Source organism: Dermacentor variabilis, chromosome 2 (assembly GCF_050947875.1).
Source record: "Dermacentor variabilis isolate Ectoservices chromosome 2, ASM5094787v1, whole genome shotgun sequence".
Taxonomy (NCBI): Eukaryota; Metazoa; Arthropoda; class Arachnida; order Ixodida; family Ixodidae; genus Dermacentor; species Dermacentor variabilis.
Window position 1 is genome coordinate 111,916,652 of NC_134569.1, and position 114,774 is coordinate 112,031,425.

The 114,774-nt window shown below is 48.9% G+C and overlaps 3 protein-coding genes across 3 annotated transcripts; 1 reads left to right on the forward strand and 2 right to left on the reverse strand.

The window, feature by feature from the left end:
* Window positions 1-6,049: 6,049 nt before the first annotated feature.
* Window positions 6,050-61,695, forward strand: LOC142572557 (uncharacterized). The gene is made up of 3 exons (XM_075681746.1): window positions 6,050-6,924; window positions 55,033-55,095; window positions 55,619-61,695. The coding sequence occupies exons 1-3, from the start codon at window positions 6,322-6,324 to the stop codon at window positions 57,002-57,004; spliced, it is 2,052 nt and encodes a 683-aa protein (XP_075537861.1). The 5' UTR covers window positions 6,050-6,321; the 3' UTR covers window positions 57,005-61,695.
* A 6,302-nt stretch (window positions 61,696-67,997) lies between these two features.
* On the reverse strand, window positions 67,998-99,846 carry LOC142572558 (sodium channel protein type 11 subunit alpha-like). Its single transcript, XM_075681747.1, has 6 exons — window positions 98,414-99,846; window positions 97,214-97,440; window positions 79,048-79,303; window positions 77,079-77,283; window positions 74,603-74,812; window positions 67,998-68,967 (listed from the first exon to the last, which is right to left on the reverse strand). The coding sequence occupies exons 1-6, from the start codon at window positions 98,749-98,751 to the stop codon at window positions 68,608-68,610; spliced, it is 1,596 nt and encodes a 531-aa protein (XP_075537862.1). The 5' UTR covers window positions 98,752-99,846; the 3' UTR covers window positions 67,998-68,607.
* Window positions 99,847-100,879: 1,033 nt separating this feature from the next.
* LOC142570942 (sodium channel protein 1 brain-like) lies at window positions 100,880-106,083 on the reverse strand. The gene is made up of 3 exons (XM_075679244.1): window positions 105,928-106,083; window positions 104,051-104,170; window positions 100,880-101,357 (listed from the first exon to the last, which is right to left on the reverse strand). Exons 1-3 carry the CDS (start codon window positions 106,066-106,068, stop codon window positions 101,061-101,063), a joined length of 558 nt encoding a protein of 185 aa, XP_075535359.1. The 5' UTR covers window positions 106,069-106,083; the 3' UTR covers window positions 100,880-101,060.
* Between the last annotated feature and the right edge of the window lie 8,691 nt (window positions 106,084-114,774).

Below are 114,774 nucleotides of genomic sequence, written 5' to 3' on the forward strand. Positions count from 1 at the left end.
CATAGGGCTGCAGTTCTGCGGAGTTGCAAATAGCACACCCGGCCCGTTACAGGCCCAACTGAAGCTTAAGCCAGACCCGAGCCAGGCCCGGGCCCAAGTTAATAATGGCTTACCGAGTCGTCTGTTCTCGTGAAACACCGGGTGATCAAAACCACGTCTGAAAATGCGCCTCGCAGCAAGATATGAGACAAAAAATGCTCTGAGGCAGGTTTCGCTTTCGCCTTAAGTTAATATGTGGAACATTGGGACGAGGCGTCGAAGAATTTTTTTTTTTCAATTTGCGCCATTCTGCCAAAACCTACTGTTTTCACCTTCAAAAGGCAGGATATATCAGTTTATGATCTCTCACCAGACAGTGAAATACTGCGAGTCGCAGTATATTAAAGCAGCATTTATGAGTAACAGTAACATTTATCAGAACCGCGGTCTATCCACACATTGCAGAAGCTGTTTTACACAAAGCGACGCCCGAATTCATTAGTGGCAGGCGCAAATCATTGAAGGGGTCATTTCTTATCCCTTTTGTTCACCGCTCAACTCGCGGCTCGTAACGCTTAAACTCTACATCTTCGCGATGGCCTCTGGGGTCTCGCGTTGGCGCAGCTCAATCTGAGCCTCTTTCTTGGCGTGACGAAGGGCTTCGCTTTCTTCTGCTGTTGTCTTTTCAAAAAGACGCATCTTCGATGCGCGAGCAACTTTCAGTGGAGAAGCGCGTTACTTGGGCTTATTTATCAGCAGGCCTTCGTTTCAGCAGAGACGTGAGGGGCTGGAAAAAAAAAGAACAGAGAATTTTGGGGAGAAACTGCTTTTTCTTGTTTTTTTTTCAGCGAATGAAAAGAAACCGTAAAGAACAAAGGCTCCAAATCTACCAAGTAAAGTGGAGTGCATTGATGTAAATTATGCGGAAGTTAGATTGCCGTCACTTTGTGAGGGCAAAACTTCAGGCGTCATATTGTTTCATTCAGTTTGTGTAACATATTCGGTGGTGGCAGTGTGCTAGCTGCATCTCCATTGTTTGTTGCTTCGAGTGGCAACTCCCACATGCATTGTTTATCGCGAGACACAGGATTAAGCCTATTTTCGGGTTGTAAATGACAGAGCGAACACTTCTGGTAATGGGCTCATTCATAGTAATCCAGAAAGAAGTGACATTGGAAACTTTTGAGATGCCTTACCTAGTCTGTCCACGGATGTCTCCGCCTATGCGCAGGAAAGAATTGGTCGTTTTAAAAAGTTTCGTATTATTTCTTTATGGGATAACTGTCAATCCAATACTTACGCAGGCTACGCGAAGCCTCCGTTTCTCGAGAACGCAGCCAGTAATTAATTAGGCTGCGCTTTAATGCGGCCAGTTCAAAGCGCGCGCCAATTGTTGGAGCAGGGGTTCGGACATGTAAAAACGCACTATTCAAGTCACCGAGATCTGATATGGCGGCCTCGTGGTCGTGGACACCCCTGAAGCGCACACACACACATTTTGACCGCACTGCAGAAAGCATAGATCACGAGCACTCAACGGGACAAGAGTGGGAAAACGGCTTCTCCTGCGTTTCCAACAGAAGCGCAGAGTTGTAATGGGAAATATGGCAGCTTTCGGCGACACGATCATCTTGTAGATTTGAACCATTGTATAACAAACTTGCACGCCATTTAGTTGCTTGTGATACTTCGTCATCACCACTCGCACTTTCGGAGACAAAAAACTGTCTCATTTCCTGCGTCCAAAGACACGCTGTACTTGTTGTAAGTTAAAAATAAATAAATTATGAGGTATTACGCGCCAAAACCACTTTCTGATTATGAGGCATGCCGTAGTGGAGGACTCCGGAAAATTCGACTACTTGGGTTTTTTAACGTGCACCTAAATATAAGTACACGGGTGTTTCCGTATTTCGCCCCCATCGAAATGAGGCCACCGTGGCCGGGATCGAATCCCGGCCACGGTGACAGTCTTGAGACATGACAGTCTTTTTGCTAGGGTGAAGCATTCGACCAACCAATTGTCGGCGCAACCCAACGAGCGAAGAAGGTGATTACGCGCTCTCACATGACGTTCACGTAAATACTTGCACCTGCGCCTCCTCACTACTTTGTCTACTTTCTCACACCGCTCTAGCTATTTGCTTCTTATTCGTCTCCGTGAGCCTTACCCTCTCTCCTAGTTGTTTTTGGTGATAACCCACAACGTCAAGCGTACTTTCAGCTGCAGCTAAAACCAAAATCTACAGCTACAGAAACCAGAATCTTAGCCATCAGGACGATAAGGTGGAACTAGAGTTACCACTTTCATGGTGTGCTATCGAACACATACATACATCGTACTGAAGGTGCCAAGAAGACCACAAGGACAAAGCGAAGAAAGCGCCTGACAGCTTGGCTAGAGAAACACATGCACTCCAGTGGAAAAAAGGATTGTGTGAAAGAGGTCAAAGTAAAAAAAGAAAAAGCACACACGAGAGCAAAAGAAGCCCTGAAACCTTAGAAGAGAGTAAGATCGCATGGAAACAACCACAACTGCAGCATCGGGTCAAGAGTATTTGCAGTGCCTGCAGAAAACTACGCTGACAGTCATCGTATTCTGACCACGAGGATTATCATTCGAATGCGCCACAAGCAATAGAAGCATCGCTGTAAGAGGAAACATTTTTAGCGTCAATCGAATGTCATCTTAGGCAACGTCAAGAAAATCACAAGTATTTTCCCAGAATGCAGGGGAGAGGGCGAGTTCAAGCGGGAAACATTGTAGTGTCTACGCGGCAGCTTAACCACGGCATGCGACCTTCGACGCTATAGAGGCATGCGAATATCGGCTTGACCGCCATCTGGAGCGGATGGAAGATTTTTCGGGAATTGCATGGACTAAGTAGTAGCTCTGCGCCGTAGACTCTGTTCTGATCAGCAGCTTGACGCTGCCGGCATCGCGGTAGACAAACGGGACCGGCTTCATTAAACTGCCAGGTCGTTCCAAAGTGCCGGCTGCTGCACCTGGACTGGAGCGGCCGCCCGTCACTACACGTTGTCCCCGCTCTTGGGAGATCCAGTTACTTCGCCTGGCTTCCACGTGGGAGTCATTGCCCCCTACTCTTTCTTCCACTATCAGAACTGAAAGCTTTAGGTCAGTGCTCTGAAAGAACATCCGCGTTGAAGGCCTTACTCGCGTTATTAGGGTTCCGGCGGTCTATGGGGCTTAACGATAGACTTTAAGAACGTCGCCCCCTACCGCTCTATAGTGCACGCGCTTTGTTAGTGCTCGTGTCACTTTCTCTCTATCTCCCCTTTCCACTCTCTTTCTCTTTTTACCCCCTTTAACCCTTCCCCCCGTGCAGGGTAGCCAACCGGAACTACCTCTGGTTAACATCCCTGCCTTTCTCTCTATTCTCTCTCTCTCTTTCCCTCTCTTGGAAGCGAGGTGGCTGCACGACTGCGCCACCACAGCCACTCGGCAAATCTGCTTTTAGTGTGGAATAAACCCAGTCGACTCTCCGTTCTCAACATGTCAAAACATGTGTTACTTGCCTCCGCTAAACTGAGCTCCCAACAGAAGGGCACCAACATTGATCCGCAGGGCAAAGCGCTGACGCCCATCTATAGCTAATCAAAAAGTGCGACAATGTGAATAATTAAGAAGACTGCACACCCTGTACAGCTGTTGGTGAATTAAGTTTACACGCCGTTTCTTGTGGCGCGCTGGAAGATGTTACAAGCAGAAGGTTGCATCTCTCACCTGTCATCATCATTCAACATCCCTGCCAGCCTGTGAACGTTAAAAAATAATGTCGCGCGGTCGCGACACAGAGGCGGTTATGTAAAGCTTGATCTTGTGAAGGATAGGTAAGCACTTTATTAACGATCATTTACCTTTTGACGCACAGGCATTTACCTTTAGAACACAAGCAGCAGCAAACTTGGACTAGCAGAGGCTGACAAGAAAAAAAAACGTTTTTAGATTACTTACGTTATCAGTGATTCTAACCCGCCGTGGTTGCTCAGTGGCTATGGTGTTGGGCTGCTGAGCACGAGGTCGCGGGATCGAATCCCGGCCACGGCGGCCGCATTTCGATGGGGGCGAAATGCGAAAACACCCGTGTGCTTAGATTTAGGTGCACGTTAAAGAACCCCAGGTGGTCAAAATTTCCGGAGTCCTCCACTACGGCGTGCCTCATAATCAGAAAGTGGTTTTGGCACGTAAAACCCCAAATATTACTATTATTATTATTCAGTGATTCTAATCTTGCTCATTTCGTTTGCTTTAGTAATTGCCTGTATAAAGTTGCTCGAAGGAACTACCCCCGGGTGTCCTTTCCTCATCAGAAGACTTGCAACAGAAAATTTGAATGACGGTGAGTTAAATTGTTTTCGTGAACAGAATTTCTTTTTCGTACAACTTGACGCAACGTTTGTAAACTCGTAGAAGGAGCCTTAATTCACAAACATTATGGAAAATCTGAGAAGGTTGGCAAGTATGCATTCAGATTTAAGGTACAGTAAAGGAAGAAGATCAAGGTAGCCATGGAGTCGGTCTCAGTATGGTATGGTATGGTATGGTATGATGAACTTTATTCAGGTCCTGAAGATCAACCCTTGGGTTGGCGCAGGCGGCTCCCACGTCGGGAAAGTAAGGTTTAACCTTACCGCCGTATTGTGGGCCTTCTGGACGGCTTGTACTTGATCTAAAGGAACTCCACTTCGAAGGACTAATCGCCACCGGTCTCTTTTCTTGTCACAGTCTGTGAAAGACACAGGACACTGCCAAAGAAGATGATCCAGAATCTCAGTCAATTAACGATCTCATTTAATTATCTAATTAAAATCTCGGGTGGTCTCACACGCCAAAGCCACAATATAATTATAAGACACTGTACCGCATCTACCGTGCATTGGGTGCTTTAACATGCGCCCAATGCACGCTACGTTGATGATTTTGCATGTCGCCCCCATCGAAATGCGGCTGCCGCGGCCGGGATTTGACCGCGCGCTTTCGAGCTTAGCAGCGCAACACCAAAGCCACAACGCCACCACGGCTAAGCCGGTCTCGGTTCTTTAAACGACGAACCTGCTTTCCCAGGAGAAATTGAACCGGAACGAAGTTGGAGTGCTTTGAACAAGAGCTGCACAGGCATTACTTCTTTTTTTTTTTCAGTTCGGCATCCTTTAAATGACACAACGAGGTTCGCGGGAGAGAAAGAAAGCAAACGTCGCCGGTAACAAATAATAACACGGCAAACGTGACTTATATGGTGATGTGGGGGTAGGTACGCCTGCGTGCGTGTGTGTGAAAGAGATAGAGAGTGTTTGTTTGTTTGTTTGTTTCTTTGAGGAGAGCACTGTCGGCGCTCGCGCAGGCTCTGAATGCTTTCGTTACTTTTTCTTTTCCTGCCTGTTTGAACGAAGAGCCCATCGGCGCAAAGGCATTGAAAGTGTGAACGCGAGAACAGTGCTTGCTGGGAAAATGCGCTCGGAAAATCTGTCACACTGTAGGCGCAGGGAGCTCTTTCTTTGGTCACCACCAAAGCGACCGTTTCACTTCGAACACGTCGAAGAGATGTGGCTTGGATTGCAGATAATGTTCTGGGGAGATACTTTAGCCAAGTAGAAATAGGCAAGTCGGGAACAGGAGACAGGGTGTAGCGGGTGTCTGAATAAGGGTATCAGAAAACGTTCTCGGCGCCACAGTAACTGCCAAGAATGTCACCGCAAATGATCTCAATTGGCGCACTTTGAGTGAAAGAGAACTGCCTAAAAGGAAGAGATAACGGGGCACAGATCATGGACGAAGGAATGTAACCGCAAGCGTAGCCAAGAAAGTTTCAGCGGGTACCGATATAGCAACTGACATCTTTCAGCGTAGGTAATGGCAAGGTGCAAAGGTCGAGCACGATGCAGGGATTCGCGACTCTGTCGGAGGGAGTCATCCTTGGATAGCACCTTCGGAAAAGATGTGGGGGTGGGGGAGGGGGGGGCGCTACCGGAGCCTGACATATTGGCCTGGTCGATGGGTGGCGGCTTCCGGTGCGCGAAATGCCAGGGTTCACGAGCCCCCGCGAGACGTGAGGAGGTCCGCGAAGAAGCGGAGGGGGCGCTGGCCGCGCCCATCGATCCGGGGCCGCCCAGGCGTCGCCGCAACATCGGCCTCCTCCTCCGGCCGCTGCTCAGGCACCGGTGCGCCTAGGCTCGGGCTCAAGAAGAACAAAGGCTTCGAGACGGATCCCCCGAGCTGCAGCCGGTCGCCGGCCCTAGCATGCGGCCCACTGTGAGGGGGCCCCCGCATCCCGCCGCACGACGACGACGACGACGACACTGCACCGGCGGCTGCCGCCAGGGATGCTGCGAGGGGACGCGTCGTCGCCCGAGGCGGCAGGTGCGTCGTCTGCTGCCCTCGCGACGACGAGCCGCGGCCGGAGGGACGCATCCGCCGCGGTCGTGGGGACGCGCGGGGGCCGAGCCGCGTCGTCGCGCTGCAGCGACTCCGAAGAGGACGAGGACGCGTGGTCGCGTGAGGACGACGGGTACGCGACGCCCCCGCGACTGCCGGGCCCGTCGTCGTGTGACGTGTCGCGTGACGACGACTACGACGACGACGAGGCGGGCCCCCATCCTGCTCCGGCGCTTCCCCGCGATCGACCGGCGGGAGCCGACGTGACGGGCGAGCGACGTCAGCGGCGCATGCGTTGCTGCGAGCCGGTGGCGTCGAGCGCGGCCGCCGATCGCCGCGGCGGCTCGTCGGGTCACGAGGCCGGGCCCGCTGCCGCCGCCGCCGCGGCCGGTCGCAGGGCCATGCCGAGCGGCCTGATGAAGCCGCTCGTGGTGCTCGCCTTCCCGGGCATGTACCTCGTCTACAAGATCACCGAGTTCAAGCGCCAGCAGCAGGAGCACAACCGGCGCAAGGTCACCGAGCGGGAGCTGGCGCACCTCAACCACAAGATCGTGAGTGGGCACGGCTTGTTTTTTTCTTGCGCGCTGCCTGTCACGCACGTACAGTGATCGGCGGCGCCGTGTGTGTTCACGGGTTGTCCTTCGCGCCGGCGCTGCTCTCGTCGAGTGGCCTCGAAGGCACGTTAGCTGCGACTGCCACTTGGGACGGTGCGCGAAAAACAAAGGATGTTCGCTGAATTTATCCGCATATTTGCTCGCGCGCTCTAGTGCGCTTGGCGAGGCGACTCGCTGTCGTTGCTTGTGCGTTCGAGTGGCGAAAAACAACAGCGTCAATGCCATCGCGTCGATGTTTGGCACCACGCTTCACGTGACTAGCATCGACAGTCTCGTTTTCTTGACTATCACCACAGCGAGGGAAACTACGAGAAAGCTTTGCTTATTCTCAATGAAATAACGCCGCCAATCAGTCGGCGTGTAGTGTATACGCAGGTGTAGAAAAGGCCGAACACGGTACAGAGTGTCCTTGCGGATTGTATTTACTGGGTGTGCGCTGCCGTTTCGAGTATTCAGTAATCTCCGGCATTTGCAGATAAAGTCGAGAGATCGCTTAAAATGTGAAATGATGGCACGACAGGCACGCAACACATCAGCCTCGGATAAATGCCATGATTATACTTTCTCGACATAGTAAGATAGATGACGCTGGTCGATGAAGGCCACCCCGTTTCGAGGGTGTTATCCTTATACGATGCCAAGTAAAACGAAACTCTCTAACACGTGAACCCGGCCTTTGGCTTGAAAGACGAATCAATTTTGCCCATTCTTGCGGCGCGTCTGACCGCAAAAGACTTTGTTTCCCCTTGTCAAAAAAAAAAAAAAAAAATTGCCGCCAACTCTTCTCCGCCCACTCCCGTTCAAAGCGAGGCCTCCATAGCGCGGTTTTGAACTCGACCGAAATGTCAGGGGTTGCCGAACATCACTTCTCTCCAAGGGAGGTCACTGAAATGACGCTGGTCCCGGTACGACGCGATCGCCGTGTCGCGGCGAATTTGACGAGCCTGCGTGACTGCCGATTGAGTCGCCGCGTCCTTGGCCCATTCATTCCGCGAGAGACGGGCCTCCCTCCGCGCGCGCCCGTTTTTCATCCCAGCCTCCTTTGTGCTCGTCGCGACTGCGAGGCGCGTGAGATGAAAAGGGTGCGGGCAGCAGCTTCTTCTCGCGGTGGCCGCTGCCGTGATAGCGTCCCATAGCAGGACGCGGCGTGCTCGGCACTAAAAGGGGGCTTCGCCTTAAGAATGCGTCAGTCGTGATTGCGCATTCTGGCCTACGCCCTGACCGCGCTCTTTTGTGCCTCGAAAGGGAGCAACCTAGAAGCCCCGCCTTCGGTTGCAGGATGCAGGCGTCTACCTTTGAAGCATTCCACCCGGTTTCAAGAGTGTAAGCTGACCTGCTCTTTGGTGGTCTTCTTGTCAGATGACAAAGAAGCGCTAGGCCTTTAGGCGCGGAGCGCAGTATTCGTCGGCAGTGATGTGATTATTGCGAGAAAAAGGAAATCGAGGAAATGGTAGAAAAAAAATAATATAGAAACGATTGACATTTGTCGTAACAAGAGACTTTTTTTTTGTTGTCTTATATTATCGAACGATGTGCTCTCTGGAGCGTCCACTGTTCGGTAGCCCTAGACCAGCTACAGTGGGTGACAGGTGTTCCTCACATCAAGCCGCGCCGTTTGTAAAATAAAAAAAAAACGCGCCTACAACGCCTTCTGCAGGCACGGCCTTTACAATTTATAAAATAATGTCGTCGAGCCGGCATGCGTACAAGCGTCGCCGTTATTTATACTTTGCTCGAAAAAATACAGGCGATGGAAGGCGCAGTTCGACCCAATGTTGGTGCCCTTCAAGACACTCACACCGCTACGCCTTCCACCCTCGCACGTCTCGAAAAGAGCGCGGATGACGTGTGACGATAAAAAAACTTGAACCCACAAGCGAGAGAGAGGGAGAGAGAAAGAACGCTCGCTAGACTTCCCACGCGTCTCGCCGACACCGCGTCGTCGTCGGGCAAGCGTGGGCGTCACATACACGGCGCGCTCTCTCGGAAAGTCCGTTCGCGTAGCATTGACGCGGTCTAAATATGGAAACCAGTGGGAGACCAGGGAGACAAACATACGGCCGCGCGATCGAGAGGATACGCGGCAGCCGCCGCCGCCACCGCCGCCGCCGCCACTGTTTCTGTTTGTCCATCGCCGATTGCCCGTGGCCCGATGACCAGGGGAGGAGGTAAAAGGGAGCGCTCTGTACGGCCCCGACTCTCTCTCTCCCCCCACCTGCCTCACTTTCTTCCCTACTGCCTTTCATCGCCGCCGCAGAAGCGGTGTTTGACAGCAGGGCTCCTGGTCGGTTGATTAGGACCGCTCTCGCCGGTGGCTTGCCGAGGGCACGTGTATGACGGGCAGGTCGAACTGATTGCGAAAGACCGGGGGTTTACGCTGAGCACATAACGTAGAACTAATTTTATATCTTGGGCTATTCGTTCCGTTTCGAAATATTTTGCTCCTTTCTCTTGCGAAGAGAGAAAGAAGGAAAAGGAGCGCGCATATATATATATATATATATATATATATATATATATATATATATATATATATATTGTTTGTTATCCTGTCTGTAGCGCGTAGAAATAAAGAAAAACTAAGAATGAAAAAGGGAGAACAGCTACGCCGTGGTTGCGGTCACTGCGTCGGCCTGCGCCGTAATCGTTTAAAATTGCAACAAACTGTCATGGTTGTTAGGGGCAGACCTTGGAGGCGAAAACTAATAATTTACTCATAATAGAGTCCGCTGCCAGGTCGATCCCCTTCGACGAAGGCGCTCGTAGGCCTTATTTCGCTGATGATCGAGCGTCGAAGGCGGGCGGAGAAGAGTTACAGCGTTCGATCGTCTAAGAAAAGGAACGCGGTGTGACGAAACGAAGTTGTAAAGGTCGACACGAGTTTCGTGTCGCTGACTAGCAATCTCGTGCGAGTTGTAAGAGCGCGAAACGACACGGAGCAAAATGAAAAAAAAAAAGATCACAAGAGGCGAGAGGCTGCGTCAAGTGCGGTCAAGTTACTCTACTACCACTGCGTTCGCGAACTCGCAATAAACTACGCGAATTCACACACACACACACACAAGAAAGGAAAGATAGGCTGAAACGGCTAAGTACTCGTACACTGCTAATATTTCGTAAACTTAACAGACTTGAGTGTATGGCTGCAGCTTTGCTGAGTGAAAGTTTGCCAGCGTGATCTTGGCACACTCGATTTTTAAGTGAGTTGTTACGTTTGCAGTTGGAAGGTGTGGATGCGGCTTCCACGATGTCATCGCGTGGGTCCGTGGAAACCTGCTAGCACTTCACGCACTTGAAATGCGCGGTCGCGGAACATCGTATTCATCTCAGCGGTGGCCACGGCCGTCACCATTAAAGGGAACGTACGATTGGGAGGAACCGAACTTGGCGCTTAATTAAGACAGGAGTATTTTAATAAATTGTTCGTTGTGATCACGGCGATGAAGATTCTTCAGTCTACGCCAGTAGCTTGGGATATTGTCGATGATGATTAGCCGTTACTTCTCTCACGGCTACCACCAAGTTGAGAGAAAGAGAGCAAAACAGTGAGCGGGCTGGTAAAATATTGATTGGTTGATTGAGTGATTGATTTTAACATTCCAAAGCAACATCGGGGCTATGAGAAACATGGTACTAAATGGCTCACGATTAATTTTGACCATGTGGTGTTCTTTAAAAAGCATCTACGTATATTTAAGTGCACGGCCGTACAAAACACTGCTAGCGTCCAGTTTCTTGTGCTAGCTGGCACAAGAAACTGGGCGAGAGTTTTGCGAATTACAGTCGCAATGGGAGATGGCACATTGCTGCAAGCCCTAAGTGAAGAATAGATGCAAGAATCGTACGAAACGAACAAAAATAAATAAAACAATGAAAAATGAGAAGAAAGACAAATCAGTAAGGTGAAACAGAGAACGAGAAAATAAAATAGCACAGGCTGTTAAAAACGCTATTGTGGACAGCCAGTACTCACAAACCAACAGCAACTAAATAACCATTTCTTCCCCTTGAAAGGGTGCTCTGTTTCGTGCACAGTATTCTTGCCAAAAGTACAGCTTTACAGGGGCAAAAGCGCTCCGCGCGCACTCGCACGCATGCACAGAGAGAGAGAGAGAGAGAGAGAGAGAGAGAGAGAGAGAGAGAGAGAGAGAGAGAGAGAGAGAGAGAGAGAGGAGTTGTCTATTTTCTTATTTATTGTGTTTCCTCTCGTTTCTTTTCGGTGCAAATTTGCGCGTGTCTAGACCTCGCTGCTATAGAACAAGCAAGCAGAGCGCAAGGGATGCTTGCCTCCCACCGGCCTCGGGCTCAGCGCAGTTACTGAGATTGCAAGGAGGTTGCGATTTTGAGTTTATTTAATCTACAGTCGAGTGCAGGAAGCGGAGATACTCGGGAAACAGTTTATGGTTTTACTAAGGACGACAGGAGTTATTTCATGTTTAAACCCAGCCAGCCTGAGTACAAGAAGGAAGAGAAAAGAAAAAAAGAACATCAAAACACGAACGAAATGGTAGGAATCGAAGAGGGAGACACACACAAAGGAAATTAAGAGAGTTTAACACGCCGGGCGTCCCGACAGTCCAAGAGTAATAGCTTTCGAAAGTGGTAGGAGGCGAAGTGAGGGCAAGTCGCTGAGCCTGATAACAGCGCGCGAAAGGCGATGGAAAAAAATAAGGTAAATAGCACGTCAGCAAAGCTTCCCACGAACGTGAAATAACAACGCTCAACAAAGTTGTTCTCGCTGAGAGCGCGACGTAAAGCGGGTGCACAACATGCAGCTTGTATAATTATTTCTTTTTTACATTTTAGCTGCCCGCGTAAAGTGTACGCGCCTATAGCTGGCCGCGTAAGTGTACGCGCTTGATTGGCCTCGAGGGCCAATCAAGCGGCGCTCAATATATGAAGCGAGCTTTCATCCTTTAGTTAAGTATATATCATATCTATTTTTTCTCCTTTTGGACAACTATAAATAATGTCTAATTTTATTACAATGTAACAGTTTCGAGTCAACATTGTCACGTTGTAGTAAGGGTAAAGAGTAAAACACTGGCCAAAGGCGTGAGTTCAGAATTTGCCTCTTTATTGGGTAAAATTGAGGCAAAAAACAATAACAAGAACAAGTGGCACCTAAAGCATCACCTTTACCAAGAGCACAGTCGGTGTTAGTCAAAATGTAATAGGTGATGCCCGAAACAGCATCTGTCACGTGTTTCCGGCTACGAAATTGCTTCCCTCACCCGGGGCATGAATTTGTCCTCTATTCATTATTTATACATTTATCACCGTACATTCCATTAAAATTGCTCCCGATCGCTGACATTCTACATTGCACAACAGCGTTCGAGTAGAACGTGCAATCAGATTAGACAAGAGCCACAGAATCCGCGATGACCTTCAAAAATATTGCGACACAGTTAACGTGTGAAAGGGAGAAATTGTCATACACCTGACTGTAGCCACGAAGCTACAAAGGAAACCCATGCGGTTTTCTCTTCGTGAACTTACCTCCACCTTTCGGGCTTCCGCTGAAATGATTTTCCATATTCAATAAGCGTGTCTCGCGTAGAACGATAACTTGGTAAGAGCGATAAGCTGGTAAAAAACGTTCGCCGGGCATAAAGCAAATTGTGTACTCGTCATAATATTGCGATTACTAAAAGCATCACACTAACTAGTGGTACGCTGACGTCTCTGAATAAGTCGCAGATGTGCAATTCCAATGCGTCCGGAAATCCAACTTTGCCGTGCAGGCGTCATCGCCATTTGAAGCGCAAGACAGGCTGTAACGGTTTCAGTTGCAACGCTGCAAACTGCAAGGGAACACGATTCATTCAAAACTAGCTTGTCGCTAGCACTAGTCCACGGTCATAGTCGTGTAGCCTCCGGATCTATAGAAACGCGTTACACGCGCGCTTTCCGTGAGGTGCGTTCAGTTGACGAACGACAGAGGTGTAAGTGAACATCTCTGGTAGATGACTTTGTGCTGTTGCGGACCACACTCATAACCCAAAGGTGATGTCGTTGTTGGTGATGATAATTGATGATGATGATTTATGATGATGATGATGATGATATTTTCGATGGTTCTCGCGCCTTTCTAAGGCTGATGACGCTGTGAAGCATGAAGCGAAGGCTTCGAGACATGCAGTGCTTTTAACGGCGACCGGGATGTCTTTTTTTTTTTCTTTCTATGTTTTCTGTAAGATCCCAAAGAATTTGACACGATCATATCCAGAGAGAAACCCGACGTTTATAATCACTTGGAAGTAGAATACAGCACTGGCGGTGGTTTCAGAAGCACCGATTTGCTGGTCTATATATATATATATATATATAAAGCTACGTCTCTTTGCGGATATGAAGAGGGTCGTAGGCGGTACATTGCTGCGAAATCTCTATTTCTGAACTTGTTTTTCTTTTTACAAGTTTCCCCGACAAAGTTTTCCAAGTATGGTTTCTCTGAGTACCTTTTCTTTTTGTTCTCAAACCATAGTCAGTCAGCTCTTTGCTTTCCCTATTTCTTCGAGGTAGCTTCGCTTTCTCACCATCCGCTGCCTTTTCGATTATCTGGCAAGACAGCCGAATGCGAGATGCATCGGCTCGCTGACGCTTTCGACGGCACGTTGCTTCACGACCGAGCCACCACTTTGGCGAAATATTTAGGAAGGCATCTCCAGTGTCAATTCACTCAGTGCATTACGGTCTCCTTAATGCCTACACGAAACTCTTAGAAACGGGCTTCACGCTAGCAAAACACGACATAAAGGCGACGCCATCGATCGCAATGACAGGGTGACTCGTCGGCAGACAGCTTTTCACCGAGCCTCGACAGACGCCGATGCCATTACGATTGATGACCCGATATCGTTGCTGCGTGACAGGCCTTTCAGGCCAACGACGGCGACAAAAATCACTCTGGCGACCTTCGGTGTGCGGCGCGTGCTGTGAAATCATAGTACGTTATTATTTTTCTTTTTAACTTTGATCCTCGCGGGCTATGCATTCACGGTACGTTATTCTTTGCGCTTGATTACGCGGCGCTGTTTCTGGTACTGACACAGGTACTGAGAAAGTAACGGAAGTACGGACGACGGTGGCTAGAGAAAGTTCCTATATACAAGTTGAGCCATTAAAAGCGCATATCAGAGACAGACGCACTTACCGTATTTGCTCGAATATAAGACGTGACGTTTATTTTTTTCGTACAAACACGGAAAACAAAGCTCGGGAACTGGCCACGAGGTTGCACATTGAGGAGCTGGCCACAGTGATGAATTTCAGAAATTTGGGAGGCTGCCTACGAGCACTTGACGACACCTTTAAGAACATGTTTGAAGACCAGATATGAAAGGTGGAAACAGTGCATGGATAGGGGCTTTAACTGAAGAAGACCAGCATTTAAAACAAAACCAGTCGCCACAGCCTCACCACGAAAGTTGACTGTACTTGAGTGGGAGCTGGTGCTATATGTAAGTTTTTTTTTTGTCCTAAAACGTCAAATGGCCCATTGAGCGAAAATACCCGCATCTGTCATCTTTAGCAGCGATCATCTTTGACAGCACCTAAACTGGAATTGCCATTGGCTGTGGCGCCGCGTCACCAGCTGCGCCTCGATAGAGCAGAACGAGCACAAGGGAACACCTGCCGCGTGTTAGCGCGCCAGGTGTTGCGTGAGGGGAGAGGGCACCGTCGAAACGCCACATCACCCTCGTACTCGGCACGAGCGCTCCTCGACGGAGCAGAGCCACCGCCTCCTACATAGCAGGCCTGTGCACTCTGCTTTATGACGTCATGCTACATGGACCTAACTTTCCACCGTCAAACCCTGCCTGGCGAAAGCGCTGACGTCAGTATCACCGCGGCTTACTCAAGAGCATCTCCGTTAGATTATATGGCAGTCGGGAAAGGTAGCCTGACGTCGTGGATTGAAGTGCACAGGACTTTCGCTACCTAGAAGGCGTTGGCAAAGCGGGTGAAGGGGAACACCTGCTGTAGCAATAGCGCGCCAGGTATTGCGTGAGGGGAGAGGGCATCGCCGTGTTGGTGGCATGCGGCGTTGGCGGCTTGTTGGCTGAAGCAGCACGTACCGGTATGGTACTGTAGTCGCAGCGCAAAACTCGAAAGAGCGCTCAGCGCCGTTGGCATTCACAAGTCAAGGAGTGCTCAGGTGCCCTCGGAGTTTTTTTTCAGACGACGTCCTACCGAGTGCCTTATACATTAGAAGCATTTCGTAAAACCACCTATTGGGACCAGGGTTATTCTTGCCACCTTGGACAGTCCATCGAGAAATGGCGACCCAATCTGGTTTTTTTTATTCTTTTTTTTATTCAGGTACCCTAAATGCTCTTGCGGGCATTACATAGGGGGGAGGGGGAGTGATAAAAACAAGATATTTCAAAAACAACTGGAGGGGAAAGGCAATATAGAACACCGTAGTATAGGCTACCCAACACAACAAAAAAATAAAGAAAGAATAAGAAATAAATGCATACAATATGAAAAAGAAACTTAGTACAAAGCATGTAAATGCACTTTCAATTTGGCAAGACAGCCGCATGCGAGATGCATCGGCTGTCTACTTTGTTGAATAATGATAACTTTTGCAATCTTGCAACGCTTAGGAAAAGATACTGCGCGAAACAAACTAAGTCGAGTAGCGAGAGACACAGACTACAGTGCCTTCTCGTTCCCCCATCTCTTCTTCGTCTGTTTTGCGGAATGTCTTTTCATAAGCATTATCGATTAACTAGCCCAGCAACAAGATTTATCTTTCAGTGCAAAGGAGAATTAAACGTCTCACTGTACACTGTGTCCTAGCACATACCTTATATTCTAGCGTTTTCAGGTCAGACTTCTCGCGGTATTTGAACAGTGCGCATACGAAGTGTCTCGTGCCCCGGACACTCCCACATCACTTGTTTGGCGTGGCGTGTTGGTGGCATTTGGAGTGAATGCGACGACATTCCTGCAGCTAAACTCGTCTGCAGACCTTTCTTGAAATTCGAAAGTGCTGCACATCGAACGCGCTCGACGGAGCTGAAGAATGCACACTTTGTTAGCAAAGAAAGTGGGCGTCAGGCACAGAATGCCATCTGAGAGATCGCCATTCGGTGAACATCAGACACGCGAACGACCTTTTCGTGCACCATGCAATAATTTAAATGAGTCGTGAATACTGTTGCACATAAGTGAGAGTATCTTAACTTAAATCGTTATAACTTTTTTTTTGCAGTCCGTGTATACTTGTATAAAGAAAAAGCACTAATGCAACGTGAATAATTACTCTTAGCTGCAGAACTACGAACAACTCACTTGCTAATCGGCATCGTTTGGTATGCACGGACTAATAATTCCGATGGGCAGTTGTTGAATGAGCCATACGTCACGAAGGTTTCAAGTTGATACCTCTGATATCGGTGCAGTAGTCTCGACTGCTGCACGGGGCTATCTGCCTTTAGGTGCATGGAGAGGGCCATCTGCCACTCTCCATGCGGCCCACATCGGCGCGCGGCCCACATTCTAGAACGACGTCCCCGATCTGCCATTGCAACATATTTGCTTTGCAAAGAGCAGAAGTGTTTAAGTCGGAAGTGATCCGATTATGGCATTATATCAGCGATTTGTAGTCAACTGGCATGCAGTGCATGAAACGAGGAGACAACCACATTAACTCTGAAAACAAGGTCTCGTAAATGCCCGTAATAATGCCACGTGGAAACCGAAGCGAAAAAAAAAAAAAGATTCTCTCAGTGTCCAGTATAGTGGAGTGAAAGTACTACTCGCGTTGAGTACGTTGGGCGATCATAAAACGAACACCGCAGCTCTTTTTTTGTCTTGCGCGATGATAAATATACTTTCTAGTGAATTGCACTAAACAAACAGGAACACCATACAAGTTCTCCTGTTCCAAACGGAAGTCCATGTGAGTCCTACTGGTCGCTTAGCGAAATCAGTTATTTACGCTTATTTATCGGGTGAACTGAACAGCTAAAAAAAAAAAAAAGTGCTCATGTGATGGATCCCACCGGCTTCGACGGTGCCACCGAAGATGGCACGAGTCCTCTTGAGATCACATTTCCTCCGCAATAAAGCTTTCTGTTTGCTCACTTGAGAGCGCGACCAGAACGTCTTGTTAGCTTCTCCACTGACTAAAATGCACGCAGAAAAGAACATTTCTCCAGACTTCCGTCCGCACAAAGCGCCTTGTGCCCACCACGCGTGTACATTTTCGCATCCTTCTCTTCTTCTTCTGGTCCTGTTCATCGCTCTGCCTGTTTAGCACTGTAATAGTTGCGCTGGTGACCATCTGCCATAACTACCGTAACAGTCTGTACCCTTCGCAGCTGCAGAAGATGCTGCACGGAAATTTATAAGGTTGTTTTAGTGCATTGTGGCGCGCGATTAATACGTGAACGAGAGACAGCAGTGAAACACTGTCTCATTAGTTGCAAGTGTGAAATCGTTCTGCGATATGTGTGGTCGTGAGCGACCACTAATTTCCGCCATTGAGGTACTACGCAGTGGCCGTCCAAGGCAAACCCTGAGCTTCTGGGCTAGATCACGTTCGATTCTGCCACCGAAGACAAAAAAAAAAGAAAAGAAATAAAAAGCAAGCGCCAATGAGTCGTCGATAGTAAAGATCGACTCAGCTTTATTTTTTACTGTAGGTTGTGCTTATATGTTAGCTTTGAAGGTAGAAATCACTAAAATCAAGCTATGTCGTTGATACGGGAGAAACAGCGCCGCTACACGTATTCCTGTCAAAGTGCACAACGTCGGGGAACTAGCCTCAGGCACTTTCCCCTTGCCCCTTCCTGCCGTGTCGCCTCGCCCACAGAAGGCAGGCCCGGTGCCTCTTTCTTCAATATATGTCGGCTTATCGCGACTGTCTCCCTACAGATTTAGGCCTGCGGATAAGCTTCCTATTTCTCCTTGGTGCTTGGCTCACCTAGATGTTCGACTTTCTAGCGATGATCCAAATACGTGCAAGCACCAACCGGACCACCTGTGCATTTTAAATGCGTAAGCATTTCTATGCCTACCCACAGAAGAAACCCGTTCGTCCGTCCGTTCGTCACGTAAGACGAAAGCATCGAGAACACAATTAACATGAAGCTATGGTGTGCGCTCTGTCCCGATCGCAGATTGCTTTCAAGATAGGGCCCGGGCGGCTGCGCCATACGCAGCCGCCACCGGAGTACGGTTGATAATGGCTCGCCGCGGATGAATAAGACGCTAAGATAACGGCTTATAATGATTGGAGCGTCAGCAGCGCACCTGGCACCTCCACTTGCAGTAGTTTTCTTGCGTCATCAATTACCTTGCGCCGCCGTTCACAGCAGTTCGTGTCGCCACAACACTGTCGTTTATACTGATCGGATCAAGTTTCATAACACTGATAATGAGACCTATCGGCCTAGAGACGAGAAGGGGGCATGATGCTTTACGCATAGTCTGACAACTCCCATAGGAGTTTCTGCGTGATTTTTTTCCAAAAAGAACGCTGGGATCTCCGACGGCCACTGATCGCCCGGTGAACGCTGTCGCGCGAGCACGCACTTCGTTCCTTAACCCTTTTATTTTCCATTTTCTTTTTTCTTTACCTTTCCACTTTTCTTTACCCTACTTTTGTGAAACAAACCAGGCGCAACGTGGTTAACTTCTCTGCCTTTCATTTCCTTCTCTTTCTTTCTCTTTTGACTTTCAGTACCAAGGATTATATTTATGATGAAAGGAGAATTGTCATCGTCATCTATCAAGTAGCTCTCCATACTCTTGGCGTACCATACAGAAAAAGACCATCTTTATATTTACACCGATGTTTCGACCACTCCCGCGGGTCTGTCTGATCTATGATCTTTTCTGGAAAAGCTACTAGTGGCAAGCTTAAAACCCCTAACTGGGCTATGTCGACAGCTACCGAGCTTGCTACTTTTTATGTGCTCTTCGTGTGATTTGTCCAGAACCGACTCTAAAGTGAAGATGGAGGGAGGGAGAAAGAGATAAGATGGAAATACAGGAAGGTTAAGCATGATCGCGTCTGCTTGGCTACCCTACACGCCAGGAAGGAGAAGGGGGAAAGAAATATAAGAAGGTAATTAAAAGAAGAGAAGGTAAGTAAGTGTGCGCCCACACGCAGATGAATGTCCACTCAGGTTTATAGTTAAAAGCGCTCGTCTAGCCTGGTTGTCTTCATGGAGTCATTAGCGCTTTGGTGACCTTGTGCATTCTAGAGGTATGCGAACGAGGACCCAAGATCTTTGCTTCCTAGAACGGTATGTAGTTTAAATGGCTACGACTAGTAAACAGAGCACACCGTTGAGAATGGTAGGTCGGATAGCGGCCCAGAATGCGCTCTATAGTTTCATTACACCGGCAAGAGTGGCATGCCTTGCTGTTGGCTGTTCCGATGAGGAATGAACAAGCGTTCGTGAGTGCGACTCCCAACCATAGGTGCATCACCATAGTTGTATCACGAGGGCAGAGCCCGGCTGGACAGGCGAAGTCGCGAGTCATGGTCCAGTGAACACAATCGCGAGTTGGTGAAATCCGGCGAATTTGAGTGTCGAAGTGTGATGCAGCAGTGAAGCAAGTAAAGCTGTCGCGTTGCATCAGTTCTCGACAGCGGTACTGGTACACACATGATCTTGCTGGTGAGCCAAGCACGCGTCTTCATCTGCCCTGTCCTTGTCCAAAATGAAGCGCCTTCATTGTTTCTAATTCATCACTTCAGTGTTCGCCGTTCACCCTACGGTGTCTTCGAAAACGCCTTCATCGACTTGCCGAACAAGAACGCGACGTCACTTTTCAATGGCTGCCAGGCCAATGTGGAGCCATGATTAACGAACTTGCCGATGATGATGCTCTGTCCACTCATTAGGATGGCGTACATGAGCCCACTCAGCTGTCAAGAAAAATGCGGACAAAACACTGCATGGTTGTGCATAGTGCTGCACGGTCCACGTGGAAGGTGCCAAGCTTTCCGCGCTCCCGCCTACACCGCCTGAGCCTGTTGACGTGAAAACATCAAATGACCCATTGAGCGAAAAAGCCGCCGCCTGCTGCAGCGAAACGGATCCTAAATTCCCATTGGCTGTAATGCCACATCACGTGCGCGCCTCGACGGAGAAGGCTGGCGAATCGGAACGCCTCTTGCTGTGCTACAGGTGTTGCACGGAGGGGGGAGGGCGTCGCAACGACGCCACGTCACCAGCGCACTTCGACGGAGCAGATACGGCGTTGCAAGGTCGCGGGGCGAGACTGGTTGTCGTCGGCGAAGCAGTCCCGTGATGCGTCCGCTCGGGTGCCGCCGTACAGCTCTCGGAAGCCCCGGCGCATCGTCCGTATCTCTCTCTCACCCCCACTGGGCTTAGCTGCTGCGCTAGCCTGCCGGACTTGGTGAGCGCGGCTTCTTCCTCGGTCTCTCGTCGCGCATATCGTTGGGTGGCATGCGGCGTCCTTGATTTCTCAGCAATATCTGCCAACTGATTCCGCTCTGCAGCCAACATGCTAACAACGTAGGGACTGTGCAAAGAAAAAAGAATACCCTACACTAATCTAATCACAATACTCTATAACACACCCCGAATAATAGTCTAAAACATTACTCGCGGCGTAAAACTCGAAGGAACCCGCAGCAGCGTTCAAGTGGACAATAGTCCTTTCGCATTCACAACTCATAAGAAGTGCTTTGGTGTTTTCGTATTTCTTTTTTTGTCTTCGTATCCCATCTGCACTATCCCGAACAGAGACAACAGTATTTTGACTGCTGCGACTTCGCGCTACGTTGAGATCTTTAGCCTGCCGCGTCAGACTGTGGTGTCTCTGGCGATTGCAGCAGCGAAGAGACCATCGAGCACGATCCGTCAGTTTCAACAGTGAAGAGCTCGGGGTTCGATTCTGGCGCTTGGGCAGAATTTCTTTTACACACTTTTCTTGTAGAGCAGACAAGGTTCTCAATGCTTCCGTTGGTTTACGGAAACAGCGCGGAACGTGCAATGCAAAACTACTTTATAGCTTCCGCGGACGCCGGCACCCATAAAAAGCAGCCCGCGTCGGAACTTCCACTTACTGCCGCGCGATAAACGCGCTGTTATCATGACCAAATTGCGCTTGAAGTAGCTTCTTACTCGATCTGTATCCACTGCTGGAATTCTTTCGTTTTTGTCTGCGGGCAGCGTACTAAAAGAAAGCGCAGTTTTAGAGCAGCTCAAAATTAATGCCGCGACGCCCTGCGACGTCCAGCTGCAGCTTGCAATTGCCGCTTTAAGCGCCCGCTTGTGCGTACATTCTGTAGTCGGGACAAAAATTAACACCTTGGCCCGTCTAGGCAAACGTTTTCTTACGCACGAACATTATTCTTGTCGTTCTCGTCCACTATGTAATAAGTTGGTCCGATAAATGCGTTATAGGCTAGAAACTTTGCATCCGGTGGTGCTAAACGTGTTTGGAATTGGTAGTTGCGACCACTTAGTAACCGTGACTACCTTGTTTATTCAGTAATGTTACTAACTCTACCGTTACCAACTGCAATTGTACCGAGGTAATGAACACTGTGATGGTTAGGTAGAACAATGTTTTATATTTTTAAGCGTGAATGCATCGGTGATGCCCAGTCACAGATGACACTTGCGACAAGTGAGTTTCGCAAGTACGATGAAAGAGGCTCTTTCAGGACCTCAGTAAGGTTATCCATCCATCCATCCATCCATCCATCCATCCATCCATCCATCCATCCATCCATCCATCCATCCATCCATCCATCCATCCATCCATCCATCCATCCATCCATCCATCCATCCATCCATCCTATTCTACTCTATTCTATTCTCACTCATCTAGGTACGAACAGAGACAGTGGGGTTTCGGTGCCCGTATACCGACCCCAAAGAGTCCGTCTCTTTATTTTATGGTTAGCGAAAGGACTTCTAATTGCTGCAATGATGTTTGTCAGACGAGATATTTTTCTCGCGTCACACGGGACGTCTCTAGCGCTTCTCTCATCCTCTTTTCGGGGCCTTGCCCATGGCATCAGAGGCGCAAGCCAGTGGGCAGACCGGGGCAGAGCTGGGCAGCGGCCGACCGACCGCGTCGCCGAGGCGCCGGCCCAGGGATGGTGGCCCGGTCAGTGGAAGGGGGGCGTGGCAACGTGGCGTGACGGCCAGTGGCGTGCCGACGGCTCATCGGCCGTCGGTCTCCTCGCGTCCGGCGGCCGACGCTGTCAGCTCTGTCGCCGGGGGTCACGACACCGCGGCCCACACGAGACACGCGCACACGGGAAACAGACGCGGCCGGCCGGGAAGTGATTCTTTTTCCCGGGGCAACGTTCCTGCCGCCGCAGGGTTCGCCGGTCGAACCACGCGATGGCGGCGACGATGATCAGAGCAGGGATCCCGGAGTGTAGCCTTGTTGCGACAGGCTCCGAAGACACCTAGAAGACAGCCTTCCCTTGCTGTCGTCGCTCAACATCGCCGATTCCTTCTATCTATCTATATATATATATATCTCTCTCTCTTTGATCGGTCCCGCGCCTACATTTCGCCGCACTGCTTGACGGTGCGTGTCTGGGACAGAGCTCGATGCCGTTGCCCGTTCCCTATTTATAGCTGCACGGCGACGGGCTTGACGTTCGGCCCAATGTCGGTTAAGTTTCCTCCTTGAAGTAGGCCGATTTTGCAAGAAACTGTAGTGGTGCGTACTTTGGGCATTGCAAGAGCAGCATCGCAGCTGTCCCCGCAAATGGGCGACTGCTGGAAGCTGAAATGCGGGGATGAAGCGCTGAAAAGATTGAGCTCGGAAATCAGCATAGTATTTTATTTTCTCCTACATTTGTCTTCGTATTATGACCGTACTATGACCGCAGTCTTTTTGCGGACATTGTTCCGTGTTTTTATGTCGACTTTGGATTACACCGGTCTTCACCGGTGACAGTCTGTATAAGGAAAAGCCTTCACTGACCTGCGCCCATTAAGTACTGCTAAAATAGCGCACACGTTTCTGCACGATGATAAATGTAATCGCGTTACTTTTGCCAATGACATGCCGTTAGCGAATGCCTTGCTAATGCGCGTGCTAACGGCATAATACGCACGCAGTTTATTAGTAAACATTTGCGTCGAATCATGCCCGAAGAGGGCAGCACGCAAATACTAGCACCCATTGTAAACGCATCCGTTCAAATGGGCAATATTATTAATGCTTCTCAAAGGTTCTCACATGATTTGTGTACAGTGCACTGTACAGTCACAGCTAACTCCAATCTTCTTCGTCTTCGCGTACGGTGCGCACAACCGCGTTTTTGCAGAGATCGTTAGCGTATTATTATGAAAGATGTCCTTGTTACGATAGATGAATTTTTACTTGTACTGACAGCACACTACTGGAAGCGCCTTGATATGATTTACTTCCATGTCATGTTCTTCTAAGTGGGAGGGGGGGGGGGGAGAGGCTATCGAATTTAACTGGCATGGATGAAGCTTCCTTTTCCTACTGCTGTGCACGTAGGGAACAGTTCGCCAAAGGTCCGCAGTGACATAACAGAAGAAAAAAAAAACAAGAAGGCAGAGATTGAAAATGGCCGTTTAAACAATTAGATACAAACAATGCAGTCCCTTCGGCTTCTTGTAGGATTGTTTACAAACTTCTTGAGGTAAAATCGCGAAGTAACGCGAAGTAACAGCTCCCGGCGCTTTTCATTTCCAGGAAACATTACTCTTTCTTTTTTTTTCTTTTTTGAACAAGTCCTGAAGTCGTTGTGGCGGCAACATAAATGTGTAAAATATAATGAACGTACAGCTGCGTTGAAAGGCGAGACGACACCAGGAAGGAAGCTGTTAGACTGTCGCCGTAGTGCAAGCTCTCGACAGCCGCTCTTCCTGAAGCGCTCGGGCGCTCGTCTTACAAGGGAGAGAAATGTGGCAAATACAAAGGGGAGGAACCGCTCAGCAGCGCCATTTGTTCCCGTCGCATGTACAAAAGGGCAGCGCCTGGTTTTCTGAGCCCCGAGCTGGCTCCCTGAGGACAAAAGAAAAAAAAGGAAAGAAGAAAAAGTACAAATATTCACAGCAGAATGAGGTCCTGCCTGCCGCAGAAGAAAGAAAGAGAAGGGGGGGGGGGGAAGGACGGAGCGGATGTGACATGGCACATTGTAATGTAATGCCAAGATCAAGTCAGGACGGTAAAGAACGCCCACCTTCCAAAAGCTCTAGGGTTCACAGCTCATGTGAGCGTTGTCTGGTCAGCGGCCGAAATTAGCAAGAAGCTTTTAGAGTATTGCTGAAAAAAAAAGAAACAGCAGACGAGGAATTGGGGGACTGAGATTTTTACAAGTATAGGGGGGGGGGGGGGCAACTGCGCAGTATAGATAGAGATGTTTTACTAAAGATAACGAACATAAAGTAGAGAGATGGGCAAAATGCTATACGGGAATATGTGTAGTTAAAATTTTATTATCTCAAGCAGGTTAGGTGACTATTTGTCGCCGAATTGTTTCAAAGATAATGCCACTACAAATTGTCATCATCATAGAGCGTGTAACGCACAGCTCTCTCTGTTCAATTTTTTTTCTCAGTGTTTGCCCTTAACACGTACCAAATGCAGTATGTTCATAGCTAGAGAGGTGGGACGGGACAGTGAAATATGAGACAAAACAAAGTGCTCTGGTGGCTGGTGACCTCGGCTGTCTTTTTCTTTTGTCACTTTCTCTGTATCACTTTCTTTAAAAATTCGCACGGTCTTCCACATTGTTGAACTTTAACTTATGAATGAAATGCCTGGAAATTCGTTACCTTAATGCGCTTTAGACTGGCTTCGTTGAATGAATACCCTCTACATCTCCAAATGTTCTTTTCCCGGTCATTGCAATCGCGTTGTATGGCACAGGACCACAAAACCATAAACCATTTGCAGCTTTCTTCCGTGCCAAGAAAGCTGCCAATGGTGGCTTGTATATCTGGTGAAGCAGTGGACGATATACTGACGTAGTGGTACGAGAAGAAAAATTTCGAAGGATTAAAGCACACAAAAGACAATAACGACACGCAAAACGTGTTTTATTGAAAGCGGGTAAGGATGGAAATGGGGGGATGGAGGGAGGGGGGATGCGTTTCAGCGCTATTTGAGAAAAAAATATCGAAAAGGTTATGATGGCTGAAATTAGGATGCTGCGGAGGATGTAGAGAGTGATTAACGTAGTCTGGGGTAGGCTGGATCTCAAGAACCGGTCAAATCCGCGGACATTGAATTTAACGCTCTGGAGGGCTCACTATAAGAGGGCTTCGCTGAGTGGATAGAAGAAATGAGATCCGCATGAACGAGAAAGAAACGAAGAACGACTGTGGAGGCAAGAAAAACTAAGGTCCGCTAATGAACACGGGTCACGAGACCCCAGAGGAAGGTCCTACATGCCATACGTGGAGTTTATGACGAAGAAGCGAGTTTAAGCGAAGTGAGAATATAATTTATTGAACACATGAATGAGAATTCAGCCTTATCCGAGAGGAGAGTGGCTAAATGATAGTGTACATTGGTCAGTCGCTCTGCAAGATACCTCGCATGAGAATCTTTAGTGTGGGCGATATATTCGTTTAATTTCTGTGCGTGATTGATCCACCTCTCGTTCAGTGAACCACCAGTGGTCGGTGCTTCGTGTCTGGCGTATTTTGAGTCATTGACATTTCACATTTCAAGATAAAGTGTCTGTTGATGAGAACTCGATAACCAGAGAAATAGAGCTACAAGGGGTCATCAAGGAGTGCAGTGACTCATTGATGAAGCGGTGCATATAGCAAACAGAGATGAAGCACTGCAATAGGCACGGTATTGTGTATGAAAGGGAACATCGGCCTCCACGTGAAAATATTGCGACACGGTGAAGGAAAGCATTATGGATTGCTCATGGAGAAACATTTGCGGTTGAAGAAGGAGGGAGGTACCAGCATGAAGTTTTGTGGTTTTGGAGATTTGAACTAATGGTGACTCCCTCTGCTCCTTCTCCCTCCCCCCCCCCCCCCCCCCCCCCCCGTAAAGGAAGAACACTGGGGCGTCGAATACATTTGTTTATCTGAGTAAATACATTGCTTTCCTTTCATTACCTCACCAAAATTTCCTGAATCCGGAATAAAATCGAAAGGCCAGCGGGCCCTCCTGAAAGCAAAGACGATGTGCGGAAATTTGGAATTTATCTATTTATTTATTTAGAAAGACCTCACAGGCCTACGAAGAGGCAGAGCGGGAGGGGGATATATGGTACTTGGCGCCCAAGACCACGTCTACGCCAAGTTGAAGACAATATACTGCCATGGGGGGTTTTTGTAAGAAAAACAGGTCTTCGAGCAACTGGTCTTCTGCGCGACTGCGGTTCCGCTTTCAGCGTGCGCGCATGTGCGGTTACGCATCGACAGACCGCGAAGGCCTTTGTCAAGCCAGCTTTTTAATGTACGGTCTTACTTGCCGTCTAGCGTCGACACACAAACGTCCCGCCGCTCCGTGCCCGCCGCGGTCGTGTTCGCGACAGCCCCGCGGCGGTCCCAGTTACGGTTGACGCGCATGACAGCACTCGGTCCGCCCTCGACCCCCTGGGACGTGCGCCGCAACCGAGGCCTTGACAGTCGGAGGGCGCCGATATCTGCGCGGCGGCAAATTGGACCTCGCGCGGCGCGATGCACGGTGCGCTGCCAGCCGCCGCCTGACCTTTCAATCTTCATCGGCTGCTCGCGGGGGGAGGGGGGAGAGGGCGCGCTTCGCGAGACGCGCGTTACACGAGCGGGGGGACACGCGCAGTTACGCGTGCGTGCGTTTCCGCTCTTGACTGCGCCGGTCTCTTAAACCCCAGGCGTACCGCCATCCACTGTGTCCTCATTTCTTTTACGAAGGTGAGCCTTATGGCTGGGTCTTATGACACCTTGGCTGTCGCAGTCGGTAGGGGGACTCGTGTCATCGCTGACACTGACTCGAACTTGAGCAGAAGATTCGAAGAAAGAAAGAAAGAAAGAAAGAGAGGAAAAAGGAAGAAAGGCAGAAGGAAGGGTGCATCAAATGGGCGTTCTTCACAAGCGATTGGTTAAATAAAAGAAATATCTGTCGTTGTCGCGGCGCTCCTAGACAAACTTTTCCGAGCAGACGTGACCTTGTTTTTATTCTCACTTATGTGATGATGATGATGATGATGGCAACTTTATTGTACCGCCGGATAAGGAGGCCCCGACTCCCCGTCCCCGACACACAGGCCTTGGGGACGGGGGCCGGAACCTCCGCGATTAGAAGCAAGCAAAGAGGCCTTGACTCTTCGTGGCTTCTTCCGCCAGGCGGATGGCGTGTTACTGTGGAGTAGGGTCCTCGCTCCGCAGCAGGGCTTCCCAGGCTTCTCTACAATTTATGTTTGCTTTAGCGCCTGGTGAGCTAGCGCATTCCCAGATTATGTGATCGAGGGTCCCTCTCGCCCCACAGTGTTTGCACTCATCGTTTTCTCTATCATGCATAACGTGGTATGCCAAGACCGGGTTTACGAAGTTCCCAGCTTGCAGGCGCCGCCATGCGACTGCCTCTCTGTTGTTTAGATTTTTATCCGGTGGTGGCACCAGTCTCCTGCGTAGCCGATAATTTTCGACAATCTCCGTATAATTTTGCAGACGCTCGTCCATGTTCCGGCAGTCGGGCGGTTCCACAGCCACCCGGAAGTAGAGAGCTCGGGCTAACTCGTGGGCCGCCTCGTTGCCAGGAACGGACGTGTGTGCAGGGGTCCAAATTAGGCTCACTTATGTGCCGCCACCGCTTACGCGCGCAAGTGTGTGTGTGTGTGTGTGTGTGTGTGTGTGTGTGTGTGTGCGTGCGTGCGTGTGTGCGTGTGCGTGCGTGTGTGTGTGTTTGTGTGTGTGCGTGCGTGCGTGTGTGTGTGTGTGTGTGTGTGTGTGTGTGTGTGTGTGTGTGTGTGTGTGTGTGTGTGTGTGTGTGTGTGTGTGTGTGTGTGTGTGTGTGTGTGTGTGTGTGTGTGTGTGTGTGTGTGTGTGTGTGTGTGTGTGTGTGTGTGTGTGTTTGTGTGTGTGTGTGTGTGTGTAATGTAAAACATTACATAGCGTAATGTAAAACAGGCAACTCGTGCAAATTATACCTGGCAACTATGACAGCCGCGGCATGCCGTGCCACGCCGTATATGGTATACTGCCGTGAGGCCTGGACGTGCACCTCTGCTGCTGAGCTACATGCAGGACGTTAACTGCGACACCGTCAAAAATGCGAACGCCAGCAAAGGACGAAGGGGCGCAAGCATTTTGCACCTTGTGTCTAGAGGGCGCTATGTGCAACGTTTCCGTTCATCACCCGCTAGTATGGCCGACACCGGCCGCTAGAGATTCGATTAAAATGAGACTCAATTCCAAATGACAACAACCCGCGCTTCATCGCTCGTCTCACTGTTACGCACTGATAATTGCCGAGCTCACAAGTGTTCGCGCTTTTGATCTAGATCGCCAACATGTCCAGTCATATGCAGATCATGCGCACTTGGACATATTAAGATCTATGGGACGCTCCTGCTTCGTGATGAGAGGTCGGAGGAGTCATTGCGCATCTTTATTCTATGCCGCCCGTTTTGCAACATTCGCTAAGCCGTGTGTTAATTCAGGCGCTGCTATGGCGCTGCTGTCACATCTGGACAGCTTCAACGCAAGATGCCTCTAGGAACGGTTAAGGCGCCACAGGAACTTCTATGCTTTGCTTGCGTGCTGCCTGCACATACGCAACTACTGAAGCTGCGCTTCCGCTAGAAGCACTAACCTAAAACTGGGTGGAAAATATTTTTGACCTACTCTCGACGCGGGGTTGCTCGGCATCGGAGTGTTTTTTTCTACGGTGCTGTAAACTAAAAGATAAGCGTCCTGTAATCGCGACAGAAACAAGGTAGATGTACTGGTAGCGAAGGCTCCATAGACGCCCATTGGTCCAAAAAATGGCGGCTCGTGGGCACTCCAGCGCCCCCTGGATTTTGGGGGGCAAACTACGCAAACGTGACGTAAAATGACGTCACGCATACGTATGCTTTTGGCGCGAATTATAAAGCGGTCTTTCTGTAGAATCCGCGTTTTCGAGCCCGTACCTCTCGAAGGTTGCTGCCTTTCAGCGCGCCCCAACCTTTGCCAGTCAAATGTGCTCGAGTTCCTGCTAGTTATGGCCTTGTTAATGTGCAATTGGGAACGCAATGAAAGTGACTGGTAAAGGAGGGGCAGCATAGAAAGGCAGCAACACTTCCAGACACTGGCGAAGCATGCATGATTCGTAGTGCAAATACTGGTGCTAGTACTTTTGAGAGCTTTTGAGTACAGCAAGGTATGATGCACAAAGCACTGGCTCAAGTGCACAGTTCGCAATAGAGTGTACGGCAAGTATGGTTTTCATAGTTTCATATTCATTGTTTATTGCAGCAACCAAACAAATACAGTCACAAAGCACACCCTTGGCACACAAACAAAAAATACATGTCACAGGCAGCACAAGCAGTATTGTTTAAGTTGGCTAATCATCTCAATAGTCACAGTGCAAAGACGGAAAAAGACTTCGCACTGGCCGCACGCCGAAGGAAACGACAAAACCGACAAAACTGCCGCAGCGGTGCAGCGGGCTGCAAATCTTACCGAACGGTGACAAAGAAGCGACGTGCAAGGACGACGAAAACTTCGCAAAAGGAGCATTTTGAGACCGGCGAGCTAAATTTATACGCTTTACCAGGCGCGCCATCGCAGACAGCTGGCGATAAGAAATCGCTTCGTAAGCTCCCGCCACTGTGGCCGGGTTAGCCAGGAAACTCTATGGGTTAGCCGGGTATCGAAACAAGGCCTGCAAAGACGCGCTGTAATGCACCGCACACTAATGAATAGGGGGCAGGTCAAGAGTGTTGCAAAAATACAAAATTTGCCAGGTTTTAATAAAATGACTTACCACTTTCATAAAACAAGGTGCTAATATATTTTTTCTTTTCTATTGGCAGATTACATTCCAATTTTGTAGCTTTATTATTTCTTTATATGAGTGTTTTGCCCCCCATCCTCTGGTTGTGCTGCAGTCGCGCTAAACCACTTTTCGGCCCAGCCTTCGCCACTACTTTAAATCCGCCTTGACAGAAATGCGTACTATTTGGCTACCGCGGTTTAAGCGGGTGCACGACACGCGGCGTACATGTCGGTCATAATAGGAGCGCGGCTATCACCTTATCTAAATTGGACGTGCCCGCAGCAGGAGATGCCATGCCGGTGATAAGCCTTATAGGCAGGGTTTACAGCTCTACACAATAGTATATATAAATTAATTTAGATTCTGGAATTTTACGTGCCAAAAAATCGCGATATCATTATGAGGGACGGATGATTATGAACTCCGTAACAATTTTGACCAGCTGGGGTTCTTTAACGTGCGCCTAAATCTGAGCACACGAGCGTTTTCGCCCCCATTGAAATGCGGCTAATGTGGAGGGGATCGAGCCCGCGACCTCGAGATCAGCAGCGTAACGCCAAATGTAGCCACTAAGCTAGCGCGGCTCGCGCGTATACATACAGTTCAATATAGTTGCTTCAGCTGTGGAGGCACACACGCACATGCACACCCAACTTAAATGTCGCGTTTCTCTATGCGAGTATATCGTTTTTCATCGTATACACAGAGGACCGCTAGTCACGCCTACGACGCCAGGATACAAATATATGGAAGGCCGATTTGTTTTAAAGTTTCATGCGGTCATTTCCGTTACTTTAGACCGTGCATCATGCGAACCCCGCAGCGCGCGCAAAACCATGACTCGCGCTTATCAAACAAGCAGCAAGACGTTTCATTTCGCAGAGAGCTTCGATATACGACTGCGAGCCGCATAAAAAAACTGAAACACGGGTTTATTTGGTTCAATTATTTACGACTCTGGCGATAGAAACGTCATCCAGTGCAGAATCGAGATGGGAGCACAGGCACACCCAACCCGCCCGCTCGCAGTTTTTTTTTATCGGAAGAAACCGCACTCACGAATATGACGGTTGTAAAAAAAATAAATAAAAAAAATAAAGAAACACTCCGCGCGGTTGGGCTAAGATACACGCGAACTGGGCCGTCCGATACACAAGCAGCGCTCGAGAGATCGATACTGGCACCGACGTTAAAGGTCGGGCGCCGACGTGCGCTTGGCGCTAACGATGGGACCCGCACCGTATATACATACAGGGCCGCCCTTCTTTGGTGCCAGCGCGGGCGAGAGATAAGGCGGCGGAAATGAAGCGGCCCGTGGCGGCTCTAATCACGCATCAAGGCGGGCAGAGGTGATCGCAAGCGAGAGATACACGACAGCGCGAGGCAGCCGTCACCGCCTTCGATACGAAACCCGCGAGCGCGTGTAGCTCGTCCTCTATCTCGACGGGGAGCGCGGTCGCCTTGTGAAAGCACCCGACGTGCTCTGCAGTTGGAGCGAAGCGTAGTTTGCGGGATGGGCGGCGGCGCGACTGTGTATCGTTCCAGCCGTCCGCAAGCCGGCTTCAACTGCCCAGCTGTCCTTGCGGTGGTGTTTCGTGTCCTCGATGCCTTGCGGTCCCTGACACGAAATGCCCGGGACAAGGACTCCGCGTGTCGTTGCCCTACTGGGTTCCGCGCGGCGAGGGCGTTTCTCGCTTGCAAGAAAGGGTTGGCCTCCTAATGGAAGCTTAAGGGCATATGCGGAGAGGAAGAGAAGCTGGCTTTTACAAGATGACTTGTGCACGCTGACCGCGAGGTCGAGCTGGCGGCAGTCGTGGCCACGTGCTAGTCCTTATGAAACGTGAAATCACAAGCATACACAGAGTCGCTCTCTCTCTCTCTCTCTCATAGCTTAAGACTCATTGACTCCCGCAGCCGTACGGTAATACGGAAGAACTTCGTACCGTACATCATGCAGCATTTTGGTGCGAACTAAGAATGCTCAAGAAATTTCGCGCAGGAGGAAGAGGAGAAAGAAAGAGAGAAGGCAGGGATGTTAACCAGAAAAGTGTCTGTTTGAATGGCCTTCTCCATTAGATAAAAATTCGACGTGGTTTATGCGGGAGCGAGCGCGGGCGGCGCCATTTGGGCTGGCCGACGAGTGAGGAGGATGGTGTTCGAGTAACTACTGCACGGACAGTGGCCGATTACCAGGCCATTATTAAAGCGCGACCTTTCGAGGAAGGTTACTGTGAAATGTGTAGTGTCTAGCCGAGCCTTAAGAGTGACCTAAAGCAGTAAGTGGTTCAACAACGACCGCTACAGACGGTGACCGACGATTGCAAGTACTAAAGCAACCATAACGCTGACGGTGACGGTGGCAGGACGCTCGCATTCTTCGGAAGGCAGCCCATGACGAAGCTATACTGTCAATATCTGACTGCACCGTATTCTATTCGTCTGACCTCTTACTAGTTCTGGTGAGACAGGATAATAACTATACCGGCTACAGACGCCATGAAACAGACGCCATGAAAACAGGCGAAGTTCCACATAACGCCTGTTCGTGTAAAAGGGAAACGTGACGTCATAGCTAATTTGAAACATTCAGTCAATGACGTTCTCTTTTCCTCAGCAGCACGGTAGCGCTGATTTTGATTGTAGTGTTTGTTTCACCGCGGATGAGGCTCAGTCGTAATCTTCGCTTCCCGGTACACATTTTAGTCAGCGCAGCGGGAAATAGCATTAATCGGGCGCCTTTGTTCTGACCTCGGCAGTCGTGATACTGAACAGAGGAAAGACGTCCGCTCGTCGCGTGAACGAGAAAGACAGTCTTCGGGAGAACAGAGCGTGCAATTTGTCACTGTCAGCTCTGAGCGAAAAGACAGCGGGGAAACCCAAATGACAGCTCATGTTTCACGTTACAAGAGGCATCCGAGCTCTGGAAGCTCCATCACCGTCGACAGAAATATGAGGCAGTGGCCTTTTTGCATTAGCGACGTTTCCGACGTCGGAGGAAGCGATACGAGGGCAAGACCAGAAAAACAACATTGTCACTCTTGGGTATAATAGACGCAGATATTGCCCAAAGTATACCTGTGTGAACGCAGGATCGCGTGAGATGGTAATTTAAAGTAGACCTCCTATCGTAATAATAATAATAATAATAATAATAATAATAATAATAATAATAATAATAATAATAATAATAATAATAATAATAATAATAATAATAATAATCTTTATGCCCAATGCAAGAAGAAGGACTCTCCTAGCGATCTCTTTTATATTTACCCCATTCTTCCGCCAGCTGAGCCCATCTTCTGCCGGCAGGTTTCTTAATTTCATCTCCTCATCACACTGCCGTCCTCAACAGCGCTTCCCTACTCTTGGCACAGTAAATCTTGTTCTTTATCATTGAGGTCGATCAAGCCTCTTCAAGGTGATAATCGGCGTTGATGAAGCAGGAGACAGGTTGGAGGTAACAAACTTGGAGATATATTGCAGCGAAAACATTTACGCAGTCAAATGCAGATTTTGCAGAAAGATGAGCTGCTTAACAGCACCCATTCTGCAACTCTTATAAACCGGTTATTCGCCCTATGCATTACACATGTTCAGCCCTATTTTTTCCTTCTTAATGTCAACTAGAATATTGACTACCCCTGTTGGATCTCTTAAATCACACCACTGTCTTCCTGTATCTTAACGACACGCCTAAAATTTTTCACTCCTTGGATGATTTGTTTCTTGGGTTTCTCCTATGGTGATTTGTACCTAAAAATTCTATAAGGTATATGGTTCAATACATGCTATTGCTATTGAGACAAGCCTTGCTAAGACAAGCATTGCAAGGGAAAGCCTGGCCATTGAAATACAAGGCCGTGACTGCAGCTTGACAAGGCGCTTGATTTTCTCGGTATCCTGAACCTAGCCGCGGTACAATGCAAGGTCTCAATCAACAATATGCCGAAAGCTCAATGATCCCTAGAGTACAATTGTCATCATGTGGCAAGTTCTTAGCTGGTCAAAGGGTTCTTTTCTCGCGGAGGTCATTAGACTTCAATGAACACTATGCGTCAGCAGCTTGGTACGGTTGATAGTTGTTAATACCCGTCATAAGCGAATATCACCTGTCGACTGCTGATATATTTCTGCGTTGAAACATTCCTACAACTGACAGCGTTACTTTAAAATTTCAGAAGACGTTGTTGAGTTGAGTTGAGTTGAGTGGTTGTAGGCTACTGGTGGGATTAGCCTTGCAGTTGCTGCCGGCAATTGCTCCATCGTAGCGACACTTAAAATAAATAAATCACATAAATCAGTCAGACCTCACAGTTACAAATAGTCGCTCTAAAGTCACCACGTGGAGGCCAAAGCCGTGTCCTGCAGGTAATTGAAAAGAAGGCTAGATACCTTCTTCCTACACAACTGGTTCCCGCGCGGGAAAACAATGTCCTGAAGAGAACTGTGAGGAACTCCTGTCTTCTTGAGGGACCCGAATAACACACTTCTTTCCGCGTTATACAGAGTACAGCACATAAGGTAATGTTCTATGTCACCGCACACACCACACGTTGAACATAATGGAGACAACGCCAGGCCAGTCTTACACATCCACGCAGGGGTACGAGCAGAGCCCGTGCGAATGCGGAGCATTAAAGTTGCTTGGTTTCTTTTGAGACTCTTGGTCACACATAGCTTGTGAGGTGAGGTCCACAAAGAACTGAAGGGGCACAACACCGCTTCTCTGAAGAATCTCTTGTCCTTTTGAGGCACTTTTCTCAATGGATTCCCATACAGCGCTCTATGGGCGAGGCTGTCCGCCATCTCGTTGCCTATGATACTTATGTGCGAGGGCACCCATTGGAAACGTATGGAGAAGCCTTTGATATGGAGATTGTGAAGACGTTCTCTGAGCACGTTGTATATATTTTCTGAATTACCTTAGCTCGGCATCAAGTCATGTCAGTTGCTTAAGAGAGCGGAAGGGAACATACTCACATATACATACGCACTCACACACACTCACACCCTCAGAAAGGACGCCACCTCCCCCTCTCCCTCTGTCCTATTTTTTTCTTGGGGTGTTTGTGTGTTTGAGTGTGTGTGTTCTGAAGGAACTTACTAAGACAAATTGCCAACTCGTCCAGCTACGAGTTCCTCTAGGTCATGTAGCCACCCCAGTCACGTCAAACGCGAAGATGGCATTTTGTCAATAGGCGTCAATCTACAAGCAACTTTCCTCATGTCCGCGTGAGCTCCTCGTTCGCACCCCACAGTTAGGAAATAGAGCAGCCGTCGCCTGGGAACTGTGTGCCGGTGAAAATGCGCAAGTAACGAATGACATTTCCCAGGATGGAAGCGTGGGCTAGTTGCTTTGAGATCAGGGAATGGCGAAGCAGCTCAATATACAAGGACGCAGAGGGGGTCGCTCAGGAAAACACAAACGCAGCGAGGATTCGGCGCATGTGTGTCTGTATACGTCTCCCTTAGTGTTCTAGTATTTCACGCTGATTCCTGATGCCATTGTTCCCTTTCTGCCTCTGTAAAGCGCCAGGTCAAATAAATCTTGCAGTGTTTCACTGTTTTGATCCAGGGACGCCTTACATTAACGGTGCAAATGTTTTGACGCAGAAGGTGTTCCCAGAGGCCCATGTTCCTCCTAGGGGTTGTTTGTTTCATCCAAAGGATCATTCGTTTGGTTAACATTGCGCGCTCGTTACGACACTCCAGGGACGCGTGAACGTTCGTTTCGCTACGTCGCTGTTCTCCAGTGCTCTTATCCAATATTTCCGAAAGTTCTCCCTGGAATGTTTTCTTAGTTTAAATTCTTGGCTTCACGGACCGCACCACGGTACTCAGCTGACCTATATTGTGGAAGCTAGACTGGACTTGTGTAAATAATTATTCACGCTGTTGAGAAAACAACTGAGAAAAAAATCGGACGTCTGACCTGTTCGTGAAGCCCAAACCCCACGAGAGCGATCTTGTGCGCGACGGCGACGAGCGAAGGTTTAAGAGTGACGAAACGGGCCGTCGCGCAAACAGATTGCTCGGTCTTGTCGCTCGATCGCTCGGTTCTGGAAATCTAGAATTCGTAGCTCGTAGCCAATAGCGCGAAGCCGGAACTGGATGTATACATTAGTCAAGTACTACCGATTGTCGCACGGTACGCACAAACGACTAACTTTTGGTACGTTCAAGGATAAGAACCTACTGCAAGACCTTCAGAAACGTTTTACGCTACTCCTTGCAGCAAAAAAGGAAAAGAAAAGAAAAAAAATCAACTTATATTAATAAAGCACGCTTCACGCCAGTTTTGGAACTTATTTTCTGCCCTCATACCGGCAACACCGGGGAGACGTCACTCAATATCGTCGCTCGCGTGGGGTAAGACTTGTAGGCGACTAACGATTGAGGCAGCCATCTCCATCGCGTCGCTTGTCGCTGTCGCGCGAAAGGTCGCTTGCATGGGGTTTATACTTTAAGAGGAAGCTTTAGCTCGGGCCCAACTCCGATGCCGCCTATTCAAATGCATGTAAAACGCAGAAACGCTTTTCTGATATAGCCACTGGACCGATTTTAATTAAGTTTGTCCGGTTTCAGGAAGAAAGTTCAATTCTAGTTACTGTTGGAAGCGAAATTTAGATTTCAAGCCTCAGTTTTTTATAGTGAATTTTGAAAATTGGTAAATTTGGAAAAATAGAAGCACGACATTTACAGTTTCGTAGCTCTGTAACAAGAACAGCGGGGCTATTCTGTAAGAGTCCACCTAGTGGACTGTCCGTTTAGGCCGCTGCTGATCTGCTAGGGCTGCTCGTCTCCTCTTCGCTCGTACAGTTGCATCCAATCAGCAGCGGCTGAAATGGACAGTCCACTAGCTGGACTCTTACGGAGTACCCCCCCCCCCCCTCCCCCCATATTGCAGTTCTGTAAACTGCACCCGTTATAGCATCCAAAGCGGAGAAATATTGTACTTCAATTTATGTCTTGCGGGAATTAGTTACATTGTTTAAACGTTTTTTTTTTCAAAATTCCTACTCACATGTTAGTGGTCAATTTGAGAGCCGTGCATAATGTATAAATTTTGTCCACTTTAGATATGCTATTATACGCAATTTACAGAATTATGATATCATTTTTAATTGCTGAGTTAGAGTTGTCAACGTCATACTTCTCTTTTCTTAAAATTTGCAATTTTCAACAATACTTAATAAACAAATTAACGGCGTAATAAGAAAATCACTGCTAATAGTCACTAGGTTTTACCTTCTTATTTTAAATGTAACAAACTTCATCAAATTTGGTGCAGCGGTTGTCGAGAAAATCGATTTCTCCTTTCCCATGTATTTAGGCAGGAATCCCCGAGCTAAAACTTCCTTACTTAAAGACGCCTAGCACGCAATTTGAGCGGTGGGAGGTACAGCTGACCGGCGATACCCTGGCGGGACAAGAAGCTCTCGTCCAGCAAGTACGTCGAGCAGCCATGGCCAGTGGAGTCCTGGAATGAGGACACCACCCACTCGACCTCAAGAGCAACCACCTCGATGGTTCTAATAAATGTTTTCTCTCTCTCTCTCTCTCTTTTATTCTCTTCCTGGAGGATGAGCTTTTTCGCATAATTACTCATAATGTGGCAAAGCACACTTTACGATTCAGTTTGCGGAAAGTAACGTGTGCTCGAGGTGCTAGTGGTAATGCCAATCAAGCTGGAAACTTGGTGAGGAGAAGAAGGGAATTACTTTTTTTAATTTGTGTGTAAAAAATAGAGAGAAACAAAAATATGCATGGCATGGAAATGAATGTTAAAAAACAGGCATTAAAGTTCACAAGGATGGGTAGAGTCACGGTCGTATTCAGCGAGCAAGAAACTACTCTGTTAATTTTCTGTGTTGTCATTTCATTAAGTAATTTATTAAAAAGAAAGAAACATTGCGATTGGATGAAATTTCATCACAGAATTGAGTGAGTGTTTATTTATGTTTTTGTTTATGTTAGGCCGAGATTCGACCGTGGATTGTAACAGTTTGACCTAGTGCCAACATCATTTTCTGATTCGGTGAAACTGTTACATGGCTGTCACGTTATTCCGGTTCCTTATTTGTCAGCGTACCTGTGATATCGATCAAGAGGTCATCAAGTAACTCGACTTTTGCAATAAAGAATTACCACTTATGCTGCACCGAAGGCTGATGTTTAAAAAAAATGAGAGAGAGAGAGAGAGAGAGAGAGAGAGAGAGAGAGAGAGAGAGAGAGAGAGAGAGAGAGAGAGAGAGAGAGAGAGAGAGAGAGCCTGCAAACCCTAATAAAGTCAAATAACATGAAGACAGTTAGCGTACTTGGTACTGTGACTGAAAATGAACTAAACCGGTTTGGAAATTGGTGTCTTGCAACCAAAGTGCCAATGACCTCGACGATTATTCCAGTGTGTCATCAAACCTGCTTTAATTGTGAGACATCAATGGGCTGGTTATCCCATAATCTGACTGATAGTTTAGAGAAAGAACGATTTCTTGTCGGCAGAAGTACATGCGATGATTTAAATTATTATTTGGCGCTGGTGGCACTTGTGAAAAATGTAGGTCGGTGGCTGCATGATCGTGTTTCTGTCCGGGGCTGAGCGATTAGCACATACGTATCATTGAGTAGTGGCACGAGTTTGTTGCTGGATCGGAGAACTTTCAGTTTATTTGAGACGACGTTTAAGTGTACGTGCGGGTTTGTGCACTCAAGAATAATATTGACATTGGTCAAGCAGAGTAATCCTTTTACGTTACGTCGTACATGCTTATATGCTTCTTTAAAAGAAGGCACTCCGCATTTTATATGCCTTGTACGTTTTGGTTTCAGTTAAATCCGAATAAAATGTAATTCCTGGACGCCTTCTTGTGTTTTCTTAGTCGAGTTTCCGGCTATTTATGTAGTAATCCAGTTGAAATGGCTGAAGTTTTCGCGTGAAGCTAATAAATTCTTTGTTGACACTCTTGGAGACATCTTCCACGTTTTAGAAAAGCAACAAACCTATATTGCGGTGCAACTAAGTCGAGGCGGTAACAAGAGCTGTATTTAAACTAAAACAGCCTTTCACAGGAAGAAAATCTGGAAATATTAAGAAAACGCTTTCGCAGCGCGAGCTCTTTACGACAGCAGGTGTATTTCGCGAATATTGGCTATCGCTTACTGATGTAACTGCTTTTTTGACCCGGCGCTGTGTAAGAAAACAAATTGTATCAAATTATCATCGCATGAAGTTGTGATTACTGTCTTACACGTTGCTTATTTTAAACAATTATCAAACTAATTCTATTTTCATGTTCTATTTAGTTTCTATGATTTCAATATTTTTTTTAATTTGCGCGATCAAAGTAAAAGAGCTGTTGCACTGAGCCTGAATGTTGCTCCTCCCCCCCCCCCCCCCGACCTTTTGCTCTGTGTCTTTCCACGCTGTAGTACTGAGAGGCAAGTGATGTGCTCAGTACTTGACAGACTGGACAAGTATCCATTATAAAAAAAAAAACAGAAAGTTCTATGTCAGCGCTCCCAAAGTAAATCGGCGCGGAAGGCTTTATTTGCTCTGCGCAAGTTGCTGAGGTCTTCGGGCAACTGAGTTTAGTCGTAAAGAGTCAAGGACAGACATAAGAACGCCGACACACGGTGCCAACTTAGAACTGCCCTGGCGTTCTCCAAGCTTGCGTAATAGGCTTATCGAACACTTCCTACTGCCGCTGGACCGTGTGAGCGCCTTACGTCCTCTATGCTCCTCTATTTTTCCCCTTCCCTTCGCCCTTCTCCTAGTGCCGGTGGACACTTGGTTCCTGATTTGTCAGAAGACCCTTCTCTGCCTCCTCGCCCCCCCCCCCCCCCCCGGTGGGGGGGAGTATTCTGTAAGCGTCGACCTATACTCGCGGACAACTTTCTGTGGCAACGAAGGGAAAGCTACGGAGGCAAAGCACGCACAAGTGCACAGTGCGCTTCTGAAAAGAGTCCCGTGTTTTCATCCACGTTAGTTCAATCTGGGGAAGAGAAAGCATAAACACTTTATTAGCAGCGGTTAAATAAAATAAAACACATCAGTGAATGTAAAAGTTTACCTATGTTGCGGCTTTTCCCTTCCGCGTCTGGGCAAACGCGAAACCGTCGCACGTGGAAGCGGCGTCGATTCAGCGTCTGTTCCGAGCAACCAAAAGCACTGACAAACGCTGGCGAACTACTTGGCGCCGTAACACATGTGCAGCAGGCACGCGCTTGTAGCTTTCCCTTCATTGCCACAGAAAGTTGTCAGCTAGTATAGTGGACATGTCCGTTTCATCCGCTGCTGAAGTTCTGCGCTTCTGCAGTAGACGAAATCGACATGTCTCCTAGGTGGACACTTACAGAGTGCCCCCCCCCCCCCCGCCCCTTCTTTCCTCCATGAATAGCCTAAAACAACCTACCTCTGCTTAAGAGGAAGCTTTAGCTCGGACCCAACTCCGACGCGGCCTATTCAAATACATGTAAAACGCAAAAACGTTTTTATGAGATAACCCCTGGGCCGATTTTGATGAAATTTGTTGCATTTGAAAGAGAAATTTAAATTCTAGTGACTGTTGGAAGCGGAATTTCGATTTAGGACTTGAATTTCCTTATAACGATTTTCAAATATTTGACCGTTTGAAAAAAATAGAAGCACGAAGTTTACAAATTCATATCTCTGCATCAAGAACTGATATCGCGGTTCTGTAAACGGCATCCATTAGATCATTCAAAGCGGACAAATTAAATGTGTCATTTTACATCTTACGTAAATTTGTTACGTTGGTTACAACGGTTTTGCAAAAGTTGTATTTCCCTACGATTAAATTTTTTTATATTCATGTGTAACATATCAATTTTGTCCGCTTTAGATGTACTATTAGATGCAATTCACAGAATTGTATTATCATTTTTAATGGTTGAGTTACAGAGTTGTAAACTTGATAGTTTCGTTTTTTGAAAATTTACGATTTTTGCCAATTTTTAATAAAAGATTGACGACCTAACTCAAAAATTCGAAACGAACAGTCACTAGATTTTAAGTTTGTCTTTTAAATGCAAGAAACCTCGTCAAATTTGGTGCAGTGGTTGCCGAGAAAAACTAATTCTCCTTTTACATGTATTTAGATAGGAGCACTCGAGCTAAAGCTTCCTCTTAACTTTCCTTAGAACTCTCCATCCACAATAGAGACCGACGAAAGGCACCCTTACTATTATTGTGTTTTGTGTTTTCGCAGCACGCGGCTTCGCATCCCGCCACAGATATTAGGAGAAAGGACACGAGGAAATTATTGTACTGGGAACTCCGCTTTCGATTCGTACCGGTTGTGCTAATGCTTGGTTCGACGGATCCAAGCATCCACCTTTGACCCAAAGTTGTCTTCAAATCACATGGTCTCTAGCTTCTTTATTCGACAGTAAAACGTTCTAGCGATTTCTCAGCTCCCTTGTGTTTTCTTCATATATTTCTGTCTTTTGTGCATTATTGTGCCTCCGAATGTTTTGTCAAGGATAAAATAGAGCGATGTGCGGTACGTAGAGCAAGGCGAAACGACACGAGCGCTGTTTTGTTTCACGTTGCTCTCCGTCCACTGCTTTATCCTTGACAACGTCAACACCGAATGGACCACACTTCTACACTTCCGGCTGTTTTGTGTTCTTTTAGCGCAGTTCTTATACGCTGGCTATGCCCTACTGTGAGACAAGACCGGTGCCCTTAGGGCACTTCCTCCGCACGATATCCGTACTGGCCCCTTGCGGCACATCGCGTCACTTCAGATGCGCCAGAAACACGTAAAACAAGCGAGAAGTGTGGCTGTCCTATGCGCGTTAGAGTATCGTCGCCACGGAGCGCCTATGACGGATCTCACCTTGAAGTTATTGACTACCCTCCCTGTTTTCTCCCTGCTCATATACGGGCAACCGCATGCGCGTGTATTCAAGCGAAGCTTTCTAGGCGAACGTACCCAGACGTCATTGAAAGCTGCTGCCTTGCGCAGTTGCTCGCACAGGAGATATAACTCGTATAACGAATCAGCTTGTATGCAGCTCCACCTGTACTATCCCCACAGATGTGCCGCTGGCCCGCGATGCTCTCTACGAAACCACGCAGCAAAACAACAAACTGTACATGCATATAAACGACCTCACCGAAACAAATATACGCATTCAGGGACACACACGTTCTTTTATGAAACGGAACTTTCTATGCCTTCTTTCCTGGCCTTTTGGCGCGTCTGCTTGGTCGGCCTCCGGTCGTGTAAGGTGCATGAGCCAATCCTAGAGATGGCGCAATAGTGAACTGGGGTGATCCCGCTGATGAGCGTGATGAAAAGCGTGCCGAACCTGAAGACAGAATAACCAGCGATCGCGCGAATCACTTGAATAGCAACTGTGAGGTGGGGGTTGGGGAGGGGGCCTTAATTCTTTCCCATTCTATAATGTTGACATCTTTCCAAGATGCTGCAAAACAACTTGCAGAAGATGAACAGTCTTGCAGAATTTACCGGTGGAAATCGCTTCACGAAAGTTTGAGCTTCACATAGATGGCAAAATGCGCGTTGAATCCGCCTACCTCGTTTTTTCCCCTCTCTCCTTATCGTGCTGGTTTACCTGTATTCCAGACGCGTTAATCACTTTATGAATTGTCAGGCAGGGGACAGAGACGAAACCACGAGCGTACAAAGCTCACGCAAATGTCAACCTTGCTGTAAGCGCTTGTGGTGTCGTCTCTCTTTGTCATTGTCCGTTGCGTTACCCTCAATGCATAATGGGTCCGCACCAACTCGCCAAAAATGTCAACCTTGATGAATAAATTTTTCCAACCACGCTGCTCTCCCCACCTACACGGCTTCGCTCAAAGTCACACTATACCTTCTACAAAGGCTGGTAACAAAATGTTCTTCTGTGAACACTTTATTAAGAAAACATTTAAAGAGCACCCCGCATTACTTTGAATTCGAATGAAATACTTTATTCAAAACATGTACCGCCTATTGCGAGGCGGTCGAAAGCTCTAAATATACCCTGCTGTATATTTCTTTCTCTTTCTTTTTTCTTTCCATCTTTTTTTTTGCATATGTTACTATAACCGCACAATGAAGTTGGGTTATGCAAAGACAGAACAGGCAGGACCTGTTCATTGTAAAATGGGCGCTTACACGTTTGTAGGAGGACTTCGTTAGTATTCAAACGACCAGACCCCCTTGAATTTGGCTTGAACGCCCGCAGGCTAACCACTTATTAATAGATATCTTATCATCGCTTCATGTCCTCCAACCACTCTTTTGCTATAAATTACAATAAATTCAGATGTTATACAGGACTGAATACTAATGCGCTGTTCGTCCCAACAGTGGAAGTCCCGGTACAGGCTTTCAAAATTTGAATTGCTCGTGCGCGTGCTGTTTTGTCTAAGTGGCCACGCCACAAACTGTCATGCCTTCATGAAACGCAGGTTATTTTTTTTTTCTTTCCACCTCGACAACACAGCAAGAAGTTATCTCTAACCCGTCGCCGCCTCGAATTAACGTAGCCAGTTATCCATTCATGCCGCTTATCGTGCACACAAAGTGCCCACGCCGCAACGCACAGCGGTGACGCCCTTATCAACCACTTATTCCGCGCACGCCTTTCGTCCGCTATTGCGCCGCCTTCGTGCCATGTTTCCAGTCTCCCTGTGTTTTTTTTTTCTTTCTTTTTTTGCCCACCGCTGAGTAACATCATTGTTGCTGTAGTCTTTTTGTCGCATGGTTTCTGAACTGTAGACTAATTGCTAATTGCGGTTAATTGGCGTCGTTGGCCTCGTGTGTGAGCGTCGATGCCCAGCGCAAAAGCTTATGCCACAAAATGGCGCATATATAATACGAGGCAGAGTGAGTAAGGGCTGAAATAGAGATAATTTTGCACTGAGAGAGCTGGAAAGGCTTCGCTTTGTGCGCGTGTGCAAACATCTAGTCCGTCTAACTTTTTTTTATTTGCTTGTTTTTTTATTTTTTTTTTATTTTTGCGCGCCGCACAATATGCGTAAAGCGCATCTTCTGAGCCGCGCATCCCCCCTCGTAAGGATGTTCGACGAAAGTTTAACATTCCCCATTCGTCTGACTGACCTCCCCACGCTTTCTATGTTCACTTTCTCGCTTGCCGTCTCTTGTACTCATGGCGAGATGTGCGTGCGCGGTCTCTTTTGTGGAATTCAGATGCTCCTTCAGCCTAGTGTTGGGACAACTGCCGGTTTGGCCAACGTATGTAGGGTCACGCGAGAAAAACACAGAGTACATTACGGCAGTTGAGCAAGAAACCAATGTGTTTGCGTGGTTAACCCTAAAGGCTGGACTCATTGCTTACACCTGTAGTGAAGCTGCTCAACCTTTCGCTATGTACGCCATTAAGAAGGCAAGTTGGGCCAGTTGGTTAGGATTCATTGTTAGATTCATAAGAGCGCAACTCAAAGCACGGCGCCGTGTTGTCGTTTTATACCTTCCTTTTGTAAGTGTCTTGTGTTGCGTTGTTACGAACCTTGCAATGAGTTCACTATGTCTTCGCGCAGCCACACAAATGCTACCGAGCTTGTTCTTCGCCGAGAATACGGCTTTTACGTCGTAGCAAGAAGCAATCTTTTTTCAGCATATGCGACGAGGCGTGGACGTACGGGACGACAGTTAACCCCCCCTCCCCCCCCCTAGTTTCATGCGTTCCCTTTCTACACTCTGCTTCTTTAACCCACCAAGCAAGTTCTTTTCCCGACGCAGATGACAGCCTGTGGCAACTGACTGGAGCCGGGCTACTTGCCCTGACAACCTGTCATCAAGTTTGGGAAGGCATGACTTTAAGAAAGCGTTCCTTAGACTAGGCAGAGCAATACCATTCTTGACCAAATTCGAGTGGTTGGAGTGGCTTCTTTTTTTTTTTTTTTTTGGCCTGGACTGGCTTTTCTACCAAACATGATCAGGCTCGAAGTATAACTGTAGGTCCAAAAATTTAATGCTGACTTTTTCGCCATTTCGCACGTGGACTTCAACCCTATTCCTCGCTCCTCGAAAAGCTTCAATATGTTGACTATCTGCTGAGAGCAATCACTTCCTTGAACGAGAATCAAGTAGCCGTCCGTGCTACACCCCCTTCCTGCCTGAGTACTTCCGTGCTACACCACTGCCCTGCCTACATTAGACAGTAAAATATGGCTCAATGCTGGTACGACCCGCGACCCAATACATACACCCGATCTCTGTACAGAATCACTGCCCTTCCAAGCTACTAGCATGGAGCGCAAATAAAAGATTACCAGCTCGAGCAGGACTCAACAGAAATACCATAGGCATCACTGAAGTAACCACGTACTCCCAAGGGGATCAGCCTAGCAAAAAAACGTTTATTACGGGCATCGCGTGCAATATATAGCTCACAGCAAGAAAGAGGGGAAGGGATAAATTGTGAGTAAGGGAAGAAAGTGATTACAGCAGGTGCGCCCAGCTTCATAGGCACGTGCGGTGCCATGACAATACAACAATTACGAAAAAGCAGCTTGTCATTATCAACCACTATGCACCCTTGAACACTCAAAACAACTGTTCATGTGGAATCGAGTAATACAGGTCCTCTGCGTTGATATTGAGTGTACTGTCATGAAGACGTCCCAGGAACATCCTCATGACAGTGCCAACGCAAAAGCAACCGGTTTATTGTGCGATCCTTAACTGAGGTAAATAACTGAGATATAAAAATAATTGTGCAAGTTAACAGTGCATCGGTTATAACAATAGGTGCTGGTTGCATACAAATAGGCGGGTATGTTCCCTGTTTAGCAAAATATGAGGTGAAAGCGAGAAATATTGTCATCACAGGAAACACCATGCAGTAGGAAGCAAGGAAATCTTCTCACGCTTTATAAAACACATTTTACGCACTACTACGCAATAAAATAACAATGCACCAATAGTGCAATACTAGCAAACGCACAAATTCGAGCACTATTAGGTAAATATATAACCGAAGAAACGGCTGCGTACGAATAGCAATGGAGAATAATATTCCTGAAACTGTTAGCAATCAGGTTATGAATAAATATACACGCCACCTGTTATTTAACACTTATTACGTTGTCGGACATCATTTTTATATTTAATTTTTATTCACAGAGGGCTGGTCCGGTGTCATCACTATATTGTTCGGTTTTTGAAGAAAATAAGAAAACCGCGTACTTTTTTCGTTTCTTACTCCATCGTCGATGATTCTCTTAGCGCACTGCAAAGAAATTCCAAAGGACTGCTTCGCCATCTCAAACTGCAACGAACCGTTCCTGTGTTGCCATCCTTGGGCAACCTGGACTCTTGGGCACATTGACGATAAAGTCTGCTCGGTCCTGCAGAATTTTGTTTCCGATTTTAAGCGGTTACGTAGCTAACTTTAGAAGGCATACTGTCTTTTTCTTTCTCACAGAAAAGTGCATTTTATATGTTTCATTTAATTTTCCCGTTTGAATAGCCCATATACTCTCCAAGATTTCCCCTTTCTAACCATTCTTCATTCAACTTTCGTTTCAATTCTGCAACGTTTAAGTATTCTCTACTCTTGCATTGGTCCTATTTGAATCTTGCGGTTAATCTTCCAAACAATATCTGGTATAACATCATTAGAAACAAAGCGGAAAGCAATTACCAAAAAGTAATTAACGTTTCAAGGCTCCAACATCGATCTTTCTTACTATGACTGTAAACAAGTCCATCATTCCCGAGCGTCGCAAAACGGCAATCGTTTTTCATTCGAGTAGCCGACGTTGTCGCCGTTTTTTTTTTTCGTTTCTCCGCGGTTTCGTCCCAGCCTGGCGGGAAAGGGTGGTTCCGTCAGAGACCTTGGAAACGGGATTCAGATTCAGATTGTTTATTTTTCTTGAATATGCAAGGACGGCGCTGCATCCCCCATATTTGCGTCGCAATGGCGGGAAGAGAACTGCGCCGGAGGTGTCTTTTTTTTTTTGGTGGCGTTGTTATTCTGGGGTCGGAAGACTCTCGGCGGTGGGCGCCACTCAACACCGCTGCTCTGGTCTACAGGTGGCGCTTCTGTCGAGGGTCACAGGACGAAAGGAAGGGAGCTTCGGAGAGACGCCACATGCTTAAAGGCACAGCAGGAGCGAGGAGCGCTGTCCTTCTTCGATCAGGGGCAAAGCGGGACCCAGAAGCGGGAAAGGGAGGGGAGGAGGGGTAGGTAAGGGGGGCTCGCGACCCGCCGCCGTTTGACGTCACGCCCCTCCCCCCGGGGGAATCAATAGCGAAGCCCGGGCTCGGCTTTGGCCCCGCAGGGCGACTGCTGGCTGCCTCCGAGGACGCGGGTAACGGTCTCGCGCGCTCTCGGCTGATGGTGCGCGGACCCGGGCTCTCCCTTTCCCTTGTAGCGATGACGTGGGGTGCGTTTCACTCTCTCCCTGGCAGAGACCGGGAGTGCGAGCCCCGCGCTCGTCGAGATAGAAGAGCCGTGAAGGCCGCGGGGACCGCAAGAAAAAGAAGAGAGTCGAGAGAGTCGAAAAGAAGCGCGCACTGATTCGCTTACTGGGCGCTGGCGCGGCCGTTGCAGCCGAGGGTTTGCTGTGCATGCAGGGCCCAAATGCAGGCTGCAGTGGAACTTTCCGCACCGACGGCAGCGCCATGACATGCAGTCCGTGAAGCGAGCACAGGGGCAACGGCAATGTCGTTTGTGCGTGCGTGCATTTATTTGTTGGTATATGAAATATACGCCGTTTGTTGTATGCGCTCATATCGTCTATATTTGCATGCGCGGACATGTTTGTTGTTGAGAAAGTACGCCGTTTGCTGTGTGTGCGCGCGTGCGTGCGTGCGTGTGTGTGTGTGTGTGTGTGTGTGTGTGTGTGTGTGTGTGTGTGTGTGTGTGTGTGTGTGTGTGTGTGTGTGTGTGCGCGCGTGTGTGTTGACACAATAAAAGGCGCGTTTTTTTTTTTTTTGCTGACTATAGTGCTAAAACTGAAATATGCATGTGTTGCCACAGATTTTGGCGACGTACTTTTCAATACTGGGCATGCTAGGCGCAGGATTTTTGATAAATTGATAGGACATTATAATTCCGCAATTGAGACATCTGCCACGAAGCAAAGAATTAAGAGTTTATTTAGTGAAATCTTGTAAATTAGTTAACGTCAAACCGCTGTTTGACGTATAACTCTTCAGCTAAATCTATCTTGCGTGACAAAGGCGCTCTCTCTAATAGATAGATTAGTATTTTTTAAATCTGCCGTCACTAAGAAAGATCACGTGGTACGCGTACTGTATTCGGTTAAATCTTCTTTCTTTTATCCGAACGTTAGACCTCAATTATGTCGCAAACTTCTTTTATTAGCACATCCCCACCTTTAGCACATTCTCAGGAGGACAGTACTTGTGCTAATTAACCTTCTGAGCATGACTATTCGACGGTTCCGGGTAGAATTTCTAACAGCAATACAACATTTAGAATAACAAAGAAAAAACTGAAAAAAAAACCGTGACACTCCTGGTGACAGCTATACGTTATAAAACCTGGCCGAATTTTGTCGACAAATATATAGCACAAGGCTATAACGAATTACCTAACGGAGTGAAAAATTTCGCGATGTACTTCAACAAATATTAATCGCTCACGTGATCACGTGAATTCCATTCCTTTTCTTTTTTTAAAAAAAGATATCTGTCCTGTAGATTCTTGTGGCCAGTTGTACGTCCATTGCGCACTGTGATGATAAAGACGCAGGAACGTATAGCCGACGAGTGCCGTAGAGCGAGCCGAGACGCCGTGTTTGTACGCCACCGCCAGAAATAGCGCCTCGCACTTGGCAGAAAAATGGAAGAAATAGGTTCGTCGAAGGGCGATCCGCATGCACGAAGCTGTGAGTGAGCCCTCCGTGATGCCTGAGAATGACTCAGGTCGATTCGGATCCGGCTCGCTTGACCCGGTCACCGACCGACGCGCGGGGGAATGCCGACAGTGAGAGTGAGCCATCGGGGAAGCTGCGGCACAACAACGCGCATGACCCGCCAGGGTGAGAGCTATACACACGGTCACGTTCTAGAACGAGAAACGAACGGTTTTTACAGCGAAGCTGTTTATGGCGGACCCTGTGCAGTCGTTGTCGTTGTTCTCTAATACTATCATCATCAGCAATGGCTCGAGCGTCGGCGTCTTCTTCCACAGCTGGTGTAGTGACTTTTGAAGGAGAGGAAGAGAGAAGTGCAGTGCCGTAACTGTCTCTCAGAGGAGGACACCTCAACCGCACTGCACAGGAAAAGGGGAGTGGGGAGAAAAAGATCAAGGAGAGAAGGAAAAGAAGGCGGAAAAAAAAATAACAAGAAGGTTGAAGAAGCAATGCGGGGCTTACAGCCACGCTCTCAGCTGCGTGTCACAACAAAAGTCAAGTAGGGCAGGAAACACTTTCTTGAGAATGGAAGGGTGGGCTGCCGGAAAGAGAAGTGCTCCCTCCGAGCCCCATAGCTGGCTCCGTTACCCCTCGTCATATCCAGCGTCGAATTTCACTTCTGTCGTCGTAACGGCGAGGCCGCGTTTACGGTGGTATGAGCCATTGCTTAAGGGGCTGCGAGCCATTCAGTGTCTTACGCGACGGACAGATCTAATTTTGAAGCACAAGGCTGTGATTGCGAAACGTTAAACGCCGTCCTCTGCCGTGAGCTCAAGAGCAAGCAATGCAAGATTCGACGTCCCCGGACAAAGCACTGCAAGCGGAGGAGGCACACCGAACAGTGCAGACGCAAGAGACGACAACTCAAGATCGAGCGGCAGAAGAGACAACACAAGACGAAGCAAATACAACATTACCTACAAAACGAATAAAGAACAATCACATAGTTTTCATTTCACGCCAAACCTTGTTCTCATTACTGGCGCGCAAGAAAGGGGCGGAGCAACTTCGACACGAAAAAAAAAAGAAAACACGGCAAAACGCAGACACAAACCTCACGCGCAAAAAATGAAAAAGAGAAAGAAAGAACTCGGCGAACCGAAAAAAGAATACTCCTAAAACATGCTCACCACGCGAAGCACGCAAGAGTTTAAATGAGGTGAAAGAATAGTGAAACAAAAGATTTACAATATAGACTGCTTGCGAAGTCTGACCTGCATGGTGCAACACCCGGTGTAACCAACAAAGCTTCGCTATTCGACCATCTTCACGGACTGGAAGGGGCGGTGATTTTTTTTAATCAGGCAACAACGTGACGTGACTCTACGCGACTCTATCGTCAAGACTGTGGTACCGCACCCGCAATCAATTGGGTCCAGCAAGAGAATACGTTGCAGCCGCCGAACAACATCCGCGGGTCGATTATCGGGAGAATTTCCTACAGATCGACCACCGTGACGCCACGTTGTCGTAGAAGCAATCTTCGTAAAGCATCCCGCATGCAATTCATAATAGCTGAACGAACGCTGGGAACGTTGGGCGGCTGGGTATAGTCCTGTACGTCTACAGCGGCAGCACAAGTCAGCAAGGCCGTTCCGGACACGACTCCGGCGCAAACGACTGAACGGAAGCAGCTCTGCTGAGAACACTTGCTGCTGGTGTTGGGCGATTGATCGATTATGTTTTCGAGTTGTCAGTCATTGTGTTCGCCAGGATCAATATATTTAAAGTCAGTTAACCGTTTCAGAAAAACTAAACACAACGAGCGAAGCACGTGCATCTAAAATTTTACTTGCATTTGAGGGAATCAAGGTACTTTGTAAGTCTAGGTACGTTGCTGTGAGCCCTTCGTTGATGTTCTGACTGCCGCCTTCTTTTTGATTTCTCTGCCCATGATCTCCTTTCTTTATTTATTTGGTTACTTTTGTAGCATGTTAACAGTATGCGGGGTAGAAGTAATCCCTATGAATAGGTAGCTAGTGGTGCGTATTAAGCGACAGCCTATTCAAATTCGGTTCAATTAGGTTTATTAAACATCATTACATGATGTCACAAGCACAGACAAAAAAAAGCCATATCGATGAATAGCTTGGAGAGCTCTTTGGTGGTATACAACAGGGTGCAACATCGGCTTGCATATAAATTTACAAACTAAACTGCCTACGTAAGCACAATGCAATCAATTGTAACCATCGTTATGAATGTTCACATACGAAGACTAGCTCTAATCGCAGAAGTCAAGGCAACTTACGCATTGCCGAAATGCAGTGGGGTGAAACATGATTGCATGAACTGTTACAGAACTCAATATTAAAATAAATTCGAATTAGCGAAGTGCATCCACATCAAAATCACAAGCTATAGATTAAGAAATCACTGACATTACGAGAAACATAGAAAGTAGTAATTCAATGTAGCGAAACGTTTGACAGCACTGAGAAGCTGAGAAAGAGAAGCTGCATCGACAATACCCTGTTTAAAAAAGAACTGGGATTGAAACAGCGCTTCAACTGCGACAAGCAGAAACGAGAAGGGCAGATAGACAGAGCGCTATTTCAGTCAGAATTATTTACCGACAAGCCCAAATTTCAACTCTCAAAAAAGAAAAAGAACATTCAGCGTAGTTGGCAAAGTAAGTTCATCTGTCTGCCATAATTTGTTCGGCATCCATTGATTGTCGTCGTCGTTTCTTTCAAATAACAATTTAGTATATTTTAATCAATACGTTGTAAACTTTGTTGTGTTTTCGATCATGCGCGTGAATTCCACAATGGTGATTAATCGGCTGACTAATGAACTGAAGGCGAGATTTTAATGTAGCGATATAATATGGATCCCCTAATCGACGCCCTATCCTTCATGCTAGTTCATCTTTCCCATGGCCTTTTTCTTTCCTTTTCCGTGCGTCTTATTTCGCTTCCATTTCCTGCACTTGTTTATTTGCCTCACTTTTCCATACCCGACGATACTCATGAAGTTAGGCCGACGTTGCGACTACCTCGATCAGCTATTGCAGCCTTTCCTTCCCAATTTCTTTCTTTCTTATTTCTGCGTGTGCTTATATAGACAAGCAACATAGTATGACGTTACACAGAGCCGTCACATTCTGTAGGAGCAAAAAAGAAGAACAAGAAAGAAAGAAAGAGAGATTGACAAACTCTACAGGCATGCACTTTCTAAGCAACCATACTTGATAATTTTCAAACGGTTTCAAAAGTTGCATAGCAATGAAGGGCCGAATAGCAATATAAAATAAACGCCTTAACAATGTCGTCTACTGTATTTGCCTGCGTTAAAGCTTTTTGCTCACGCACATGTAGCTTGTCTATTGGGAGTGCGCGGTATGACGGTGGAGCCGTCACACGGGGTGTAACGAAGTCATCTGTCATGAATGTTGTTCCACCGGGCGTAGCAGTTTCGTAATGTCACGGTCGGGATTTTATGTTATTGGTAGTTGGAACAATTATATTAACTGTCCACTGCGCACAAGGTTTATTGCGGTAGCAATTAGGTGAACAGTCCAGAAAAATTTCCGCCGTCGCCGTGATGTTCTGTATAAAGTCCAAGTGCGATAAGATTGCGTCCCGCGCGTAGGGCTGCCAACCGTCCCGAATTTACCAAATGTCCTGACTTTCCCCTTTTTTTCTGTTGAATAACAAACAATAAAGGAGATGCCTTTTTTATGATGCCTGACAACTCGGTTGCACATTCTTCTCTCTTCTCTTCTGTTGCATTTTCATAAACATAAAGGTTTTGTTGTTTCCGTCGTGTTTTTCTAGTTCTGTTGTAAGCCCTAACCATTCACAGTACCTCTATCTGTTCCGGTAACCGTGCCAGGCAGGTAACTGCAGCTTGCTTGTCGTAAATCGCTCCGTTGTAGGGTCGGTAGTAGTGCGTTAGGAAATCGAGGTTGCTTCTTGAGCGACACATTACGCGCATCGTAGGAGGTAAGAAATTGTGCAATAATAATTTTACCTCCAAATTGCAGTGGGTTTAATTTCGTTCCGCGTATATTTACGGAATGTCCTCCAATACGTCCTGCTGGACAATCCTATTTGAAACGCTAACTCGTTTCGTGGCAGAATACAGGGACAAATATCTCGAAATTGGTGGCATAGGTGTCAGGATTCGTACAGATTCGTGCGGATTGTCAGGGTACGGATTCGTACCCTGACAATTTACCACCTTTGCCTTTGTTGTCACAGCATCTCGCCTAAAGTCATAAGTTGATAATGCACTTAGTGGGTCGTGGATAACAAATCACCATGTCCCAATTTGTGACGTTCACCGGCGCGTGTGATCTGTCACCGAACAATCCTCCTCATCGGTGCGTCAGTTCTTTCAAGGGTCGCTTAGAGGACTACCGACATAGCATTTCCTGCTTGTCATGTTTTTGCGTTCAATTCAGAACCGAACCCAAATGCGAACCCTCTAAACCTAAGAAAGAACACAACCAAGTATCATGGCACCATGAATATTTTAGCTTTTTTTTTTTTACATCGTCAAATTCCGCCATACTGTTAAATTTTGTGACGGCGGCATATTGTCACGTTGCGATGACGTTGAATAACAGAGTAGGAAAAAATTTTAATTACTAAACTAACTTTTTATTGGGCGAACCTGTGCCCAGAAAACAGGGTTACCCTCAAAAGTACAACGTAGCAGCGGGCACAGTCGGTGATCGCCGGAAATCTGATCTGCGGGTCAAACGAGCGCGTCGGCTTTCGCACGTGACTCTTCGAAGGTTCCAGCATAATCGCTGGTGCCCGCTTGCCTTCCAGAAACTACTACGCACAATTTGTGTTGCGCATACACAAATACGATTACACAAGGCTCGGCGAGAACATACACAAAAGAGAGAATCGCCGATAACACTCGAGTTAGGTTCCAAATGATGCCGGCGCGTCTTGCGGTGAACTGTGACAACATTAGGGTGTTAGCTTGTGAAATGCAGTCCCCGGAAGAATGGATAAATAAGCATACACGTGTCAACATTGAGCCAATTTGAGGGGCCCGGTAACAGCCCACCGGGTCAATCAGAGCTCACAAGATGGTGAATTCAGCAATACGCTGGAATCTGACAAGGCTACAAGGGTAATGGTCTGGACACTACTCAATTCCGCCATCTTGTCTGTTCCGATTGATAGAGAGGGCTGCTGCGGCCTCTCTGATTCGTTCAACATGCCGCCATTACAGAATTTGGCAATGCGGTGAAATTTGACGCTGCCCAGAATAGTCCTTGAAAATAGCACTAATGCGTGGTACACTTGATCGCTTCTTTCCCTGCGACCGTAGCCGCTGCCACACGTGAGCACCGCTAAAAGAAGGGCGCGTAGCACATTCGTGTGTACTTTATGACCAACATAATATCCTTATTGATACAAGACGTCAGGAGATATTGCTCTGTGCTGAGATGTCCAGATAGTGTCAACGGCGCCAAGTCCGTCATTTCGAAACCAACTTTAGCGTAAAATTAAAACACCTTGCAAGGGATTCCCAACCTTTATATTCGCCAAGTGTCATCGTTATAGTGAAAAAAGCGCGGAGTAGAGCTTTCACAACTTCGAAAATATGTATCAAAACTTTTTAAAGGCCCTCGCTATGGAAAACACGGGAGAGGGGCAAATGAGGTATTAGAGAGAGAAAAGGGAGGAAGGAAAGGCAGGGAGGTTAACCAGTTTGACTCCAGTATGCTACCCTGCACGTGGGGAGGTGGATGAGGGATTGACAGAGAAATAGAAAGCATGAGTCTATATCGCACTTTCACATGCACTAACTTAGGTGCAGGATGTCTACAGTCGGGCACTCAAGTCTGTTGCCTTCAGGTAGTGAAGAAGCGCTCGAATGGCTCTCTGGGCTAATGAACTGTGAGGCCAGGCTCCCAAGGTCTTTGCTTCTGTGAATGACCTATCGTCCAGTCTATTCAAGGCACACTGCAGAGACACACGTTGGTTAACAAACCGAGAACAGTGGCACAGAATATGACTGATGGTCTCTTCACGCTTGCACTTAGCGCACATAGGTGAGACGGTTATTACACTATGCGGCTGACACTAGTTTAAGTACGACGTCCAACATGCGTAGACTCTCTGGTGAGCATGATTAATTGTATAAGTATCAACTTTTAGGTAACAAGTAGGCTTGCTCGGTCCTCATAAAAACCTGATGCTGCAAATATATTTTCTAGTGAACGCTACTTTGTTATCCTTTTGCAGGACAAGCTGCTCACAAAGCTGGAAGAGCACGAGCCGGAGCTGGCTACGAGCCAAGAAGAAGAGGCAAGTGTGGCACGAACTTTAACATATTTTCGCCAGTTTCGTCACCGACTTAAATAGTCCATCAAATTGCCGGTTTACTCCTTCATGGTGAAATGAAAAATTAAGCCAGTTAATATCTTCTAGACTCACAGAATAGAGACAGGGAACGGCCGCTGAGGAAGTTCCACTTGCATACGCCACGCACTCTACAGAGAGAGGACACTGTTGTCTCTAGAAATATACAATATAGGGAAGACTGTTAAACGACAAGAAATCTTATAGAAGGCGATAGAAACAGAGAAATGGCTTCTGATGTGGCGAGAGTAGAGTACTTGGGCTTAAGCACACCAGAAGATCCCATGTCAGCTATCTGCGTTAAAAAAACAAGTTAAAATGCCCTGCAAATGTAGTAGCCCCACAGTACTGCTAACCACTGAGCCAACCAGTGAAAATCACGAAAAGGCATGCCATTTGCTGGTGGGGTGCCTTGCGAACGCATTTGCAGCAGCGTACCCAACTGTGTGTTTTTTTTTTTCTGTTCCAGTGCGTGGTTTGCGTGACGGCCAAGGCGAGCATGCAGACATTCCCGTGTGGCCACCGCGTCGTTTGCCGCAAGTGCTTCGTCAAGACCATCCAGGTGGCCGTGTCGCAGCGCGTGCTGCCCCTGCGCTGCGTCATTTGCCGCACCAAGATCGTGCGCCTCAAGCACTCGTCGCACGGCCACGCTACGCCCGTCACGCCAGGAGCACGGGCTCTGCTGGCACCTTGCGAAGCGCTGGGACAGACCCGACCAGCCAACCCATGGCCGCAGGACCTGCGCGGTCCCGTAGATCCCCTGCCCGCCAGCCACTACCGGCACAGTGCCGAAGCGTGCCGCTTCCACAGGCACCGGAGCTCCGGTGCCAGTACTTTCGCGCTAGCGTCACCCGAGGCTTCCTCCGCGAGCAGCAGCAGCAGCATCTCCATCGGCCGCCGCATTTCCTCGCCGCAACCGACCAGTTCAGGTGCCTCGAGCCCAACGTCGAGCTGCCCCGCGAGCCCCGAGGACGCTCCCGAGGTGCCCAGAGGGCGCCGCAGCGGGCTCACTCGAGCCGTCGTGCACCCGCCGCCACCCGTTCGTTCGCCACCAACGCAGCCACCGAAGGCCGCTTGTCCACCACCGCCATTGCCGGCGCGGAGCCCGAGGACCCCGGTTCCAGAGTCTCCAATCAGGACGCCAGAGAAAGAAGTGACCAAGTCGATGACGCCGCCGCCGAAGACACCGGCCGCCGCGAAGACGAAGAGTCCGGATGGATCACCGAAAGAACGCTCCGCTCCTGCGCCGGCCAAGACATCACCTGACCGGTCCGCTCCACCAAGGCTGCAACCTCCGCCGCCGGTCAAGTCACCGTCTTCGCCAACGGCGCCGTCGACAACGGCGAACAACGTGGGCGCGGCGCTGTGCCCGGCGGCATTGTCCAGCGTGCTGCTGGCCCCTCCTCCTGCCGAGGTGCGCAGCCGCCGCGGTGGTCAGCACCGAGTAAGCCCGGCAGGCAGTGGCACGGCGCCGACGTTACTGCCGCTCACGGTACGGCCACCGCCGCCTAAGCCGCGGCCGCCGTCGCGCTTCGAGAGGTTCCGCGACCAGCACGTGCGGCGCCCCACACTGCTGCTACCGATCCCGGAGAAGGAAGAGTCCGAGGCGCTGCTTGAAGCGGCCTTCTGCCGCGTGGCGCCTGGTTCCTCCGACCTGCTTGTCAGCGCCTCTTCGCCCAAGATCGTGCTCCAGGACCGAGCACCTTTGCTCCAGCCGGATTCGCCCGACCGTCGCCGGACTTCGCTGCGCAGCCAGCTGCGTTCCAAGATGGCGGGCTTTCCGAGTCTACTGGGATCGCCGCTGAGGGCGCTGCGAGCCGGCGCACGCCATAGGCGCGTGCCAGACGTCAACTAGACGCCAGCTTCCTCCGACCAACGGAGGCTTGATTGCCACGAGAGGAGGACCTCCGCGCGAAGGCCTCCCCTTCGCGACGGAGGTCCCCGAGGCCAGTCGCGGCCCCCCCGACGACAGCACGGCGAGAGGCCAGCGACGACCCTTCAAAGTAACCCCGCGGCCCCCGCTCAACAAGAGCCGCCACTCGCGCCCTGTAAGGCAGTGGCCGAGACAAGACACCGAGGACCAGACGCACGGCCTGGAGCTGCCCGCGGGGTCCAGCGGACGCGCACAACGAAACCAAGGCGACGATAACGGCGCCTGCTGGCTGGCAGCGCCCGAGGCTGCCTCGTGACGAGAACGTGCCAAAGAGGGGCCCCCCCTCCCAACCCCCTGGTGTCTGTACATAGGCAATCTTCCCGTAGTCTTCCCACAGAGTCGTCCACCCGAGTTCAGTATTGAGTGTCGTGCAGCCGAGGCCGCGGCGGCCACACCGCGCCAGTGCCATGCTGCATAGGCGGGCGGGAGTGGCATCGCACGCTCACAGTTGGCGAGCTCCGTCGTCGACGTTGTCGCGGTGGTCAGAATACGCGCCAGTGAACGGATATAAACCTAAAGAAGCAAAACTGCCGAGCTGGTTTCTTCAATCAGGGGATAGGACGAATTGGCTTAACGAACGAATGCTGAAGGGAGGTACCAGGAAGGTACCAGCACTGCGCCGACATAGACGCTGGAAGGCATTAAATAAGAGCTAGTATATAAGACAAGGAATCGCGTAGTAATTGCCAAGACATCCCGTGTAGCCTAATGCTGATGGGTCAGAACGTGCGAAAGCACAGGGCGAAACGAGTGTTCTCACTCCACTCCATTATACAGCAAGGTTTGCACAAGCTCCCGATATTATTTTAAATGGAAGGCTTATTGCCTGTTCGCGGGACCCTCATCCAAAGAGAAATACAGAGGAAGTAATTTATGGCAGGTTCGGCGCTGCATACACTGGTCCAACGCATGTCGATGTTGGCGTTCTCCTGGAACTATTTCAATCGCCACATTTCTTCGAACAAGCTTTCACTACCGGAAACAAAAGAAAGAAAATGAACTGCCAGAGCCGGCTGCGCCGATAAACGATTTACAGAGCTGCGCTAAACGTAGTAACTTCTATGATGAAAGAAAAAGCTCTAGATGACGGAGCAAGCTTCCTTCGAGCTTTCCGTCTTCTCCTGCCCCTCTGCATCTGCGTGCTTCTTGGCTACCATGCCCGGAGAGAGATCTCTCACCGAAAGAACACTGTCGAAATGACAACGTCTCCGAAGCTGCGGGTGTATTGAAATAACGGCGGTTATCCGCAAGCACGTAAAGCCAGCTTCGCGCCGGCACTCGTCGGAGCCGTGTTGGGATCAGCAGCGTGGTGGCGCCACTGGGCATCAGCGCCAGTGTATCGGAAGGGCGGGTTACAAGGAGACCATTCCTCGGTCCAGATAGAGGACGCAGCCACGCGTATAGCGGGATGTCGCCGCGCGTTTTCAGAAAGGCGTCCGGTGCCTACGACGCGGCCGTTCAACTGGGTGCAGAAGCACATCAACCGGTAGATCAATGCACTCGTATTATGTCGAAAGAACTCGTTTCCATTGACTCAGAGTCCTTTGATAATTGTTATTGAAGAATTATGGCTGACTGCGAACTAAACGGAAGTAAAGCCTCTCGATGCTTTCAGGCCGGCCACTGTTACGTGTAGGAGTCCCTTCAGTATTGAGTGTTGCTGTGATCAAGACAAGTATCAGCCATATGTAGGCAGGATCGTTTACCTCGACTCGTGCTACCGTAAGAGCTTCGGTATCTGCAAGGGCGCACTAGAGGCCATTGAGCGAATATGTAAGGGACGCTGCTAAGGTACAGGACCTTTCGGTGACAAGGAGACAAAACCGGCGACATGGCCTGCTTCTCGTGAGACCACCCGTTCAAAGAAACCCAAACTCGGGGGTCTGGTTGTAGGTGGCATGGTAGCGAGCTCAACGTATAATTTTTTTGTGTGTGTGTCACGTTGGGCCAGCAGCGACCACCCTCCGATGTGCTGGCGCGGCCGCCGCGGACCTCGGCGCAGTCGGTGTGCCTTAGGCCAGTGCTCCACCGTCGGAGTCCCCCACGCTCTTCAGGGCTTCTGAAGACACGTCCGCGCTGCACGCTCTTTCAAGGCAGTCGTATTATTTCGGTCGCCGCGCCGCGCTTGGGCGACGGCACTTCGGTGACGCAGTCTGCGTGCTTTTAGACACAACGTCGCGCAGGTCGACTGACGCCTACAATTTGCGAAGCACGGCACGATGAGTGTGCACGGGTTGTCGATTCACTGGCGTGACATCGCGATTCAAGGCTCAAAGGCTTCGTGTTATCTATACACGTGGTTTGGGTAGGAGTCGGGCCCAGCACGCTTGCTCCGAAGAAGACGTGACAGTCAGGCACAGGCGTGACAGGCGTTCCTCCCGATATCTCCTTGCCCTAAGCTGCTTCTAGACAGTTAACTATATATGTATAGTATCGCAATTTAGAGTCCACATGTATTTTAACGATGCGAAACTAACCGGTGTACTCGGTGGGAACGGTTGTTACTGGTGGTAAGCTACTAAACGGACGGAGGGGCTGAGAATGCGATTACAATGAGTGTAGTCGCTGTTGTCGCCAGAGGGCACCGTGAAACTGGTTCAGCATGGGAGCAAACTATAGGCGGCTCTGATGGTGAAGTTTCCTTTTGTCTTCAGAGGTGGATGGAGCCGGCAGGGATAATGATAGTCACCAATGAACGCGGGCATCCGCATTTCAGCGCGTCATACCACTCAAAGTGGGTATGAGAAGAAGAAAAAAAAAATACAGATGGCAGAACCACATAAGAAATGTTTGACCGGGCGCAATACTCGCCGATCCCAGGCTCTCAATACCCAGCTGTGCTTTTCCTGCTCCGTTTTGAGCAGCGGACATACTCTCAAACAGGGGAAACGCACGGACGCGTTCCGAGTGAACAATGCGCTCTCGAAACGACATCTCCACTAGTGCGTGAAGCTGCGTGCAGCCTGGATGGGCAGAATATGGCGTAAGGTAACGATTAAACTGGGCGGCAAGGAAGCATTCCGAACTATAATTTTGCATTTTAAACAGGATAGATGTTAGAACAAGCGCCCTCAACGGGGATAACACGTTCTCCTAAAGAAGCGCATTTACAGAAAGCACACTGCGTTTTAGGCGTTCGCCTTTGTATCTCTCGAGGCGTCGCTGTTTTCCTTGGCTCACAGATGGAGTTCCACGTTGCCCAAAGGCAGATGAATTATACGGGACGTCACAATGGGCAAGGAGCAGCATTTTTTTTTTAAACAGCATAGTACAACTTTCTCTGAACTGCCACACACAGTTTGTACGAGTCGCGCGTGCTTCTTTTTTCACGCCGACTTGTACAGCGTTTTCCTGTCGGGAGCGATGGATTCCCGAAGACCCGCTCGAATGCACACTTCGGTGCACGCTTGCGCACGAACATCGACGCGTTCTCGCAATTCTCCTGAGCCACTGGCGATTCACTGCGCGGTCGCACTCGGTTCCGCACTTATCACGTCTCCTTTTTTGTTTCGCAAGTTTAGGGCGTAGCCTTCGCGTTTAATACTATATCTTCCTTCGTCAGTTCCACCATCAGTTTAAGGGATGCAGCCTCAAACATTTTGCCACATTAATTACTGCTCCATGACAAAACAATACTACGACATACTCCCGAGTCATCGCCCACCCCAACAACGCCTATATTTCGCTCGGGAACATTTCATTGTAGCCTCTTCCTTGGTGGTGTCACGGCATCTCACCACAAACAGTTAATCGTCTCAGCGCGAACAGTTATTGAACGGAACGGAGAGGAATATAAGCCATGACCAGTACTCGACTAACAGCCATGACCCTTGCTCGGAAACTATCTGTCGCCCCATGGAGGAACTTTCATGAAGCGTGGTCATATGAAGCGTGGTTGCTTTGAGAACTCAACGGTTTTTGAAGCGCTGCTTATGCAGTACCATTTACGGATGCAACTCGTCGATCTAGCTCGCATGTACCTTATGCATGCATTCGAGTGGAGAGTGTACAAGTAAACAACAGCCAAATATCCGTATAACCTTGTCAGTGCAGTAGCTCCAGTGTTAAGGGATGGGCAATAACTTAGCCTACTTCACAAAAAAAAAAGAAAAGATATTCTCCGGAAATGAAGGATATGAATGATCTCAGAAAATGGGCGATGGCTCGGGGTATCACGGTAATTTCATGATAAAGAAAAGAGAGAGAAAATAACATGCAACCCTCGCTTCTCTGTCGTTGCCTCTTCGGCTATAATTGCACGAACGTGCGCCTAAGCAAAGCTTAACAATGTATGATTCACGATCATCTTCCACTGTTATATATAACGTTGTGGTAGGCACCGTGAACCCCGAACAATGTGCATTTATTACGACGTTAAACACTTCAAAGATTCCAGGTCAGGACGTGGGCGATCAGTCGTTCCACTATATGCGATGTGCTGGGCCTGCTCATCAGCGCGGTGCGGGCGACCGAATTCCCTTGGGAGCGCAGCTGACCGACGAGCGTGGGGACCTCTAACGGTCTCTATCTCTTTCTTCGCGGAGCGTACAGAGATGCTATATACACTCACTACACACTGTTATTCTACGGGGGCAAATAAAGGATGTTAGAGAAAGAAACGACCCCGCAGTGCGTCATTCCTTCATACCAGTGACACAGTGGTACCCGTGTGCTCAGCTGTGCGTCCTGGATGCAGGTGTGGGGCAAGCCGTCACGTATACCAGCCTCCTTTCCTGGCAAGTTTCTCTTTCTCTGCACAGGTGACAACTGATTATGCTCGGAGAAAAAAAAAGGGGGGGGGGGACCAGTAGATTTCAGCGATACAGGTGACAACTGATTATGCTCGGAGAAAAAAAGAAAAGGTGGCCAGCAGATTTCAGCGATTTCCTCGGCTCTGAACTCATTCGCCGCGGTAGCAGCATTTTCTTCTCCCCCAGTGAAGACTTGCACCTTATTTGTTTCTTTGGTACGGCTGCCTGCTTTTTCCTCTAATAATTGCGTTCCCCCAATACGAGGAACTGGACGAGAACCCAGGCAAGAGAGACCAAGAAACATCGTTCAGCGAAAAGAGAAAAAAAAATTCAACGACGATTACGATACTCGTGCGGCACGCTGCAAACGAAGTGAAATGTGGCGTGACTGCCTCGCTAATCTGAATATCGCGAGAGACAGCGCGCCGGTGACGCGATTCATATTCATATTTCTGACACGCGCTACTCTGGCGCCATCTCGTAGCCATCGTCACCGCAGAGCGGCTCTGCGCTTTTCTTCTCACGCATTCGCCGCACCCTCCTCTTCCCGCCTCATGCTTTCACTGTAGCCTCTTCCTCCGCATTCCTCCTCGCGCTCTCTTCGCTTTTCATCCCCCGCTACGCTCCACGTTCGCTCATGCAACCTTCGCTCTGCTCATTCGCTCGGTTACGCCGACGACGCCAACGCACATCGGTGCTCAACGCAGGAACGGGCGCTTAAGAGCCGCACTCTGAAAATCCCAGGACACGTACCTAAGCGCTTCTTATGAGTTGCGAATGCAAAGGCATTAATGTCCAACTGAACGTTGCTGAGCGGTCCTTCGAGTGATTAACTCCTCGCGGGCAAGTGAGCGCATTGAGACGCTTGCACAACGCCTGCTTAAGCCTACTGTGTAAGATACTCGGCTTCTGAACATGGGGTCGTAGGTTCAAAACTCACAGCCGCCAACGCGTATCCTTTCGGATTTTCGTTCGTTTATATACAACAATAATCTTTATGGCAGTTACCGAGGCGAAGTTAGAACGCAGGGGGAGAGCTCGTGCGGACAATGAACGCGCCGATAACATAGGCTTCCGAGAGCGAGGGTGACATGGCGTCGCGTCCAAGGTGGTGTAAAAAATGGTAGGCGACCCTAACCCTTGACTTGGGTGTCTCTTAGTGCCACTCGCACCTCGGCGTTGGTGTTCTTTAGGTTAACTTTAGGCGAACGCAATGCACGAACCGAGCTCGGAGGCAACTGTTTGTCATTGATTACGCGGTGAAACATCACGACACCTTCTTGTGTGTAACGTCATTAGTGACGTCATTATTTCCGCTTTCTACTTCCGGGATTCCAGGAATTTTGCCAAAGTCGTGCTCACGCGGCGGGTCTCTAAATTCTACAAGTATGTGGTTTCGAGTGCGGTAATCAGCGATCTTTAGTTAATTCTAATTAAGCCAGACGCTTCAGTAGCTCAACTTGGTAAGTAAACGTATGCTCTGATATCATATATATAATGAAACCCATGAATTTTCTACTATCCTATTTTTCCTTTTTCTTTTAATTTATTTTCAATTTCCTCCCCGGTCGTCTGAGGAGGTGAACTGGATCGAAGTGCTGCGCAAAAGAGTGTCACTCGATGCTCGGGCCACTAAAAAGAATCCTTGGTCGTGGCCAACGAGGCTTGCTTGAAAAGAACTTGCAGGAGTGGAAGCTCCCGTAGCTTCTTACCAGGATAAGTGAAGCTAACGCTTGCCTCTCCTTCACCTCTGAAACAGAGCCTTGTTGGGCGATGTTCGCTCACAGATTAAGTGATTTGGCTCTGTTATTGTAACGCTAGGCTAATCAGAAGAAAAAAAAAAGCTCATTGTTCCCAACAAAAATAGTGCCTTCATCATAGTATCGACGAGTTATCTCCAACAAAATTTGCCAGGATGTTCAGATTTCATAACTAAAACGAGTGATATAAAGATACACGTAGATAAGTATCTGTCTGATGAAATAAGCCCTGGTTATCACGCGGGAAGTGCGAGAAAAACGCTTCTTCACCATAACCTAAGTAAGCTAATGTTTTATCGTGCTCCTTTTAAGATGGCGCTCAGGAGTAGCATCTGTGCGGCTTCACTTTCGGGACATCATTCCACTCCAGCAACTTTTTCATTTCTATGCCTGTCCAAGAGGAAACTGTTCGTCGCGTTATACGAACCGCTATAAAGAAAATAATGTATAGAACAACAGCTTTTATGAAGGCTTTGTTGTTAAATTTGGTGATGGTGGAATACCAGCCATCTCTAGAACCCCATGTAGAGCTGACTTGGCGCATTGCAGACATCAGGAAAATTTCGATATTGCGAAAATTTGATGCCAAACACACCACATCCCCGTTGCGTTTCGGTGGTCGCGGGATGCACCTTACGTTGAGGCGTTCCTTCACCGATCGAAATACCACCGATCTATGAAGGCTCCTGCGCTTCACGTCGCGCAACACAGGCAGATAAGCAGTCGTGACCGGATAAGAATGATAAGGAGTGATGAGGGGTTATATGGGTCTCATGATAATTGATAACGGTTCGACGCGGGTGGATCAGGCGCTAGAGGGCGACGAGGGACTGTAATGGTCGGATCAATTCTGATAACGTTAATGAGCACTGATACCGGTTGATAAGGGCCGGATCAAGTCCAACGAGGCTGATCAGGACTGATATGGGTTGATAGGGGTCTTATCATGTCCGGTAAGGATGATAAGAATTGATAAGGATCGGATCGAGTCGGGTAAGGTTGGCAACAACCGATAAGGGTCGGACCTAATCCGAAAAGGTTGATAACGGCTACTAAGGGCTGATATTCTCTGTAATGGTCGGATCAAGTTTCATAACATTGATAATGACACCGGACGGACATGGATATGAGCAAGTGTCACAATGCTTACGCATACTCAGACAACTCACAGAAGAGTTTCTGAGTGGATTTTTTTAAAACCTCCTTGGTCGTGGCGGTGCCCCTCCCCCACGCAACTCCCGGCGCGCCAGCGCGGAAGCAGTTGTTCCCTTTTGCCCGCTCTGCTCCGTCGGTCGAAGCGCGCACGTGGCTTGGCGTCGCAGCCAATGGAAATTCAGGTGCCCTTTCGCTGCTACAGACGCCGGTTTCTTTCGCTCAATGGGCCATTTGATGCTTTCGCATTAACGCCAAGAGAAAATCACACAGTGGAAAGTACATAGCAGGAAAGTACAAGGATGGCCCACGTGAGTTCTTCGGAAAGAAAGATTCGTAGTTGAAAAGCTCATCCTGGCCTTTTCGAGGCAGTCGCGTTATATCAGCTATTAGACGAGTAAGAACGAATTTTACTGGCGACAGCTGTAAAATTCGGCAAAGACGCTTAAGACTGCTTACGTGTAAGAATGCCAAAGCATTGGCGATTTTTTTTATTTTCGCGCGTTCCTTGTACGCGCAAGCTCTTGCCTGCATTGCAACTATGCATCGGTAAGGCCAAATCGAAACGCACCAAGCGTCTCAACGCGCTCCTTTGCCTGCGAGGAGTTCATGATATTTGAAGGACCGCTCAGCCGGGCTCAGCGCCGTTCAAAATGGACATTAATGTTTTTTTTTTATACGCTCATTGCACACTCTCATGACGTGGCGTCACTTCCTCCCTATTACCCGCCGTGGTTGCTCAGTGGCTATGGTGTTGGGCTGCTGAGCACGAGGTCGCGGGATCGAATCCCGGCCACGGCGGCCGCATTTCGATGGGGGCGAAATGCGAAAACACCCGTGTGCTTAGATTTAGGTGCACGTTAAAGAACCCCAGGTGGTCAAAATTTCCGGAGTCCTCCACTACGGCGTGCCTCATAATCAGAAAGTGGTTTTGGCACGTAAAACCCCAAATATTATTATTATTATTCCTCCCTATTGGCTGGGCCGTCACGAGTGAAATGACGCACGCACTAGGCACACCTTTAAGGCCCATTCACACCAGCGACTGACAGTGGTCGCGCGACCAAGTTGGTCGCAAATAGTCGCTTTTTTCGGAAAGCGACCATTTTGGGCCAGTTGCTCGCTGCTCGATTTTTCAGTCGCGCGACGGTGGTCGCAAAACTGATAAACCAATCAGCGGTGCACCGGAAGTGATCTTTCATGTGTCTACATCCGGCCTCCTCCCGCGTCGCGGCAAATACAAAGTGCATGCCACCATAGATTCCGAGAGTTCTCGCTGCGAACGATAATCTCAGGGATTGCGACTTGCGGGTCGCGTTCAGCAGGGCTTGCCAGTGTGAACATCAGTCGCCTTCGGTTGCTTTTTGGCCGCGAGTCGCAAATGGTTACGCGACCTCCTCAAGTCGCCGGTGTGAATGAGCCATTAGCCAACGAGAACCGTGGAGCCGCCGTGACATCAGGGAAGCGGGCTCATCTTCCACCCAGTAGGCCCGGGCTCGGTTCTCACCCCGACCAAAACTTAGCAAATTTTCTTTTTAAATTTAGTGCCCCTGCGGCAATGTGCGGTTGGAGCCGGGTGCACGATATGGCAGCTTTGAAGCTTGTGCGCGGTTTTGCGCGCTAAGCGGGCTCTTCAAACAGAGGCGGCGTACGCGTGCGTGTATGTCGGAAGCCACTGCGGGAACTAGTGAAGCGGACCGAGGACGCGCGGTGTGCCATTCAAGCTGAAGAAATTGTTCGCGACAAGATGGCGGCGTCCGCTGAGACGACCTGCTGTCTTTCGTGGTGCAATCGAGTCTGCAAAAGCCGGAAGAACTTATTCGCCTGCGAAGTTTTCTTTGAGAATCCGTTTTCTTTGTAGCTGGTTAACATGGTCAACTTCCGCACCCTCGTTATTATTACGCGTGAGCGTATATGCCCCCCCCCCCTTTGAAGATTCGCGATGCGGGTGTGTGAAGCTCGGAGATAAATGTTTCCACAGCGCCAAGAATGAGGTCAGCGGCGCAGCTCTCACAGCTGATGATGGACGACCTATAAATAAGAATGGGCGAATGGCGCTGCGGATGACGTCATCGGAAAAACCTGGCGCGGTGCCAGCTCACCCAGGTAACGCGGAGCGGACGGCTTCAGCGCCCGACATAACTCGGCGCTCGGAGAGGCACGTAATCAGTTCCGTATCGGCGCTTGGAATTAACAGTCCGTGCTTCATCGCTGCTGAGTAGGATGGACGGAGCCTGTCCTTGTCATGATCTTGTAGCCGAACGGCGGGCTAGAAGGACCGAGGTGCAACGGAAGCGCCATCTAGAACAACTTGGGTCTACCGATCCGGAAGTCTTCGCTAAACGCCAAGCCCGGGCCGAGCATGCTCGAAAATACATTCGGGGTAGACGTGTCCATGGAGGCCCCCGAAGAGCATGCAGCTCGACCAGCGACAAGACTAGCTTCCCGGGAGTCTTGCCCAGTACCGTGCCCAAGTCAACGCGGAGTCGGCTGAGTGTGCTAAAGCATAAGATAAATAACTAAACAAACAATAAGCAGTTAGACAAACAATAATAAAATAATTAGATAAAATGCCGGCATAAATGAGAGAAAGTACGCTCACGCGAAATACGGCTCAATTCGTTCAACGAGGGTCGCCGTTTATTTTGATCTTATCATTCTCCCTTAACACTTTCATCAGGGCATGGACATTAAATTGCGCAAGAGGCTGAGTTGCACTCGTCTAGCTTAATTGTTCTTATATCACAGGTACCACGGCGGGACTATAGTGACACTTCCATCAAGAATGTGTAGAAATGTATGTCGAGACAGTGTGTATAAAGTTACAGCAAGAGAAAAAGCGTACGACTCGTGCGGATGCAAAAGGGCAATGTTATGAAATCGTGGTTATCACAATGCCTCATGAAGCTTACAGTAATGGTGAATACACAGCAAACTTTCTGCTGTAAAGCAAGTCTTAATCACAATTTTTAAAAAGAAGAAAGAAAGGCGCATGCTGCTGTCGCACCGCACCTAATGCACGTCTCTTCTTCAAAGGTCAGCAGCCTTACGGCGCGAAAAAAAATAAGGGGGGGGGGGGGTAGGGGCAGGGAAGAGATTTCTCCGGCTGCTACAAACAATAGTACATCGCACTAGAACAGTATAATGCACAAAAGAGACATAGTTTTTTTTTTAATGCTGGGAATGACACGGAAACAGAATCGAAACACTGCTGAACTTGAACCAAGCATTAACGCGCTTCTGAGAGCAAAAGGAACATAAACACAAGCCCCGCACGGTTTATTTTTCTTCAACGAGACTGGACAATCGTGTTTCGGCCACTTCACAGCTGCCCACGGGAGCGATGCCGTTGATTGCATTTTAAAGACCCTAACTGAAACGGGAAGAACGCTCTTGAGCTCTCGTCAACATTTAGGCGCATAAAAAAAGTGTTTAGAGAATTCGAATATCGTGATATCAAGAGATAACTTGCCCGACAAAAGAGAACACAACTAAGACAAAGAAAAAGAAATCAGAAGCTATGGCGCAACATTGAAACAGTTTAGTAGTCAGCCTAACAGACAGCCTTACACTGTAAGAGACAATCGAATAACCTAATTTAACAACAACAAAGAAAAAAATAAAGAAAGGCTCGCGCCGAGCAATACGGTCGACAAAAAGTCACAAATATATACAAAGTCGCGCTGGCGCTGTCATTCCACCGCAAAAAAAAAAATACAATAAAGAAAGAAAGAAAGAGCGCAACGGCCAATGTCTCGCAATAGTTCCACGAGCCAGTCTCCCCGGCTCGCGATATCGTTCTTCACGCGACGGCCGCTTGGTTCGAAGCACCGCAGGCGCGGGGCCCGGGCGCTGGAAGGTTTCACCAGTACTGCAGGTTGGTCTGGGTGAGCAGGAACAGCGGGAACGGCTGCAGGCGGTTGGCCAGCGTGACTGTCCGTCGCAGCCGGTGGGCGCGGTACGCCCGCTGCACGGTGCACGCCGCGCGCTCGAGCCGCAGCCGCTCGCAGCCGCGCACGAAGAACTCGGCCAGGACGAGCGCGGCGCGCTGCTCCTGCTGGCGCTGCATGGTGCCCGACACGGGCCGCATGTCGGGCCGGCGCAGCTCCGGGTAGGCGGCCGCCGCGTCCGCTTCCAGGCTGCGCTGCAGGGGCTCGCACAGGGGCTCGTACACGTTCATGCGCACGCGAAGGAGCGACTGCAGCAGGTGCACGTAGTGGACCTGCGCGAGCGCGTGCCGAGGTCGCGGGACTGGTATAGCGCCGTTCTTCTCTCTTATAGTGGTGAACCGAAATACACGTTTTGGAGCGCGTAATTCAGGTCTAGCTTCAGTATGGCGTAGTTATAGAGGGGCCCCCTTCGTGCAGAATTTGACGTTTCGAGCACGAGCGGTGAATGAAGTGTTTTGTGGCGCAAGGGCCAAATGTGGCCAAAGAGCGCCAGGCCGGTGGTAATGCGTTCGCAATGGAGCTATGAATAACGAAGGGCAGATGTTACGGTGGCTGTAAAATGGCCTAAAACAGTCGCTCTAAAGTGCATAAAACCAATACGAGATAAAATTATGCCGATCGATGGTTAATGGGCTGTACAATGGACACGAAATACACATTGTGAGATAATGATGATTTAGTGAAATATCTCACAGATATACTTTTTGCAATAAGCACTACTGCCTTAACAGAGCCCTTGGGATGCAAAGGCCTGTAGGCATGTGCTATGCAAGACTACCATCACAGCGGTATCCTCTAGAAAGAGGATGTGCTATGAATTTCCAGGGCTAAAAACGTGCAAGTCCGACATCGCTCAAGAAACCCAGAACTGCTTTCATGTCACAGAACGGTTCTTCACCAAGAAACATTGCTGGATGGAGAGGGGTGTGCTGGCGATATACAGGGGGAAAATGTCTCTTTCTCTCAGCTTCGGCTTCCCGACACTCCAGGAGGACGTGGAGAACGGTCAGCCTCTCACCACATCTACCACACGTAGGAGGCTCATTTCCGGTCAGTAAAAAAATTGTGGGTGTCATAGGTGTGTCCTATCCTGAGTCGACAGTACAGGACATCAGTTCGTCGTGTTTTCGTTTTCGGGGGCCAGAAACCTAACTTTGGCTTAATTAAGTGAAGCTTATTCGTACTTTCCATGTCCCATAAGCGTTGCCAGTGGCTTCGCAGATTCTTCCGTAAGAGAGGCTTCAGATCTGTGACAGGGACAGCAGGCGTAGGAATAATAGCTTGCGAGGTGATTGATGTAGCCATTTCGTCAGCTAGTACATTCCCCTCGATGCCTCTATGGCCAGGAACCCAGCATAGAATGACGTGCTGGTTAGATATATATACGCTCTACAGAGAATGGAATAGAGCTCAGTAAGTACGGGGTTTTTGTGTTTACAGAGTGACTTCAGGGCTTTTACGACGCTTAAGGAGTCTGTAAATATAACTGTTTTTTGAAGATTTGATTTTCTTATATGTTTCACAGCCGACAATAGTGCATGGGCCTCAGCCATAAATATACTTATTTCAGGGTGCAGTACATCGGATTTCGAGAACGATGGACCAATGGCTGAATAGGACACCCCGGCATGCGACTTAGAAGCGTCTGTGTAAAACTCTGTGCACGAGTTCTTGTACTGGAGCTCCAAGAAATGCATTTTGATATGTTTCTCTGGCGCATGTTTAGTGATCTCTACAAAGGATGTGTCACACTCTATCAGCTGCCACTGCCATGGCGCTAACAGTTTCGCTGGAGCCATAAGACATTGTTCAATCACCGGAGCACCGATTTCCTCACTGAGGTTTCTTGCATGCAATGAGAACGGTCTTCTCGCTGCAGGTCGGTTATTGAAGAGTATGGCATCGGTCATATCGTTTATGCATGAGTAAGAGGGGTGTTCGCGGTTAGAATTTAGTTTGAGGAAATATGTAAAACTGCTATACGATCTCTGAAAATGGAGTGACCATACATTTGCTTCTGCATAAAGGCCTTGTACGGGGCTTGTCCTGAAGGCTCCTGTCGCGAGGCGGATTCCTAAATGATGTACAGGTTCCGACATCTTTAAAGCACTTGGTGTAGCGGACTGATATACTATAGCGCCGTATTCAAGACGCGAGCCGACAAGACACCTATACAAGTTCAAAAGACATTTCCTGTCACTGCCCCATGTTGTACTTGATATACGTTTCAATAAGTTCATTGTTTTGAGGCACTTAGCCTTCAAGTATTTAATATGCGGGATGAATGTCAGTTTCGAATCCAGTATGATGCCGAGAAACTTGTGCTCGGCGCTTACAGGTAATCTGCTACCAGAGAGCTCAAGAGCAGGACGTGGTACTATTCCTCTCTCATTCGTGAAAAGAACGCAGGTACTTTTCTGTGGGCTCAACCTGAAACCGTTTTCGTCAGCCCATTTTGCCACTTTATTTAAGGCATGCTGGACATGTCGTTCGCAGATAGTGAAGTTGCATGATTTAAAACCAAGCTGAACGTCATCTACATATACAGAGTATGACATCGTTCATGGGATAGCCATGCCCAAAGAATTCATTTTCACAATAAAGAGTGTGCAGCTTAGCACACCACCTTGTGGAATACCAGTTTCCTGGGTGAAAGACCTTGACAAGGCATAGCCCACCCTAACACGAAATGCGCGGTTAGAAAGGTAACTTTCAATTATACTTAACATACTCCCGCGGATAGCCATAACGGAAAGGTCTCGAATAATACCGAAGCGCCATGTGGTGTCGTATGCTTTCTCCAAAGCAAGAAATACGGAGAGAAAAAACTGTTTGTGTATGAAGGCATCCCTTATATTTGCCTCAATGCGGACAAGGTGGTCTGCGGTCGACCTGCCTTCTCTGAAACCACACTGGTAAGGATCTAGTAGTCTATTGCTCTCAAGGATATAGATTAGGCACCGGTTTATCATCTTTTCAAAGAGCTTTCAGAAACAGCTTGTCAAAGCGATAGGCCTGTAGCTACTAGGTAAGGGCGGGTCCTTACCTTGTTTGAGTATGGGTATTATTACAGCTTCTTTCCAAGAAGATGGAATATACCCAGTGGCCCACATGCCATTAAAAAGTGAGAGGAGTGTTTTCTGTGTTTCAGGATGCAGGTAGTTGAACATTTCATAAATGATACGGTCACCACCTGGTGCTGAGCTGTTGCAACAAGCAAGAGTAGCTTTGAGCTCCGCTAAACTGAACGGGCGGTTGTAATCTTCATGTTGGGCACATTTCCGATCAAGGCGCTGTTGCTCTGCGCGTTCTTTGAACTTCAGGAATGACAGTGAGTAATTCGATGCACTGGAGATATACTCAAAGTGTTTCCCCAGACAGTCTGCCTGGTCTTCCAGGCCATCTCCATGGGTACTTACTAAGGGCAGGGGGTTCATCTCCCGGCCTTTTAGTTTATTCACCCTATTCCACACTTTTGCCTCGTCTTTGTAAGTATTTATTCTAGATATGTACCGCTCCCAGCTCTCTCTCTCTCTCTTCGCACGTCGACGTATTCTCCTGCCTTGAGATTTGACTTGTTTGAAATTAATAAGGTTTTCAGCTGTTTGAGAATTGCGAGGCAATCCCCAAGCTTTGTTTTGATTTTTGCGTGCTTTTCGACATTCGTCATTCCGCCATGGGATGCGACGGTTCTTTGCCAATCCGTTAAATTGTTTAATGCATTTTGTTGCAGCGTCAATAATAAAACCAGTTAGGCATGCCACAGCATCGTCTATATTAAAATCATAAATGTCGTCCCATCCTAAACACGTGAGTTCTCGAAACAGTTCCCAGTTTGCTGATTCGAGGTTCGATCGAGGGAAATGCGGCGAGCATGCATCTGGTTTGGTTAGGTTTAAGGTAATTGGGAAGTGGTCCCTCCCATAGGGGTTCTTGAGAACAGACCACTCCAGGTAAGAAAATAGTGAACTCGAAACGATGCTCAAGTCTATGGAGGAGTATGTGTTATGTGTAACATTGTAATACGTTGGTTCTTTGTTGTTCAATGCACATGCACCTGAAGAAAACAGAAAGTTTCCTATCAGGCGCCCATGCGCATCCGAACGCGAGTCGCCCCAAAGGGGGCTATGTGCGTTTAGGTCACCAACGTCTATGTATGGCGGAGGAAGTTCATCGATAAGGCTTTGGTATAAAGTTTGTAAACAGGGATAAGGTGCCTCAGAAAGGCTGGCCAACGTTTCGATAGGAGGACCTATCTTCGTCAAAGGCGGCCTCGTCATCCTCGGCGTGTTAGTTTTAAAGGGTTAGTGCAGTGACGTCACGTGCGGGTTTTGTCGCTGGCGGCTGGTTTTAAAGAGAGAGACTTCAGAGGAAACGAGCGCTGTCGTCCGACGTCTGTGAGCTTAGTTCCCAAGACGAGAGGACAAGAGCGGGAGAGTGGGAACGCGGGGAGAAAAGAAAGAAAAGCAGAGAAAAAAAGGACAAAAAGGAAAAAAGAAAAAAGGGGAGGGGGAAGCCAGGGCGACACCAAGACAGAAGAAAAAAAAGGGGGAGAGAGAAAGAACAAGAAAGAGAAAAACAACATTTTAAGAAAAACGGGGGCTTGGGAGCGTGTTGGGGATGCGAAAGGTTAGGAAGCATTCAGGGGGAGTCGTTGGCGGCATGTTTTTGTGGCATTAGAAGATCCGGTCAGGCGGTCAGTGCGCGAGTAACACATTTTGCGTGTATTCGCGGGCTTCTTTCACGCTCGGAAAAACACTTTTATATATGTAGCACGTATTTAATTACCAACGGAAAGCTGTATCGGGAGTTTTTCATGTTGCTCTACAATTTTCTCATTGACACTTTCTATATTATTTAAGATGTTAGAGAAGTTGGTTAATTAATTAAGGCTAATTATGAAATTAGGCAGAACGCAATAAAATAATCTGATTATCTCCAAGTGATGGCAAACAACACTGCGTTGGTTCTGTCCAGCTACGTGGCATTCGCATACATTTAAATGTTGGTGCATGGTAGTTGGGACACCCTGTATATATATATATATATATATATATATATATATATATATATATATATATATATATATATATATATATATATATATATACATAAATGGGGTGCGACGAAAAAAGCAAATACCGCGACCAAGAAAAAAATGTTTGCCAAAAATTAAAGAACGTTACGGTTCCCGCATGAGAGCCGAAACAATTTTTTTATTTCTCGCTAACAAACTATTTTCTTGGTCAGTGTGCACTTTCTAACGCGACAGCGTTAAGGGCTCAATGTTCAGAAAATCCAGTGTCGGCGTCGGTGGAGTTGTCCGAGGGCGAAAATTGCCGTATATGTTTAAGTGTATGTAAATGTCACACCTTGCAATATGACATGCTATATTGCCATGCCCTTCTATCTCTAAAGTTGCTCATACCTTGTCTTACATTCTTGACAAAGTTAGTCCTCGGAATTTTGAGAATGACGGCCCATAAACAAACGCCATGAAACAAAACATCGACAGCGCATGGCTTTTATGTTAAATCTTCTCAGACATAAATAGTAAAAGTGCCAAAAATAAAAGAAACCTGAAAACGACGTAATTTCTATTCTACAAAGAAAGCGCGTCTTGCGTAGCGTTCGCCGCCAGCGTTCCCCGGTAAACGTTTCGGTTGCATGAGCTGCAGCTTGCCGGAAAGCGCGTCAGACGCAGTCGGGCGATTTTCGAATGCTATCGGCGTTCCACTCTTAAGGAGAAGCTGAAGCGTTCTCCAACTTCTTTTCCATCACGCCTCTTCCCGACCAGACGGGACTCCGTCAAACCACGGATTATACGTGTTCCCCTATACCACGTAAACGACTTCCCGCACTTCACATTCCTGCTGTTAACGCTTCAAGAGGGAGCGCACGTCTCACCCTGTCACCGCTGAGCAAGGGCACGTCCATGATGGCCAGCGCCAGCGTGTTAGGCCGCGGCAGCCGCAGAGGACGCGGCAGCGAGTCCAGCAGGCTGGGCAGCGCGGCCAGCGGCAGCGTTCGCCGAGCGGCCACGTCGAGCCGAGCCCAGGCGGCCGCGAAGTCCACCAGGTCAGCGTCCGACAGCCCGCTCAGCTCCGTGTTGAGCGCCTGCACGCGAACGCGGGTGGTGTCGGGAGCCCCGAGGGAAAACTCGCGATGCGTGCTTCGTAGCGCGTGCCGCTGGGCTCGTTGGTTAGACAAACGTAGAGAAGGCGCGCTTCTGGGCAACGGCAAGAAGTGGCAAGCACGAAACTCTTGATGTCGCCGCGTGGGCGTTAACGATAAGGCTAAATGTCTGGACGCTTCGGGTCTCCGTGAAAGCGCTCTATTTAGCGCTGCTGAAGCACTTAGTCTACCTGTTTAACATTCTTTGCTAATGTATTGCGCACCGGGTCTGAAGCTGAGATGATAATTTTTGGAGTCATTTTCTTTAGGTGAAACGCCCGAGCGTACGGTGTCGGCGAACGGAACAAATGATGATGATGAATATAGTGTTTGGTGGCGCAAGGGCCAAGTATGACCGAAGAGCGCCAGGCCAATGATAATGAGATCAAAGTGAAGCGATAAAATACGAGCAATGGATATGACAGGGCTGTAAAGGGGCCTAAAAGATGGTGACTGTAAAGTGCGTAACAGCTACATGTAATAAAACTATGACAATGACTATGAAGCGTGCCAAGGACGCGAAAGATGCATTGTGAAAGAATTACAATGTGCTAAAATTGTTCATAGGATTAAAATTCGGAAAAGCACTACTGCCGTAACAGAGCCTCTGAAGCGCAAGGACCTGAAGGCGTGCGCTGTGCAAGTACTGCTATCACAGCAGCGTCATCTGGATAGAAGATGCGCTACGATACTATTGGCCTATTAACATGCAAGACCACATTGTTCAAGAAACCTAGGACAGCTTCGGTTGAGAAAAGGGGTTCTTTATAATAATTACCAAGAAACATACCGGGAGGGAAAGGGAGAGAATACCGGTATGCTAGAGGAAAATGTTTCCTGGTTGTAATCCTTCGAACGCTTTATTTATTTATTTATTTATTTATTTATTTATTTATTTATTTATTTGTAATACAATTAGCTTAAACCACTTCAGTTCGGCGCTCAGTAGAACGACAGTCACGCTTGTACCAACACTGACTGCGTTCGTTCGCAGCAAGTGACAGCGTATGGCATTTGTAGAGTGCTGCGCTGACCATGAAGAAGGTGAGAGCACCGACTACGCTCACCTGGAAAAAAAGTCGTAGCTTCGCCCAAATGGAGAGGCATCGATTGCGATAGCAAATCAGCAGACATCTATAAGCTAGCATATTAGGTTTATAAGCCCTACAATCCTGCAAACATTCGCTTACTAACTAAATTAGCAAGCACGGTGTCACGCGCGCACAGGTAAACATGAACATATCGTGCTTGATGACCGCGGAAACTCCCTGTGAAATCGCTGGAGTGAGTAAGCGCGGCAGCAGCAGCGAGCGAATCGACCATCGTGCTGTCTTTCACTGCAACGTGAACTAAACGTCGAAAGCTACCGGCACTGCGCGTACTTTGTCCACATCGCAGGTCGCTTTGAAGATGAGGCCCGCACGGGCGCGCACTTTGTTCATGTCGATCGCTTGCAAGATACAGTCGCGCCGTAATCAGCATCCGCCGCGGTCACGGAGTAGGACATCCGTGGCCGCGGTAGAACGCCCCCCTTCCCTCCCTCCCTCCCTCCCTCGCGTCCCCTCTCATGCCTCGCACGGGGGGGGGGGGGGGAGAGCGCTGCGAGAAGACGGGGCGAAGACGAAAGCGTGTGCGAAGGTGTGAGCGGGAAAGAAGGCGAGCGAAGGGAGAAAATGGAGATAAACCTACTAGACGCCCGCTGTCCGCGTTTCACGAAAGAGTTCTAGATTGTCCGTAAAACGTATTGCCGTTCGCGAATACCTGGCTAACATTGCGGTGTACGACAAGCAACCGCGCTGGTTGCGACATATTGTAATCCGGAGTTTAAGTAGAGATCACAGAAAGCTAATAATTTAGTGATCTACCATATTCTACTTAACTGCTGGTGTAAAGTGTCGGTGGACACATAACGGCTACCATGCAGTCCTTTTATTATCTTTTTTTTTCTTCGACGAGAACAAACACTTAACACAAAAATGTTCCAAACGCGCTGTAGTTGTACGAAGCGTCGCATGGTGTTGCTACCAGCATTGCTACCAGTAGCCCGGTAATCCATGAATGGTTGGAAGTTTGCGGACACGCTAAAGCTCTGCAATGTGTCCCTGGGCAAACACACTGAGCAGCGCCCGGATCAGTGCTCCTGTCTATCCTATATCTAGCGCCCTCAAACTCCCCCCACCGTTTTCCCTTTCTGCGTACGTATACATACTTGTTCGTATCCGGCCAGCAGTACGGCGACGTACGAGTTGAAGATGATAAAGTTGGAGATGAACAGGTAGGAGACGAGGTAGGCGACCGCGAGGCCCTTGCCGGCCGGCAGCAGCCAGCCGAGTACCTCGTTCCACGCACTCGTCGTCGATAGGCGGAAGAGCAGCAGAAGCGCGCGCCAGAGCTGTCCGAAGTTCACCAGGCCACTGCGCAGGATAAGCCAAGTCCTTCCTGTCAGTCGATCTCAACAGTCCTCGACGGTTATTTCCGCTAAGAGATTCCTATTCGCCAAACTTCTCTTCAGTAACCTGGATTCGTCATCGCAGAGATGATATAGTATCACTGCCATCTCTGTACCGCGAATCATCACTATAGCGCCAACTTTGGTCAGTGAAGGAATGCTTTAACGGGCCAAAGCTTCTGTGAACGCTGGGCCAGAACAGCACTGAAGCACACACTAAGCGCAGCCCAATGAAGCTGCTCAACTCCTCACAATAAAATGAAGAGACTGCGGTGAAATGGTAGCGCAACGTTTTCACGAGAAAGCTTCCCACGCGCGATGACCGTTTTTTTAGAAGTGGAAGTGAACATCGAGTCTAAGGTTGCTGCGTTAAGTTAAAGGTTACGCTTTTTTTTTCGAGTGCACGCCTCTAGTTAGTTCACGACGCTGTATTTCGATTCAGCGCCTGCCACACAGCTCGGTGAATGTGCAGTGCAAGCACATCGAGATGCAAGCGCTCCAAGTCGCCATATGCGCTCGCTAGAATGCAAGCTTGTATCGAAACTACACCCGATTCTTTGAAGAGCCCAGATGCCACGTCGAAATGCAATGCCACAACCTGCGCCCGCATGTTCTTACAAGGCAGACAATATAAGCAATATTTTTAAATCAGAATAAATTCTATTTTGCACTTCGGGGCAGCAAAATCAGTCATGAGTTTATAGCTTTGAAAATGATGTAAGAATGCGCTCTTCAGCCAAAATATAAGCCGTTAGAAAGCAGGCGCTCTAACTCCCAGGTCAGCAAAATACGCAGATTACTCAGTCGGCATTATCGCTCGCGCTGGGATGAGCGCTTCAATGTCCTTTGTATTACACTGTTAAGCTTTACAGCCGACATCTATAGTCGGCCTATAAGAGCCAACGTCAACTTTAGTCTGGCACACACTTTAAACACAAGGAGTAGCACGACCTCTTTACAGCGTACACGTAGCGAATAAAAGAAAGCAAACATTCCAGTGTGCTACTGTCTGGGGTCGAGGGAAGCTGCGTCGGTGCGCAAGCGGGCACAAGTAACGCGCTACAGTATTTCACCACGAATCCGCCAGCTTCCGTCATAATCCTCTTTTTATTTGCTGTGCAGCGCACATTACCTTCGCTTATACCTGCAAAACAAGAAAGCCTGCATTCCCTGGCCCACTGGGTAGATGTATACACAGTTTAAACAAAACGTCGCGCCGAAGTGGAAGACGCCTCTGATATATCAGCTGACCAGTAGCGCACGCGAGCGCACGCAGAATGGACGTTGCGGGCCGCTTTTGTGCATAGTGTCGAGCTCAATCGAGAGTGTCATTGCGCGTCTCGTGAGATGGCGCTCTGGTGATAGGTTGTTCGGTAACATTGCATACAGGAGGATCAGCGTAGTGAGGCTTGGAAACGGGCAAGACAGTAAGATACCTTTCCTCACCCATCGTCGATGCGTTCGTTCGGCACAGCGCGATAACCACGCTGGCAGTTATCATGCCCGACAACATTACTAAGGCGTACTGTTCGTTTGTATCGGTAAGTGCAAGGAACACATTTCCGGCGGCGCAGTTACCTCTAAGCTCGAAAGCGGCTCGCATACGCGAGGCGACGACGCAAAGGCGTCGGAAATACGTTCCATGTGGTTGGCTACACATATATACAGCGCGGAACGTTGTTACTTCGTACGAGCCACGATGCGCTGCGAGGCACCTTGCGACGTGTACCTGAAGCTGTCGTCGGAGCGGAGGGTCCCGAACAGCGAGACTCCGAGCACGCCGTAGACGAACATGACGAGGAACAGCAGCAGGGCGATGTTGATGAAGGCGGGCACCGAGGCCGCGAATATGAGCACCAGCTGGCGCACGCCTCGCACCGACACCAGGCTGCGGAACACGCGCAAAATGGCCAGCGTGCGGAGGCCCCGCAGCAGGACCCACTCGGGCCGGGACTGGGACACGCCGGACAGGAGGACGACGTCGCCTGCGCACGACGGGGCCGGTATGGTATGCATACACGCCGGGCGGTGCGTGCTATAAACGTGCGAATGCGTTTGAGGCCCCGGCACTGTTGACTTTACAAACTAGACGCGTGGGACACGAACGAGGCAGGTCCCGAACGAGAAGCACGCTTAAAATGACTGACATTAAAAAAAAATGTCGCAGTTTCGTCCTAAGGCCGAACAATGTTGATTGCGATGGCAAATTATTAGACTACTGTACGAAGTAAGGGTCGTATAGGTCGCATAAGTTGAAGTAAACGTTCGCTTGTTATTCAATCCCCAAGCACGGTGTCACGCGCTCAACGCACAAACATGAACAACTCTCACTCGATGTCAGCGTGCACTCACCGTCGCAAAGCTGGCGCGCAGAAGAGCGACAGCAGCCGCGAGCGAACGCATCGTGCTGCCTCTAGCTTCAACGCGTCTCTGAAACTTTAGATTACTCAGAACTTCAAGCGTTGGGACTTCAAGCATTAGCTGTGCAGGGTGTTCCACGTAACTTGAGCCAAACATTAAGGATATGCAGGTGCCGCGTAGGTGGAGAGGACCAAAGTGACGTTGTTTGCCGTCGCTTGGAGACAGTCAGACTATCGTTTACATTCCGCCTAATTGCGTAATTAGGCTTAATGAATTGATCAACTTCTCAACTATTATAGTTAGATGAAAATTGTCAATGAGAAAATTGTAGAGCAACGTGAAAAACACCCGCTACAGCTTTCTGTTGCTCAACACGTGCCACATAAAAGCGTTTTTTCCGAGCGTGAAGGAAGCCCGCGAACACACGCAAAATTGCTGCGCGGCTGGCCGCTCGAGGCACTTTGCGTGTGTCTGCGGGTTTTGCGTGCATTCGCCGAACGTTAGCTCCTTCCAGCTTCGCACCGCGTGCAGGGGAGAAATGCGTCGCATTGACTTAGGTAATAATCAAGAATGGTTTCTGCCGTAACTTCTTCTTTTACATATAACAGCAGTGAAAATCAGTTGACTCAACAAATTGGAGACAATATCTGTGCATTGGTGTTCACAGTGTTCGCACTCTAATTTAAAACACGTTTTCCTTGCACTCTTCGTAAAACTTGAAGAAAGCAGCGAGCTTCTTTTTGGAAAACGATCGCTTCATCTCGTAATAGTAAGCACTTTGTGCACTGCTTTCGGCGGGCGCTGGTGGGTCAACGAAATAAAAGCAAAGCGAGTTATTTTGACGCTTTTGCCGCGGCTCAGCGCTTTGGCCAGTGTTGGTTAACAGAGCTATATAACGCTAGAAATTAGACTCGTGCATGCGCCGAGCATGATATCGGAAACATCTCACGCGATGTTTGCTCTGGCGTGCAAAATGTCAGCACGCAAACGGGCATTTTCCTTCTTTTTTTTCTTTTTTTACAAAGGCAAACCTTAAGCACTCTCTATGTAGTCGTTTTTCTCCCCTCTGTCCACGCTCTTTGTCCTGTTTAAAAAGGCTCCCGATACTCGAATACGAAACTGGGCCACGCACGCGGAACTGAGTCACGCACGACGGTAAAAACGCTACGGTACCGCGGAAGGGACGGGGCAAGGGTCTCGGCGTTTGCTAACGGCGGCCGCTTCCCGGGGCCCTCACCCACATCTTGTCTTATTACGCGAGGCTGTCGGGAGGGTTGGCTCTGTGCTCTGCAAGTGCCGAGAAAAATCAAGTGCGGCAGAGGCCTCATGCTGCGATCACTCAGAAGCTCGTAAAACACGGCCCCCTCCCCGCATCGACCACAATCTGGTCCGTGACTCGCTGCTTTACGAGCGCTCGCACGTCGACCGTATATGTGTATTACCTGCGTGAAAGGATTCTGTGCGGCGATCGTGTCACTGATCGGGCGGAAAGGTTCGCTGCTGTCACGCAGCCTTTGAGGAACTACAACTCGATTTGTCAGTGGATAGTCGACATTCATCTTTAGAAAGAGTAAAGCATAGCAAAGGTCAAAAAACAACAAAAGAGAACGGCCAGAGAAAGAAAGAGAATAAAAGAGAATGAATGAATGAATGAATGAATGAATGAATGAATGAATGAATGAATGAATGAATGAATGAATGAATGAATGAATGAATGAACAGGAAGCCGCGGTGACTCTGCGGCTGCTGCGTTCTTCAGGTGAGCGCGAAATTAAATTATGGGGTTTTAATACGTGCCAAAACCAACAATATGATGCATGAGGCAAGCCTAATTATTTCTGACCATCTGGCAATCCTTCAACGTGCGCCCGGTGCCCGGCACACGGGCGTTCTTGCATCTCGCCTCCATCGAAACGTGGCTGCCGCGGCCGGCCGGGATCTGAACCCGCTCTGGCGAGCACAGGATCGCGGGGTTCGAATGCACGTGTTTCTAACGTTGAATAATTTTGATCGTTGAGCGATGTCGTTGCACTTTCGTGCCGACAGAGGACCCTCGAGGCGCATTCGTGCCGCCGCCATTGTTGAGCGTTCGCGCTCCACGGCGCATGCGCGGTATGCAAAAAAACGACGAATCGAAGTGGTTCGCACCGCCAACACTATACGCTCAATCGACACAGTGTACCAGGGTCGTTGGTTCTGTCTTGCGCTGCTCGCATTCGTCGTGTGCGCGCACACACATTTTAAGTGCACCTGTTGAGCTGCTGTGCCAGTGACCGGGTTGGAACGGGTGGTAGACGCCAAAAGCCAACGTACTTCACTTGGACGCGGGTGGACGCCAACGGTCTCCCGTCGGTCTCACCTCGTGCACCATATATCCAGGTGCGACGCCTCGTCACGCTAGCGTCGTGAGACGCCTGGTATAGCATGCTTGGGCGCTGTTCCTTCTGCATAGCAGGAGTTGTATTGCGGGCTTTTTCGCGCACACATGCTGCGCCAGCGTGTACCTATAGATCACCGCCCGAGAAGCGCAATGCTAAAACTTGCTGTCAGTGTCAATGCTTCACACTCCGGGCGAAACTGACAGATTTTTTTTTTTTTCGGAGAATGATCAAGTGGCAGAACGTAGCTTTCGTGAGATGGCATGATTATGTAACACGCTTTCTCGGGCTGACGTGTGCAAAAAGCGTGCTGGTTTAGTTCCTCTAAGCCTTCTGCACACACGGAAGAACCCATGGCCTAATTCAATATTTCACCGCAGGGTCACGTGGTGTGCCTGGCCCGGCGATCCCGTCTCATGAAAAGGTCATTTATTCACCGGTGCGGTGGTAGCGTGCAGGTTTAGCGTACCTTTCTTTATGTCCACGAAGATGAATGTCCACGAATGAATCAGGGAACATATTTTGCTTATATACTCTTGACGGTGAACACAAAACAAAACAAGTAAGAACAAAATTGCCGCATTTATGCTCTTGTAAAACGTCCGTAATTTCTCTAGCCTCGTGGAGAGTTCTCAAGTATTATGATTGATGTGATGCGTGACTTGAACATGTGCAATAATAATTCTTCCGGTAATAACTCTTGCCTTCGAACATAATAACACGGACGGCTGTAGACACCATGTTGAAAAGTAGTTTTCGTTCCCCAATGGCAGCTGAGGACTGGTGAACACTACAGCAACTCTGCAAAGAGATATATGCGAGAAGCACGTGGTCGGCGATGGCCCCAATCTGTGTGACCATAGCACGGTCGTAGCATTTCTTGCTCGTTTCTTAGGCCCGAAAAGAACGTTCGTCTGACGCTTCTTCTGACTGTGCAACCGAACTCGGTCTGTCAGATCGAGAACCATTTATTGAAGCCTTTCGAAGCGTCCCTGCGTTTGTGAACTTCAATGAGGGTTCCAAACGTCTCAAAGCGGGAAGCGGGAAGAGCGGAAAGGATGATTCCTTACGTTTTATATGCCTACGTTTTTTTTTTAGTTCTAACCTGTTTATGCGCTTGAGTGATTTAATAGACCCAGTCGGAAACACCGTATCCATGATGCGTTTTCAGCTACTACCAATCGCTTCCGGCTCTTGCAGTACACGGCGCCATAGCCTTCGAGATTGGCTCCCGTTGCTCAGAGAGAACTGTCGCCGGCTGTGCGATTTGGACACTGCCTGTCGTTCCGGGGTTCAAGCTGCCACACGCGAAGAAGAGCGTACGTTGCCTAAGGCCACACGCCAATCCGACCAACGCCCTGACATGGAAACCTGCCTGTGTGTTACCATAGCGAAGGATCCGCGTTGGTGGTCTTCATTTCTCAATATTGCGAACCATTTTCGATAGGACCACCGAAGTAACGAAGTTTACAGTATTATTCACTTCTTGCGAAGAGGGGGCAAACAGATCAGAAATTGCTACTCGTTCAGCCTGAAGGTGAGGGCTGGGCACCCTAACCTTACACCCTATCCCGAAAGATTGGAGGCTGGTATATGTGATTTTTTTAGACATTACTGGAGCGGACGACAACGTGAACCGCAACATTTCGTGGTATATTCTGGAAGGGCAAAGCTTAATAATAATAATAATAATAATAATAATAATAATAATAATAATAATAATAATAATAATAATAATAATAATAATAATAATAATAATAATAATAATAGATCTACACCAACTAGCCAGTTTCATCCCGGCTCCTTACGATGGACGCGCTGACGACGGCTAACGTCATACGCCGAAAATACGCAAGAAAAGCGCGTCCCATGTAGTCGCCGGTTGTGGGTGAGAGACGACGCAGGAGCGACGAAGGGGCGATCGACGTCACTTTGACGGTCACTGTACCGCCGCCGCCTCCGGTGGGGGAAGGGGGGAGGGGGAGGGGGCACTGGGGCAAACACGCCGGTGAGGGCAGCACACCTGGCCGTCCGCGGGTCGTCCGATCGATCTGTTTAATGACAGCCGCCGCTGCGCCGCCATCAATATTGTAGCGAGCGTTTGCTTGCCTTCCCCCACGGCCCGAAGGACGCTACTGTGGGCGTTTATAGGTGGAGAAACCGAGTCTGAACACAACGCTCGACGACGGTCCTGATTGCGGACTCCTCCCCACCTCCGCGAACGTCGATGGCGAAAGCGGCGGCGAGTGGAGAGCCACTTTCCACGCGCCACTCTCGTATTCATAGCGGGCGAAGGTCAGTTTAAACTAATTACGGGAATCTAAATATGAATTCTGTTCTACTTACTGTAATTCACTGCCTCGAAACACAGTTAAGCGTAAGAAAAAGGAAAAGAAGAAACTACCAATCCTTTATATTGGCAAATATAGAAGAACACATTTAATACTCCATTTTCGGGAGAAACTATCTCATCGGAAAATAGTTTTTTTTAAACAGTGTGATTGTGCCCTGCTTGCTATTATATGCACTGCTGTATAACAATTCCTTTCGTATTCCAATATCGTTCTGTTGTATGCTTCTAGAAATTAGACAGACTTGCCTGCTCTATTACTATAGGGTATTAATTAAATGAACCCCTCTCGCACCTTTTAGGTGAGTTCCGACTTCAGTCAGCGATCACAACTTTTCAATAAGAAAACAATGTTCGACAAGGCAGAGATTCTCACCTTTATTATGAATTCAGTAATATCTAATGGAACGCATTGCGTCAATACATAACAAGATTAAAAAGCTATCGAACACTCTAAAACAAAATGACATCCTTTGGGTCGTATCTTGCCACACAACGATAATCATCATGTCTTGCCCGCATTTCCTTTCTTTAATGCTGCGATCCCGGTACTTCCAAGTCACGAACGGCATGCGAGTTATCAGCATGACAGAGCATTCTCGACAGGAAAGTAGCGAGCGCAGAGTTTTCAAGAAAGGAAACGCAAGCAAAAGAGATAACGATTATTGTTGTGTGGCAAATATACAACCCAAAGGGTGTAAACTTTTTTTGGAGTGAATGTATTTTATAAATATTGAAGTATTTGCTGATAACGTTGATGAATTGTGGGCTCAGTTATAAACTTACTGTTTGACAATAAAAACTGAACGATGTACAAGGTCAGAAAAACATTACCCCCATTGTTTCGTAATAATGAATTTTCGTGCGAAAGGCACCATTACTGTCTTCGTTGTTGAGAAGGCTGACTGATCAAGCACGTTCAACGCAAAAATGAATTTCGTGCGAGTAGTTGACCTTGCAATCTTGATTAGGCAGGTCTTGTTGGTTGTACAAACATTCATTTTCCTTTTCCCGATCTTTTATCTCCGCTTGAAATCAGGTTACTTCGCCTCCACACACAGAGAGAGTTCTTCGAATACCGCGCCCTATGTGGCTCGGGATGAGTGGGCGAATGATCTAAACGGTATGAGCCACTGCGGTGTATCGAGTCAGTTCGCATTCGTTCTCTGTACTGTCTGGGTCAACGGATTCAGCTACATTGTTATTGTTTATTGCTGCAAGAAATGATGCCTCGGCTGCCCTTTATTCTTCCGCTAAGAATGAACGAATACGGACAAATTGTAGAGCAACAACAACAACAACAACAACAACGACGACGACGACGACGACAATCGTTGTGGGAATGTCTAAAATGTACAAATGCGCCCCTCTATAGGTAAGTGAATTATGACGTGGGGCGCGTGTCAGTCCAGCCACGCCGTTTCTGCGTATACCTGCTGTTGCACGGAACTTGCTATAAGCGACGTAGTCGTCGTTGCAGTCTTATCACAGTATATTAAAGCCACCGTGTGCTTTCCGGATCGCGGGCGGAAATCGGCTGGCGCCCTGCCATCAGGCGCTCTCGTGCTCAGGCTTCGTTTACAAAGGTCTAATGCGCGCTGATAATCGGAGATCGATATTTCATAAATCATGGCATATTGCTCCCAAGAAGCACTACTGGGAGCTGAAACCAAACCGGCTGTAACAGAAAGTGGCATGGATAGTGCGTCAGCAAGCAGAGGAAATGCACGTGATCAGCCCAAATGGTCTCCTCTGTTCATTTCGCGTGTACCCCGAACGAAGCCATAAAAATCCCTATCCCTATTTTGTTTTTATTCTTTTGCAGAGTAACTGTACAGACTTTATCTAAATGTCTTCCTCCTAGCATCATCTGAAAAGCGTCACGGTTCGTCGCTTTTTTTTTTTTTTTTTGTAAAACGAACGATAAGAGGATACGTTTGTCCCCCATACATCCGAAGCCTGTATGGGTGATTGCAACGTTACATGGAAAGTCACCCACAAAGGTAGCGTTCTATCAGCTTTAGTAAGCGCTCCTATGCGAAAGAATGAGCGCGTGCATAAGCTATATGTGGCTTGGCTTATAGACTGACATCGATGTCTGCTCCTGCAAATAGGTGCCTGCTGCCGTGCGACCACTCCTAGCGACTTTCTCTCGAGGCCCCCGTTATAAGGTCTGCTTCGTGCACCATCTCGTCTAACCTTGATAAACTTAAGACGCTGGTGTAATACCCTTATGTAATGCATATGATTACGATGATTATGATGACGACGACGACGACGACGACGACGGTTGCGATGGTCAGTGTCGGCAACGACCAGCTCTAGCATTTTTGTGCAAAGAATCAATCGCTCTCAATAACCGTCATAGTTGAAGTAGTATTTTGGCGCGACAAAAACACGGAAACAAGGAAGGTAGACGAAGACAAGGAGAAAATTATGGACAAATTATGGAAAACCAGCTAGCGCAACAATCAACTCTTTTAGAATACCGTCATAGCTTCGTAAGGATCGTAGCATCATAAACAAGTCAAATCGTCATAAGGGTAAATTACCATCCGAATGCGTGCGGCGAAAAAAAAATTGTCCTTCATTGCCCCCTATTTCAATTCACTCGTCTCCTATATTATGCATTCCATCCTGGACCCCCGATAAAGGAAACGCGAGACCTATATATGGGAGACGAGATGCAGCCTCCTTGATTTTCTGATTGGTCGTAGTATATCGGTGGACAAAGCGGTGACGCGCAGCTCCTATCCAGTGGATTCGGCTCTGAGATTTTGAGCCTGTGCGCGGTGCGCGGACAAAGTTCGGCCGCACCTATGGAAGTTTGCCATTGGTGGGCGGCGAAAAAAAAATAAAAAATGGCGATGCCGTGTTCGCAAGTGGATCATGAATTCCCGTTGCATGGTTGTACTTTGGCCGTAACGTTTGCTTGAGTACAGCCCCCCCCCCCCTCCCCTCCAGCGTCTTCAAAAAAAGAGAAAAGAACAGAAATAATATCACGTAAGAAAACCACTGGGCGGACTTCCGACCACTAGATAAAAGTGGTTCACGCCCCAACAAAATCCACGCCCAAGCGGTGGTAACAGAAACAGATTTCGAAGGCTGTGCTTTTGCCAACTGCGCGCACCAAAAGCGATTGCGGAGCCGGAAACACGTCATAGACGCCACGTTCGTTAACATCACCCATTCGGACGTGGCTGTCGGTCGGTTCATTTCACCTCGTCCGCGCCGTTGTATCTAACGCGATGTCGGGCGCGTGCATTGGAGCGATTTCGCCTTCATTGCGCTGCAATTTCCGGTCGAACGGCCCCGCATCGGTCTGCGTGATGGGTTGACGCCCTTTATGCGCGGCTGTTTTGTGAAGTATTAAAGAGACTGGCGCACCGAGGGCGTGTGCCCTGGGTTTCGCGTGTTCGAAGCACCGCAAGCAACAGAGCGCACCATCGCGCTTAATGCTCGTTCAACCAAACAAGCGCGTTAATGTCCAGGCGAATGTTCCCAGCCTGCAACGCGGCAGAGAAAAGGTCGCACGTGAATGGCTCTTGCCGCTGTTACATCTGCATATTAAAGAGCGAATGCGGAAAAAAGAAAGAAAGTTATCGCTGGTTGGAAGGTGTGTGGCGTGTTACTTTCATGACGCACACGCATCGCAGAGAGAGAGAGAGAGAGAGAGAGAGAGAGAAAATAAAGAAAACACGTAGAAACATCTCCAGTGACCGGAGCATCTGTCCAAGTTTGTAAAGCATCACGCTTGCGCCAGAATTCACCGTGACAAGCGCTTTTCTTTTTTCACATTCTGTAAGAAATCTACAGACGTTCTCTTGTGGCTTTTATAGGGCGACAGTGACAACGTGTGAACACGTCGACTCATATATCTTGTTGGGTTTTGTCCGTAGACTTCGTGTAAATTATTTGTTCCCAAATTATTGGCTGCTCTATGCCTCATACCGACCTTTTTTCATGGCACTCCGTTACCTTCGCATACAGGGAGACAATTGTATGCTTTCTAGCCCTCCGGCAATTATTCCCACATTTCCTAAGTCACCAGCCTCGGTGGCGCGTTTTCACGAGTCGTTTCGAAGTATGCTTAGAGCACGCGCTCTTTTCAACAAGTTTCGGAACAAGATTCTTACCTGCGTGAGAAGTCCACTTTATGCCAATAAGTTTCGAGGACTCGATGACTCCTCGGTACTTCCCAATTCTTGTTACAAGACTTACGAACACGAAATTTGATGTCAGGAGATTGGGAACACCAACGTGGTGTTTTTAATGAAGGAAAAACAACAATAACAAGCATTCAACGTACTTACAGAGCACATAGTTAATGCATCAGCTATAGGAGAACGCCTCTGTCACAACAAATAATACAAATCCGCCACTCGCCCTGTTCTCCGAGTAATTCTAATTCGCACGATGCTGCACACTTTGAACCTAACGTAGAGCAATAAACTCACGACCGCTGCGCCATCTGGTGCGCACATAAAACGACGACAGACGTCCGTCCGAGTCCTTGTGAACAGAGAACCCGCACGAATTCCAAAAAATAGTGATCTTTGACTTTTGAAAGAATCGGAAAACTTGTCAGGAACTTGCTCGCTATAACCTCAACCTATGACAATTTCAATTTACGCTGAAGAATTGCCAGTTACTTTTTTCAACGCTCCTGTTCTGCTCGGGCTCCTGAAGATTAAATTGAGATCACTTTGGATATGATGAGTAAACCAAATACATTTTGAAATGATGTAGATTATGCCGTATCAATGCGCCGGTCTCTCTAATAATTCGTCTTATCCGCGATCAATATTCGGCGTATCCTGCGGCCACATTTGACGGGTGACCGCACCTGAAAGTTGGCTGTCTAACAATAGCAGTTTTTGTGGGAAGAAGCCTTCAGTTCGTGCAACAGTTTATATAAGTAAATGAAATACAACAGAGGGCACCAATCACTTTGAGTTTGCACTGTGGGGCTCTACGAAGGTGTGGCGATAAGCCCGCTCCTGTTTCATCCGAAAGCCTTGAACACAACCACCATCTTGAAAGGTTCTCTGTGTAAATGACACGGTCTTTTGTGCAATGTTGAAAGAAACTGAAGCGACGAAATTAGAGCATTGGAGAAAACCTCCAGAGGATAGACGTTTGAGAATCGAAAGTTTTATAACGGGGCACGTGGCGTGCAGCCATGGAGGCAGGAAGGAACTCGGTGCGAGCATGGCGCAACACGAACAAAGCTAAACGTGTCGGTCCAACACGTGATCGTCGCGTCAGAACGCGTGGTAGGTGTTAGTGCTCCCGCTCTGCAGGCAGAACCACGTCTGAGCGGTGGACCGAATTCTTGTCGATTGGCAACTACCGGGAACGTGCCTATGAGGTCACGTGTTGGGCAGACTTTTCGAGTGAGAAAGCGAATGGAATTACTTCACGGAGAGTCTGGCCTGCCAAAACTGGATACACCTGGCGTAACAATCCCTTCTAGAGCATTTTCTTCCTCTATGCATGCAGCACAAGAGGTCATCCTATAGTGAATGCCTAAAATTGCATGGCATGGCGCTCAGTAGAACGACTTGGTTCAAGAACTAAAGCCCAGCGGTCGACGAAACAGCATCGCCTATAGAGAGAGATGTCTGCTGAATACAGACAAAAGGGAAGACTTGGAAGGTTGTTCCCGGATTTTCTGTGAAACATAACGATACCGTCGAAGAACGGCAAGGTTTTCAAGACAGTTATACGACCAGGAATGCTGCACGGGGACGAAGATAGTTGCATAAAAAAGTATGAATATTGAAGTGATGCAAGTGAAGAAAATGAGAACGTTGGGATGGATGTACGGAAGTTCAACGAAAGGCAGACAGCGGAACGACTGCATCCCAGGCACAGTCAATGTCACAAATACTGTTACAATTGTTAAAGAGGCTAATGTAAATATTCATTCATTCATTGAATTATGTCGCTTGACGTCCCGTCATACGGCATGAGTTGTAAGAGATGCCACAGGAATGGGCTTCGAATTACTTTCTGCCACCTCGAGTCCTTCAAGGTGTATCCAAAGCTCAGTGCACAGTGTTTGCTTTATCCCTCCTCCATCATTGGATTTCAGCCGCCAAGTCAAGACTCGAATCGCCGTCCTCAGCTGCCGTTCGCCACAGCCTCCTTGCCACCGCGGCGAGTAGACGCGCCGATAATATAAACGCGAGAATTTCATGCGCAGAAAGTCAGAAAAGAAGCACCAAAGTTATCGCCGCGGAGAGCACGTAGTAGCTGACGTCGTCCGTTGAACTTGGCCCCATTCTACCGCCGGGTCGGCTTCGCCTGAGAGCCGCCGAGCGGCAGCTGGTTTGCCTATGGGCGTGCCGCGCCAGCGCGGGACAGGCGTTAATAACGGTTCGCGCAATGCGACGCGTCACCTCGGAGTCGTGTACAGTTTTTCTTTCGCTCATTGGGCGAACGTGATCGCCGAGCTCTCTCTCTCTCGGAAATTGCTAAGCGCGTGTGGCGACGTGACCCGGATGTAATGACGGGCTCTCATCTGGAAGACTGAGCGTTTGCAATATTGCGACTACTTTATAACCGCCCCTCGCCATATATATAAATGATCGGGTAACAAGGACGAAAAGTCGCGAGACGCGAGGCCGGAAGGCTGCCCGCCCCTGTTTGACGTCAAGCAATCCGAGCACATAATCGGTTTCGAAGACGACGGCTGCGTTGACTTTAAAATGTAGCCGGCGAGCGTGCGCATGTGTGTGTGCATGTGCGCGTGTGCCTTGGGGGGGGGGGGGGGGGGCAGAGCGTGTTGAGGTGAACAGGGGGGCGGGGGGCATGGCTGCTTGTAGGTGTGCGTGTGTTTATGTCAGTATGCGTGGGGACCCAGGCGTATACGTGGAATGACGATAACACTTATCGAACACACCAAGAAAAGCGCGACACATACACAACGCGTCAGTTACAGTTAAGTTTTTAGTGCACCACGAGTGTCGTACGTCGGACCGAATCTCGTAGAAAAACTATTACGTTACAGGTCCCACTTACAGCGCGAGCTATTCTACGTGATTTGTGGTTGTAGATGTCGAAATTAGGGATTGAAATAGATGTGCCTATAGCTCAAGAGGATATCGGGCATTTCTATTGAAAAGGCGCCTTGTTAGGCACTTTGACTTACATATCGCCACAATGGTTCACGCGATTTCAATAGACATCCGCCAGAAGCTGGGCACTTCGAATGATAGGTGTGCAAGATTTCGTTGCACACTTCTATTCCTTGAATTAAGTAGGCTCGGGTTTGTACTTCTGGGGACATCGCCGCTTAGAAAGCTCACATTGGGCATCCGCACGATTTGGTGTTTGCGTTTCGGTACCGCTCGCGAACGGGTTAGTGCAATAAACAAAAACTGCGCAAGAATAAAGTTGTTCCTTCGTAGTGCATATACAGTGAACGAATTTACACGCTGCATAAAAGGAAAGTAAACATTTCTACGCATAGGCGTTAGTTGCATGGCGTTTAATCCCCCAATTCTCAGATACTTCGCTTCACATCAGATTCCAATAGGTGCGTTGCATGAGCGTAACACTTTTTGTTGTTGTTTAAATAACATTCATATCTACGTAACTCCTCATCTTATTCCTTATTGTTCGTATGCCTGCCGTACCGGTATACGTCGGGCGGACGATTTCTCCGCTCTTCCTGTTTTTCTCCGTTGGGTTTTGAGAGGCTAGAGTTTAAAAAATGCAGCAGAACCCACCTCACGATGACTGTCGCCAGTAATGCGCTAGCATTGATTCACTGAAGTATAGCGACGCAACGTATTGAAACCATTGAAACGAGTTATGTATTAGGCGCGTACTGCAGCGGGACTCCTATTTTGTGCTTCCCTAGCAACACTCGGTGTCGTATAGAGCTGCCGCCGCAAAGCCTGCTCATGGCCTCCGAAATGCATGGCGCGCCGGTGCGTGTAAACGCCGGGGAACGCGTCATGCGGTAACCAGGCTCCTCTTTCGCGCTTCTTCCTGGACACGCTGCGCCATCTAGCGGCACTGCCGCGAAGTTCACGCGAAGCCTGGCGCGCCGGTCCCTGCGAACACTGAAAATCGTTCCCTTGCTTGGCCGCACACTCCGTGGCATATACTCAGTGACCTAAGTTGGCGAGAAATTGATTGAGCATTGGAATATACCCAGTGCACTCGTGGCGGTTCTGCTAATGCGTCGGGTCGCTGTTCTCGAGGAACCCTTGTGAAGTGTCCCAAAGTGGCGTGAAAACGTTCAATGAAGAGCGGCTAGCACCTAATGGCACCTACACAGTGATCCAAGTTGGCATCAAAGGGTTTCTTCGAACACTACTGATTACCCAGTCCCGCGTGTACAGTGAGCCATGTCGGCGTGAAAGAGGTTCGTTGAAGAGCGGCACGTGTGTTCGCACTGCCCCGTACTCAGTGACCCAAGTTGGCCCGATGGTTGGTTTGGAACCCTGTTACCTCAGCAAAGCAGCCCGATGCGCTACCCATTCGATTACTGACTACCCAGTGACTAAGGTAGGCGGGAAGACGGTTAGATACAGACATACAAACGTACAAACATACATACAGCATGTTTGTCAGCGTTCCGTTAGTCCGTCCAGCAAGACTGTTGGTCTGTGGGCGATACGGCGTTGCACCGTACGGACGTGCACCGCACAGATGAAGCAACTATTCTACAGCGTCGGCGACGAACTGCCTACCGCGGTCACCTGTGATCACGCGAGGTGGGCCAAGGGGTAGAATAACGAAACGCAACAAGTTGTGACGCAAGCAACTGTGGACGAGAGTAATGCTACTTCAGCCTAGCGAGTAAGATGGTCAACAGAGGCGATGACCTATCCGTTTTTGTTCTATAACCGTGGAAAGGGGCCCAGGAGGTCGATAACAACTTGTTCAAAGGGTGTATGCGGAGGAATCAGTGGGTGGAGAAGGCCTGATGGAGCGCTTGCAAGATTGCTTGTGACGTTGGCATTGATAGCAGCCGGCCACGTATTGGTTTCTTATGTGACGCATCTGTGGCCAGTAAAAGCACTCCTGGACACGCCGCAGCGTGTGGGCGAATACCAGATGTCTGAATGTCAGGTCATCATGCATGGCACGCAGCACGTCACTTCGAAGACTTTCTGGCACAACGAGGAGGAAGCGATCGCCGCTCGCGGTGCGGAATAGTTAGTTTTTTTGCAGCCAGCTATCACGTATACAAAACCAACCACTGGCTTTGGGAGTGTGGGCTGCAACAAATGGAGGTTCCAAGCTTATGTCGTTACGCTGTTACTGGTGGAAAGAGGTAACACCGGGAAATTCAAGAAGAATAACAGCTAGACAGTTAGACTTCGAATAGACTAGACAGCTGGACTTTGACGACCGTACAGTCATCGAAGCTGCCTTCATCGAGGTCGGTTGTTGCCAATGATAGGCGAAAAAGGCAATCGACGTCAGCATGATGGCGGCGACTACTGTAAGTTACCACAATTGTATTCTTGAATTCGTAAAGCCCATCGTGCCAGACGACCAGACGGATCTCGAAGACTTGTAAGCCAACATAAATAATGGCAATCGGTGATCTTGAATGGGCGACCGTAAATATGCGTATGACAGAGAAATTTTTGTACAGCAGAAACACCCGAGAGACATTCTTGCTCCGTGACAGCGTAATTTCGCCCAGAATAGCAGAGACAACGACTGGCATATGCAACAACGCGTTCTGCGTCATTGTATCATTGCACAAGCACTGCTCCAATGCCGATCCCGCTGACATCAGTATGGATTTCAGCTGCCACCGGGCTCGAAGACTCTCGGGTAACTTTGTTCTTTGACATCTCTTGCACTTGCTCAGCCATAATCTTCCGTTCCGATGAAGTCACTGGAGAAGGCTTCTTCCGGATAGGGTGAGCTGAGTTGGTGTCCATCCGATGGCGAGCGCTCGAAGATGGAAGAGTGGTACGGTTTTCACCTTAGAAGAAGCCGAATAAGGAAGCATGCCGGGATAGAACTTGTGCCAAGGCAGCACGTTCATGTGAACACAGGGACTTGCTGACTATGCTCTGAATATTGGGTTTAAGTGGACAGATAGGTTGCTTATTTGGAAAAGTCATCTCGTCCCTGACGACAGTAACGGAACTTTACGTGTCGTCGTCGAAGACTGCGAGCTTCGTGTGTTTGGGAAATAGTACGGACACGGCAAAACAGTTTAGTGCCACAAGGACGTGCTTCCGTTGGTCACGGACACAACGCCACTAGGCACCAATATGTCCTTCTTAGCACAGAAATCGGTGAGTGGTTGCACGATGGCGTCATATCAACCACCGGTATAAACAGAAGCGACGGCAGGAACAGACGCTAGCGAATATGGAGGCAGCGTCGCCTCATCAGCAAGAGCAAATGTATTTTGTTGAGGTGCTCGTTCATCAACAATTTCTGCGACAAAAACGCTGCTGACAAAAAGCTCACCGGTACCGCAATCAACAGATGTCCCGCCTGTTTGCAAAAGGTCAATGCGTGCACTGTTAACCAAAAATTCAGTTAAGAAATACTTCTCAGCCAGTAGAACATTTGCAGCGCAAACACCAAGGGGACGAAACATATCGTTGCTTACACCACAGACTGTAGTATGACTCTCCAAGGAAAACATCACGTTACGACGAAGGCGGCTCTTGAAAGAAAGGCTCATAACAGATATAGCCCTAGTGCCCACCAAGGCCATTGTAGACACGCCATCAATTAACGCCTCCACTTTCTTTCTCAGCATTGTAACCGGCAGAGGCATCTGTGTCGTATAGTTTCCGGTGACCTCACTTACATCGGTCGCGCCGGCTAGTATCCGCCCGTAGTGGTGACAATTCACGTCACCGCAGCGAGGGAGAGCGACGCTGGCGTGAAGAAGGCGGAGTCAAGCTGCGGTCGGAAACAGGAGAATTACTGCGGTGATCGTGCAATGGAACGTTGTTGCTAAGGTCGTCGCAAATTATTTTTGAGACCATGGATGACCAAAGTTTCGACTGTCGGGACAACATCATATCGATAGTGGTTCATACGACCTTGGCGTTTGGCGACGCTGGTGGCAGAAACGAGAAATCTGCCCAGTGGCACCGCAGCTGTAACACAGAGGAGACTCCCGGCCGACGTCGTACCCTTGAAAGGAGATGTTAGGATGCTCGGGCCGACAAGATCGCCCGTTTGGTTCCGGGTACCCAGTGGACGAGGTACGTGGATATATGGAAGTATGGTGGTAATTAGTCTCCTGGCGGTAATTACGCTGCATCATTGATGGCGGCCTCACGCCGTAGTGTTCCACACCTGTTTCAGCAATGGACGGAGGAGCCAGTGCGAAAGGGTAAAACTGCTGAGCATCGTGGAAACCTATGTCGTTGGTCATTTCTGCGTGTCGACTCAGCTCCTCCCGCACGACCTGGCAAATAGTAGATGCGAGATCGAGTGATGGGAAGTCGTCTACGCTAGCAACAGTCGTAACATTTGCGAGCCGGCTAAACTTCGGTGTGATACGCCGCCTCTTGAGGGTCTCGAAAATGCGGCAATGACGCATTACGCCGGCGACAGAGTTGATGCTCTCCTTGCCGATGAGGAAGTTATCAAAATCCTCGGCGATTCCCTTCAACAAGGGATCAACTTTGTCTAGCGTGCCAAGATTGGCCGTTTTGGAGAGCTTCAATATACGGATTTTGTATACGTTGTGCACGTCTCGACTGTAACTTGGGCTCTTTGAAGCAGCGTCTGTTCTGACTGCTTCTTCTTCGCGACGGAATCACCGAAACGCTCTTTGATTTCAGACGAGAAGCGATCCCATGATTTAAGCGTATGCTCGTGATTATCGAACTACATGAGCGCCGTGTCCGTCAAGGAAAACAAAGTGTTCGAGAGCTGACCTCCGCTGTCCCAGTGGTAACAGTTACTCACCCGTTAGTTGTGGGTAAGCCACTCGTCCACGTCCTCGCCGGACTTGCCTGATAAATATCGAGGCTCTATCAGGTTCCGGCGTTGCCAGGAACCAGCCGCCGCTGAAATTGGTACTGAAAAGGCTGCTGGAGCTGGTACAGTCCGGGTGCCGTCTTCATCACGTGACATCTCGACCACCAGCGGTAATGAAGGCAAACCAGCAAAGCGGCGGCTTCGGTGAATATGAGGTGGTTGGAGGATCGTGTTTGCGTGGTCGAGGCACCCCGCAACCTCCACCAACACTGCTACGGATGACTGTGTGTTTATTTACAGATGAAGGCTGGCAGAGATGGTCGATTTGGAAGATAGCCGTTGAAATGATGCCACTTGCCACAGGAACCGTCGTCCCCCTCTTCTTCTTCTTCAGTCTTTTTCTCGCCATGTTACAATACAAACACACATAGATAGAGAGCGCCCTAAAAGGGCTTGAAGTACCCAGAGAACGCCAACGCATTAAAGAATTCGGGCAGAACTCATCGACGATGACTATTCAAGTATGCGAATAACCGAAACGCGCCATATATAAGGCGCGTACTGCAGCCTGGTTCCTCACTCGCGCTTCCCTCTAGACACGCTGCGCCATCTGGCGGCGCCTCCGCGAAGTACGCGCATACTCAGAGGCACATACTCAGCGACCCAGGTTGGCGACAAAGGTATTCATTGAAGAGCCGCACGTAGCATGTACCCAGTGGCACATTTTCGAGGGATCGGCCCACATTTTAAAACTGCACTATCTGCTGGATCGACCCATATCGGATCGGTTGCACAGTTAGATAGCCGAAAAGAAAACTGGTCTGGCAAATTCCAAGAATGGCAGTCGCATGAAAGCCGTGGGAGCCACTAACCGAGCAGGGAGAGGACGAGCGCGCACAGCTCGAACTGGTTCCACTTGACGGCGAAGAAGGCGGCGCCCGTGGCGGCGGCTCGCAGCAGCAGCTCGGCGGCGTGCCCCACCAGGAAGACGAGGTGCGCGCGGCCCAGCGCCGCCCGTTGCCGCCCGTTCCACTCGTAGCGCTCCGAGGCCAGCAGCATGCCGTTGAGCAGCGCCAACGCCGCGGACGCCACAGCCAGCCTGCGCCCGCGCGAACGCGACAGAAGCGGGTCGAGTTGATCGATCAATCGATCGATCGATCGATCGATTGATTGATTGATTGATTTGGCTTGATTTGATTCGATTCGGTTAGGTTAGGTTGCGTCAGAAGTATTAGATTAAGGGTCCATGCAAATGGTGTCTGGTTCCGTCCGAGTGCGCTGTACCAAAGTCAAAAGGAAAGCTGACAGATGAAAAAACAGTGCGTCATAAATCGCTGCAACCAACCAAGGGGACTCTTCTTCGTCAGAGCAGCAACTTCCCTGCCAAGGAAAGCAGGAGCGCTTCGAAGGAAAGCAATTGCTACATACAAAAGCATACAAATACAAATACAAATACAAATACAAATAGGTAGTGAATTATTATTTAATTACTTCAATAAATTATCCGGTATTACGTGCCAAAAAACACGATATGACTGTGAGTCACGCCGTAATGGGATCCCGGATTAATTTTGACTACCTGGGACTCTTTTAATGTGCAAGCTGTGGCAACAGCTCCTACATAACTTCCAGGCCTACGCGTCAGTTGCTGTAAAGTCTTCCATGAAGACATGCATTCTCATTGCAGATCACGCTTTCTTTCTTTCTCCAGCATTTGCCACCATAATGAACAGCGGTCTTGTGGCGCTATTCCAGTATGAAATTAATTCAATTAATACATCGAGGGGCATTACTGCGTGCACGTTCTCGAAGAGAAATTTCTAATCGATACGCGCTTCAATGTCTGTTCGTCTCGATCCAATTATCGGTCTATGCGACGTTATTATTCACATCATTATTATTTGCTGTTAACGAACAATAAAGGTCCAGCTTGAGTTCCTTAGCTTACCGGCAGCACACGCTAAGTGCGTAGCAAGGTGCAGCAATGTTGTTTTTTTAATGGTGAATAAATTTGATCCGACAGTTTGAATACAGAAAACGCGACTTACAGAGGCCGGACGTTTCTCACTTACTCCTTGCTCGCGGCCACGTCGTAGAGAAATCCTCGGACCCTGCCGGCCGGCCTGGCCACCAAGCTGACGGGCCTCTGGGCGAGCAGGCGGCGCAGAGAACGCGCGTACCGGCGCTGACTCTCGCTTGCCGTGGGCTCCGAGTGGACCTCCTCCAGCTGAGGCACGCGCGCGTAACGCGTAAAGCAAAAGCGTTCCTTATCCGCGGGCACTGCGCCTCCATGATATCGCTGTCGACACCCATTCCAGCTCAAACAGATGGTGGATCGCAGTTCGTACATTACTTTGTCAACGTGTGTGGCGCGAAGAAGAACTAACGTACATAAACGAAGCTCTTTCATTCTGCAGTCCTTTTGTTCGCTCTTCTTAAGTTTCGCATCACACACGCTGAAAGAAAAATGTAATGGTCCCGTAGCGAAAACCGCATTGGTGCTCTAAAGACGAGCGACCCACGCAAAGCTACGGCTGCCTTCTGCTCAAGCTTTCGGCCTGCTGCGAGACTTCTCGAGGCCAATCAAGACGTCGTCTAGCATAACCAAGAACTAGAGCGCCAGTACACGGCATACAGAAGCAGCAAACAAGTCTGTAACAAAAGGGAGCGTGTAGCAAGTTATGAAAAATGTAGCAGGATGAAAGACGTGTCCGGTATGAAAGTTTCGCTAATTAACTTTTTAGAGTGACACGGTACACATTGTCATTTACGAATAGCAGCCGGTGACTTGGAAAGTCATATCCACTTGGAACGAATTCTGGAGATGACATTAATTTCGAGGTACGCGTTCCCAAAGTTTGCGGCGAAATGCACTGGTGTTCCAGTAATTTTTGAGCTTCAACGCATAGAAAGGCGTTCTGTTAAGAAAAAGTAAGTGGAACGACAGTGCAATTTTAGCGCAAGTTTGAAAGCGCTTATCTCAAAACTGGCAATAGTTTAAAAGTTCGTTCCTATTTAAGTTAAATTACTGGCTTGAATCGTATATCGCGATACGTGCTCTAATGTAACTACTTACACACTTTAGTACAATTTTGTTAATCAGCCAATTATGCATTTAGACTTTCAGTGCGAGCAATGTCTGCCTCCTCGAGTAATCCATCTCGATGAATACACTCGTGCTATATTCCACAGGCGACTTTTAAAAATTGTGCAAACGTTAGAACAAAGAAATAAATATGAAAAAATGACGGAAGGTACATATGTATACATCACATACGCATAATTTCGGGCGGAATGTATTTTTAGCGAGCAGCAAAAAAAACTAGCCTGTCGCTTCTTGGCGTAGAAGTTGTCGATGACGACGCCGACGAACAGGTTGAACACGAGGAAAGCGCCGATGACGAGGAAGATGGCGAAGTAGATCAGCGACCAGGGGTTGGCCTCCCGACGGGGCTGCAGGTCGACGCCCTCTATGTCCAACACTTTCTCGATCACCTCGATCCAGCCCTCGAAGGTCGCCACCTGGGGGGGGATACAACCATCGGCGCGGGTGTCGAAACACTCTCTGCTGGGCGAACCACCGAAGTGGGGGATCACTGCAGGCCCAAGGAAATCGGCACAGCCACCGACTTCCCCAGTAACTATTGGCGAATGTGTCCTTACGTTTAGCGACACTACAGCAAAGCGGGTCTAGGAGGTAATCTTTTCAAGTTTTACGGAATTTTTTTTTTAATACCTCCCGTGACATATACAGCATAATTCTGGTCCTCGGGCTGCAGGGTTATTCGAATAGGCGGATGTTACTAGCGCGGGAGATCGAAGCACATATTCAACTAATTAACCGAAATTCCCCAAATAACTACTCAACAATTACTTAACGCCACATATTGCAATCTATGAATTGTAGCCGGTGAAATTGCAAGACTTGTATCCACGTGAAATTAATCTTTAGGGTGACGCCAGTTTCGAGATGTTATCTCCCAAAGTGCGGGACGAAATACGTGGGTGTTCAAGTTACTCTAGTGCTTCAATGTATAAAAGAGTGTCTCGTTAAATAAAAAATGGAACAGTGCATTTTTACGTCGAGTTCGATGACGCATATCTGGTGTCATTCTGTAAATTCACGCCAATTGGATACACCTTGCAAACTCACCGACTACAATTCGTAAATTGCAATGTGTGCCGCAAGGTAATGAATAATTAGTTAATTTGTGTAATTATTTAAACATGGGTCTCAATTTCTCATGCAAGTACTGTCCACCTCTCTGAATAATATACCTCAAGGACTATAGAATTACGTTATCTGCAACTCGCAAATAAAAATAAAAAAAGAAGAAGAAATCGGGTAACCTAAAAGTGAGCACCCCGTAGACTGTGATGTTTGGCGCTACCGCGATGACAAAACAAAAGGCTGACAACCGGTGATGTCAACGTGCTGTACAGGAGGGCAAAGAGTCAGCTTATATTGTTGGTGACACGGCAAAAGGTGCAGGCCACTCGCACCCAAGCACACGCACGCTTGACACACGCTCACAGGCACATCAAAAGACAATAATCGCACGTAACACAGATAACGCACACAAGGCACACTCTCGCGCATGCGAACGCATTGCCCTCTGCACAAACACGCACACAAGACAGGCAAACCAATAAAGCAAAAGAGGAGGCAGACGCCGAGTCACCCTAGATTCACAGTGTGAGATAACAGTTGCGCGCGCATTAGGCGTCGTGCCGGCCGGTTCGTCCGCCCCGCACCTGGAGCAGCGCGAGCGACGCTTCGGCCAGGTTATCGAAGTGAACGTTCTCGTTGGTCCAGGAGAAGCCCAGCATGTGACAGGTGGCGCGGTCGGGCACCAGGTCGGGGTCGAGCGGCTGTCCCCTGGCGTCCACGCAGTGCCACAGGCGGCCCGCGAACATGCTGACGCCCACCACGCCGAATATGATCCATATGAAGGCGCACACCACGAGCACGTTGCCGATGGAAGGGACCGACGAGGCCAGGGCGTCCACTAGGAGCTGGACGCGACCAATGCACGACTATACTTGCCATCTCTTTTCACTCCTTTTTTTTTTACACCTAAGAACTTTTCTCTCTACATAGCTGTTTTGAACAGGGTATCGAAACGAATCCGAACCGGTAGTTTCGGAAGGTGCCTGACCTCTAACCGAAGCTGAACCGACAAGATGATATAGGTTACCGGTTCGGAACGAAACGGTTTAATCATTTAAGGCGACAATGTGTGCTCAGTAGTTTGCACGATTGTTCGAGTAACTACTTAGTCAACAGGCCGGTTTTTACGGGAGAGACGATGGGCATGTGCTGGTAACTACGGCCAGCTCAGCAGAGACGCTTGCACTTATGCTACCATTATCACGTGCTGCTGGTGTTCTGTCACGATGTAGACACTTTCTTCCAGAACAAGCTAAGCTCCAGATTTACCACGCGCTTTTTTTCTACCCATATAAATTATTGCCTATTAGTCTGGGGCACCACAACTGTACGTAACGTAAATACAATTCACCTATATCGCAAAAGAGAGTTCTTCGGTATATTACAAACGTCCCGCGCAGCAGTAATTAGCATACATTGTTCCCTCGTTATAATATAATTGGTATGAAATATGTGTTCGATTTTCGTTTACTATATAGTTACTTATTCGCAATTAGCAATTTAGGGTGTTTATTAAAAATCTCTCTAACGTGCGCATACAACACAGTGACTCACGTTCCTGCAGCAGCGCCTACAGGTGGCTCGTTCTTTGCCGATGCACGGCCTAATTTCTGCAGTCACTGAGGTTTACACTGCCGTCTTTGCTATGAACATGAACAAAGAGATGTGCGCTTTGCTACGTTCCCCAAAAAAGAAATGTGTGAATTTTTATGACTCTTGTTTAATCATTTTATGATAAAATGTCTTATCACGATTAGAATGTTTATTAACTTTTAGCGTAGAGTTCATTGTTATTTGCGTCATGTGCACACGCGTTGTTTTGCACGTTTCGACCAGACTACTTAACACTGAGAATGCATGCATGCATTGATTGCATTCGTTGTATTTGTAATACTTATTTTTTTTTCGTATTAGATATAATAATTCCGCTATTGTTGCCATCGTTGTCATGCGTATTTCAAACGGTTTCCTACCGCTTTTCGCCTGAGGAACCTCCTACTGTCGTTGGAAAGATTGATTGATTGATTGATTGATTGATTGATTGATTGATTGATTGATTGATTGATTGATTGATTGATTGATTGATTGATTGATTGATTGATTGATTGATTGATTGATTGATTGATGTCGGCGATCCCAGTTGTGTTCTGCGGCCGGAAAGCTGTTTCAGGGGCTCCGCGGAATCAACCTTTCTGGCGATGATCCCCATTCGGCCATTAGGTCAACCTGTTACTAAAGCTAGACAAACGAGGTAAACACGGAGAGCGGGAAGGACGGTGTCCTTGAGGAGGGATACCATCGAGTTCAGCTGCATGACTTATTGTAACCAAACACTGCGGCCGCTAACGGATGTCGTCACCTCCTCAGTCAGCGGTAAACACGGCTGTAAAGGGCACTTTAAATCTGCTTTTGTTACGTGTCATGGTACAACGCACGTTTAGTGCTTAGCAAAGCAGAGTCCAACGCTCTTCGAGTTGTAGAAGTTATTCGTGTCCGCCCAATGCACATTCGTCGTTCAAAAACATCAGTGCCCTCACCAGCTTCTAGATAAGCAGCAAACTGAGTGAAATGTATAATGATGGCTTCTTTACTTGCTACAGACTAGAAGTTTGAACTTGTAATTTGTGTAATACAATGTGAATTCGCGCTGTCTTCTACACATTAGATCACATGCCGCAGTAAGCTCACCAGCAGTCCTGTAGCACAGACCTGAAGAAAAACGAAAAATTACTGACTGCTTCAGTCGAAGTAACGGCTGTGAAAGGTACGCAGACTTTGCGCTGACGCAGGGATTCTCGCTTATTACCTCTGTATTTAATAGGTACATGAACATTTCCCAGTGTCTGTATGATTCATTCGTAATTTTCTGTCTCCTCATGATGAAACTTGCGCATGCGCCATGCGGACAAGTCGACAGTACTTTGCATCATATAGCAATGGGGCAGGATAAAATTAACTCCGCCGAACCGGCTTGCGAACCAGTTCAGTGTTGCCAAGCGGTTCGCGAACAGTTAGCTTTTTATTTCTCCGAACCAGAATTGAACCGGAACACAATCGGAGCACGTTGGACACCAACCGAACCGGTAATTATTTATGTTCGACAGCCTGGTTTTGAACGCTGGCTGCGTGCTTTCTTCACGATAGAAGAAAAGCTGTTTGTCCTAAGTGAACAGCCGGCGTTAGAAGCTACCACGCACGAAGAGATTCACTGTAGCAGCTGCGACCTGATGACGACCACGAGCACTTTACATGACTGCATTACACTCGGCGAGACTGTCTGCTGTTCAATATCGACAAGCTGTTTATGTTTTATACTATATTGACCATCCTATCGATTTACTGAGCCAGTGCTGTTGTAGTTAGCAAATCACTGGCTACCGAATCGATCGATTGATTGATTGATTGATTGATTGATCATATTAGGTAATTTAGCTCTTGGATCATCCCATTCAACAGCCGAACCAATCTACTGCTCGGGTTCATTGATCCATAGATTAATAGCTCATTCTTTGACGGACGATAAGAGGAGAATGCCCACCTTCATCCCGGGCAAGAGGGACACGATTCGCACGGGTCTCAGCGCCCTGGTGGAGCGCAGCACGTCGATCACCGAGCCCTGCACTCCGATCACGGCCAGAACCTCGTAGAGCAGCGATGTCTGCAAACAAATTGCGAACAGTTACGGCGTACACCAACTAACGCTGCCTCATCTCGCCGTAAGCCTATAACGATGACTCTGCTGCGGAGTTGCGACTACATTCCTCTATACGCTAAACCGGGTATCAGCCAAGGCAAAATTATTGCAGGCAAATTCCGCAATGGACCCCAAGCAGGCAACACGTCCGCTTCCATTTTCCATTTTCCTAGTTATTTCTACATTTCAGTTAAAAACTACAGTTAGTTTCTCATGCGCTTTTCTTGGCTCCATAATCTGTTGACTTCATGCGGTTGTTACGCTGTGGCTAACGAACATCGGGCCCCTCGGTTACTCTTCGTCTCGCTCAACACAATAACTTGCCATTCGTGTTCACAGTACGGCCCCGCATAAGACCACGGCAAGAATGTTGTCGAAAGGGAAAGTAAGTTATGCTGGGTCTTATGGCGCAAGAGCAACTGAGGCTATGATGTATCAAAAAAAGGAAAGGGTGACCCGAGGACACGTTCCGCGTTGTAACTCGAATGCATCAGAGCAAGACGCCAATGAGGGATTTTGAGTACCAATTCGCCAATTACATATATATTACAATTACATATAATCTTATAAGCCATCTTTTTACGGCACGGAGCCCCACGTGTCCTTCTGAGCGACCGCGGCAGGACCTTTCTGTCTAAACTTCTCGACGGTGTTCTCCGTGCGTCCAATATCATCCATTAAAGGACTTCCAGCCACCACCCTCAAACTAATGGCCTCACAGAGGGCTTTCATCGCACGCTGTCCGACATGATATCACTGTACATCAACCCTGACCACACCAATTGGGATGTCATTCTACTATTCGTCACTTTCACATACAACACGGCCGTCCAACACACTACGGGGTACTCGCACTTTTTCCTTGTGTGTGGTCGTCAACCGATCACTATCCTCGACGTTTCTTTCTTCGGTATGCCCGTGCCCTCGTCCACATCCATGTGTGAGCAGTTCGTTTCGCGCACCGCCGTAAATGACCCAAGTGATGCCTCGGTCTGCCCATCAGCACAGCTTGATCGACCAGCTGTTGGCTTTGATCTCAAATATCCAACAGCCAGCCATGACTTCAGGAGTCGTTGGTGGTCCTTTTCAGATTATTGTGTTCGTCTCAATTTGGCGGCGACAAGATGGGCCCTCGTGCTTTCAAAGTAATACCGGAGCTTTGGTTGTAATCTTGACTTCTGAATTACGGTTGTGATATTTATACGCCCTGCTCTTTCAAGAATTGCCCATAAAAGCCCGCTAAAGCTTTTTCCGCTTTTAGGAGTACAAAGAGCGAGCTGTTAACAGAAGATGGGCTCTGGAAGGTTTTGGGCGAGAAAGTAAGCTCGAAATCAGTGTCTCAGCAAAACGGTCCGACGTTCGACGGGTAGACCGAAATTTGTCAAGGCACTCAGTCGCTCATGACGAGTTAGTTATGCTAAATGGATAGCAGCGCGGTCAAGTTATGATGACGCCGAACTTGGTAACTTATTCAAACCTCATCGTTTGTCTGGTGTCGTCGTCATGAAGCCGCCACGTCAAACCATTCAAACCTAAGACATCAGGCATAACGAGACCGCCTAAACTAAATTAGACCCATCTGCGATACGTATAAGTAGACCTCTCTAGTGCTTAAATTTTTTTCCTCCACTGAGTGAATGGATTTCCACGTTCGGCTGTGCGCAACGCGAGGTCTCCGTGTGGCCGACATCCGGCGCACGAACGGAAATGGTGGCGCGTACCGACTGCACGATGAAGTCGAGCAGGTGCCATCCCGAAGAGAAGTAGGCGTGGGGGCCCTTCGCGACCAGCACCAGGGCAACGTCCACGCTCAGCAGCACGGTGAGCAGCGCACTCGCCAGCTCCAGCCGGCCACGCACCATGGCCGTGCTCTGGCCCCCTTCGAGGCACTGCGTGCGCGTCCGCGGAAACACAAAGCACTCGCTTAGCAATATGCAAGCGCTACAGCAAGTTAAAATGAACCTAAACGCGTAGCCAGTGTCTCTGACATTGGCGTGATGAAGGTTCTGGTGCGATCTTTTGGGACTACACAACGTGTTAATGCATGACTGGCTGCGCTGCCATGCCACGTCGCACACCCAGGCAACCCGCATAGGATAAGTCCTCACGTGTCTTAATGCGCGAAGGAAGGAAGGAAGAAGTGGAGAAGGAAAGGCAGGGAAGTTAACCAGTTTAGCTTAACCGGTTTGCTACCCTACACATGGGGGCGGGATGGGGGGATGAAAGATGGGGAGGAGAGAGAGAGAGAGAGAGAAAGCACACAACACAGCACACACATCGTCAGTTAGAGTCCGTCACTCTTGCGCGGTACGTGACATCACTGTCACAGCCGCTTGTCCAAACCCGTCTCCTTCAAAAACCGAAGTAGTCCCTTCGTCGCCTTCAGCTGCGATGTCTTCTGTCGGCGATATGTGAAAATAGTTGCAACTAGCATTCTTTGCCCATACTAGGCACTTTGCGTTCCTGTCAAGCCTAGTTTCGGGATTCTTAAATAAGAAATACGTATCCGATGGTCCGATGGGATTCGAACCAGGTTTTCTCAGCGTTAGAGACTCCGATACTCTACCCATTAGACTGCAGAGGCATGCGCACTTCTCCCGTGTCAGCTAGCACTTTCAAACGATAACGCGTGCGTCACATCCGATCAAAAAGGCTAGAGAGAGATAGAAATAGAGAGAGAGAGCGGGAGAGAGAGAGAGAGTTCCTATTAAGCCACAGACGGAAACATAATTTTAAGCCTGACTACAGTTGTTGACGTGCCTTACGTCGCACAGCAAGAAGTTGCCCGAAGGCTCATTCACACCGGTGACTTGAGAAGATCGCGCGGCCATTTGCGACTGTCGACCAAAAAGCGACTGAAGGTGACCGATGCTGACACCGGCAAGTGGGACCAGCCAGTCGCCATCTGCTCGCAATTGAATTGCCACGTAAAATAAGTATCAGCGTATACACAGGCGTCCTGTTCCTGCGCATCTGGTGTTGGTTCAACAGTTTTGCGGTCGAGCGACTGAAAAATCTAGCAGCGAGTGACTGGCCCATAACTTCCCTTTCATTCCCTCCTGTCAGCTAGCGCTTTCAGACATCACGCGACATTATAGCGCCATCCCGATTTAACCATGTCGGAACTGAACGGGTCGTAGATTTTTTTGCCGGAGTCGAATAAAGCAGTCGAAGCGCCATCGTCTTCGCTATCGTCGTCATGCCACTGTAATCACCGCCAAGTCATCATTGTGCCGTGGCCGTCACTCACGCTCTCCTCACACACACAGAATCAATCCATTTACACGGACTTGTTGCGCCATCTCGTAACACTTCGCGGAACGCCAAACGACGCTAGTTAGCCATATATGTACGAAATGCTTCGCATAGCATTTATCTTTACGGTACAAGAGTTTCGCATAATATTTCTTTCGTTTACTGCGAGTTTCAAATTATTTTCGAAACACTTTATTTCTTAAGCGAAGCAACTCGAGTGAGTTAAAGACGTGGCTTTCTCTTCGCCATTCTAAAGTTGCTATACGCTTAAAAGCTCTCGTAATTCTGCTAGATCTTACTGATTTTTGATGCAAGAGCATCAAATGGCCCATTGAGCGAAAAAGCCGGCGTCTGTAGCAGCGGAACGGCACCGAAATTCCTATTGGCTGCCAGGCCACGTCACGACCGCGCTTCGACGGAGCACAGCGATCGAGAAGGTGCTGCATGAGGGTGAGAGAGTATCGCCGCGACGCCACGTCACCAGTGTGCCTCGATTGAGCAGATACGGCGACGCGACACCGCGGATCGAGGTGGGTTGTCGTCGGCGAGGCAGACGCGTGACGCGCGCGTGCGGGTGCCACCGTTTCGCTCTCGGAACCCGACGCGCGGTTCGTATCTCTCTCTCTCTCTCTCTCTCTCTCTCTCTCTCTCTCTCTCACCGTCTCTAGGCTTAGCTGCTGCGCTGCCTGCCGGCCTTGGTCGCCGCTGCTGCTTCCTCGGTCTCTCGTCGCGCAGGACGTCGGTGGCATGCGGCGTTGGCACCGCAGGCTGCTGTTGCTTTCTGGCTCGGGCAGCCCGTACCACTATAGCGCATCATTCGCAGCGCAAAACTCGAAGGTCCGCTCAGCGGCGTTCAGCTGGACATTACTGCTTTTGCATTCACAACTCAGAGGTGCTTATGTGTCCTCGAATTTGTTTTGTGTATCTCTGTGTATGTGCATCCATGTGCGTGCGTGCGTGCGTGCGTGCGTGTGCATGTTGTGTGTGCGTACGTATACGCGCTGGCGTGCGCGACAGTGTATGCGGTTACCGCAGGATGCACGCTCCACCGTTTGCATCAAGCGAGCATGCCCCGCTTGCAGATGCGGAGCCCTCACCAGCACGATGCTGCTGAGCACAATGAGAAGGGCCACGAGGAGCCTGAACGCGCGGTGGCCGGTCAGGACTTCGGCTCGGCGCTGCGCCGCGTGCCACGCGTTCCTCGCCCAGCCAGGGGTCCTGGGCACAAAGACGAAGCACGCACCGCCCTTCCTGATCCAAACAGCGTAGTAAATTACGAAGACGAATGGTTTAAGCAGGTGTACGCAGGACCTGACGCTAACTAGCAGGTGACGCTTTTATTGCCTTAAAGAGACACTGAAGATAAACATTATGTTAAGAATAAAGGAAAAATCAGACACCCACCCATTCGTAGCAATTGCTACAAAGGAAACCCATACGGGTTCCTCGAAAGAAAAGCCTCAGGGTTGAAGAAAAATTCGTCCTGGTCCGGGACTCGAACCCGAGACCACCGCTTTTCCGGGGCAGCCGCTCTACCATCTGAGCTAACCAGGCGGCTAGCAGATGGCAGGGCGAAGTCGAATTTGTCGACAACACGAAGCAAAGACAAGTGTTTGACGTAGTAGTTCTGCGGAAACCCGCAAGGTGGAGAGAAGTAATGAATTCGACTTCGACAAATTCGACTTCGCCCTGCCATCTGCTAGCCGCCTGGTTAGCTCAGATGGTAGAGCGGCTGCCCCGAAAGAGCGGTGGTCCCGGGTTCGAGTCCCGGACCAGGACGAATTTTTCTTCAACCCTGAGGCTTTTCTTTCGAGGAACCCGTATGTGTTTCCTTTGTAGCAATTGCTACGAACGGGTGGATGTCTGATTTTCCCTTTATTCATTACTTCTCTCCACCTTGCGGGTTTCCGCAGAACTACTACGTCAAACATTATGTTAAGCTCGATGGACGCATTACGCTTCTGCTATGCGGGAAATGCGGGATGAAAAAAATGTCGACATCCATAAAAGAAATAGGGGGTCTAGAAACAATGAGTTCTGATTGTGACATGAAAATAACACACACAAATAATTGAGGAATATCATGCAGTTATTCAACATTGCATGACCTCGAATGTTCCCCCCGCCCCAATTTCAGTACACATAAATATACCATGTACATCGTCCTTGTCTCATTTGACACGCTTTTTTTTTTTTTAGCGCACTACCATGCCGTGACGTCATAAGATTTGGACAGCGCCTGCTCTAGATTATCTAGTCGTTTATCGATAAACAGTGATTAGATTGCATCGTAAAACAACCAAAGATTCAGCCTGGTAAATTTTGATAACTTTTTCTCAGCAAAAACGGCCTAAGCACGCAAGAAAAAAGATACATGTCCGCAATGTCAAACTCATTTGCGATGCGAAATTCAACGGGGACACTTTGTTCATTTTCTCTTTTAATACCTGATTTCTTTCGCCGAATATAAGCAAAGCGACTATTTAAAACACTTCATCAGGTAAGTTGACTTATTGCTGCGCTCTTAGATTTAGGTGCACGTTAAAGAACCCCAGGTGGTCAAAATTTCCGGAGTCCCCCACTACGGCGTGCCTCATAATCAGAAAGTGGTTTTGGCACGTAAAACCCCATATATTATTATTATTATTATTATTATTGCTGCGCTCCAGTGTCTCTTTAATGGGGCCGTATTATTTTCAACAGCATGACGCACTATACGCAGACTCCGGACAGGAGTTGCTAAAGGAACAAGATAAATACAAAGTTGGATACATATGTAACGGTGACTGTCATCGTAGCAGATGTATTTAGGTTTACAGCAGGCCGAAGGCTTCTCTGAAAAATTGCCATTTAACCATCTCAGTTCTACGTCATCTGCATGAATCGCTCGTTCAATCCCCGTACCATTATTTGCTCACCGCCTTGCTTGTCGAGGTCATCAGTTCGCCGAACACGGCGATCGACGTCACTCTGTGCCACTGCATGAGCTTTTAATTAAGCAGTTCTGGTTTATAGGGGCATTGAACGGGAGGGAGCAGATGCGGCGCCTTGGCCGAGTGAGAGAAGCGAACAAATTTTTTTTAAAATTATAGGGTTTTACGTGCCAAAAGCACGATCTGGTTATTAGGCACGCCCTAGTGCGGGGACTCCGTAAATTTGAACCACCTGGGGTTCTTTAACGTGCACCTAAATCTAAGTACACGGGCGTCTTCGCATTTCGCCCTCATTGAAATGCGGCCACCATGGCCGGGATTCGATTCAGAGACCTCGTGCTTAGCAGCCCAACACCGGAGAAGCGAACGAAATGTCCAGACTTTTCGCGTATGTTGCTGAAAGACGCGCAGCCTGACAGCCTATGTGCCAGAAGCAGCAAGATATGATTCAACAGAGGCGTTTTTTTTTTCTTTTTTATACGAGAGCATGTTGAATGTTCACCAAGAGAAGCAGAAATCAGACAAAAATAAGATTTAGCACACCTGTGAAGAAGAAGACGCGCCTCGCGGCACAGACACATCGCCAACGCGCGGCTCGGCCCCGCTCGCGCTGTTGATTACTGTCGCCTTTTTTGGACAGTGCTTCGGGCTGTCTCGCCGTTCCCGGTCGCCGCGCTTTTGCCTTAGGAGCCGCCAATAAACCTCTTCTCAATTGGTGGAGGTGCGGGGACTCAAACCCCGTCGCTTGTCACCCTGGAGCTGCGATCAAGAACGCTATCGCCCGCCATGACCGACAGCTCATCCCAAACGGCGCCGACGCCACAGTCCGTCACTTGCACCGGCGTTGCACGACAACGCGACCCCAAGATCTTCAGCGGTGCAGACGACGACGACGACGTAGAAGACTGGTTGGCGTCATATGAACGGGTGAGCGCGCACAACAAGTGGGATGATCCAGCGAAGTTAACCCACGTCATCTTTTATCTGGCTGGTGTTGCCCAACTCTGGTTTCACAACCACGAAAGTGACTTACCCACATGGTCAATCTTCAAGCCAACCTTTACAGAAGTGTTCGGCCGACCCGCTGTTCGCAAACTGCGCGCTGAACAACGCTTGCGCGCCCGAGCACAGCAGACGGCAGAAACATTCACGAGCTACATTGAAGACGTCGTGGACCTGTGTAAACGAGTCAACGCGGCAATGCCCGAAGCTGAGCGAATTCACCATATACTGAAGGGCATCGATGACGGCGCTTTCCAGATGCTTCTAGCCAGGAATCCGCGCACTGTGTCCGAAGTCGTCAGCCTATGCCAAAGTTATGATGAGTTACGGAAGCAACGCGCTTCGACTCGGCGTGCTCTGGGCAGCGACGACTTGGTGGCAAGCCTTGACAGCATGTACGACTCATGCTCATTACTTCAACGGGTCAAGGACTTCGTGCGTGAGGAAGTTGCCCGCCAACTTTCTTTAGTCCCCTTCACTCAGGAGCCCACCTCCCGTCTTCCAAACACGCTCCGCACTCTCATCTCCGAAGAGGTCGCTCAAGTTGTCCCTTCCGCACACCATCAGCCGCCTGCAGCCACGAATCTCAACTCTGCTCTGGCAGTGCAGCCTGTCGCGACTCCTCCCACCTATGCGCAGCCAGTCTTGCCTGTGGCTGCGCCTCTTACGTACGCGCAGGCAGTACGCAGGCCTCCGCCTGCGTCTTTCGCGACCCATTCCCAACCGGTGCCACCGGAAGCCCATGCTGCATCTTGGACCGCACCGAGAGCTAATCCTTGGAGGACGCCTGATAATCGTCCCATCTGCTATTCTTGCTGCACTCCTGGACACGTCGCCCGATATTGCCGACGTCGGCCTCAAGCGTTCGGCGACGCCTCTCGGCCCTTCCAGTACGGCAGCCAGCCGTTTCGCCAATACGCCACTCCTTCCCACCAACCGTATGCTCGTGCTGACCTTCCAGAATTTCCTTCGCGTCGCTCGCCATCCCCTCGCCGACGCTCGCTCTCCCCAATGCGTCGGCGACCCGCACCACCTGACCAGGAAAACTGAACGTCGCAGTTCACGAGGCAAGAACTGCGCCCCATTCGAACTGCCTAAGTCCTCGCGCCTGTCCTGCTAACGTGGTCGAAATTAGTGTAGAAGGTGTTCCTGCATTCGCTCTTGTGGATACCGGCGCAGCCGTTTCTGTGATAGCCGCCAAACTGTGCCGTTCGCTGCGCAAGGTGACCACGCCGCTTTCTGGACTGTCGCTTCGTACGGCAAGCGCTCAGCACGTCACTCCGCACGCAGCCTGTACTGTACGTGTGCTTATTCACGGCATTGTTTACATAGTCGAGTGCATTGTTCTTCCCACCTGCTCGCATGACGTCATCCTCGGATGGGACTTCTTATCCCGTCATAAAGCCGTGATCGACTGCGCACGCGCCGAAGTTGAATTTTCCCCTTGTGACGCACCCTTGCACGAAGATTGTGACCGCCCTTCTAAACTTACCGTGCGCGAGGACACAGATATTCCACCTGGCTCCTTCGCTCTCGTACCCGTCTCTTGCGATGCCATCACTGATGCAACGGTCCTCTTCACACCTTCCGACGTCTTCATGAGCCGTAAATCTCTCCGACTACCCTTCGCAACACTTGACATGGCTGGCGGCTGTAGCAATATATACTTTTGCAATCCCCTCTGTGCGCCTATTACATTGCTCGTTGGTGAATGCCTTGGCATCGTGGAACTCCTCAACTCTTCGTCTTTGGTTGACGTCCCCGGAGACTCTTTTGATGTCGACTCCGGCCAGTCGTCTTCGATTTCCGCGCTTGAAGAGACGTCCAAGGATGCTTTCTCGAGTGCCATCGCCGATATCCTCACACCTGCCGAACGCGCCGACCTTCTTGATCTCCTGCACCACTTTAGAAGTTCATTCGACGTTTCACAACCTCACTTGGGACTTGTTTTGACCTGTCTAACGAACGCTGGCCTCCAACTCAACCTCAAGAAGTGCCGCTTCGCCGCGCGAGAGCTCACCATTTTAGGCCACGTTGTGTCCAAGCACGGCGTTCTACCCGATCCTGCAAAACTTCGAGCTGTCGCTGAGTTTCCGAAGCCTCAGACCATCAAAGAACTTCGGAGCTTTGTGGGCCTATGCTCATATTTCCGGCGCTTTGTTCGGAATTTCGCATCGATCATGGCGCCATTGACTCAGCTTCTGCGCGGTGACACCACCCTCTCCTCCTGGTCCCCTGCATGTGACTCCGCCTTCGCTACGCTGCGTCGTCTTCTCACCTCCCCACCTATTCTTCGCCATTTCGACCCGTCGGCTGCAACTGAGGTACACACAGATGCCAGCGGGGTCGGTCTCGGCGCCGTCCTCGCCCAACGAAAGCCAGGCTACCCCGAATACGTAGTCGCCTATGCGAGTCGCACGCTGACAAAGCCTGAGGCCAATTACAGCGTGACCGAAAAAGAGTGCTTGGCCTTAGTATGGGCTCTTGGCAAGTTCCGAGCATACCTGTACGGGCGCCCATTCGACTTGGTCACAGATCACCACGCGCTTTGTTGGCTTGCCAACTTGAAAGATCCCACTGGCCGCCTAGCCCGTTGGGCATTACGCATCCAGGAGTACGATATTCGCGTCATATACCGCAGTGGGCGAACACACTCCGACGCCGACGCCCTGTCTCGTTCACCTTTACCTCCAGACTCGGCCTGCGGAACAACTTCCGCACACTCCATCTCATCTCTCGACATGGACTCCTTTGCCACCGCACAACGTCGTGACCCGTGGATCGCTTCTCTTTTCGACTATCTTTCTGGATCATCGACTATCCCTGTATCCCGAACCCTCCGACGCCAAGCAGTTCATTTTGCCATTCGTGACCAGCTGCTCCACCGACGCAATTACTCTCCTGAAGGCCGTAGGTGGCTTCTGGTGATTCCCCGCAGCTTAAGGTCACAAATATGTGCCGCTTTCCACAACGATCCACAGTGTGGCCACGGCGGAGTCTTCAAGACGTACGAACGAATTCGCCACCGCTACTACTGGCGCGGCATGTACAATTTTGTACAAAAGTTTGTTCGGTGCTGTCTTGACTGTCAACGCCGCAAATCGCCGCCTTTACGCTCGTCTGGTGCCTTGCAGCCGCTCCCGTGCCCTACCACACCCTTCGATCGCGTCGGCATCGACCTATACGGCCCGCTTCCTATGACTCCAGACGGCAATCGGTGGATCGTAGTTGCTGTTGACCACTTGACACGCTACGCCGAAACTGCTGCTTTACGAAGTGCTACGGCACGGAATGTAGCCTTTTTCGTTCTACATCGCTTCGTGCTTCGACACGGCGCACCTCGAGAACTCCTCAGCGATCGAGGTCGCGCCTTCCTCT

Excerpts from the sequence above, each read along its gene's own strand:
- LOC142572557 (XM_075681746.1), top strand. The coding sequence starts at position 6,322 with ATGCTGCGAGGGGACGCGTCGTCGCCCGAGGCGGCAGGTGCGTCGTCT. Across the intron at positions 6,925-55,032 it reads CGCACCTCAACCACAAGATC|GACAAGCTGCTCACAAAGCT; the intron begins GTGAGTGGGCAC and ends ATCCTTTTGCAG. Across the intron at positions 55,096-55,618 it reads CTACGAGCCAAGAAGAAGAG|TGCGTGGTTTGCGTGACGGC; the intron begins GCAAGTGTGGCA and ends TTTCTGTTCCAG.
- LOC142572558 (XM_075681747.1), bottom strand. The coding sequence starts at position 98,751 with ATGAAAGAGCTTCGTTTATGTACGTTAGTTCTTCTTCGCGCCACACAC. Across the intron at positions 79,304-97,213 it reads GCTCGTCCTCTCCCTGCTCG|GCGACGTCGTCCTCCTGTCC; the intron begins GTTAGTGGCTCC and ends CGTCGTGCGCAG. Across the intron at positions 77,284-79,047 it reads CGCTCCGACGACAGCTTCAG|TGGCCTGGTGAACTTCGGAC; the intron begins GTACACGTCGCA and ends TATCCTGCGCAG.
- LOC142570942 (XM_075679244.1), bottom strand. The coding sequence starts at position 106,068 with ATGGTGCGTGGCCGGCTGGAGCTGGCGAGTGCGCTGCTCACCGTGCTG. Across the intron at positions 104,171-105,927 it reads TCGACTTCATCGTGCAGTCG|ACATCGCTGCTCTACGAGGT; the intron begins GTACGCGCCACC and ends ATTTGTTTGCAG. Across the intron at positions 101,358-104,050 it reads CCCTCTTGCCCGGGATGAAG|CTCCTAGTGGACGCCCTGGC; the intron begins GTGGGCATTCTC and ends GGTCGCGTCCAG.